Source organism: Furipterus horrens, unplaced genomic scaffold, assembly GCF_987537825.1.
Source record: "Furipterus horrens unplaced genomic scaffold, mFurHor1.1.pri manual_scaffold_10, whole genome shotgun sequence".
Lineage (NCBI taxonomy): Eukaryota > Metazoa > Chordata > Mammalia > Chiroptera > Furipteridae > Furipterus > Furipterus horrens.
The window spans coordinates 82889430-83029062 of NW_028327180.1; the positions used below are offsets into that span (position 1 = coordinate 82889430).

General features: G+C 50.8%; 2 protein-coding genes across 6 annotated transcripts; one reads left to right on the forward strand and one right to left on the reverse strand.

Annotated features, from left to right (window-relative positions):
• Positions 1-14335: 14335 nt before the first annotated feature.
• On the reverse strand, positions 14336-18958 carry RPS14 (ribosomal protein S14). 2 transcript variants are annotated; one of them, XM_090288412.1, is made up of 5 exons: positions 18693-18958; positions 17480-17630; positions 16741-16902; positions 15583-15659; positions 14336-14454 (listed from the first exon to the last, which is right to left on the reverse strand). In XM_090288412.1, the coding sequence occupies exons 2-5, from the start codon at positions 17626-17628 to the stop codon at positions 14387-14389; spliced, it is 456 nt and encodes a 151-aa protein (XP_090144538.1). In that variant the 5' UTR covers positions 17629-17630; positions 18693-18958; the 3' UTR covers positions 14336-14386. The 2 variants fall into 2 exon arrangements, with proteins under 2 accessions (XP_090144538.1, XP_090144539.1); XM_090288413.1 differs by lacking the exon at positions 18693-18958 and adding an exon at positions 18489-18666.
• A 23379-nt stretch (positions 18959-42337) lies between these two features.
• On the forward strand, positions 42338-99574 carry NDST1 (N-deacetylase and N-sulfotransferase 1). Of its 4 annotated transcripts, none has more exons than XM_090288416.1 (15): positions 42338-42516; positions 70105-71006; positions 76739-77233; positions 79904-79991; positions 81138-81292; positions 81921-82106; positions 84111-84239; positions 85041-85223; positions 86145-86241; positions 87452-87575; positions 89366-89540; positions 91459-91629; positions 92178-92287; positions 93920-94022; positions 94744-99574. In XM_090288416.1, the coding sequence occupies exons 2-15, from the start codon at positions 70494-70496 to the stop codon at positions 94861-94863; spliced, it is 2649 nt and encodes an 882-aa protein (XP_090144542.1). In that variant the 5' UTR covers positions 42338-42516; positions 70105-70493; the 3' UTR covers positions 94864-99574. The 4 variants fall into 4 exon arrangements, with proteins under 4 accessions (XP_090144542.1, XP_090144540.1, XP_090144543.1 ...); XM_090288414.1 differs by lacking the exon at positions 42338-42516 and adding an exon at positions 42793-42962; XM_090288417.1 differs by lacking the exons at positions 42338-42516; positions 94744-99574 and adding exons at positions 42793-42962; positions 94550-94737.
• The last annotated feature ends 40059 nt before the right edge of the window (positions 99575-139633 follow it).

Genomic DNA, 139633 nt, shown 5'->3' on the forward strand with positions numbered 1-139633 from the left:
AACAAGTGATTTTGGGAAAACTGGATGGATACATGCAAAAAGTGAAACTGGACCACTCTCTTACATAATATACAAACATAAACTCTAAATGGATTTAAGACTTAAATGTAAGACCTGAAACCATAAAACTCCTAGAAGAAAACGTAGGTAGTAAACTATCTGACACTAGTCTTCCAATATCTTTTTTGGGTATGTCCCCTCAAGCAAGGGAAACAAGCAAAAATAAGCAAATGGGAATTCATCAAACTAAAAAGCTTCTTCACAGTGAATGAAACCATCAACAAAATGAAAAGACAAGCTACTGAATGGGAGACTGTATTAACAAATAATATGCAAAATATATAAGGAATTCATACAACTCAATTTTTAGAAACAGTCTGATCAGAAAATGGGCAGAGGACATGAAGAGACATTTCTCCAAAGAAGACACACAGATGGCCAATAGATATGTGAAAAGATGCTCCACATTACCAACCATCAGGGAAGTGCAAATCAAAGCCACAATGAGGCCCCACTTCACACCCACTATGATGGCTATAATCATAAAGACAGATAAAAACAAGTGTTGACAAGGATGTGAAGAAATTGGAACCCTCAGACATTGCTAGTGGGGATGTAAAATAGTACAGTTACTTTAGAAAACAATTTGGCAATTCCTCATCAAGTTAAACACAGAGTTACCATATGACCCCGTAATAATTCCACTCCTAGATATTTACACAAGAGAAATGAAAACATCACACAAAAACCTTGTTCACAAATACAGCACCAATATTCATAACAGCTCAAAAGTGAAACAATTCAAATATCACTCAACTGATGAGTGGATAAACAAAATGTGGTATATCTGTACAATGGAATATTATTTAGTCATAAAGAGGAATTAATATCTCAATTAAAAAAATTGTTTTGCCCTGACTGGTGTGGCTCAGTGGGTTGACTGTCATCCTGCAAACTGAAAGGTCACTGGTTCGATTCCCAGTCAGGGCACATGCCTGGGTTGCAGGTCAGGTTCCCAGTTCAGGGTGTGCAAGAGGCAACCAGTTGATGTATCTCTTGCACATCGATGTTTCTCTCCCTCTCTTTCTCCCTCCCTTCCTCTCTCTCCAAAAATAAACAAAATTTAAAAATAACTAAATAAAACTTATTTTTTAAAAAAGGAATAAGGTACTGATTCATGCCACAAAATGAATTTTGAAAACATTATGTTAAGTGAAATAAGCCAGACACAAAAGTCTACATACTGCGTTTCCATTTATGTGAAATGTCTAGAATGGGCAAACCCATAGGGACAGAAGATAGATTAGTGGTTGCCAGGGGCTGGGGGGACAGGGGATGGGGAAAGATTGCTAATGGGAAGGGAGTTTCCTTTTAGGGTGATGAAAATATTCTGGAATTAGTGGTGATGGTTGCACAATTTGTGAATACACAGAAAACCACTGACATATAATTTTAAAAGTTTTAATATTTTGATATTAAATATAATATTTAATATGTGAATTATAGCTCAATTTTTAAAAGATTTCTTGGAAATAATGGCTAGAACACACATATACCTCTGCTTCCTCTCTCACTTTGCTTCTGTCACTAGATGACAAAGATTTGTGGGGGTTTTACTTGTTTTTTAAGTGTAAATCTATAAGGACAAAGAGAACAGGAGATGAGAAAAGAGCAGCAGCATTTTAGAAGCTGGATAGCAGACCCCAGAAAGCTGAATCCTAAACCTGCAGCTAGAAAAGCCAACAAGCCACCTGTTCCTGTGGCAAAACAGGCTGAGGAACTGGGTTACGAGGCACCTGGGTGGGAGTCAAGGTGGGGCTAAAAGAAGGACTGGTTAGGAGTCTGTTTATGAAACAATTGGATCCCTGTGTCCTCTCCCTCCCTTCCCCTGAGAGGGAACTGGATGTTTATCCCCAGGCACAGGGCAGGGCACAGGCCGGGTACTGAAGCTGAGTCTCAGCCTTCTCCCCACCCCAGTCCCTGGAATGCCAGAGGCCAGGCCTTCTCCCTCAGGCAGGAAGTGGGAGGATTCCTCTCAGGGGACCAGGATCATCCCAGGAGGATTGACCAGAAGATCAGATTTTGGCAGTTCCCCAATCAAACAACCCCGCCAGATAACCCTACAGGGAAGCCCTCAGTGGACACATGCTACTCACAGGTCACAGCTTCCACCTGGCTCTTTAGACAGGCAAGGATGATGGAACATCTGAAGAAACCCCCTTAACAGAAGAAAGAATGAACAAGACACATAACCAACACCCCCCAAAAAGCACCCCAGAGGAAACAAACGGAGGGAAAGGGCCATACTGCACTCATGAAACAAGGATAGGACGCTATGAAGATATAAGCACTATTAGAAGAACAAAACCACAGCTATTTAAAGTTAAAAATACAAGGGCAGACATTAAACAGTCAGTAGATGGAAGATAGTTTTTTGTTTAAACTCCCAGAAAGTAGACTCTAAAGATAAAAAGAAAGAAATCATAGAGAAATGATAAGAGAACTAAAGGCTAGTCCAGGAGGCTCAACAGCCAAATGTCAGAGTTCCCAGAAATAGAGAACAGAGAAAATCAAGGGTCGGGGGAGGAAATCGTCAGTGAAGTAACACAGTACAGGTTCCAGAACTCAGACATAAATGTCCAAACCGAAAGGGCCTGGTGAATTCCAAGGACAAGGTACCAAAATAATTTCTCACTAAGGCACACCATCGTGAAGTTTCAGGGAAAAAAAAAAAAAAAAGACAAAAAGAAGATTCCACAAATTCCTAAAAAGGAATAAACAAGACAGATACAAAGTACCAGGAATCAGAATAACCTTGGACTTCTTCAGAGCAACCCTGGAAGCCAGAAATAATGAAGTAATGCCTTCAAAATTCCATGGGAAAATGATTTCCACCCTAGAATCTTTACTAAGCTAAAATATCAAATAGGAGAGGGTGTTAAGATACTTTCAGTATCTGAAAAAATTTTGCTCTCTCAAAAATCTTCAGGCAGGTATGTTCAACCAAAATGAAGGAGTTCACTAAAGATAAAGGAAGACCCAAAACACGGGAAACTGAAATTTAACTCACAAGAGGGAATGGGGGCCTAGAAGGTGACAGAACAGAAAAATCCCAAAAGTTAACTAACAGATCCATGCTGGAGGCTCTAAAAGGCATTTCCTCAACAAGCTAAACTGATAGATACCTAATATGCCTGAATGTACTGAGAAACAGGTTAGATCGTTTTTTGGAGAGTATGAGGTTAAATTATGATAATTTCATCGAAAATTAAGAAAACAAAAAACTAAGACAACTCTTAACTCTTGGGAAAACAAAAGTTAATGGAAATGAATAGGTATCCCAGTAAACTATGTAGCTCAGCTATGAATAGCATTTCAATTGCCATAATACGGTAAACACTGAATACTGATCTAACCAAACGTACAGCAGAGGTATATGGGAGAATGGGAGGGCAGGAAGCGTGACCTAGAGACAGAGGAGAAAAGAGGGCTAAATCATCTTCCATAGTGAAAAGCCAACCACATAATTTTTAAAACTGAAAAATCAGGAAGTAACAATACCAAAAGTTGTTCAGAGATATGGAGGTAAGTACCAAAAAAATTGGCTGAAAATGTTTTGAAATGGTGTGAAAAGGTGAGGAACTGCTGTTTTTCACACCCACCATTATAGAAATATTTGATTTTTTAAATATGTGAATTTATAACTTTGATACAAAGTAAAACTTAATTTAAAATATAGAAAAAAAAATGCATCAAAGTCAATTGATTCTAAACTGTGATAACAAAATGGCAGCCTAAATAAAGCCTTTTCCTTTGACAACCTCAGGCCAAGACTCGTGGTGATCCCAAAGGTCATCCTGCCCTTGCCTGTAGGAAGCTAGAGACAATTCCAGCCAGAAAGGTGGGCTCCAAGACCCAGTTTCCCAGGGTGGGCTGGACAATGGCTCCCTCCACCTGTTCTAACAGGATAAGAGTCTCAGTTGTCAGACAGGCCCCACCACCCAGTGGAGAAGCCCCTCCCACCTACCCTTCCTGCTTGGGGAAGGAGAAGGTGACAAGAAGGCAGGCTTGGTATTTGCCACACCCCTAGCAGGGGATACAGGGTTAGGAAAGAATTCCGCTCCCCCCATTGTTCATACAGGTAAGTTGGAGACATCACTTTTCCAGAAAGCAAAAATGTGTTCAAAGACTACTGGGATTTGTAAGAAGGACCCTACAGCCAACTGGAAGGGGGCACTTGCCAGTCAAATACAGGACAACTGCAGCATCAATTAGAATAATTTACCCTGCCTCTTTAGAAGGATCTGTAATTCAGTGCCACTTGACAAAAAAAAAAATTTCTTCATAGAATGCAAGCTAAATTAAAAAAAAAATAGAATTAGAAAATCAGGAGAGCCTGGATGGGGAAACACTGTTACAAAAGGCCCTGAATGTAATTCCTGTTTCTGTCAAGAAAGAGACTAGCTGCTCTGCTCCTTCCCATCTTATGGGGGGGGGGGGGCAATTAAGCGAGAAGAGAATTTGATTTGCCCAAGGTCAGATGTTCTACAACCACCGCAGCATCTGGAACTCCCCGACTCTTCTCCAGGGCAAGGCGCCATCTGGCTTCTAGGTAAATAGCATGGCCTTTGGACAAGAGGTCCCTGACAGTGCAGCTGAGCACAACTGACCAATTCCTCCCCTATGACTCATTCAGCTAACAAGAATGAATTAGGCACCAGTTCTAGGCCAGGCACTAGGACACAGAGGCTTTTGTTGAAACCTGGCGAGAGCTGAGCCTAGTAAGACTTCATCAGTAAGACCTCAGTCAAAGACCAGGCTACCAGTGACTCGGGTTGGGCTTAGGGCAGGGGTCAGGGTTCGATCTGTGGCATGAGGCTGGAGGCAGGAAGACTGGTCAGAAGGCTGTGTGAAAAGTTGAGCTGGACAGGCAGGCCTGGTGGAGGCTGTGGCTGGGAGCAGGGAAGGGGACGAAGAGTAAAACTGTCAGAACAGTCCACATGACTCAAGCCAGACTAGATGTGGAAGGGAGGGGGAGATGCTGCTGAGCTTTCCTAGCTGGGCGACAGAGAAGATGATGTCATTCACAGAAACAGGAAGTCCTTGGCACATTTGAGGAACAGAAAGATGTGCAGTGCACGTTAGCCTAGTGAGCAAAGCAGAGTGGCTTCGGATGTTGTTGAAGGAACAGGCCGAGGCCAGGCTGTGCATGCCTCCTAGCTGCTTGGGTGTTATTCCAAAAACAATAAGAAGCCAATGAAGGGTGTCAGGCAGGGAGAGGCTGGAACTGTTTTATGTTTTAAAACCATGTGTGGCATTCAGATTTAAGGGGGGCAGGAGTGGGAGCCAGGAAACCAATTAGAAGTTGAAGTAATGGTGACTTCAGGTAGTGGTGGTGGTGGTGGTGGTGAAGTGGACAGTCAATGGTTGTTTTGAAGGTAGAAATGTCAGGACCTGCTCTGGGAGTGAGGTCGAAGATGGTGCCCGGGTTTTGGGTACCAATGTACAATGGATGGTGGCATTCATTGAGATGGGGAAGATTGGAAGAATGCCTTCCAGGACAGTAGCCTCTAGAGCTTCATTCTAGCTGTATTCGGTGTGGCACCCACGTGTAGACATCTAGCAGATGGGTGAAGGTATTAGACTGAAACTTAAGTAATAAACATATACATCACAGTGATGACAAGCAAGGACCTATAACCGAGGTTACTCTATCCAGCAACGCTATCATTTGGAATGGAAGGGCAGATGAAGTGCTTCCCAGACAAGGCAAAGCTAAAAGAGTTCATCATCACCAAGCCCTTATTATATGAAATGTTAAAGGGACTTGTTTAAGAAAAAGAAGATCAAAACTATGAACATTAAAATGACAACAAAATTATAACTATCACTGAATTAAAAAAATAAAAACAAAAACCAACTAAGTAAACAACAAGAACAGGAAGAGAACCATAGGAATGGGGATAGTTTGAGGGTTATCTGCTGGGAGGGGGAAGCGCGATAAATGGGGAAATGGTCTAGGGATGAAGAAGCATAACTGGATGGAAACAAGGAACAGACTGACAGTAACCAGAGGGAAGGGGGGAAGAGGAGAAGCGGGATAAGGAGAAGGTCTAGCCAAGGAATAGTGTGGGGATTGACCGTGGGTTGGGGGCAGTGGAGAGCAATGGGGGGGAGGGAATTGGGACAACTGTAATAGAACAATAATAAAAAAGAAAAGAAAAAAATGGAAATGGGGGACTTCCAGCCAAGATGGAGGCCTAGACTGACACACTCCATCTCCCCCCACAACTAAGAAGGAATACAACGACCGCAAAACCATAAATAACCAGAAGTTCCAGAAAATAAAGCTACATGGAAGTCCAATGTATGAAGTTATAAAGAAGTGTTGCTCGTCCAGACAGGTAGGAGGGGCGACGCTGGGGTGGAGAGGTCAAACTGTGCTGGCAGTGGGACGGTGGTAAGAACAGACACCCGTATTTAAAAAGAGATGAGAAACACCTGGGGAGCACCCCCAGTTGCAGACCAGACCCGTCAGCTTGTGATTCCAACGCCAGGGAAGGCAGATCCCCATTGCCTTGGACTGTGAAGGCCAGAGGGGGTGGGGACAGAAGAAGCAGCTCCTGGTCTCTCAGCGGAGAGTAAATGGCAAGAATCCATCTTGGATCCCCACCCCACACAAAACACGACAGTGTGGTGACAAGGGTTGCCCAGTAGTGACGAGTGCATGGGGCTCCACCACCTATAGCACAGGAGGTGTGACAGCCCCGCCCAGGAAGCAAAGGTAAACACAAAACTGTCAGGATGGCATAGATCACGATAGAGATCCCGGTGATGCAGCTGACCAGACAGCAAATATCTAATCTAATGAAGCAGCAGATAGAAAATCTTTCTGAGGCACAGTTCAGAGCTTTAGTTATACAAATGCTTACAGACCTAACAGCAGATCTTAAACAAGACGGGGAAGGAATGAAGGCTGGCCCTGCTGAAATGAATGAAAACACATACAAAATTAGTGGTGAGGGAAAGAAAACCAGGGATCAAATCAACAAACTGGAACACAGGGAAGGAACAGTCAACCAGTGCAGAAAAAGGAAACAAAAAGTGAGGAAAATGAGGAGAGGCTCAGAAACCTATGGGACAGCTATAAGCGGGCCAACATCTGAATTATAGGGTTGCTAGAAGGTGAAGAAGAACTAGAAATTGAAAAATTATGTGAAAAAATAATGAAGCAGAACTTACCTAACTTGGGGAAGGAAATAGACTTACAGGTCCAGGAAGCATAGAGAGTTCCAAAACAACTGGACCCAAGGAGAACTACACCAAGACACATTATAATCAAAATGTCAAAAATTAAAAATAAAGAGAGAATCTTAAAAGCAGCAAGAGAGAAGAAGAGAATTATGCACAAAGGGGCCCAATAAGACTATCAGTTGATTTCTCAAAAGAAACTCTGCAGGCAAGAAGGGACTGGCAAGAAATATTCTAAGTAATGAAAAGCAAAAACCTACAACCATGATTACTCTATCCAGTGAAGAAGCTGTCATTCAGAATAGAAGGGTAGAGAAAGTGCTTCCAGGACAAAGTAAAACTGAAGGAGTTCATCAGATCCAAACCACTCTTATATGAAATGTTAAAGGGACTTGTTTAGGAGAAAGAGGATCAAAACTATGAGCATTAAAATGAAAACTGTATCACAACAACCAACAACAGAAGCTAGGGAACTGAAACAAAGGCAAACTAAGTAGGCAACGAGAGTGGGAAAAGAACTATATGTATGGGGAACATTATGGGAGGAGGTCAGCAGGGAGGGGGAAGGGGGGAAAGGGAGGGAGATGGTGCAGGAATTAAGAAGCATAGTAGGAAGAAGTGGAGTAGACAGGAAGATGTTGAGAAGAACTATATGCACAACCAATGGGCATGGACTAAGGGGGGGACAACTGGAAGGAGGGGGGGTCACTGGTGGAGGGTAACAAAGGGAAAAGAAATTGGCACAACTGTAACAGCATAGTCAATAAAGCATATTAAAAAATGGAAATGGAATAAATACAATTTAATTTTTTTTAATTTTTTTTTTAAAGAAGCATAATTGGTAGGAACAAGACAGGGGAAGTTAAGAATAGTATAGGAAAGGGAGAAGCCAAAGAACTTACATGCGTGATCCATGGACATGAACTAAGTGGAAAATTGCTGGAGGCAAGGGGGATACCAGGCAGAGGGGGCAAAGAGAAAAAACTGGGACAACTGTAACAGCATAATCAATAAAATATACTTAAAAAAACAAAAGAGTAAAAAAAGAATAAACATACATTTGTAAATTATCGACCTGCACAGTAGTCAAGACCATGGGACTTGGGCTGTGCTCTGGGGACTCAACATTTGGAGAACAATGGAGGAGCAGCCCTGACGAGCGGGAGGAGTGGTCAGGGACAGGGTACAATCACAGATCCCAATAAACGAGTGAGGAGGGAGTATCAACTGTGTCATACTGGTAAGAGGGCAAGGCAGATGAGGACCGAGAAATGTCCATGCACTCGGCCACATGGAGTCATGAGACAGCTTGACAAGAACAGGTCTACAAACTGGGTTTGGAGGTGACTGGAAGGAGAAGAAGTGAAGCTAGCATTTGGGGGGGCTGGGGGGGAGGTCCCGCCCATCTCCTGCCCTGTGCTTCCACGGAGCTACCCCTCCACAGCAAGGTCACTCTGTCATCCAGCCTCCTCCCTAGGCAGGAGTGGCCCTGGAGTGCCTCTCCTCCAAGGCAGCAAAACCAGCTCCCTGCCAGCTCTCTTCCGGCTCCCCAGCACTCAGACCTCCTTCCTCAGCCTGGCAGCTCATTTCCCAAACGCTGCCACCAACAGCCACATCCACTGGGTTGGAGGAATTAGTGGAACTACCCGAATGACACCAAGGCCTTCGCTCCTGACTTTCATTCCCTCTTGGTGGAACTCTGTCATCTCTTTGAGTATAATTATTCTGTGTGTTTTCCCATTTTAATGTTACAACAGCCCTGTGAGTCTAAATGAGATGTACAAATACTAAGTGCTAATAAGTGGTAAACCTGGGATTTGAAACCAGGTCTGAGCCATCTGCAGAGCCCATTCTCTTAACCACCATACCACACTACCACCCACACACCTCTTACTCACTTGGACCAACCAGTCTTAGTGAAAGTCATGCTTCCTGTAGCCTCTATTCCCTGAGGAATAAGAAAGGCAGATGAGATTCCTTCACAACCTTTGTTTGATGTGGGCAATTTCTACCTCCATTACTCTCCAGACAAGTTTAATATCAGTTCACCAGGCTCTGTCCTACTCAAAAATGATCCTTCTTGAGCACTTCCTAGTGGCCGGCCTGTATGCCTCCAAAGACAGAGAGCTCACCACCTACAGGAGCAGCCAGTTCTAGAACAGCATGGCAATCCATAGTGTGGACTCCAGCCCAAGTTGCTCTGTTTGAATCTCAACTCTGCTACCTACTAGCACCCTGTGCCTCAGTTTCCTCATTGTAAAATGGTACCAACAGTAGTACCTACTTCCCTATTTCCACTTGTATGATTATGATGATTAAATGCTGCCTTTTAGTTGCTTAGTAAATGGGTAATGAATTTTAGTTTTTGATATTACCATTATTAGTATTTCCCTTGAGGTAGAGCTAGAAATTGCTTCCCTATAACCTCCATACTTTGCGCCTTGCCCTTGGCATTCTTTCCTTTCTGCACTCACCTGTTGATTATTATTGTTCTCAATTTCTCAATTTGCGTTTTCTCCTGATTCCAGATTTTTTTTTTTTGCAAGCTCAGTTATTCATCATACAAACATGATTTTCCTAAAATCATTTCTTCTTGACAGAGTCACTGGATGTTTGCCAGGCAAGTTCCAAGTTGCCAAACACGTAACTAGGGGTGGAAGAATGGAAGCACAGGCCTGCTTGTTGGCTCCAGGCTTTTGCATCCCCTGGATTTAGAATCCCCATCAGTGGGCCCATTGATTGCACATCCTTACTACCATCAAGATTATGTCAAGATTAAGAGCTCAGCCCTGATTGGTGTGGCTCAGTGGGTTGGGCATCATTCCTCAGACTGAGGTCACTGGTTCGATTCCCAGTCAGGGCACATGCCTAGGTTGCAAGCCAGGTCCTCAGTTAGGGGTGTGCAAGGGGCAATTGATCAATGTTTCTCTCACTCATTGATGTTTCTCTCCCTCTTTATCCCTCCTTTCCCCCCTCACTAAAAATAAATAAAAATTTTAAAAAATAAAAATAAAAATATTAAAAGCCCAGACTCAAGCCAGATAGAGTCAAGTTCAAATTCAAGACTCTTCTGTTTACTTGCTTATAATCTTGGCCAAGACACAGTCTCCCTGAACTTCACTGTTCTCATCTGCATAATTAGACTAATAATCTTGCCTACGTCACAGGGTGTTGTGAAGATTCAAAATAATGAATATAAAACACTCAGCACAGTGCCTATCTCAGTAAATGGTTGACCTTAATTACTAATATTCTAGGGCTATGCTGTCTAATATGGCACCAACTAGCCACGTGTGGCACTTGAAGCCTTGAAATGTGGCTAATTCAAATTGAAATGTGCTCTAAGTATAAAATACACACTGGATTTCAAAGACGTGGTACAAAAAAAAAAAAAGAGAATGTAAAATATTTTGATAACAATTTTATATTGATTAATGTTGAAATAAAAATATTTTAGATATATTAAGTAAAATATATTTTAAAAATTAGCCCTGGTTAGTGTGCTCAGTGGATTGAGCACTAGCCTGCAAATGAAAGGGTCACTGGGTCGATTCCCAGTCAGGGCACATGCCTGGGTTGTTGGGCCAGGTCCTCAACTGGGGGTGTGCGAGAGGCAACCACACATTTATGTTTCTCTCCCTCTTTCTCTCCTTCTCCTCTCTCTAAAAATAAATAAAGTATTTTTTAAAACTTTCATTTTTATACTTTATTAATATGGCTACTAGAAAATTTGAAATTACACATGTGACTCAGCTTTGTGATATCCATTATATTTTAGTGCTATTATAGTAGGGTTTTGGGGGGGTTCTTTTTTGTGTGTGTGTGGTGGTGGGTTTTTTGTTTTTTCCAAGGGGAGAGAAGAGAAACAGTTTATTAGATTTGGGGGTATTTGGATTTTAGTGGCTACCTGTCTTCTGTAGATGGTATTTGAGCTGCAAGGGCTCTTTGGGGATCCAATTTCCTCTCTGTAAAGATGGGAAACTGAGGCACATAGGAATGTAATATGCCTAGAGCTACAGAAGTAATAAAAGCAGAACAGAGGCCACCCCCTTCGCAGCAGGAGCTGTGTTAGAAGTCAGAAGGATGCCGCCACCTGGTGGTCTGACTGCTGCAAGCTCCTGCAGCAGCTGGGCTCCCTTTAGGGACAGCACTCTGCTGCCATCTATTGTTTAACCCTCTGCAGAGACACAAGGACAGGGATGGTCCTCTTCCTCCTCGCCAGTCTTCTGAGTACATTGAACCACGTCAAGGGTATGACAGAGCAGCGATTAAGAGCATAATCTGTGGTTAAACACAGGTGTGAATCTCAGCTCTGCTTTTTTCTAGCTATGTGTCCCTGGACAAGTCACTTAACTTTTCTGCTCAGTTTCCTCATATGTAAAATGTGGGTAACAGTCCTTACCTCAAAGCAATTAAGAGATGACACCTGAAATTTGAATCAACAGATATTTAGAGAGCACTACCACTTATGCACTGTTACCAGTGCCAAGATACAGCAGTGACCTAAACAGACAAGTCTAGTGATTCTTAAACTATGGTCTCCAAACCACAGACATTAGCACTACCTAGGAACTTGTTAGAAGTGCAAATCTTCAGGCCTCCATGCTGTACTTATTGAATCTGAGTCTGATGCATCCTCAAGGTTGAGACCCTCTGGACTCAGGGACTGAAGACTATAGGGTGGGGCAGTGATAAAACAGCAGGTGAGTGATATCATCCAATTAGTTTAAGATCAGCCAGCTGCAGGAGGGTCTAGGGACAGGCAGGGGCCAGGGGAGATAGGGAGACTTATTAGGAGACTTGGAGCTCAGAGAAAGGAAAGCCAGAAGTTGGGGCCATCTCTAGGAACCCGATTGGGTAGCAGTTACAGGCAGTGGCATCGGGCTCACCTGCCAAGGTTGGGCTTCCATGGTCTGCAACCTCAGGTGGCCGACAGCTGAGTCCTGCCTTGCCTGCCTCAGTGACCAATAGGCTGCTACATCCCAACCTGAGCAGCAGAAATGAGCTCTCCTTGAAAACAAAACTCTGAAAGGAACTGTTTTCAAAGACCTGGCTGATTATATCCCTGGTTACCAAGAAACAGCAGACCAAGTTGCATAGTCCCATCACAGGAAATAAAAGAATGCTCCAGCAACCGCCAGCATTTTTCCACCAGGATTCCAGCCAGCTGTCACTCATGCTGCTTGGCATTAAGAACTGAACAAGCTTAAGAATAGCAGCTTCTTCAACGCCAGGCACTGTGCTTAACACTTTAATCTTATTTAATTCTTGTGATATCCTTTGAGGCAGCTGTTATCATGGGAATTTTCACTAAATGGCTTAGAGGTTAAATAACTTGCCTTAGAGCCCTAAGCCTAGGAGCTAGGATTTTCATCCAGGTCTGTCATCTGAGGGTCTGTGCCTTAGAAACCAGGGTGAAAGTAGGAAAACATCCTCATTTTTTCCTGTTTTGGAATAACTTTAGCTGTACCAAAAAGTTGGAAAATATGGGAGTTTCTGCATACCCCTCATCCAGTTTCCTCTGTTAACATCCTGCGTTACCAGGTACACTTGTCAAAACCGAGAAACTAACTACTTAACTGGACTCCAGATCTTATTTGGATTTTTTTAACATGAATGTCCTTTTCTGGTCCAGGATCCATTGTATTGTTAGGTCTCCTTAAGCTCCTCCCCTGTACTTGTTTTTCATGAATTTTGACAATTTGTGTAATTTTATAGACTGTGTTCTAATTGGGTTATGGGTTTTCAGAAAGATCAATGTGTTCTCATCTTGTCAAATCAGGGTACATGATTAACATGACTTATCACACTGTCAACCTTAATAGTTTGGTTAAGGTCTCACCAAAGTCAAGTTAGCTTTTTTCCTCTTCCATGTCCTATTCTTTGGGAGTCGCTAAGTGCAGCCCACACTCAAGGGGAGGGAAAATTAAGTTCCACTTACTGGAAAGGGGAGTATCTTATATTATTTCCCAATCTTTTAGATGTGTATCTTCATTTACTAAATTACTTATACCAGCATGAATCCATTTTATACTTCGGGAAGTAATCACATTCATTTTTACGACAAAGGAAATTTAAAAAGGTTGACTTGTTCAACAAAGCCGGTAGGAGTCATGGCTAGACCTGGGCCTCCAGGCCTCCTCCAAGTGGTAAGTTGCAAAGAATGTGACCTGTGTATCCAATGAAATGTCATTCAGCAAGGAATGAAGTCCCGGATTCATGCTCCGTGATGAATCTTGTCCCACCTCTTCCAACAACCCATTGGTATGCCAATCCTTTGCAGAACACTCAGTACCATCTGGTGCCACTGGGTCCTTGGAGCTGGATACAAGCTTCCGGAAAGCAAAACTTTTTATCTTTTTCATTGCCAATAAAAATAGGGCTTGGTGTGTATTTCTGGGGTAACCGAATCTTTATGCACTTCATGTACTGATGTAGAACAATCTCCAAGATCTGCCAAGTGGGAAAAAGCAAGATGCAATAGTGTGCTACCAATTTTGCACAGAAGGTATGGGGGGGCGAGTCTACACCCACATGTGTTTATATATGGAGTCTGGAAGGCGCCTCTTCTGTTCAGGCTACACTTGGCTCAAGTTTCCACTCTGCTCTAGCTCTTTAAGAATTAGGCCATTTTTGGAACCAAGATCTCCACCTTCAAAAAAAGGTCTCAAAGACCTTGTTGTTCTGCCTTAGACGACTGAGGTAACTTAATGCCACATCAATGTACAAGACCCAACTGCAGCACAGATTTCTCCTTACCTCTCCTTTTTAATCCTCACTAGAGGATGTTTATCAACTTTAGAGAAAGAGAAAAGTAGAGAATCATCAACCGGTTGCCTCCCATACACATCCCAACTAGGGTCCACCCACTGTCCCATGTTAGGGGCTGAATCAAACCCTCTTGTGTTCTTGTCTGGTAGGTTACATACATCCCGAAGCAATGTATCTACTTAATGCCTGCTGGCTTAGCACTGTGCCTGTGATCTCCAGTCAGTCCCACACCCCGTAGACATAGAGAAAGGAATTAAAACTTCCCTGAGGGGTGGCCCCCCAGACAAAGGAGAGACAACTAGAGCCAGAATAGTTGACACGAAGGCAATTTATTAACAGAAAACAGTAATTTGAGGACTCCTGTTCACAGACGGCGACCACGGCGACCCCCCTTCCTGCGGGTGCTGTCGGAGGGAATGGGGGTGACATCCTCTGTGGGGAGGAAGAGAAAACATCATTGCTTAGAGCTGGACAGGAAGAAGTCCAGGGCTCCCCAGGCTGGTGGTGTAATGGATCAGCAGTGAATTCCGCTGCTCCCCAAACGAGTCCTCAGTATACAACAGATGCCATGGAGCTGCCCCATCTGCTGCTTCCTCAAGATTTCTGAAGTGGTTTGAACTCACTTCCCGAAAAAAGAAGCTGAGGCTCAGAGAGGGTACACAACTTGCATCAGCTGTCAGAAGCCGGCGACAAATCCAGGTTCCTGACACCTAGGCCAGACTCTCTAGTAGAAAAATCCTCCTAATCAGCATAACTGAAGACTATCTCCCTTTCAATAGGTAAAAGGCTGAAAATAACTCTGAAAAGGTTTTTAGAGAAGTCTGGACTGATGGATCAGTACAGGCTGACACCTGTGGCTACCCAAACACAGAGGGGCCTGTTTCATTCCCAACCACGGGGAATGCTCTGCTGCCCCCTGCATTCACTTCTGTCATGGCCGGCACGCCCTCCTGACAGTTCCAGGCATACCCCGGAGATACTGCAGGTTCAGTTCCCGACCACTCCAATAAAGCGAATCAGAAATCTTTTTGGTTCCCCAGTGACTGTATGTTTACACTATAACCTATTAAGCGTGTAACATGTCTAAAAAATTATACATACCTCAATTAAAAAACAAGTCATTGATAAAAAATGCTAACCAAGAGAGGAGGCTTGTTAGAAAAATGGTGCTTATATACTAAGTCTATGCAGGATTACCACAAACCTTCAATTTGTAAGAAAACACATCTGTGAGGCACAATAAAGCAAAGCACAATAAAACAAGTTTTGCCCATCATAGGCAAGGACCACGCAGGAGGCAGCCCATAAAAAGTACCAGCAGTAACACACTTGAGAACACTGGAAAAGAAAGGACAAGTCGTTCATCTCTTAGGTCCACCAGCCAGACACTTTGTCGTATGATACCTCTCGTGGTCTGCATTAACAGACCTAACTGCCATCAGCCACCAGACCAAGCCCTATATCCATGGGCACACCACACGCTTTTTCTGGGGTCAATGCTTCAAAAGCAAATCCAAGCATTAGCTCCAGGGGCCTAGGGGACAGCAGGGAGCAGCTTACCAATCCGTCCAATCTTCATTCCCGAGCGGGCAAGTGCTCTGAGAGCTGACTGTGCCCCTGGTCCAGGGGTCTTGGTCCTAGGAAATGAAGGTCTAGTCATTCATGATTCTAAGATCTCACAACCCTTTAGTTCAGAAATCTACAAACTTTCCTTAAAGGGCCAGACAGTAAATATTTCAGGCTTAGTGTGAGCCACTTATGGTCCACTTAGTTTCGTGACATACTTTTAAAAGGGAAAAAAAAAAAAAAAAAAAAAACATGAAAAGCACTCAGTCCACAGACCACACAGAAACAATTGGCAGACCCGATTTGGCTTTTGGGTCCCAGTCTGCCCCCTGCTCTGCCTACAGCCTGCTTAAGGCACTGCCCCTTTCAGCCACTTGCTCAGTCTGTCTTCTTTGGTGATCTGTCTGTTTCCAACTACCCCCCCCACCCCCACCCAAGGCCAAGATACCACCACCTCCAACTGGCCCAGTTCAACTTCCTATCTGGTCTGTTCCCCACACAGAAGTCATCTTTAATAAAACCCAATGCCATTGGTCATTACTATTAAAAACTATTCATCCATCCCCCGGCCCCAGCTAAATAAATCCTTACCAGGTCCTTCGTGACCCAGCAAGACCTCTCTGATCATACCTCATGCCACTCTTTCCCTCAGATGTAAGAAATTCATTTCCATCTTATGACCTTTTTCTAGCAGTTGTCTTTGGCTGGAATATTCCACCTTCCTTCCTTCACTGGACTAACTCTTGGCACATTTAGGTCTTAGTTTAAATTACACTGTATCACCAATCCATCCTCAACATTGTATATCTGCTTCCCAGCACTTGCTGAAAACAGGAAACACACACTCCCCTGCCCTATGTTGTTTAAGTCTCACTCCAACAGCCTAGGTGCCGCACAGGAGAGTAGAAGTTATCTTTACATTTCCCCGTCACTCTCTTCTAATATCTGGAACACAGACCTGGTACGCAGTGAGTGTTTAATAAACACAGTAAGTTGCTGGGGGAGAAGGGTTGAACAGCATGCTGGAACCAGTTATTAATTACGCACATACCTAAGATGTCTTGTGCAAAGTCACAAAAAAATAACCAAGCCTCAGATCCTGGGGCCCTGGCACCCAAGCCCAGTGACTGTACCACTGAGCCTCAGCCTTACCGATTTCCTCCTGTGGCCCGGAGTTTGATGTGGAGAGCAGTGATGCCTAGCTCCTTGCACCTCTGGGCCACGTCCTGGGCAGCCAACATGGCAGCATATGGAGAGGACTCATCTCTGTCAGCCTTCACCTTCATCCCACCAGTCACACGGCAGATGGTTTCCCTGGGGACAAAAAAGCACAAGGTCGTTTCTGTCTCATCCAACAAGGACTCAGAGCGTGTCTCGTGTCCTAACGAGTAGAGGGCACCACAGGTGAGTATGGCAGAGGATGAAGACCACCCTGAACACACATCGTGCTCTTTGGCAGCACTGCCACGGGCTCTGTCTTCGCAGAGTTCAAAGACCCAAGACAGTTAAACTCTGTATTAATACTTTCTATTTACTTACTTTTACATTCAATTCGCAGAAACCAAACTTAGAATTTGAGTGACTTCACACAGATCACAGAAACTTGCTAATGGCAGCCAAAACCCGTACATTCATCCACCACTGCCTCTACAAAGTACCTAGAGATTGAGGCTTCAGTGATCACCACCCTGTAAGGCCATGAACAAAACACCTCCTCTCTTGTAACTCCAGTGCCTGGGAAATTACTAAAACACCAACCACGCTTCCTTATTTGAATATTCTTTTTTATTGTTTCAAGAAAATCCCTTAAAGGGCCACTCAGTCCCAGGCTCATGTCTTTCCCCAGCTCGTCCCTTAGCTGGGTCCTAGACCGCTCCACCCACATACTCACTTGCCAGAAAGATCAGTGACATGGACAAAAGTGTCATTGAAGGATGCAAAGATGTGGCAGACACCAAATACATTTTCTCCTTCAGCCACCTGAGGTCCGAGACTGATAACCTGCTCTTCTTTCTTTTCTTTCCCCTTGCGAGGTGCCATTTCTGAAAGAAAATCAAAGAATCCCAAAATTAAAAAAAGAAAAGAAATCCATGCTTAGAAAACATCCCTGGGTTGAAAGTGCTCCTGGCATTTATTTATACTTTTGGTTTACAAAATTAATACATAAAGAAATACCACCAGCATACTCAATAAACCATCTAGTTCAAAAAAAGAAGAAAAGAAACACCATGTTTCATTGATTCAATAACTGTGCTGTGGATGGGTTGCCAATAATATCCTCCTTATCAGACAGCCTAACGGGTACTGAATGGCACATTGACCAAGGACCTCTGAGATGGACCAGCAAAGTGCCCAGGACATGCATGGGCCTCCTGCAGCTGCAAACACTCTGGCATCAGCATTGCCAGGTGTGTTACTGCAAAACACCCATCGCAGCCTTTCTCTACCGGCCCGACGAAATTTGAGTCCCACCCCCATCTCTGCTTTCAGGAGAAACAGGAACATGGCAGGTGGTCAGCAAACACTGACATGCAGTCCAGTACCCCAATTTCTGGCTCTGAAGAGGCCTTGCCCTGGGCGAGAGCCCAGAAATTGCAGCGTGCCGGACTAGAAATCTCCCAGACTTAAGAAACACCCAACAAAGGCCGGTTTTTTTCCTCCATTCCCTCCGTGAATCCTCATTACAACCCCATGGGATCGGCGCGACAGTTCCTCCTGTTTGCCAGACAAATTACCGATTTGGACGCCTGCCTGCAAACGCCCAGGAAAGAGTTGGCGGGGTAGAGGAGGGAGCCCCATCAGACTAGGATCCCCGCTCCTTCCCAACCACGCCTTGCGGCCACTTAAACGTAGTGGTCGTAATGCGGAGCCAAGGCCTTCAATCTTAGACCCGCACTCACTCCTACTTCACAGAAGCCTCTCTGAAGCAACACCGCCGCCTCCCGAGACAAGAAGAGATCCTGTGTCTGGGATGGGGCGGCTGCGCTGTTGTCGCCCGGGACCTGGTTCGGCTTCCGCGGAAAGACCCTAGTCCCGCGCTCCCAGCCCCGCTGGACCCCTCTGCCACAGGATGGTCCCGGATTGTCCCCGTCCAAGTCTCCTACCTGCACGTCGGGTCCAGACTCCGCCACCGGAAAGAGAGAATAGGAGAAGGCGGAGCGACAGGTCACGTTCTTGCCCCGGAAGTGTACGTCTGAGGTTATGGAGCGAGGTCTGAAATACGTCACCTTTAGCGTTCCCAAGGAGATTAAGACTCGCCCTCGAAAAAACAGTTTAGTTAAGGGACTGCCAAAGGTGACAAAGGGGCTGGGTGTAGCCAGGAGCGGGTGGACCGCCTAGACTCCACCATGCAGCTACATCTTCTGGGTGAGGCGGCCTATTTTAAGATGGCGGCTGGCCAGAAGACTTCCGCCGTTCTGATTCCGGCCGTCGTCAGCCCGGAGGTGGCAGCGCACCTCGTGGCGCGGAGGGGAACAACAAAAACAAACCGAGCAATGAAGGGATTAATCCAAAAGGGTTAAATAAAATAAAACCAATCTCTTAGACCAGTGGTTCTCAACCTTCCTAATGCCGTGACCCTTTAATACAGTTCCTCATGTGGTGATCCCCAACCATAAAATTATTTTCGTTGCTACTTCGTAACTGTAATTTTGCCACTGGTATGAATCATTATGTAAATATCTGATATGCAGGATGTATTTTCATTGTTACAAATTGAACATAATTAAAGCATAGTGATTAATCACAAAAGCAATATGTAATTATATATGTGTTTTCCGATGGTCTTAGGGGACCCCTGTGAAAGGGTTGTTTGACCCCCCAATGGGGTTGCGACCCACAGGTTGAGAACCGCTGTCTTAGACACAGACACAGTATGATGATTGACAGAGGGAAAGGGGGCTGGGGGTGTGGTAGAGGGCAAAGCGGGAATAAGTGACGGTGAAAAGAGGCTTGACTTTGGGTGGTGACTGCACAGAGCACTATGTAGATGTTGTGTTAGAGCCATACACTTGAAAGCTGTATGATTTTACTAACAAGTGTCACCCTGACAAATGCAATTAAAGCCCTGACTGGTGTGGTTCAGTGAGTTGGGCATCGACCTGCAGATGAAGGGGTCCCCTGTTGGGGCACATAGGAGAGGCAACCAATCAATAGTTCTCTCCCTCTTTCCCTCCCTTCCCCTCTCAACAAAAAATAGACAAATAAGTAATCTTTTAAAAATAAATTCAATTAAAAAAAAACAGGCTACCAGAGTTTGGCCTACTGTATACCGGGCAAAGAAGGAATAAATTATTCAGTCATGGGGCCAGGAGGAACATCAAATGACTGCCCAAAGAGAACCTCATGTTCAGTTCAAATTTGTATTGGTTGCCGATGATGGAACTAGAAAAACTACATTTGTGAAATGTCACCCAACTGGTGAATTTGAGAAGCATGCAGATACCTTCGGTGCTAAGGTCCATCCCCTCCTGTTCCACACTAGCAGAGAATCTATTAAGTTCAATGTATGGGCTGCAACTGGCCAGGAGAAATTTGGGGGACTGAGAGATGAGTATTACATACATCCAAGCCAGTGTGCCATTATGTTTGATTAATTTTGAGGGTTACTTACAAGAATATGCCTAGCCCTGGCTGCTGTGGCTCAGTGGATTAAGCGTCAACCTGCGAGCCAAATGTCGCTGGTTTGATTCCCAGTCAGGGCACATGACTAGGTTGCACGTCAGGTCCCCAGTTGGGGGTGCAAGTGAGAGGCAACCACACAGTGATGTTTCTCTCCCTCTCTTTCTCCTTTCCCCTCTCTCTAAAAATAAAAATAAAGTAAGTAAACAAACAAATAAGTTATTAAAAAAAAAAAGAATATGCCTAACTGGTGTGGAAATCCGGTAGGAATGTGTGAAAACATTCACATCATGTTGTATGGCAATAAAGTGGATATTAAGGACAAGAAAGTTAGGGCAGAATCAATTGTCTTCCACCAAAAGAAGACTCTTCAGTACTATGACATTTCTGCCAAAAGTAACTACAACTTGCATTTTGGAACAAGTTGTTTCCTTATGGAGTTTCAAATGTAAGACTGCTACAGTCACATCAGAATATTCAGTGGTGAAAGCTTGTTTGCTACTGTCACTCCCATTCGTTTTTGTTTAGAATCAGAATAAAGTTGTGTGTCAAATCTCTAAAAGAAAAAAATAAATCATTCAGTACTTGCAATTATTTACTAACTTGGGATAAGTAAACTATGTGCATTGCTTCATTTAATTCCGACAGCATGATCAAATAGATAGTTTTGATTGCCCATTTATGGATACGGAGGTTACACATTTATGACCAATTTGGGATTCTGATTTCAAAGCCTATATGTTTAATAGCTATTTCCATATATCCATCTAATAACAATATTGAAGGACCTTAAAAGATTGGGAGAACGTACAGATGGAGATATGGGGAAGGACCAAGAAGTAGGTTAAATATATTTGTGTGTATGTATATGTGTGTAGGTTCATATATATGTGTGTGTATGAAATATGTATAGAATATACACCTATACATATATATAAAGCCCATGGAATAGGCATTATTCAACAAAATGGGTGATTATGCAGAATAGCATATAGCCCTTTGTGCACTGGAATTGATGCTACTGAACAGCTTCAGCTCAATTTAAAGAAGAACTTATGTAAATGAAATTGTACTTTCTATGCCACTGGGTAGCTTTTATTTTTCACTCAAACATTACAGACATCTTCCCATAACAACTAGTAGAAATCTGCAAACATTTTTACAAATATTTTAAATTTTATTTATCATGTTGAATATTAAATGCATTCACAAAAATTAAAATTGCAAAGTTACCAAAAAGTGTACAAAAACAAAAAAAACCCTTCTCCTCTCACTTCAGACTGCAGCAACCCAATCCCTGCCAGCAACCAGAATACCTGTATTGAATCATATTTCACTACTATCTGATATTCCTTTGTATGGCTGTACCACCAATTTTTTTTATCCAATCCTCATCTGTTGGACAGTTTGGTTATTTCCAGAATTTGCAGATATAAACAAAACTGTCAAGAACACATTTGTGCTATCCTTTCCTCAGGGTAAATTGCCAGGAGTCAAAGGGAATAAGTATTTTACATATTGATATATGTTGCTAAACTGCCCTTCAGAAAGTTCATATCAATTTTTACTTCTGCTAAACTGAGAAACTAAATATGTTTCCTTGTTGTATTTCTTCCATAATTAGTAAGCTCGGACATCTCTTTACAGATTGTTTTGAGAATTTTAAAAAAAGATTTGACTTCTTTATTTTTGGAGAGAGGGGAAGGGAAGAGGAAAGAAAAGGAAAGAAACATTGATGTGCAAGAGAAACATGGATCAGTTGCCTCTTGCAAACCCCCAACAAGGAACCCAACCCACAACCCAGGCATGTGCCCTGACCAGAAATTGAATCAGCAACCCTTCAGTTCACAGGCCGGTGCTCAACCTGCTGAGCCATGCCAGCCAAGGCTGTTTTGAGAATTTGCATCTTTTCTGTGAATTTTCTGTTTATATTCACTGAAAAAGAGGGCTTTTTGTTCTCAAGTAGTGAGTTTCCCAATGGAGAAGGTATGTTAGCAGAGACTGGAGTCTTGTGGGGTAGGTCTCTGCTTTGGATAAGAGTTGTATTAAACAAACAGACCCATAAACCTCAGCAAGAAAAGGCTTGGTGAAATGAGCACAGCTTGATCCACACAACCACCTCAAGACAAATTTCTCCACAGGAAAGCCTTATCTTCATTCCAGAAACCACTCAAGTCCCAGCTTTCAACCTCCACTTTGATTATTTAATCAACATGTTTAGTATATCTACAAATAGTTAGTAGTTATGAGTCCTTGGGAAAAAATTGTCATCTCTCTAGGCCTTAGTTTTCTTATCTGGAAAATGGGATTATAGCAGTATTTCTAAATGTATATTGAAATACATATCTTTATTGGGTACTTAGTGTTAAGCTCTGAGATACAATAAGAATAGCATTTAAACTAAGACTTGAAAACAGAGCAGGAATTAGCTAAATGAAGAGGAGAAGAATGGTCTAGGCAGGAAGAACAGAATATGCAAAGGTCCTGAGGTGGGAAGGTACTTGGTGAGCTCAAGGAATTCCAAACATGGCCAGTACAGTGAGGGTATTACGTATAAGGGAAGAGCGATGGAAGATCAGGCTGGAGAAATGGGAGGAGCAACTTTCTGCAGGGTCTTATTTCCCTGTTGCCTTGTCTGGTTTCCCCATTCCACCCCATTCCATTCACTATCAAGGCTATGAATACTGGAAATGTGTTTACCACCACCTCTCATTCTTCATTCATTCATTCATGCATTCAGTATAGTTTTATTGACCACCCAGTACGTGTTTGCTTGGGGGCCAGATCATTAGAGAAGAACAGGTCAAAGGACAAGAAGTCAGGTGATGGCAGCAGCACCTATGTGAATATTGAGATGATTAACAAGTAAAACAGTGATAAACCGATTGAGAGTGACTTTGTGTCCAGGGTAAGGCCCTCAAGGATGGGAGGATGTAACCCAGGGGTTGGTAGATGTCTGCACTGAGGTGGAGTAACAGGTGCTAGGGTGTAGCAACAAGACTCAAAACAAGGGTCCTTTAGGGAGGAGGGAGGGAGAATAGCCTGCAAGTGACAATGAAGAGTAGAGAGGACAACACCCTCACATCCTGTGGCTTCTCCCTCTCCTCTCCCCACCTTTTCTCACTTCCACAGACTAGGGAAGAGAAAGGAGAGCCCATTGGAGGCCTGAGGGAGAACACAGCATCTTCATGGGGCAGCCAGGTTTCTTAGGGCAAGACAGACATAATCAGAGAAAACACTGGGGTGGAGGAGATTCCACTGCAGATGTTCTGGAATTCCTGGGGGCGGCAGAAGGCTTTGAAGCCCTGAGGAGGAATCTGAGGGAAGGACTAAGGAGGGGCTGCCCTGCGCCCCAGAGGAACCAAAGTGCTGGAGCGAGGGAGGTCCTGGGTGCAGGGCAGGCAGGTAAAGGCAGCATGAGATGAGTGACAGACACTGTAGTTGTTCAATGAATAATAGGAGCAATGAGAGTCACAACATGCCAGCCCCTTACTGAACTGCAGGCATCATCTCATTGAACGCCCTCAGTGACCCATGAGTTAGAAAATTTTTTATTGCCCTCATTTTATAATAGAGGAAACAAGTTAGCGGTCAACAGCTGTAAGTGATGGTGCCGGGAGCTGAGCCCAGGCAATCTGACTCCAGAACCCCAGTATTTTTTACCTCAGAGCCCGGCATTCTTCGAATATCTGTTGAGCGTGTGAATGAAGAGAAGGGCATTGGCCTTGAGAAAGCCAAACCCAAGCCTGTTCCTGGACTCTCAAGCCCAGCTTGGAGGTCCCATACTTCCCATCCTTAGCAACAGTTCATACTTTAATTCATCCATGGGATCCATCCTCTCCTCCCTTTGGAGGGAAGTTTTGCAAAAGGAGCAAGGAGACAGTGGGGAGAAGCTGTGGTCCAGAGAGGGTGAGTTAGTTCACCCCAGACACACAGCCTGGAGTCAGAGACTAATTGCAGCCGAGTGGGCCCTGGGGCTTGGAGGTGGGGTACAGCCTGAAGCAGCACCCTGCATTCTTCCTGAAAAACCCCGGTTTCCGTCTTCTGCAGGCTGCTACCTGCCTGCCCACAGTCTGAGTGTTTGGGCCCCAGCATCTCTCAGCACTTGGCATTTCAGGGCCTCAGTCAAGGTCTTCGTCTAATGGAGCAGGCTTAGCAATGGTGGGGTGGGGTGAGGGGCAGTCGGGGGCAGTGGAGGGACTGTGGAGCCACAGAGGGCATCTCTAGCCTGGGCAGGGGCCTCTGAGCAGGGGCCATTTAAGTAGACGCCCAGTGTGGGAGTAAGAGTTAGCCAGGACAGGGAGAAGAAGGTGGGGGACAATTCCCAGGCTGAGAAAACTGCCCATGGGAAGGTCTTCAGTCAAAGGAAAACTTGCATCATTCAGAATCATTGATAAAGTTCTATGTGGCCAGAGGAGAGGGGGTAGTGGGAGGTGAGCCCAAAGACTGGGGGGTGGGCCCACCGGAGCTCAGGGTCAGGACTGTGTGCTGGTGGGCAAACTCCTCTGTTTGGTCCTAGGCTCAGCTCTACCCAGGGAGGAGCTTCACGGGCCCGGCCCACCGTAAGCGGAGCAGAGGGGCCGATAATGCCTGCTCTCCCCCAGGTGCCCACTAGATGGCGGCTGATCTTCACACTGCCGGGAAGGTGAGGCGGGCTGGCCTTGACTGAGGCAGTGGATGGGGGCGAAAGGGCGGGCGGAGGGTGGGGGTGGGGTTAGGGAGGGGCGTTGCGTTGGAAGTGTGAGTGTGTAAATCTGCACTTCAGTCAGGACGCCCACCTGGGACAAGGCTGGGAGGTGACCTTGGTGTACATACTCCTCATCATACCCCCAGGAGCTCAGATTTTTATCCGCATTTTCCAGAATAGGAAGCTGAGGCAGACATGTGCCTAAGGTCACTCGGCGAGTAAATGGAAACAGACTGCTACCAGGCCTCCTAGATCCTGATACAGGCCCCTATGCCCTTTGCCGCACCACAGGACCTGGTGGCAAAAGATCCGTTCAGGGTCATCCTAAAGGGAAGAATAAGACCAAATGGGTTGCTGCACCAGGATATGGATCGTGGGTCACTTATCCATGTAACATATTTGTTGAGTACCTACTATGTGCTGGGCACTGCACTAGGGTTTGGAGAGCGATAGAGCAATGGGAAGCATAGACGTGATGGAGCAGTCTAGCAGGAGAGACAGCCAACCATTTTATCATTACAGAGAGTGATAAGTGCTGTGAAGGAAACAGGCAGACCCGAGAAGGTCACAGAAGTGGGCTCACTCTCTTGGGGGTGGGGAGGAGGACAGGACTTTTAAGGAAGAGACCCGAAGGGTGAGAAGGTGCAGCCTTGAGGAGGACTGGAGAAAGAGCCGGCATCGGGGCATAGGGAACAGCTGGTGCCAAAGTTACTGAGGCCGAAAAGAGCCTGAGGGACTGCATGGAGGTGGGGGTGCTGCGCAGCGGGGAGAGAGGTGAGATCAACCGGGAGGCCAGGGTTCTGGTGCGCCCTGCCCTGGTGGGCAGCGAGTGTTATGTTCCATGTGCCATGGGAAGGCAAGGAAGAGCTTTAAGCAGGACATGGCATGTTCTGCCTTGTGTATTTCAAAGTCCACTCCAGCTTTGTTTGGAGAGTCAGGTGACGACAGTCATGCAGGTGAGAGATGATGGTGGCTCAGAGCCTGCTGGCAGCTGTAAGGACGGAAGACAACATTCAGATCTGAGAGATACTTTAGAAGTAGAATTATAGGATTTACAGAGGGATTGGATGCAGGGGTGAGGATGATTCCAGGTTCTGGGATTTAGCAATGGGTGGGCTGTGGGGCTATTTAGCAAGGTGGGGACCCTAGAGCCCAAGTGGGGAGGTCATGACTTGGGTGGAGGATGGGAATTAAGCTTAGGCCCTGTTATTTCTGGAGCCACCCATGTGACATCCTAGTAGGAAGATGGGCCAGGCAGGTGGGGCTTATGGGAAAGGAGGGAGCCACTGATTTAATGTCAGGAGCCTCCAGACCGTACTTAACGTCAAGGGACTGGATGAGATCACAAAGCACACAGTCCAGGCAGATCAACAATGAATGGGAGGTAGCAAGAGCCCCATCACTGCAGGTGTCCAGGGGAGCAGGCTCATGTCAATCAGTCATGGCTGCCAGAGAGGGGAGGCCCTTTTGAGGGAGGTGGAACAAAACAGCCTCTGACGATGCCAGAGACGAGAACCCTGGGTGGTCTTGGGGCTGCATGGAGGAGCTGGACATGCTGACTCTGTCCCTTTGTTCAGACCCTCCTTCCCAGTGGCACGTCCCCCACTGCCATCTGGCAGGGCTCAGAGACACAGGCCCCATGGTGGGGTTGGAGGGGCAGCCTCGGGAATGGGGCTGTAATTTCAGCTGAGGGCAGGGCTCCTTAGTTTCAGTGCCACCTGGTATGAGGTTCCTCTTTCTGGCACCTCCCACAGGACTATCTCTGCTGACAGCCTCACCCCTTCAAGGGTGACTACTGGGCATCTCTCAGAAGAGGGCCAGGCCCAGAGAGCAGCTAGCTGCCACGTGCCTGTCTGGAAAGGCGTTGAGTCCGGTGGCACAGCTTCCTGGGGTGGGGGTGGGGGTAATTGGAAGGGGCTGCCAAGTTTAATTAGTGGTTGTGAAGCCCTGTTACCTGCACCTGAGAGGCCCCCAGACTTTCATCTTCCCCACCAGCCCAGATGAAAGGGCCAGGTATTAATAGTAATTATTAGTTTCACTGATAAAGAGAAGGCACGGGATTATCACCAAGCCCAACTTGTTCTCCCCTCTTCTTCTGCCTCTCCTCCCCTTCCTCCAGCTCTGTCTCCTTCTTTCCTCTTGTCCTCCTTCTCCCTCTTGCCTCCCTCTTTCTCTTTCTTTTTTTCTCCAGGCTTTGCCACTTCTGTCTGTCCTTGCATCAAGGCTTCAGGATCCACCTGCCCTTCTGGGTCTCATCAGCTCTCAGTGGTGGGATATCCAGGGCACCAGGATATGTGAGGAACACCCCTCTGCTTGTCTGGGTTGCAGAGGGAAAACAGGAGGTGATAAGGGAGTGGGGGAGGGGCATGTTAGGGTGTCTGTGTCCACTTATTCATTTATCCATTCACTATTTTACAAATAGTTATTGCACACCTACTATGTGCTGAGCACTGGGCTGGACTCTGGGAGTTCAGTCCTGAACAGGACAGTCCTGCCCACAAGAAAGCAGACAATAAATAAATAGCAAACTGGCAAGTACACGTGAGGTCACAAATTGTGATGCACACTAAGAAGGGACAACCAGCAGATATAATGGAGAGCTACGTGGGTGGCCACTTTAGACTGGGGAGGTGCTTTGGGGCTGAGGACTGAATGATGGGCAAGACCCAGTTATGAGAGAAGATTGGGAAAAGGGTCTGTGACCAGGAGAACAGCCTTCACAAAAGCCTTGAGGTGGGAAAATACCAGAATGTGTGAGAATGTAAATAGAAAATAAGGTGGCAGGAGGGACCAGTGAGAGGAGCAGGACCAAGTGAGTGGAGCAGGGTGGTCATGGGCACATGGGCATGCCACCTCTGTACACACACCGGGTCCCACGCTTGGTTGAATGCTCTGCTGCTACTGTCTTGAAATTCTCGATGTTTGAACAAGAGGTTCTGCATTTTTGTTTTGTGCTGAGCCCCATAAATTATGTAGCTGTCCTTGGTTGCAGGGGCGGGGGGCGGGGGTCAGCAAAAGAAGTGAATGTCTGTGTGTAGAAACATGTGGGCTACTTAGCTGGTTTTTGGTGAAGGAAGAAGGAAAGTAGGAAGGAAGGAAGGAAGGGGAAGGAGGGAGGGGAAGAAGGAATGTGTGCATACGTGTGTGGCCATCTGTGAAGCTGTCACAAAGCCACAGTGACCTAGACCAAGGCTGCTGTTCCATGTAGAGGGCACCCATACAGACGTGGTCCCCATGTGCCCCAAGTCCTGCAGGACCCACTGCATTTCCCAGGGCCTGTTGCCTGGGGGGATCCCCGCGGCTGTGTGCACCAGGCCTGAAGCAACTCCACAAACAGGAGTCAGGCCAGGCTCATCCCAGGCCCCCCTCTGGGAAACACCATGACTCCTCCACCCCAGGTAGAGGCAGCCCTGGCTTGCCTATAAGACTTGAGACTTTGGAGCCAGACAGACTGAGTTCGAATTTGGCTTTGACACTCTGTGGATGCTAATAATGGACTTGGGAAGGTGATTTGCTTCTCTGTACCTCAGTTTCCTTATCTGTAAAATGGAGTTCACTACTGAGAGTGGCTGAGGTCATGAGAGGGAAGCTCTTAGCAGAGTCAGAGCTTGTTAAATATTTTCAATAGTATCAATAGTTATTGTGATAATAATAAATCTCTGGCAGCTGATGTACACATTTGCCTCTGCCTCCAAATGTCTGCAGAATCATGAACAAGTCATTTAATATCCCTGGGCCTCAGTTTCCTTTTCTGTTAAATTGGGTGATAGCAATCGAACTGTCTGTAAGCAAGGTGGTTGGGATGATCCCACACCATCACTGTGGTACTTCTTTGTAAACTGATGTCAGTTGTTGGCACATTCCTGACCCTGGTCTCCCACATCTGGGGGCGGGATGTCTCCAAATCTGCCCAGTGAGAAAGGAAATCACCTTTGGTTCTTGGCAGGGCATAGTACTGTGTCCCTGGGTTCCCAGCTCTGAGTTGTTGTTGCTGCACTGGGAAGTCTGCCTGGGAATGAACTTCAAGTTCAAGGTCAGTGGTTGGACAAGGAAAAGGAAGGTCCAGAAGTGGGGGCAAGGGAGGAGGAGGATGAACTGAGAGAGGACAAAGGATCTGGAGCCCTTCCTTCCTTCCTCCCTCTGGGCAGGAAACACCCAGAAAATGGTGATAATTAGTCTCTGACAGAGGGCCCAGGCAACAGTCTTGAGTGGGCAGAGCCCCCACTTCATCTGATTTGCAGGAGCCTCCAAAATCCATGGGAAACCTTGAGCAGCACCCGCATGGGGAGGGGAGCGCTCCTCCCACAGGAGGCCTGGCCCTTCCTGAGTGAAGACCATGAGCTCTGGGGACAGGATGGCAGGTCCACCTATAGGCATGGCTGCCAACCAGCAACTTGGGCTCTCTGTGCCTCAGTTTCCTCATCTGGAACACACGATAATAGTCACACCTTCTCAGAGTGCTGCTGGGAGAACTCAGGGCTCAAAGGTTCTGAGCAAAGCCCAAGGCCACCCAGCGAGTTGTGCCGGTCTATCAGATCTCCTGACAGACTAGTTCAAAGGCTTCTCCTACATTTTGCTGTGTTTTGGGATAACAACAATCATTCATTCATTTGTTTAATTAATAAATATTTATGGACCATATTTATGGAAGCAAAGGGTAGCAGCTAGGCAGGACCGGGTTGGTTTCTGGAGGGGCATTTGAGGGAGAGCTAACATTTTTGCCGCACTAGCTATGGGCTTAGCTTGTGTATGAGCAGACTCCCTCCACCCTGGAGGTAGGTATTAGCCACTTAACAGAGGAGGGAGCCCAGGCAAAATCAGAGTCACAAGATCACCCAGCTGGCAAGGACCAGCCCTGGGTCTTGAACTCAGGCCCACCTCATTCCTCTGTGCTTTTCCAAACCTGGATTCCAGGTCTAGCTTCTTGCTGCTCCACACCCCTGCCCCGCACCCCCCTCCACTTTGGCAGAACCAGATCCTAGAAACCAAAGGCCTGGCTGTTTTCTGTTGCCCTCTATTGCAGGATCTTTGTCATTTCCTCCCTGGTTCTCCTGCCCATTGGCTCGGCCTTGGGGCTTCCCCTGCAGGGGAAACCCAGCCTGGAAACAGCCCAGCTTGGAAAAAATGTGACTGCAGGTGACTCCTGATGTTTTGTCTGATGCCTGGGAGCGGAGCAAGTTGGGGGGTCCCTGGATGGCTGCCGAGCCAATGGTATCTCAGGAGCCTGAGACAGGTCATTGCCCCCATTTGGGCCTCAGTTTCGCCACCTGCAAAAAGTAGAACAGTAACAAAGCTCCAGTGCTGGCCCTCTGCATGGTGTTTGGGCTGGGAGTTTCTGGGCTGATGGATAGTCCTCCTGCCCACCTTCCTACTGGGCTCTCGGGAGGATAAAATGGAACTGTGGCTACAAAGGGACTTCAGAAGGGAATACAGAGCTGGGTAGCGGAGCAGGTACAGGGGCTGATCATTGGTGACTGAGACCTTCCCCATCCAACTCCAGCTTCTGCCTCACCCAGACCCTCTGTAGTACCTATGGGCATGGGGCAAGGAGCAGCCTGTGGCAAGGTTGGAACCAGGAGGTCCCTGGGCCTGGAACAAGCATCTCAAAGCCAAGAAGTCACCCACCTAAATATAACATTGTGCGGTGGGGCCTTCCCACAGCCTCCCCAACATTCTGCTATGCTGGGTTTGCATCTGGACTTTCCCCAAAAGCGGAGACCTGGAGGGAGTTTAGGAGTAGGAAAAGGAGAACCTGTGGCTAACAGTCACCCTGTGCCTGGCTTAGGAACCCCTTCTACTCTCTCAGGCTTCAGTTTTCCCACCTGCACCATATTCAGGGCAGATATCAGATGACCTCAGGGAGCCCCTCTGGCCTTCCCAGCCCCAGACAGTGGGTCTCTGACTTCTGCCCTCCTCAGGCCTGACTGCTGCCCTCCAGGCTGTAGCTTTGAGCAAATGGAGACCATTTCCACCCTCAGGGGATTCCACGTGGGGTTTTAATCACACGCCCCATCTCCATCTGCTGCAGCCATCCCCAGAGGCTCTCCAGAGTGGACAGAAACCATGGGAGGGAGGAAAGGGCACACCCCCTCCCCAGGAGGACCCAGAGACAGGAGTCTGACTTCTAGGCTCGTGTGCGCTTGGATGGAGAGATGATGAGCCAGAAGGATGGCTGGAGAGGCAGCTCCACGTGGAGAGGCTGGCACCCTGGGTGCTCGGGCACGCCCACCCCTGCTTCCAGGGGCTGGGCCAGATGGTGGGGGCAGCTGAGGGGAGGGCTTCTGGCTCCCTCACTCCCCAGGGGTTCTGCAGGGGCCTTGATTTCTTTCCACACAAAAGATGTGTGGGGGGAAGCCTTATCCCGAACAGGCTCTGGAAAACATTTTAATCTGGTGGAATCACAGTTGTGGCATTACAGAACTTTCACGTGCTGCAGAATTCTAGAAACTCCAAGGCACAGCTTCCTAGGATTTGAGAAAAGTGAGTCATAGATTTTAGGTTTCTCAACTGTGCAGTGCAACACTGTGCCCGCCAGCCCTGTGTGGCTGTCCAGCACATGCAGTGTGACACGTGTGAATTGCGATGTGTTGTGAGTATAAAATACAGAGCGGATTTTGAGGACTTGGTACAAGAGAATTTAAAAGATCTTATTAATCATTTCTTTATGTTAATTACATGTCAAAATGAAAGTGTTTGGGATATACTGGGTTAAATATATTATTAAAATTAATTTCACCTGTTCCTTTTAACTTTTTTAAATGCCTACTAAACAAATTAAAAATTTCATGTGTGGCATTTCAGAACTTTAAAGTGAGAGAATTTTAGAGTCATATTTCCAGATCTTTACATCACTGACTGTAAATTTTAGTTTTTCTCAGAGCCCGGAAGAGTCCGAGAGGAGCCCTGATCCTGTTCCCACCCAATGCAAGAGTCCCCCAGGCCACCCCGAGCAGCACTGAGCAGCCTCTGCCTACCCCGTTCCCTTCACCCAGTTGTCACCCGGTGGAGAAATACTGTCCCTAAAGCTGCTGGACTTTTGGATGGTTAGTTTCCCTGAGTCAGTTAGGATCTGCTCCCTAAAGCTTCTTCCAACCTGATGTGTAGCTCACAGATCGAACACCTTCCAGCCGGTCTCTCACCCCCACTGGGAGAAAAGTCTTCCTCCTCCCCATGAAAGGTGGGGACCTGGTCCTGCAGGCTGCAGGGCTGACCTTGACACCTATTCTTACAAGTGGGCTTCAGGAAACCCTCCCCAGCAGGGACCTTCAGCTCCAGATAACCTTCTCTGTTTCCCCCTTCCTCGGCAGAACTGTTCCTGGGACCCCAATAATAGGTTGAGGGTCCTTCCAGCTTTTCCCAATTTGTAATTTATCCTATCTACCCTCTGGGTTAAGTGGCCTGCACCTCATGGTCTTGCCCTGCTTCCAGCTCCAGGTGGCTCCAGTTGCTAGCACTTGAGGCGACACAGGAATCAGGAGGTTGATAAAAGATGTCCCAAATCTTTCTGGGAAATGCTTTTTTTCAGTTTTCAGAGACTCTAGGGAGGAAGAAGGAAGAGGCTTCCTCGCTGACAGAGTGCCAGGTGGCAATGACACACTCAAAGGGCCTCAGCAATTCAGAGAAGGAAAACCAAAGGTCAGCCAGAGAAGGCTTCCTGGAGGAGATGGGCCTGGAGCTGGGACTTCAAGGAAAGAGGGCTGTTAGACTTGTGAAGAAGTGGAGGTGAGAGCATTCTGGGCAAGGGGAATGCTGGGCACCCATGGCACATATCCAGGCCTCAAGGGTCCCAGGCTGTCTGGAGGAGAGGGGTCAGAGATGACAGGTCTGTGAGGGTGGTCATCTGGCTGAGGATCACCTGCGAGTTAGCCCCTGTGGGTAGGGGGGGTGTACAATAGAGATGAACCCCAATGAGCTATAGAGAGCAGTGTTGGGAAAAATGACAGTAACAACTATAGCTATGCCAGGCATGGTGCTAAGTGGCTTCCTAATATTTAATCTCAACAACCCTCTGAGGTAAGTACTATTCTCCCCATTCTACAAATAAACAGTTGAAGCCAAGTTAAGTGACAGTAAGTGAGGGTGGACCTTAGATTCCAACATAGGACAGTCTGGTTCCAAAGCTTTAAAAATTTTTTTTTTTATTTATTAATGAGAGAGAGAGAGAGAGAGAGAGAGAGAGAGAGAGAGAGAGAGAGAGAGAGAGAGAGAGATTTGTTGTTCCATTTATTTATGCATTCGTTGGTTGATTCTTATATGTGCTCTGACTAGGGATTGAACCCACAAACCTGGCGTATTGGGATGACCCTCTAACCTATTGTGGCTCCAAAGCTCCTAATCACTAAATGGGGGGAGGTGGGTGGGAGTGAGCAGTGTGCTCAGCTTATGAGTGAAAGAGTGCAGCTGTGCTCTGTGTGTGGGTGTTGGGGGGTGGGTATCCCTGCCATTTCCCTCACTCTTCCCTCCCCTAGCCCCAGCTCCATTTCAGGATAGACCCAGCCCAGACAGGTGGGTGTGAGTAGAGGACCTTGGAATGATAAGAATCTCCATACTTGTTGGAGCAGATAGCCCCAGACAAGAGTCTGGCCACCAGGCCAATCCCAGAGCCAATTTCCCACTGGAATCAACCATTTCCCCCTTGTTGCCCCCTATGCTGGCACATCTCCAAGGGCCCAGAAATGGTGTTTAAACTTGACCCTGGTAGTCCTTGCCTTGCTGGTGCCACCTCCTTCCCAGCTTCTGATGCACACACACAGCTGGCAGTGGGGAAGGGTGACAGGCAGGAGCCTCACAGGTCATCCTAGCTCAGCTATGTCACTGGTAATGGGAGCAGGCTGCTCCTGCTCCTGCTTCTGCCCCCTGCTCCCTGGGCCTCATTTTCTCCGTTTCTGTAAGGAGGTGGATAGAATTCTTTGAGGAATCCTAACCTAAGACAAAAGGGGTCCAGGAGAATAATGCAAATAAACAAAGAGGGCTGGGGGGATGTGTATGGAGTGGTGGCCACTGGGAACTGGGTAGCAATGCCCAGACCAGGCGACCTGACCATCCCTCCCTCCTTCACTTGGGCGGGGATTGGGGGTGGGGGTGAGGGTGGGGGTGGTGATTTCTGGACCTGTGCTGTAGAGGTACCAGGATCCTGAGGCTCAGTTTCTTTAACTAGAAAGTGGGAATTGTTATGCCTACCCCTACCCCACAGGAGTGGTGAGAATGAACTAAAATGATTGATGGAAATCTTATGGAGAAATACACCCCCCCCTTTTTAAATTAATGTAATCTTTTGATTTGAATGCTGTTGAAAGTTATTTCCCTCTAGATGATGGAGTGAAAGAGAACTAAAGAAGGAGGAGGTCAGAAGGTGGAGGAGTGGATGAGATATGGCCTGGGAGGAAGGCAAGGTCAGGGCAGAGCCCCTCTGAGTAGCAGCTCAGAGGCTTGGGAAAGTTCGTCCAGCTCTGGCCCTTGGCACCTGCTGCCCCGATCGCCAGGGCTGAACTTGGCCCGGGCCTACCCTGCCCTCAGAGGACTTTGAGCTGATTTCTGTCACAGCGTTTAGAGACCACAAGTGCTTCTGAATGTTTTCCTTTGCCAGGTTGTAATTGGTGCATCACAATGAACACCATAAAAAAGGGAAATTAAGTGATTTACATTTGTTTACAAAAGCCATTATCTCCTCTGTGTGAGTATACTAAAGATCTTTCACTCCCCCATCCCTATTCTCCTGGTCAAGTTGAACCCTCCAGAGACTTGGAAGAATGTGGCCAGATGGCCCAAAACAATGTTTCACACAGCTCGGCTCTTTAGCAAGCTGAGAGGATCCCACAGGTTGGCCGAACCTCCATTTTCTCACCTTTAAAATGGGGTGAAATTCTTGATTGTGTCTACCTCTCAGAACTGCTATGGGGCCCCCAAAAATTGCTTTACAGAATGAGGAAATGCTTTATTAAAACAAAGAAACAGACAAACAAAAAAACCCAACAGGAAAAGTGCTGCACTTGCAAGGGATTGTGCTAGTGGAGTCCTTGGCCCAGGGGCCGCTCCTGGGAATAAGGGATGGTCTGCGGAAGGTGTGACCCACATTCTTAGATTCTGCCTAAAACATGGAACCTGAACCCGGAGATGGGACTGCTTTGGAAACCAGCTGCAAGTGCTCTTGGAACAGCAGTGGCATTAATGACCATGGGTGTACAAGAGGGAGGGGTGGGAACGCACCCCTGTGGAAATAAGGGAAGGAGGCACAGAACCAGGTGGTTTTGCACAGTTTGGGGACACCTGGGCATGGGAGGAAGAGTAAATAAATAGCAACAAGAACTTAATTTTTTATTTTTGTTTTTACTTTTTAAGTGTATTTTATTGATTATGTTGTTACAGTTGTCCCAATTTCTTTTCCCTTTGCCCTCCTCCTCCCAGCACCGCCCTTCACTTCAGCAATCCCACCCCCCTTAGTTCATGTCCATGGGTCATGAATATAAATTCTTTGGCTTCATCCTTTCCTATATTATTCTTAACTCCCCCCTGTCTATTTTGTACCAACCAATTATGCTTCTTAATCCCTGCACCTTTTCTCTATTTCTCCCCCTTCCCCCTCCCAGCTGATAACCCTCAAAACAATCCCCATACCTATGATTCTGTTCCTATTCTGGTTTGCTTAGTTTGTGTTTGTTTTTATTTTTTAGATACTATTGTTGATAGTTGTGAGTTTGTTGTCATTTTAATATTCATAGTTTTGATCTTCTTTTTCTTAAATAAGTCCCTTTAACATTTCATATAATAATGGCTTGGTGATAATGAACTCCTAATTTAGCTTTACCTTGACTGGGAAGCACTTTTTTTTTTTTTAACAAGGTTACTTTATTTTATTTTATTTTAGTTATCTGTTTTTAGAGCGAGGGGAAAGGAGAAAGAGAGGGAGAGAAACATCAATGTGTGGTTGCCTCTCATGCGTCCCCAACTGGGGATCTGGCGTGCAACCTAGTCATGTGCCCTGACTGGGAATCGAACCAGCGACACTTGGTTCACAGGCCGATGCTCGATCCACTGAGCCACAGCAGCCAGGGCTTTGACTGGGAAGCACTTAATGTGCCCTTCCATTCTAAATGATAGCTTTGCTGGATAGAGACATCTAGATTGTAGGTCCTTGTTTTTCATAACTTTGAACACTTCTTGTCAGTCCCTTCTTGCCTGAAAAGTTTCTTTTAAGAAATCAGCTGATAGTCTTATAGGAACCCCTTTGTAGGTGACTCTCTGCTTTTCTCTTGCTGCTTTTAAGATTATCTCTTTATCTTTAACCTTTGGCATTTTAATTATGATGTGTCTTTATGTGGTCCTCTTTGGGTCTAGCTTGCCTGGGGCTCTCTGTGCTTCCTGGATTTGCATGTCTATTTCCTTCATCAAATTTGGGAAGTTTTCCTTCATTATTTTTTCATAAGTTTTCAATTTCTTGCTCTTCCTCTTCTCTTTCTGGCACCCCTATGATTTGAATGTTGATACGTTTAAAGTTGTCTCAGAGGTTCCTAAGCCTCTCCTCGATTTTTTCAGTTCTTGTTTTCTCATTCTGTACAGGTTGGCTGTTTATTTCTTCCTTATGTTCCAAATCATTGATATGAACCCTGGTTTCCCTCCCTTCATCATTGGTTTTGTGTGGATTTTCCTTCATTTCACTTAGTATAGCCTTCACTCTTCCCTTCTGTGTTTGTTGTACTCAAGCATATCTGTCAAGCCTGTGAGTATCTTTATCACCAGTGTTTTGAACTCTGTGTCTGTTAGGTTGGTATCTCATAATTGCTTAGTCCTCCCACTGGAACCTTGATTTGTTCCCTCTTTTGGGCCATACTTCACTGTCTCCTCATCTTGACAGGCTCCTGTGTTTGCCTCCGTGTCTTAGGTAGAGTTGTCGCCCCTGTTACATCTAAGGGGCAGAGCCTTAGTTATTTGTCAGTACAGGGTGACCCGTTTTACCACATTGTGGTGCTATATGTGGGGGAAGGGTCTGAGAGGGAACAATGCTGCTTGCTCACCACTGGCCCCTTTTCCAGGTACTTCTCCTTCTTCCCCCGTGGGACTGGCACCCTTCCAGCCATCATCCTGGTCGTGGTTCCCAGAGTGGGTGGGTCCATGGGTGCTCCAGGACTGCAGAGGCCCTCCAAACAAGCGGACTCTGCCAGGAGACCAGCGGTACCCCCCTCCGCCCCAAACCCCATGGTCCCCACAGCCAGAAGCAATGTGGCCCTATCCTCCCTTGTACTTAAACCATGAGCTGCATGATCTTGTCTGGGGCTGGGAGAGCTCCTCAGGTGTCTCTCCCTACTTTTTTATTTTTATTTTTTATTTTTTGCCTTTTAAATTTAATTTAATTTTTATTTTATTTATTTAATTTTTAAATCGTTTTTCTATTATAGTTGTCCCTCCCTATTTGTAAAATGTGTTACTGTGCTTTCTGCCGGCCTGCCACCACCAGCCTGCTGTCGTTGCCACCACCAAAGAGTCTTCTCTCCACCCTGGCTCCACCCCTCCCACCTGTCTGGATGAACACTTCCTCTCCACATCTCCATTGGTTGGATTTCTATGAAGCTTAACCCTCTGGAACCTCTGGTTGTCTCCAGCCTTGAGGTAATTGTATTCCTTCTTAGTTATGGAAGGAGATATAGCATGTCTACCTACACCTCCATCTTGGCCAGAAGTCCAGAACTTAGTTTTTTAGTTGGATGGATCTGGATTTGAGACCATCTCTACCATTCCTGCCTGGGTGACCTGGGGGAAGTTGCTTCACCTCTCTGAGCTTCATGCTCTCTGAGTAACAAATGGGAAGTGTGTGGTATGCACCAGAGTAAGTAATCAATTGCTATTAATTGCTCCTATCCCCCATCTCAGACAGTCTCAGGCCAGTTTCCAGAACATTTTATATTTGTTTTTTTATCAGAAGCATGAATACCTTCCCATTTCACAGGTTTTCTCCTTTAAGAAACATCAAGGTCTGCCAGAAGCCAATAGTCCTGGTCCTTGAAGGATTTGCTGTGTGTATGAGGGACCAAGGGAGGAAACTGTTACACTCTATGATCAATGCTGTAATTACGGTGGCCATGTTTTCCAACCACAAATCAAGTCATGTGGTCTGACAGAGACCATTTTTCTACCTCCACTGAAGTCCAACAGGAAATCATGTTTAGTTACACATTCATTGGATCACCTTTTATTTTTTTAAAGAAGCAAATGACATGAAATTTGGACTGTCCTTGACAAATCCCACTATAGACCCAGGAAAACCACTCATGACTGGGGTCCCTACAGAGTCCTGGCAGGAGCAGGAAGACTTCCTGGAGGAAGAGCTGCTCAAGTGGGCCCTTGAAGACTGAACAGGTGGCCTGGATGTCCTTGGGACAGGACCTTCCCTCATGCTCTAAAGACATCCCTGCTGGGCACTGGGGATGCTGGCTGAAATAGGCAGCTATGTTTGTTCTCAGTTACGTTCCCTTTCATTGTTCCAAAGACCTCCTGGGACACAAAATTGTTACAGGCCACATTGCATGGTATCTTCTGATTCATTTACATGGCTATCTCTGCAGTAGACAATACATTCCAGAGGACAGGGGCCATGACTATCTTGCTTATCTCCCTGTCCCTCTATACCCACCCCAACCCTAGGGTGGTGTGAGGAAGACTAAGAGATGTACTAATCAACATCAAAGAAATAAATGAGTGAAGTACCATTGGTGGGCATATTGTAGAGAGACAGTGTCCTCTGTTTTATAATGACTCCATTAACTTTCGTTTCATCTGTTTAGTCAGTTAGTTTGAGTGGGTTGCCTATCTTGTGTGAGGGTTGCTGTAAACATGGGCCTCCCCACCCAGAGCTACACTCCAGAGAGAGACAGGCAGCCGACAAGTCACTACAGAGATGATGAAGAGGCAGATATGATGTGTGGACCAGGAAGCATGGTCTGGATTAGGGGTGCAAGGAAAGCACAAGGAGGAAATGAAAATTAACTTGATACCCAAAGGATCACAATTAATCACTTAGCTTATGAGTGGCAGAGCCAGCATTCAAACCCAGGGAGCACTTGTCATGTGACAGACACCACACTGAGGACTTTACATTAGTTAACTCATCTAATTCTCACAACAGCTCTATGAAGTACATACTGTTACTATCCCTGTTTTAGAAATGATGAAACTGAGCACAGAAAGGTTGAAAAACTGGCCCAAGGTCACACAGCTTGGAAGTGGTAAAGCCAGCATTCAAAGCCAGGTGGTCTGGCTTGAGTTCACACTCTTTTTTTTTTTTTTAAAGACTTTATTTACATTTTAGAGAGAGGTGAAGGGAGGGAGAAAGAGGGAGAGAAACATCGGTTGCCTCTTGCAACCAATGGGGACTTGGCCTGCAACCTAGGCATGTATCCTGACTGGGAACCAAACCAGCGACCTTTGGTTCATAGGCCAGCACTCAATCCACTGAGCCACACCAGCCAGGGCAAGAGTCCATGCTCTTAACAAGGCACTAGGTAAAGGTGAAGCAGGGTAGGTCATTTATGACAAGAGATTAGACTGGACAACAAGGCAGGGAATTCACCTTAGAGCACTGGGAAGCCGTTGGTGCTTTTACATAGGAAATGGGCACCAGGAGATTGCACTGGAATGAGCAAAGCAGGAGGTAGGGAGAGTATTTAGCAGGCCATTAAAGCAAGGCAAGACATTACTACAAGGCAGAGGCAAGATGGTGGCCTGGACTAGGGTGGCAGTGAAGAAGGATTAAGGGTGCATTAGAGAAAAGTGGGAGGCAGAACCGGTGGGACTGGCTCCCTGATAGGATGTGGGGACAAGGGGCTGGTGTCAGATTTCTGGACTGGACATGAGAATTGGGCTCGCAGGAAGAGGTGGAAGATAATGAGTTCAGCCTCAGACTTGTGGAGCTGGTTAAAGATGCCCTTGGGACAGCCAAGGGGAGTGTCCAGAGGGCAGTGGAAAGGCCATATAGGGCTGAGGAGGGGGTCTTGGCAGGGGTGGCTGTCAGCACAAAGAAGGTCCCCAAAGCTCTAGGAGACATGGGAGGGTCCTGAGGGGAAGGAAGAGCAGGACAGGCTTCACAGAACCTCCCAGGGTGTGGTTAGAAATGCAAGTCCTCAGCTTCACCTAGACCCAAGGAGGCCATTTCACTGCGTGGGGCCTTGACCTTGCCTCCTTACAGGCTTTATGGGTAACAGGGAGCTGGAGGGCCTTGGGTTCAGCTTGGTCAACAGCAACTCCGAAGACTTGAAAAGAATAGGAAGAGTCGTTAGTGATGGGAGTCACCCCAGCTCGCAGACACTCTGAAAGCAATGGATCTGCAGCTCCATTGGCAAGACACAGCCTCTCACTCAGCTCAGGTGACCTTCCTTCCCCACTACCATCCCACAGTGTAGCTCTTATCACTTCCTTCACCTGCTACCAACCTTCTTCCTTCACCTGCTACCAACCTTCTCACTCCATCAGGCTGCCAGATAATGTGCAATCTGTGGAGCCCCGTCATCTGCTCCTAAGCCTCCTCTCCAGTTTTCTTGCTCATTCTTTCCTTTCTACTTCCTCCACTCTTCTCCCCCTGCCCCCTGCTCCTGCCCATGCAACACTCAGCTTTTCCTGAGTGCTTTCCATGTGGTCTTTGCACAGGTTGTCCCTTGTGCTGAGAATGTACATCTCCCTGCCCTAATCCCCCCACACATTCCTCTTGATCCAGGTCAGAGGCTGCCGCCCCCCAAAGCTCCCTCATTCTGCCTCCCTCTTACTGTGGGCCATAGCACTCGCCGTGGGTGTTCCCAGCATGCCTCCAGCTCTGGTAGCCTTTGGACACAGGGAGGGACAAGCAGAGCACCTCCAAACCCATGGCTCTTTACACACCGCATCTCCTTACCAGGAGCACAGTACCTGGCACAGAGAAGATGCTCACAGGGCCTTGTGTGGGTGGAAATGGTCTTCCAAAGCAGAGATTTGCATGAGTAAGATTCTAGAGACTTATTTAGCCTGCCTAAGATCCAGGCCATCTTCAAGGACCTGAGGTTTCACACCACAGGAACATAGATTATGAAGGAGAATTTGCTGGTGGATGCTGATTTCCCAGGTCATCTTGGTGGAGTGATGGGAATATGTACTAGGAAGTCACAAACCTATCTTTGAATATGGCCTGCAGTTTAGGCTCATGGCTGCCACCATTAGGCTTGGTCCTGTCTGATTATGCTCCATCCGAAACTATCACAGGAACATGTTTGGGAGTCAGAAGCCTGGTCCCGTTCCCGGCATCTCCTCCCCAGAGACAGCAGTGGGCTGGCTGAAAACGCTTTCCTTTCATCACAAAGAGGTTACATTTGAGAGGAACCAGGATGAGTCTATTCTGCTCTCATGGTCACACTTGGCTTCTGTACCTCCCTTCGCTCTGTTCTGGTTGCTCATATGTTTTTGAGCTTTGCTTCTACAGCTAGATAATCTTGAACCTCTGAAGGTCCTTAACACCAATGCACTGTTTTCTGAATTTGCCTAGCCTCACACCAGACCCACCTGGAATCAGTATCTCTGAGGGAGGGGCCTGGTAATCTGCATATTAGCAAGCTCCTTTAGGCTCACTAATCAAATCCCCACCCCCATTTATAGGCTGCCTCAAGGATGGCAAAAAGCCCCTGCTTGGAGCAGTCAGAGCTGAGTGCAGGCTGAAGCCCTCAGCAGCCGTGAGTCTCCCAGAAATCATCTCATTTCTCTGGGCCTCCTGGTCCTCCATCTGTTTGATGAGGACAAGCACTGTAACGTTACCCTTGCAGCGTTTTGAGGAACTTGAAATAACACTGTGGGTGGGAAACTGAGGCTCAGTGGGAGAAGAGATTTGCACAAGGTCATCTGCTTGCTATGTGTCAGGCTCTGGGGACTCATCTGGGAACAACTTGTTGGGAGAGATGACATTTTAGTAAACAATAAAACCAGTAAATGAACTAGATAATAAAGATAAAGGAAATAAAGGGGTTTTCTAGTGACAGGGCAAAGGCAGGGAGGGGGGTGAGAAGGTCTGCCCAGGAGGGGTTACTCTAGCAGAGACCTGAATGTCAGGGAGTTGTCGCAGGAGGCCCTGGGGGGTTGTCCTAAGCCCAGTGGTGGGAGAGCCGGGAGGCCCCCCCGGCCTGGCCAGGGCTCTCCCAGGGCCCTTGGAGGCGCGGCGGGCGCGGGTCTTTGTCTCCCTGGTTTTCCTGAAGCCTCTCCGACCCCCAAGCGCTGTTCCCTTTTTGACCCCGAATAACTTGTTGGTTTCCCCCGGGCTTTGTTTCCTCGGGGTCACCACCCCCAGAACGCCCAGCAGCCGCTCTCGGCCCTCGTGGGTCCCGTATCTGACACCCCCTCCGGCCCCCGCCCCCTACCCGCTCCGAGACAAGGGTCAAAGGCAGCCCGTGTCACGTGGTCGCCGAGCAGCACCGAATCGGCCGGGAGAGCCGAGGGAGAATCTGGGTAGAAACCGAGAAATCCAGCCCCGATAGCAGCGCGGGGTCCCGCCCCGGCCCCCGCCCCGGGGCGCTTGCTGAACGCCAGCCGGCAGCCCAGGACTCCAGAGCCGATCTCTGGCCGGCACCCACGCTCCATCACAGGATCGAGCCCCGCTCCCACGGCCGCGATTCAGGGAGGTAGGCGCCGGGGCGGATCGGGTAAGGGGACGTGGGGTAGGGGGTCCCTCCGAGCGCCGGTTCACGAGACTGTGCTCCGTGGGCCCGTGGGGGGCGAGGGAGCTCGCCCCAACTTCCAGTCTGAAGGAAGACCCCTACCTCGCCACCGCAGGAGGAGGGGGAGGCTGCAAGCTGCCCCAGCGCTGTGCCGGGGCCGGGACTGGGGGCTGGGCACCGGGAGGGTGGGGTGAGGGTGGGGTGGGGGAGGAGGCGAGCCGGAGGCGGGGCAGACCGCAGCGGTGGCAGTGGCGGCGCTGATCGGGGGTGGGAGCGGCAGGAGGCAGCGGTGAAGGGGTTAATCTCGGCCCCGGCCAGAGTCCAGCGGTGCTTGCAAGGCTGGGGGACCCAGGCGTCCTGCGGCTCGCCCGGAGTACCCCCTTCCCCGGGTAGCGCCCTAGCTGTGGCAGGTAAGAGGCCAAGAGGGCCGGGACCAGCCGGTCCCCTGTCGCCGAGCCCGCGGGGCCGATCCGGGCGTGCAGGCCGCGCGGGGCCCAAGCGGCCGCCGGCGCAAGTTTGGTGCGGGCGGGCGCCGGGAGGGCCCCGCGCTCCGGGTGGGAGGACAAAGGGGTGGGGGACCGCGCGGGGGCCAGGGGCAGGCAAGGGTGCGCGCGAGTGCAGCGCGGCAGCTGTAGGTCACCGATAATGTCACTCACGAGGAATGCCCCCTCCCCCTTTTCTACTCTCAAACAGGGGAAACTTTTGTCTGGAGAGGGAGGGGGTTTTGAGGCCGGGTCCCGGCTTCGGGAGGGGTTAGGCAGCAGGACCGGTTTTCTCTGGGCTGTGAGCGGCCTGGTCTATAGCTCTCCTCTTCCCTCGGGTTCTCGGGAGCAACGAGTCCCCGCTTTGAACGCTGCCCTTTAACACCCTGGGACCGGGTGAGGAGGGGCACCCGTGGACGCGTGGGCTCTGGGATGGGGCGGGAGGGGGCGGCGGTTGTCTGGGAACTAGCTTCCTGGCTCCTTCCCAGAGTTGAGCACCTGGGTCAGGTAGGAGCCATGCCAGGGCCTGAAGATACAGAACCCCAACCCCAGTCGTGACCCACTGCTGCTACCACCTACCCCTCCCCACCCCGTCCCCCTCCCCCAAAGCATTCAGAATGGCTTCGGGCAGTATTGGCCCCTGGTCTGAGGTTCAGAATGACCTAGGTGTCTGTTGCTTTCTAGCTGTGTGATCTTGGTTCCTTACCTTCCCCTAACCTCAGTTTCCTTACCTGTGAAATGGGCAAAATATAGTATCTGCCAGAATAAGGATGAAATGAGAATGTGTGGGGCCTCAGTAAACGGTGGCCTGTTTACATTCAACAAGTATTTATTGTATGTTTACTGTGGGCCAGGCACTGGGTGAATTGCTTTACGTATATGACCTTATTTCATTCTTTGACATTACTATTAACCACAATTTACAGAGGGGGAAACTGAGACACAGAATGGCAAAGGCCACTCAGGTGGGAAGTGGTGGAGCTTGGATTTGACTCCCCTTCCCCAGCCTGAGTCTCAGCAAACAGGGCTCTATAAGGTCCTGCTATGACTGAGCTCACAGTTTCGTTTTCCATTGAAATTTTGAGGACACCTGCCCCCTCTTCCCACTACCCTTACCCCCAAGTGGTGCTCCTTCTGGCTGGTACTGCTGTGGTTGAGGTTGTGTGTCCTGGCTCTTATGTGGGCAGCTGGAGCAGGAGGGGAAGTCAGTTGGAACCTGGGCCTGGAGCTCCGTGATGGTCCAATTTCTGTTGCTGGCTGGATCCCTGGCAGGAACGCTCTCCCTCTTTGGGTGGTGCAGGGAGGAGCCTGTCTCCCTGGCTTTTGGCTGGGGACAGCTGGTGACTTTGTCAACAGATCTCTCCCCAGCACCCAGGGGAGAGCAGTGCCTTTCATCTCCATTAGACCAGGTCACTTTCAGATAAGCAGGGGGCAGAGGTAGGGCCCAGAATCAAAGCCCTTGGGGTGATGAGAGATCTAAGGCCACAGAAATGATGTCTTAGTGTCCTCTTGTGTGACTCATCATCAGAGTCCTCAGTGCTAAGCTTATGGGTTTCTCTAGGTGCCCAAGCCCCAAGGGTCTTTGAGGACAGTTATGGGGAGCAAACTTTGAGCCAGCATCAGGACTGCAGAATCTGAATGGAAAATGCATGTGTGCATGGGTTTCTGAGCCCAGGGCACACTGTGGGTTCTTGTTAAACACCCTGTGAGTGAATTGGTGGGTTAGCCCAGACTTCCACTGGCTTTGGTCCCCTGTGCTGGGAATACCACCTCATACTGCTGATCAGGCTTCCACTGGAGACTTTGAGTAATTTCTTAAAACATGGAATGCAGATTTTTAGTTCATAAATGACATCTTAAAACAGCGGAGTGCAGTAGATAATGAAAGAAGTTTTTGGGAGGTGAAAGTTGGTGCATTGCTGTCCTAACTGCTCTGAGGGCTGCTCTAGCACCGCATCTTAGACTTCCAGGGTTCGCAGGCTTTTCCTTGGCCCTGGAAATAGGGGCCCTCTTGGGTGGACAGTTCACCTTCAGCTTGTGGGAAACCAGTGGGAATTCCACTACCAGCTGGATTTTGAGGGGACTCAGAAGTGCGGGGAAATGAGCAGAGGGGCTGGAAGGCTGGAAGGAGTCCTGAGCAACGGCAATGACTGTTGGCACATGGTCAGACTCTCTTTGTCCTGCTCAGAGCAGGTGGAGAGACCTCTTGGAGAATCAGCAGGTAAAGGGAGGCAGCCAGCAAGCAAGAAAAGATGGAAAGCTAGCCTCCTGCGAACAAGGGGGTACGCAAGGAATAGTTTTGCAATTGCAAGTTGAGGGTGTGGTTACACGTATGAAATCATAGGTTGGGGTTGGCCTAGGGACTGAACCGACAAATTCTGCATCTGAGAAACTTAGAAATGGACTCCAGTCTCCCTCTGTCCTCCGCTGTGGGCCTGCTTGATCTGTCTTCCATACTTTGGGACCCAAGCCAGGCCTGAAAGTCCCCAGAGACTGGGCAGACTTCTGCTGGGTTGGAATTTGCTTTGGGGTATGGCTTGAAATATCTGGGCTGCTTGGAAGATTTGGACATTCTTTACTTGAAATGGAACATTAGGGTGATTTGTTAAATATATATAATGGAAAATGTCTGTGGACAGGAGTGACAGAGACATGAAATGGGCTAAAGGTGCTGCTGGTTTCTGACTGGAGAGGCTGCTGATCTGATGGGAGAGGGAAGACAAGGATTAAGTGATGGCGAACTTGATCAGTGATAGATGGGCTTTGGAAAGTCAGTAGAGGGTAAAATTCCTAGGCTGTTCATGTCCACAGGGCTTCTTGGGGGAAAAAATGTTGGCGAGCAAGGCTGCTGACTGGGAATCGGGGCAGTGGGAGATAAGATCGGTGTGGGCAGCTTGCTGTATCTGCACGAGAGTTTGGATTTTATCCTGCACTGGTGGAGAGGACAGAGGGTTGTAAGCAGCTCGTTGAGTCGATGCCTGTTACTGTGCCGTGTGCCAGGCTTCTCACAGACGCTCCATTCAAATCTCACAATACCCCTGCAAAGGAGCTGCTGCTGCTCGTCACCCCCACCCCTGCCCCGGTTTCAGATGGGGCAGTGGAGGCTCAGAGGGATCGAGTCACTTACAGAGCTATATTTGAATGCAGGCCTGAACTGTTTCTGCCCAGGTCATTTGGCTAAAAATGATTGCAAGACTGGCTCAGAGATGATGCTAATCGTGGTCCAGCAGAGAGCTGACCAAAGTCTGACTCAGGCTATGGGACTGAGAGGGAAGGAGGAGGAGGCTGCAGGACTTTGTAGCCGCCTTGGGGACTAGGGTCATCTCAGGCAGTCTAAGGTTTGGGGAAGGACCCTTAGGTGGCAGTGTCACTGCTTTCAAGTCCCTGTAGGGCTCTCTATGGGCAGAGGGCATAGTCTTGTCCTGTGTGGCTCCTGTGGGCACAGACAGCACCAAGACAACAGGGTAGCTAATGGGAATAAGTTCCTTGGCGAGGAGGTGAGCTCCCCATCACTGAAGGTATGCAAAGGGCCTGGAGAGTTGGAGAGGGTACAGGAAGCATGTACAAGGAGGGTCAGGCCTGGATGACCTCTTTCAGTTCCCATTTTACCCTAGAATCTCAGCATTGAGGGTGGTGCCTGGCCCATATCCACCCTGTTTTTCTCATAGCTTTTCAGAACTGCCCCTTCTTGTACATCTATGGAAAGCTCCCCACAAATGCTGGCCTCTGCCTGGGAGAGTCCTTGCCCTGTGGAATAGACTCAGCCTAGCTGACCTTCTAGGGATTTCTCGTGATGTGGGGATCAGCTGCCAGAGCCTGTGCTGCCAGAGACTGTGGTTTCACAGAGGACTGGAACCTTTTTCTTCCGTTTCCCAATCTGTGAAATGGGTTCAATTTCTCTTTCCTCAAATATGAGGCAATAAGGCTGAATCATGAATCAGGCTGAATCGGTAGGGGTTGGAGAAAAGGGCTGGTGGGTTTGAGGGTGAGGAATGGGAGGGGTGGGGTACAGGGCAGGGTTATCCCTCTGCCTCCCTGAAAGAGAGGTTAAAGCAGGATCTCCTGGTCTTGGGAGGTTTGGTGCCTGATGGAAGGGTGGACATGGATGTCTTGGACCATGTGGCCTCCGGGCTAGAGCCAGTCTGTCACCAAAGGAGTCGCACTGGGGATGAAGCTCTTTTTCAGATGGAGGAGACGTTGTTTTAAGGGGCCTCTTTTTATTCCTACCTGTTTTATTTTTTGAAATCAATTGGAGTTATCAAATTTTAAAATATATATCGTGAATGATCACTTACTTATTGGGTGGCGAGGTATGGGAGGTCGGCTCTGTGACCACAGTGCCCCATCTCCCATTCCCCCTCAGCCCCAGGCAGAGCTGCCTCCTCTCCCTCCCTCCTTGTGCGCGTGCCCCCATTCCTGCCTCCACGTCTATGCTGATGGCAAGGATGCTGCACTCCAGCCACTTCCTCTCACGTCCCCAAGTCCTCCTCCACCAGTGCCCAGCTCCAGTGTCACCTCTACTTGCAGTTATTCCTTTTTTTTAATTTTGTTTTCATGCAGTCATTTCTTATTCCGTAGAGATGGTGTTGCCCACTGCCTGCATTGGGTGTGCAGAGCCTGTTCTCTGGCCCTTTCATAGGCCCTTCACAACCCCAGCTTTGGATTTTGGTTCCTTAAGAACATGTCTCATCTTCCCTGGACTGGGAGCTCTGGAAGCAGGGGCTGCATGTGGACCATTTCTGTGCCAGTGGAGGTGGACGGCATTGAAGAGTGGACTCCGAAGTCCCAGATCCAAACCCCAGTACTGCCACTATTGGCTGTGGGATCCAGAGCGAGTTACCTTGGTCTCTCTGGGCACCGGTTTCCTCAACCGCAGGGGAGCAGATCATAGTAAGAGCCCAGTGAGTAAGAGAGCCCTTCAACGATAACAATGGTTGTTATTATTATTGTTTGTTTACACCTAGGAAGTAATCTGTCCTTTCAGAGATGGAGGGAAGACTCCTGGGAGTTTGAGTTCTGGAACTTTCTGTCTCATGGCCCAAGATAGCTTGTTCAGGTGACGAAACCGAGGCCTGGAGAGATAGGGCAATTTGCATGGGGTGTGGGAGCTCCTGGTCTTATTCAGGAAGCCTGGCAGGATTGCCTCTTTTTGTCACACCTGTTTTTCTTCTTTACTTTTATTAAGGTTCAAGTGCTCGAGTTCTGTAAGCCCAGACTGGAGGCCATGTTGAATGGTATCTAAAACATGTGCCAAACAAGGTGACCTGGCTGGCAGGTCCTGGGGCTGCCCCCAAGACCCCAGGGACGCAAGGCACACATTGTGTATGCCATGGGCTAGAGCCTCCAGAGGGCTCCTGCCCAACCTCCCTGTGCCCTGGGAAGGGGGAGAGGATGGTGGCAGGGGGAGGTGATCTGGGCCAGGTCTTGGAGCAGGTGGCTAGGACGCAGAGGGAACAGAGGCTGGAATTAGGCTCTGGAGTCAGATAGTCTGGGTTCAAATCCCCGCTGGGCCACTTCCTACTTGGGAGATCTGGGGCAAGCTTTTTAGTTCCTCCTGGTGGTTTCTGAGTGACTGCTCTGGCCAGATGAAGCACCAGAAATGAAGAAACTTAAACAATGCGAGCTAGCCAAGATGGAGGGATTGTGTCTGGAGGTATGGAATGGAATCCCGGTGCTCACGTGCTTGAGATGTGGTGGGTCTCCAGCCTGGTTCAGACCTGAGGTCCGGCTCCACGAGGCTGGGCGTGGTTTCTCATCACCCCGAGGCCAGCCAAGGATCGGCCTGTCCGGGCAGGTCCAGGGTGGCGGTCGGTGAAGGTTTGTGGTAGTCATTGCGCAGCTGCAGCCACCTTTGGTTTACCCGACCTGCCCAGGCAGAGGCCAGGTGCATGAAATGAGTGTCGTCATTGCAGGGCCTCGTTCATGCTGTACCTCTGCCCAGATTCCCATCTTGCTCCCCTTACATCGGAGCAGCTCCTGCTTTTACAGGAGTGTCAGCATCACATCTCTTCAGGGATGCTGTCCCTGATCCACCTGCAGGTTAAGTTAGTGGTTCTCAAAGTTGGTGTCTGGACTAGGAACACTGGCATTAACTGGAAACTTGTTAGAAATGCAAGTTATCTAGCCCCACTCCAGACCTACTGAATCAGAGACGGAGGGCGAGGGGGATTGAGAGGTGGGAGAACGAGGACCAACAGCCTGTTCCCCAGAATTCCGATGCATGCTCAAGTTCGAGAAACACTAGTTGGGTAATTTTTTTTTTTAAATGAACGCTCCTCTCCTTGAGCTGTCAGTAGACGCAAACATCCAGAGGGAAGCTCGGGCTCTCTCTACCCTGTCTTCAAGGAGCCACCATCTTGTAACAGCTTTCTAACCCCAGCAAAACATCTTGTGATGCAGTGGTGGGGTTCAGTAGAACCCCAACAGGGTTACAGGAGACACTGCTGGGGCCACTTGAGGAAGGCTCGACTGGGGGACTTGAAGGCGGGGGGCAGTTTATGGGTGGCAAGGATGGCTGCCAGAAGCAAGCTGGCCATGTTCTGGGACTGGGGCCAGAGCTGGGGCTGGGCAGAGAGTGTGGGTCCTGCTTCGAGATGGGTGTGTGCTGGCGTGGGGTGTGAGCATGCGTGGGTGATTACAGCAGCCAGATGTGGTCCGAGAGGGCTGAGGGGCCTTAGCTGTCACCAGTCTGGTGGTTTTAAGCATCTCAATAAGTTTAATGAAGATTGTATAATTGCCACTCACATTTAGTGGGAGCTTATCAATGCTTGTTAGGCACTTCCATGTAATCGTATCTGGAGTAATCCCCAGAATAATCCTATAAATTAGGCACTATTACCCACTTGTAGATGAAAATACTGAAGCCATATAGCCATAAGGTGGTAGGTCTAGGACTCTAGAATTCTGTGAGGGTACTTTGAAGCATGATCTCATTGGGGAAAGGGCAGCAGGAGATTGTCTTGGAGTGTCTGTGTAGTAGGCACAACTTAGATTGGTTTTCTAAAGATACAAGAATATACATGCTATCAAATGAGTGAATCAGGCTAGGGGGGAGGTGATGGGATAGTGTTGGGGTGGTTAGGGCTCAAGCCCCCAAACTGGGGCTTCCACCGCATACACTGTCACTCTTCCTACCTTAGGGATGGGCCTTTCGAGGCACAGAGAGACTCAGTGCTGAGTTCCAGGTCCCATGGTGAGGGCAGAGGTAAAGCCAGAGAGAAGAAAGTAGGTTTCCTCTGGTTCTAGCAGGGGGTGTGTGGGGTCAAGATCAGAGCCCACTGTCTACCCTGCTGTTCTTTTCTGCCTGAGTGTCCTAAGGTGCTTCCCAGGAGACCAAGGGCTTTCTCAACACAGTGTTCCCCTTCATTTCTCAGTGGGACACCAAGGCTTAGGGAGGAGCAAGGACTCGCCCACACAGGCCCACACCCGGTGTCAGGATGGGGACGGGAACCCAGAGCTATCACTGTTCTGACCATGGAGGGGTTTGTTTCCCAAAAATTGTCCCTGCCCCACACCTCCCATCTTTGGCAGGCTGGGTAGCCAGAGCCCGCAGGGTGGCCCAGAGCAATGCTGGGGGGCAGAGATGGGTGTGTGCTGGGGAGATGGCTGCCAAGGAGGGGTGGGGCAGCTTCTAAGAGGAAGAGTGCCAAGAAGCCCGAACCCCAGACGGAAACCAAATGTATTTTCTTGGTCCTCAGAGGATATTTGGAACAATGGAAGTAGGAAGAGGGAAGCTGGACTATAAAAAGGGCTTCTTGATATCCTTAAAAAAAAAAAAAGTGGAGTCTTTATGTTGGACTTCTGTTTTTCTGAAGGATGTTTATGAAACTTCCCAAAGCAGGATCCCAGGGCCCCGTGAATTTTGCCAGGGGCTTTTGTTTCTAGACTCGGGCTTTGGATCTGGAAAGGACTTGGTAGGGTCATCTCCCCATTTTATAGTTGGTGGAACTGAGGCTCTCCGAGGAGGGAGGGGCCTGCTTGAGGTTGAACAGTGAGGCTGTGGAAGACTTGGGACTAGAGCCTGGGTCTTCCGCTGTCCTGAAAGAAGCTGTTGTCTCGACTTACCTCTCCTAGGATGCTGGCACGGAGACTAGGCAGGGGCTGAGGAGGGGTCCTCTTTGGAAACTCAGAGCTGCTCGGTTCGGGGCAAGGCCAGGTCTGGTCTGCAGTGAGGTGGGCCCACTAGATGGTGACTTGCGTGGTGGCGATGAGGAGGCCGGGATGGCTCACATGGTGATGCCACCCCCGTACAGATGCTGGGGCCCAGCTGTGCACCGTCTGCCCAGCAGCTGGGAGCTGTGAGTCACACCCAGTGGGTGCAGAGGCAAGGGCTATTGTGCGCTGTGATTCAGTGTATTCTCCTTGTCCCAAAGGGATGACTAGGACCCGAGCCCTGATTCGTGCCCACGCCTGTGGACTTCAGCAGCTGTGTGTCTGGGCTCTAAGTTTACAGATATGAGGAGGTCCTGAGGGCTTGGGGGAGTCCCTTCCCTCTGCCACCTCCTATCTCTTGATCCTGTGGATCCTATGATCTTGACCTTTCCATTCTCACCAGTGCAAGGATCTGGGAGCTCATGAGATCATGTGCAACATATTGGAGGCATTTCTGTGTGGTGAGTCTGTAGGTTTTATCAGGATGTTAGAGGACTTGGCCTTCCCCAAAGTGCTGACAGGAGGGCAGGGATGGTGTGTCTGCACAGTAGGCTTGAGAGAGCTGTTGATGAAGAGGCTGTGCATTTTTAGTAGAAGGCAGCCCGGTGGCAGTACAGTAGTGCCGTGGTTCCGAGCGTGGCTGCAGAGGCCACTGTTGGGCTCTAAGTCAGCACTTTCGCTTGCAAGCATGATCTTGGGTGAGTAACTGTGTCTGAACTTTAGTTTCCCATCTGTAAAATGGGAATAATAAGAATAGTTAGGATGTGATAGACTTAAATAAGATAATACACATTCATGACTTCTCCCAGTGCCTGGTACAAAGTAATCACTTAGTAAAGATTTGTTATTATTTTTAGTTCCAGCTCTTTGCTGATTTGCTGTGTGAACCTTTGAGTGCTTTATTCCGGGGGCTGGGGGGGTCTTATTCTCCATTTCCGGCTCTGCACCCTGTGCTGGGCTTTCCAGGAGCTGCAGGACAAGGTTGGAGAGTGGGATGGACAGGGGAGGAGGGTGAGCTCCCTCTGCATTCTGAGCCTCCCTAGTCCAGGCCCCCCCTGGTGCCTTGAACGTGGCTTTGTCCCGAGGCAGGGTTATGTAACCAGTCAGGCCTGGCCAGGCAGGATACCACTCTCAACCTCGTTTTGTCCCCATTGTCTCTTCCTCTCGCTTCCCCTCCCCCCACCCCCCCCCATGGAGCTGTTGCTTTAGCTGACTTGTTCTTCAAGCTCCAGGGATGAAATCAAACCTGTGCTATTCTGCCACCAATTGATTTAGTTTGGAGGTTTACTGAACAGGTGGCCCCTCCTCCTGCTACCTGGGGACAGACAGAGCTAATGCCTTTGTGCCTGCTTTGGGAATGCAGACAGGGACTCCTTTATAGGGGGAAAGGCAGACAGTAGGCTGGGGGGCTCCTGACCCCTGGTCCCTGTGGTTCCAGAAGGTATACTCACCCCCTCCCCTTGACTTCCTCCCCACCCTTGCAGCCCAGGACTGATGCCTCTTCTCCCAAGAAGCCTTCCCTGGTATCTCAGCTGCAGGGAACTTGGCCTCTACTGAGCTCTGTAGCGGGTTCTCTGTCCCTTTTAAGAAAACACGGGCCACGAACTGGCAGATTTTGCTGGGCCCATGCCAAAACTTGAGCTAGTTGCCAACAGGAGATTTTACATAAAAATCCCAACTTCTGGCCTTACATCAGAAACAGGAAGATCAGAAAACTTGGAACCTCCATTCTCCAGTGGCTGCTACTGGAGATGGGGCACACGTCTCCACTCCGCCCCAGTGCCACCATCCTCTTCTCACACTTGGGTGATCTTTCTGGCCCTCTAGGTGGCTGAGTTTGCAGCCCTACCCTAGCGGCACGGACTGCTTTCTCTCCTGCATTGGAGTGTGGTGCTTCTTGTGTCTGCTCTGGGGGCTCGTTGAGCGTGGTGGAGGGTCCTGTGTCCCTAGAAGCACTGCACTCAGACTCAGGCTCAGGGCGGCGTACACAGCAGGAGCATACTAAGTGCTTCCTTTCTGAACCCAGGCATGGCAGTGGTGCTCTCGCCAGCTCTGAAGGTCCCATTTAATAGATGCCCTGGATCCACTTGCCCTGTGGCCCCTGAATCCTGTCCCACATAAGCTGTGGCTGCTTAGCTACTGACCCAGACAGCTTCTTAAGCGGAGGATAAATAGTCACGGGAAGTATCCCCATGCTTCAGTATAACCAGGGAGAGGAGCTTTTAACCTGCGACTGTCCCCACAGTTCACTCTCCCAGAGGGCTTGGAGGAATTTGAGGGAAGAAGGGAGGCTGGGATCAGCAGTCTTCAGAGGGTATCAATTCCAGACCCCTGTATCCTGAGGGGACATGGGGCTGGGAAGGTTGGGTCATTTCAGGTGTTCACTGGACCCGGCTTCCCCTCCTTTGGGCCTCTCTCTGTTTCATTCACCTTCTAGAATTGCACTTTATCCATCAGCTCCTTTATCCATCTGTCTGTCCATCTGAGGTTTGTTTCTCTCTTTTAACTGAAATCCTAAACATCCCCTGAGGTCCGCTAAGATGTCTCCTCCTGGAAGAGGTTTTAGTTGCAAGGTCACAATAGCTCTGGGTACGAGAAAAACCTGCGAAGCTTGTGAAAAACATGTGCAGATTTCTGTCCCCTGTCTCTGACTCCTTCAGTCTGGGGTACAGCCTCCCCCTTTCCAGAAGATTCAGACATGAGACATGCTTTGAAGACCGTATCTTAACTCAGGGAGTCCAGGGCTGGTAGGGAGGATTCCTGGGTGACAGTTGTGCTGTGTGATGTTAGCGTGCCCCTTTCCCTCTTTGGGCTTCTCTTTGATCCTCTGTGTCCCAGCTTGCTGGGCCCCTCCCAGTGGTTGTGGCTGCAAGTGCCCCGAGAGCCATGAAAGAGGGGATCAGGGCAGGTCCCAGTGTTAGGGTGGAGTGAGGACCCCCAGTCTTGGCCCCACCTTGACCAGGCAACAGCTCAGGAGAGGAGGGCCCAATGCCAGTGGAAGAGGCAGGCAGGGAGCCCGGCTCAGCGTGGACAGGGCCTGTGTCCCTGTGTCAGGCCCCACCGGGAGGCGGGGAGGTGCTGAGCCCAGGGAGGTTGGAGGGCTGGCCTGGACAACCCCACCACTTGGCCACAGGCTGAGGGGCACCCCGCTGGGTGGTCCTGTGGCAGGTGGGCTGAGACTTCAAGTGCAGACCTGGACAAACCATTTACAGATGGGTAAACTGAGGTACATAGAGGGAGTATGAGTGTCATGAGTATGTGGAAAGTCGGGCCTGGACTCCAGGTCTCTGACTCTCAGACAAGGCCACACTCCCCTGTCCCCATCTCCTTCTGCAGGCTCCCTGCCTGATCACTCCGCTGGAACAGTCGCCTGATTGTCTGTGATGGCCTTGAGGCTAGGGCTGCCTTTGATGACCTCCAGGCCAGGGCCTGGAAAAGTGAAACCACCATGTCACAGCCACCCCAGAGGCACAAAACCGGTTGGGTGTGCAAATTACCCCTCAAACATCCTCTATCCCATTTTTTTGTTTTTTCATAAAGTGTCGCCTATGGGTCTGTGCCCATTTCCGCCTGGCACTGGGCTTCACGCTCTTTCTGAGAACAAAGCTCCCCTCTGATGGTTCTCCTGCTGACAACAGGAAAAGGGCAGGCGTGGCATGGGGCCTCCCTCCTCCACCTCCTCTTGCTGGGGGCATGGGACAGCCTTTGTAGATGCTGGACCCTGGCAGCTCTGGGGGGCTGGGAGGGAGAGCAGTGGCAGCCTGGTTCCTACTGGTGACTGAAGCCACCCCGTGGGTCCCACTCTCAGACTCAGAAGTTCTCCTTCAGTAGCCAAAAGGGTGGGCAAAGGCATTGGATGGGGACCAATGTAATTGTTCTGTTTTATGGTCCAAGCACTCAGTTGTCCCAAGACACTGTTTGACATGACACTGTTCATGCGACAGCCCTCTGGGTTTCAGCTGACACAGGTGGAATATTGGATTGGCCTCCAAGTGACCCTGGTCTCCTAGGGGGCTGCAGAAACTGAAAGATATGTTCAAATGAACAAGGCAATGGTCCCTCATTCAACAATTCTTTTTAAGCATCTACTTTGTTCCAGTCACTTTTTTAGGCACTGGGACAGACACAGCAGTGAACAAAACAGACCAAGACTTTGGGCTGACATTGTAGCGGTGGGATAGAGTCAACAAGCCAGCGAACACTGGCTCGGCGGTACCTGTTAGGTAGTGAGAAGGGCCTGAAAGACAGATAAAGTGGGTTGGGGCCAGAAAGTGTGACTTTAGGGAGTGGCTCTGCTGTGTCAGGTGGTCATAGAAAGTCTGGTAAGGGAACAATAGGTGCCAGGAGGGAGAAGGGGAGCCACGGGTTACCTGGGGAAGAGCGTTGCAGCAGAGGGAACAGCACCACGAAGACTTTGAGGCGGGAGGGTGTGGACTGTGCTGGAGGAACAGCAAGGAGGCTGGTGCCGCTGGGCAGGGAGAACAGGAGCCGTCTGGCGGGAGGTGGGACCAGAGGCAGTGTGCAGGGCCTCCGAGCCCACTGAGAGGACTTTGCTGTTTAGTCTGAGCACAGGGGAAGCTGCTGAGGGGCTGGGCTGAGGTCTCACTTGTTTGGACGTATGGGGCCACCGTGTGGAGAAGAGATGGGAGATGGACGCAGGGCTCAGCCAGGAGGCTGCTGCAGTCACGCGGGTAAGGGAGGACCTCCATGTGGGGTGATGAGGGAGGCAGTTGAGGGTCGGACTCTGGGTTGATTTTGTAGGATGAGCCAGTGGATTAGCTGTGGGGTGTGAGAGGATCAGGGTGCGCATGGCAAGGTTTCTGCCCTGAGGACACCGTTGGCATTTCCTGAGAACAGGGAAGCCTGCAGGACAAGTAGATTTGGGGAGAAAAATGGAGATTTCACGTCAGAGGTGTTAAGTTGGCACTTACCCTGGTCTGGGGGAGATAGATCCTGGCCTGCACAGTATCGTCACTGGAGGGGTGATTTCCTCAGGGGGTGCGAGGGTGCTTGGTAGGGCCTTCCTGGGCCCTGAGAGTCTGGTCTGTAAGAACCAAGATTTCTTGGGCCCTTCCTGTCCCTTTCTCTCTTTGCAAACCTCCTCCTGGACAGAGGAAGAAGGCAGATCTGAGGACTAATTGTTATGGAGTGGGCTGAGGCATGCCCCTTGGGTGGGATTTCCTCCCGGGCTGGAGCGTGGGGAGGCCTGGGAGGGGAGGCTGGAGGCCAGAGGCCTTGCCCTGACTCTGCTACCAACACGGAGGGCTTTTTCTCTGTGCCTTGGTTTCCCCTCCTGTACATAGGACCCCTGAGCTGGCCCCAGGGTTCTCAGGGTGGCAGGGAGCCCTTCAGGAGGCTGCGCGCACAAGGGTTAAGAACCTGGGCTTAGAGTCCAGGCATGGGTGTGAATCCTTTCTCTGCTGGGGACATAACTTCTTGGCTGAGAGACTCTGGGCCAGTAACCCAACTTTCTGAGCCTCAGTGTTCCCATTCATAAAAAACAACCATAGTACCTACGTCACAGGCTCGCTCTGAGGGCTAAATGAGAAAATGTGGGCAGCATTTAGCAAAGGCCCTGGCCCACACCATGCCCACTCAACAGGCTGCTGGTAACGGTGACCTGTGTAGTCTGTCAGGTTAAGGGGTTTTGCCTGGTGGGTGATGGGAGCCATGGGTGGTTATTGAGTAGGAGCATGTTGTGCATGTGATTTGAGGGAGCAGCTATAAGTGTGGAGACTTGGACTGAGCCTCTTCCACCTGCCAGAGTGAGAACTGAGGGCTGGCCCTGATGGGCTCTGCCCCTGCCTGAGGGTCTTTATTGACTTGTCATGGGCAGCCTCTGCCTTGCACAGGTCCCTTGGGGTGGGGGTGGCCATTTCCCCTAAGGTCTCTTCCAGGAACCCTGGTCTCTACATTCCAGGGGCTGATCTTAAGGAATGTAAGTGAGGGGCATCTAGGGACAGTTGACAGCGAATGGACTTGACTTGCATTCAGGGCTCCGGACAGGGCCAGCGGGGGCAGGGCAGGCCTGGAGTGGCATTCCACTGGACACTTGGATGTGATCTCGGTTCCTGATGTGGGTCTAGTCTGGGTGGCGCTTGCCACTGTAGAGCCATAGAGAGGTTGACAATGGCAGAATGTGGCCCCCTCAGGATCCACACTTCAGTGGTGCCCAGGCATGCTGGCCCGCCCCATGCTTTTGCAAGCCTGTTTCCCAGCAGTCGAGCTGTGCCAAGACAGCCAAGGACATTTCATAGTCCCCCAGGGCTCACAGCCAGGCTGTCACCAAGCAGTGCTTGTTTTCCCAGGGTCCAAGGGTTTTTAGGGATGGAGGGGGCTCTGGAGATATTCCAGGGACTTTTCTCAACAGCTGGGTAAACTGAGAGAGAGCAAGGCACTTGACCAAGGTCTTACAAGGCTGCCTCCCTCCTATCTGTCACCTCCCTCTGTTCCCATGTCCCTTGCTCAGACTTCTGGCCTCCTGCCCAGATGTTTGTAACAACCTCAGTCTGTGGGCTCTCCAAGAGCTTTGTTTGTCCTTCTATTATCATAATCTTGCCATAACCTGCCAGACACACACACTATTTGAGTGTGTCTGGTCTCCTGGCCCCTCTAGTCCCAGACGGAGCAGTGTAGCACCGAAGTTCTGAGCTCAGGCCCCAGACTCAGACTGACCTCTGTTCGAATCCCAGCTCTGCCCCTTCCCCTTCCTAGCTTGGCAGCCCAGGGCCAGGTGTTCCACATTTCTGAGTCACAGTGTCTCCATCTGTGAAATGAAAACAGTAGCAATACTTAATTTACGAGGATGTCATGATGGTTAAATGAGATAATATATGAAGTGCTGGGTATAATACCTGCACAGTGAGTTCAGCAATGGTTATTGTTTCTTTATGAAGGCCATCAATGCTGGTTACACTGAAAAGTCCAGGGCATGAAGGGGAGACAAAGCCCTGGACCCAGAGACGGGAGACACAGGCTCCAAATTCACTCTGAAGCACTGCCTCACTGTGGGCTTTGTGGGCAGTCACTCCTCTGTCGGGAGTGCCGCTTTCCTCATTTGAGAAAGGGAGAAGAAATCCCTGCTCTGTTTCTATAAGGTTGTCATGTGATGCCAAAGCAACGTCTGTGAAAGAGCTTTGCATCTGTGTAATGATTTAAAAATGGCATGGCGGTGGCTGTGGTGTGCTGGTGGTGATGAGGACATTGTAGCCACAAGGGTGGACAGCTGTCTTGGCTGGAGGCTGGTCAGCCTGCAAATGCCCAGCACCCACGCGGGCTTCCCGTCCCCGCCTACTCCCGGCCTCCAGCAGCCTGTCTTTCCCATTAGTCTCAGCATTTCTACTCAATGTGGGAGGTACAAAGACCCGGGGGCATCCTCCAGGCCCTAGTGGGTTTGGGCAATCTGTGGCTGGTGCCATGGAATGCAGGGACTAAAGCCAGAGAGCGGGTTGAATCTCAGCTAAGCACTTTGCAACTGGGAGCTTGAGCACGTTGCTTAACTGCCATGAGCCTCAGTTTCCATGTTTGTAAGATAAGACCCTGCTGAAGTGGAGCGAAACACTTAGCAAAGGGCCCAACACCCTGTACCCAGTTGCGGTTGTGTGTGTTTTCCGTCTGGAGCGTGGTGACCAACAGATCTATGGATGGTGGGGAGTGGGGGTCATTGTGCCCGTTTCTGGGGGTGAGCTGTGGAGGCCCGATTCCCTCCCTGTGGAATCGCCCAGCTTACAGTTAGGCGGGCCCTTGGAGACATGTGGCGTTATTCCATTTTATAGGTGCATGAAGAAGGCCCAGAAAGGAATCACTGAGGTCACAGGCAAGGCGGGGACTAGACGAGGCAAGTCCCCTAGAGCTAACTTGAAGGCGTGTTTGCTCTTAGGTGCTGCTAAGAGGTGCTGCTCACCCCTGGCGGCGTGCAGGTGCGTGGCAGGGCCTGAGAGGGGAGCCTCCTTGACGTTTGTGCGTGCTGCTGCCTCACTGGCCTCACCCCTTGTCTGGGACTGGAACTCTGGCCTCCTGACCCTGCGAACTGTCCCCTGTGCCTTGGGAGTACGGGAACATCTGTGAGCACCTTCTAGATTCTCACTGAGGCCCCCTGGGTCCCATTAAAAGGAGCCTGTGAAATGTAGGTCACCTAGCACTTTTTGCCATGTCTCCGCTCACTCTCCGGCTGTCTATGCCCCAGAGAAAGCGAGACCCTCCTGCCCCCCTTCTTCCCCCTCCTTGCCAGCTGTGCCTCTGTGTGTGAGGCGCCCCTCACCACTGAGGTGTGCTGGCAGCAGGCTCTTGCCTCGGTGACAAGCCCCAGCAAGTCTGGAGGGGCAAGGGCACTTTCATGTGGGCCTTGAGTCTCAGCAGGCCCCCATGTTATACCCACCAGGGTTCCAGAAGATTAGGGAGTTTCTGCAGTTCCAAGTGCCTCAAAGCTTTCCTCCCCATCCTCGTTGCCCCCAAGAGTACCTGGCTTCCCTCTGCTCTGGCCACAGGGCCTGGAGGCTTGCAGTTGTCCAAGGCTTTTATGTCTTCTGGGAAGACTGGTCTTCGTGTATCCACCTGGGCCAGTCCCCCCATCACCACCCAGACCTGCTGGCAACTTGGTAAGAGGTGGCCAAGACTTCTAATTCCTGCAGGGGTGACTAGGATTCACCTGGGGCTGGCGGCATCCTAGGCCACCCTCGCCTTGGACAGCCTTCTCTGTCTCCATCCCCAAGCCTCACACGTCCAAGCACACCATCCTTTTTTCTATGGCTGCTCTGGGGGCCTGGAATTCTGTCATGAGCAGGTTGCCTTGTGCTCTCCTTGGTGTCCTCTAAAAAGGCAGAAACCTTGCAGGTGGATGCTCTTACACATTTGCTGCCGAGAAGTAAATCTGGGCCAGCCTGGCCCTTTCCAGCTGCCTGTGTGACTGGAGCCAGGTTGCTTCTCCTCTCTGGGCCTCATAAAGCCCTTTTCAGCTCCAGCACCTGACGCCCTGGCCTGGGTTTGGCCCCCTCCACACTGGCAGCCGCCCTTCCTCCTCCTCCATGGGGCGGGGCAGTGGGGAGGGCCTGGCAGGTCAGCCGGGGCACAGCAGGGGCCAAAAGCCAATGTCACAGATGCTTTGATCACCAGCTGTCCCTACCAGGGAATATCAGTCTTTCTTCCTCCTCTTTGCAGGACAGATGGGGAAACTGAGGCCTGCAGCAGGGGAGGGTCTTGCTTAAGACCACACAGGAGGTCAGGCAGAACTGCAGTCGCTGTGCCTGCTGCCATAGAGGGCTCCTCCACTCCTGGCTGCCACCTTTCTGTTTTCTTTTTTCTTTTTAAAAGATTTTATTTACTTATTTTTAGAGAGAGGGGAAGGGAGGGAGAAAGAGAGGGAGAGAAACACTGATGTGAGAGAGAAACATTGATCACCCCAGTTGGGACCAAACCTGCAACCCAGGCATGTGCCCTGACCGGGAATCAAACCAGTGGCCTTTCTCTTCCCACTTTCCGGAATGATGCCCAACCAGCTGAGCCACACTGGTCAGGGTGCCTGCCACCTTTCTTAGAGGGACCAGAGGACTCATCAGCATAAGGGTCAGGGACATACTTTCCCTTCTTCCGTGGAAGGCACCTCCAGGCAGGGGTCCCTGCCAGCTGGGGAGATTTCTGGGCTGGGGGCCGAACTTGGCTGAGGTTCAGGAGGTAGAGGCTGGTGGCCTCTGACAAGGGATATGGTGGAGCGTTGGGGGATGGAGGCTTCTGGGAATGTGGTTGGTGGCTCACGGTGCCCTAGGGCCACCTCCCTCCCTGTGCCCTCCCCCCACCCCCCCTCCCTGGGGAGGAGACTGGGACGTCTGTAATGCCATTTGTCCTGGCTCTGGGATTAGGTGCTGCTGTGTTAAGTGAGGAGTGTGGAGCCGCTGAGAGGACGCAGAGAAGTGAACGGAGCTGAGCGGTTGCTGCCTGGAGCTTGGGTGGGTCTTGTCATTCTTTCCCTGGCCTCCTGTACCCTCTGACCGTGGCCCCTAGTGCCCTCCTTCCTGTCCAGTCCTCCCAGGTCTGTCTGGACGCACATGTGCACGCAGTGTGTGCATGTTCATACTCGCACAGGAGGGGCTCAGGGTGCAGAGGTTGGGGCAGGTGGGTCCTGGAGCCTGGTGCTGGGTCCCATCTGCCTTCAGGACCAGAAGTAAGTTCTTCAGTGTCCCAGCCACTGGAGCCGCTCCAGGGCTGACTGGCAGCTTCCTTGTAGAGGAGAAGGAAGTGGCAGCTGAGGGATGGGAAGGAAAGAAGGGATCAGTTCCTCTTGCAACTTCTCCGGACAGCTTGGCGAATCCCCAAATCTATCTGAAGCCAACAGGTCCGAGAGTTAAAGATTGACCGCAGGGCCATGGGGGTGGAGCTGGGATGGGGAGCTTCCAGAGTGCTCAGATGTCGCATTTGTGGCTTCAGTGCTGTCTAGACCTTGAGAGCCATGGCTTCCCAGAGCCAGCAGGGCCCCTAGAGGGTTTCCATGATCTTTACTTGGGTGCCAGTCATGGCCACCCTGAATTTGCATGGAATGTGGTGCCTGTCTGGGGAGAGTTTAGTAACAGCCATCATTATATTCTTGAAGGTTCTGTACCCCCAGGAGGTCATCAACTTCTGGTCTAGTTCACTCCCCTCATCATCCGTTGAAGAAACAGAAGCTCAGAGAAGGGAAGGGTCAAGTCCGGAGGCACACAGAGAGCGAGTTGAAGGCACTGGGATGCTGATGTGGACTTCAAGCCCACATGGATTTTGGCTTCCACACCCAGGAGATGGAGGCCCCCAAATACGCCTGCTTCTCGGAATCTCTCATGGGGCATCTGGCGACCTGGGGTGGGCATGTGGGAGGGCAGGGGGCTGGGCTTGACTGTCATTTTGCTGCTCCTCTGCAGGGGTGGCAGACAGGGGAGAAGTTCAGGGCATGATAAGCTTATTTCTACTTCACTGGGAATATATAATGAATAAATGAGGTCACGAGCAGGACGTGCTTGCTAGAGTACCAGGCAGGCCGCAGACCCATGAGGCGTGCTGGTCACCATTGTCCTTCTCAGCTGAGGTCTCCTACTTTGACCTTCACTCCTGCCTCTTTCTCCTCTTCCTTAGCAGGAGGCTGCTGCCTTGGGCATGGAGGCAGCCCCACTTTCTCATTTGGGTCCCTGCCTGCCTGGAGTGACAAAGGCCCCTAGAGCAGGAGAAGGTAAGGACCCTCTGGCTAAGGTCCTGCCTTTCTGGGACCTGTGGTGCCCCTGTTGCCAGTGAAGGTTTTCCCATTGCAGACTCTCCTGGGTTAACCTATAGTTAGGCAACTGGGGCTGGTCACCTGCAGAAAGCCTCTCTCTGGGTATGCTTTGGGCCCAAGACCTGGCTCAAGAATGGTGTGAAATGCTGGACAGCAGGACTATATAAGGGTTATAAGCAGGGGCTCTAAAGGGGCTAACTTGGGGCTGTCCTAGCTCTACTTCTGCCCTGCTGTGTGACCTTGAGTCAGTTGCTTACCCTCTCTGAGCCTAGGTGTCCTCATCTGTAAAGTGCACATCTCAGTGACACCACCTCTCAGGGTGTGAGGATTGGGTGTGATAATTCAGGGAAAGCTCTCAGCATAGCCCGGGTGTGGGGCTGATGAGTTACGAGGTGCTCAGTCACTGCTGGCTGCTGTCAGCCAGGGAGATTATGATATCTACAAAGAAATAGCATTCTAGCCTTTTTGAGTGCCTATGATCTGAGCCTAAGAAAAATAGTTAGGGATGGATTTGACTGTGCCATAAGTGGATTTGGGGGTTGGGAGGAGGGAGCCCTATTCTGGGAAGCTGAATGGGCTAATGAGGAGCCTGCCCATCTTGGTCTGTGTTGAGAGCTTCAGGGGGACTAGAGGGGAGCCTGTCCTTGGGACAGGAGGGCAGCTGGTCCTGACCTGTCTGTTCCCCACTCCACCCCTCCCATAAGCTGTCTTGTTTGTTTGCTCCATAAGCCCTTTCTTCAGAGCTGGTGCAAAGGTAAACGCTCAACTCGGGCCCTGTTGGAAGAAAGACAAATTCTCAAACAGCAGGCTAAGTTCCTAAGGTTTCCTGCTGGGCATTCCTTGCCAGGGAACCCACAACAAATCCCAGCTGAGAACCTGGGAGTGAACCAGGGTTTTAGGCTTTGTTTGCTTGTAGATTGATGGATTATTTGTGGGTCTGCCTCCAAGAAGGCTCGTTTAAGGTTGCTTGTAAGTAAGACACACATAAAATGGATAAAAACAAAAGCAGAAAGAGCACCATTCAAAGGGAGGGAGAGCGAGAGGCCCTGGGAGAACTCGGAGGACCCATGGCTTTGAAGGATGATGAACCCAGGTGGCTATGTGTAAGAGTCCCCATCACCCACTCATTAGCTCTGCGCGCTGGGGCAACTCACAAGTCCCCTCCGGCCCTCAGTTTCCTAATCTGTTAAATGAATGGAAAGTAGGTGATGGTCCTGTCGTAAGGGTTAAACAATAGCATACAGTACAGGCATATCCTGTCTAGTAAATGGAAGTTCATATTATTAGTGTATTCAGCTTGGAGATGTCTCAGAGCAGATTCAAAAAGGGAAGGGAACTGGCAAGGGCACATGGCTCTTCGGTACCTTTCATGGGTAGGAGACCACTTCTGCTTTGGAAAGCTTCCTGTGAAATTGGGTGACCAGTGTTCTAGTCTCGAGAGCAGCTTGATATCTGGCAGCGAAAATCCGGCCTCGCGTGGTGGGATGCAGAGCTGGGGAGCTCATTGAGGACTTTTGAAATCCACAGCCGGCAGAGTCCAACCTCCAGCTATGGCTGGCTTAGAGGGGGATGGGCAGGGTTTTCTTGGACAAGAAAATGGGCCAGGGTAGGTGGGGGTGTAGCAGGCTTGGCCAATCCAACCCCAGGGGATCCTTTTCTCTTTCTGGGCCTCAGTGTCCCTGTGTGTCACTGCAGGGTGGACTGCCGCTCTTTGGCCCTGGACTCCAAGACAGACCACCAACAGTCCCTTGGTGGTGGCCCTGGACTCCAGGATGGCTGATGGGCAGCAGTTTGGCCTCTGGCCAGGCAGCACTGCAGGGCTGTGGGGGATGGAGGATGCAGCGAATTCCAGCAGAAGAGGCATTTGCTTCTGGCCTGGGCCTCCCAGGGGTGTGATTGAGCTGGAGAAACTCCTGCACAGCCACTGTGGAGGATTTTCTCACCTGAGCTGGGCATGGTGGGTGAGGCAGGCTGGGGCAGGCTGGCTGGTGGAGCTGGGTGGCTGTGGGTGTGGCTGGGTCGTAGGCAGCGAGGTGACTGTGCTGGGGGTGTGGCAGGCAGAACGGGACTGGGTCAGCTGTAGGGAGTGTTCCTGGGACTGCGCGTGGGACTGTCGGAACCTGGCCTGCCGCCACCTCTCCTCCCCCAAGCCCAGTGACCATTCACAGACTTTCAAGCCTGCTGACAAGGCTCTTCCTGCGCCTTCTCTCAGCTCCCCAGCCCCATTCTCCTGCCTGTGGCCCGGGTGCCTGTGTGGCACCATGTGGACATGTAAGCACCGTATGAACTTGTCTGTGTATTCGTGTGCATGCAAGTGTGGCAGATGTAGGGGGCATTGTCAGGAATAACCCAGGCGAGAAATCATATCTGAGCTGGGCGAGCATGCGGGGCTCCAGGGACCTCCATTTCCCCTGCAGCAGCATCACACCGGAGATAGAAGCTCGGAGCCCAGAGGCCTGCACTTCAGTGCCCAGGGCTCTGCTTGTTCCTCCTGTGCTCAGTACAGAGGGAGGTGGACAGGGAGCTGTCATCTGCTTGTCCCTAACTCCCAGTGTGCTCCCAAACCTGACCTCCCCTCTTCTCTTTCTGGATCCACTATTAATTTGATATGTGGCCTTGGGCCAATTCCTTCTTGAACATCGGTTTCCAAATCTGTTAAATGGGGAATAAGGTTATTAACCTATGTCACTGTGTGCCAGGCACTGAGCTGTTTTGTTTACATCATCTCTCAGTCTTGGCAGCATATAGAGAAGTAGTATAAATTTCACCTCTGCCACTGATTAGTTTCCCCATTTTATACTTGGGGAAACTGAGGCTCAAAGAGGTTGAAAGATTGGCTCAAAGGTCACAAGGCTAGGAAATAATGGAGGCCCAACTCCAGCCCAGGCGGGCTGGCTCAAGTCTGAGACCTTAACTGCCACACTCGCAGCCACCACGCTGTCGCCTCCCAGATTGTTGGGGTGAAAGGGCATGAGGCACACAGCCCTTTGCAGGAGGCCCGCTGCACACAGTAGGCACCAAGTGCTCTCAGCTTACCTACTGGGTGCACTTCACCACAGGAGGCACAGGAAGCTTAGTCTCAGGAAGCTCTTGGTTGCACCCCTGGAGCCCCCCTGTCCATCCAGAGCAGAGCCAGACCCCCTCCCACATCCTATTCCCTAGATAGCTGGGTCTCTGGGAAGGCCCATATAGCTCTGCCTTCTTTCTCTCTGGGCCCTAGAGAGGATTATGGGGGAACTAGAGCATTTCAGAGAGGAAGATAGGGTAGGGAGTGACTTTCAACTCCTGAGTAGTGGCCACAGTTACTGTGGTATTTCCCGAAAGTGTGGCGTTGCCATGGTGTCCCCATGACAACCAGAGCATCTCATTCATTATCCCCAGCACCTTGGCAAGGAAAGCTGGGCCCAGGGCTGGGAGAGCACAGTGGGAGCCTGGCTGAGGGCTAGAGGCCTCTGTGGCTGAGCCTTCTCATGCTGTCCCCCATCCCGGCCAAGGTTCCCCTGCAGGCTCTAGACCCCCTCATGGAGTCTGGATTCAAATTTCAGCTCTGCCACTGACTAGCTGTGTGATTTGGGGCAAGCAACTTAATCTCTCTGAGCCTCATTCTTCTCAATTGTAAATGTGAAAATATCAGTAGTGGTTGTATAGATTAAATAAGATGAGGTATATAAAAGTGCTTAGCACATGGCCAGGCTCATGGTAAATGTTTAGTACATGGTAGCAGAAAAATAACAATGACAATTATAATGGTATTATTGTTTGTTTGCTTATTTTTTTTTAATAGAAACCCCTCGGTTTCATGGAGGAATGACAAGATTTTGAGTCAAGATTTAGCAGTTTCCTATGTGACTGTGACAAGTCACCTCACCTTGGAACCTTAGTCTTCTTATCTGTACATTGGGAATAATAACAGCTGCTCATTTATTCATATCCTGAGCATTCAAGAAGGACCGATGCCTGGGGAAAGGCATGGGAGCTTCCAGAATAAATCAGACTTGTCCCTGTCCTACAGGACACCCAGGCACATGGGGAAGGGGAAGAAAGGAAACTGGTATTTGGGAAGGACCTCGGCGCGCCAGGTGCCGGGCAGGGCCTGCCCATGCAGAGGTCAGTAAGTCCTGGTCCAGCCCTAGGACCTGCAGCCTGCAGAATGCAGAGCTGTGAGCAGAAACCCACCAAGTCTGCTCAGTATGGACCACACACTCAGGTGCACCCAGGGACTGGGCAGGAAGCCACATGAGGGAAGGAGGTTGACTGTAGGACTGTGGTAACTAGAGAATTTGTGGCCAGCCTGTCTGAGGCAGGTGAGTAAGTGCCTCAGCTGATGGGGCCAGTAGTGATGTGTGCCCCATGTCACCAGAACATGCTGTTTTTTTAAAAATTTACTTACTGATTGTAGAAATGAGGGGGAGGGAGAGAGAGAGAGAGAGAGACAGAGACAGAGACAGAGACATTGATTTGCTGTTTCACTTATTTATGCATTCATTGGCTGATTATTGTATGTGTCCTGAGTGGGGATCGAACTTGCAACCTTGGTGTATCAGGAGGCTCCAACCAACTGAGCTACCCAGCCAGAGTAGAATGTGCTCTTTTTAAAGACAGCTTAGAAGTTCTGACTTTTTTGTGAAATCTCCTGATTTTAAATTAAAGAAAAATGTTGGTGCAAGTCAAAGGACCACCTCTGCATGCTGGTCTGGCCTGAGGGTCCTGGTTTCCAGCCTCAGGCTGTGGAATGGGGATGGGCCAAAGCCTGAAGAATGGGACAATCCAGGGACAGGGACAGGGATGGTGCATGGGGATGGCTTCAGAGAGGTGATGACATTGAACTGGGGTCTTGAAGTATGAGTAAGTGTCCCAAGGGATAGGGGAGAGATTCCAGGCAATGGGAACTTCATTAGAAAAGCCTAGATTCATGACCAAGATTGGCAACTGGTTGGGAGAGGCTGGAGTTTGGCTGGTAGTGTCGGCAAGGCCCAGGGCATTAGGAGTTGTTGAGGCCTCAGCCCCCAGCTGTCCTTGAGGCCTTGGTGGCTCCAGGGGGATTAGAAACCCTCCAGTTCTCCATTCCTGGAGCCAGGGGTTCTGGAATGCAGGCTGTGTGGAGGCCTTGAATGGCCTTTGAGGGGACTGCAGTGGAGGGGCAGTGCTAGAGGCCAGCACTTTGTTTACAAAGCTACTGGCTCTCGCCAACCCCTACCCCAGGGGACGGGCTGGGGGGCCCTCTCTTGCTCCCTTTACCCTCTCTGGAGCCTGGGTTGGGCTTTACCATGGCCTTCTCCCTAGCCTCCTGACCTCTAGCCTTCTGCCCTCCCTTGCCCATCCATCTAGTGCCTGGGAAAGGCGTTATTACCCACATGACGAGTACATGGAATGGAGCGCATGGTAACCACGGCTCACCCTTCACACTGTGCGTCAGGCACGGTTCTGAACACTGTATGTGGATCAAGACATTTAATTTTCACAACTTTGGGAAGTATGTCAAGTTTTCCTATTTTACAGGTTAGGAAACCGGGGCACTGAAAAGTTAGATAACATGCCCAGGACTGCACAACAACTGGGTGGCGGGGCTGGTGTTTGAGCACAGCCACCTAACTCCCGTCTGCACGGTAACCCTTAGGCTCTATGGGCCCAGGGCTTTAGGTCCGTCCATGGATGGGCTTGGAGTCCTGGGGTCTGGGCTTCTCGAAATCATTACAACCTTTTCTAGGGCATGTGCCTATTTTCTGCTGGGAAGATGTTATCTGATTTCCACAAGGGTCTGTGTCTCCCAGATGCCAGAGACGTTGCTGGTTGCATCATTAGTTCACACACTGAAAGGCTGTTAATGCAATAGACCAAGGGCCAGTCACCACAGTGCCCATGCCTGCAAGGGAAGTGCGGTTGGCGGGCCCCATGCCTCAGTGGCAAGCAGGGCACCACTGGGACAGCTCTGCCTCTCCTCCCTGCACTCCTGTCCTGGCCCGGGGCCAAGGGGTGGGATTCACTGTGACCACAGGGCAGAAGGCTACCCTTATCAGTAGGATATAGGACGCAGGTTCCCTGGGTATAAACAGGACCAGTCAGCCAGCCCTCCTGACTCCACACAGGAAACTTGCCCCTTTTTGCCTGCTCTCAGCTGGAACTTCGGGGTCCCTCAAGTCCCAGCTGTGATATATGCCCCTCCCTCTTCCTACCCTTGCTCAACCGTTACTTGTTCTTCTGGTCAGTTCAGGTACCACTTTCTCCAGGAAACTTTCCTTGGTACCCGCCCCCTCCAGAGACATTAGGTGGCCCTCAGGTCTTTCAAACACCCTGCCTTCTCCACTGTCACACTCGTCCCCCCTACATTGTAGGTGCCTGTTTTCTTGGGGGCCTTGGGTTCCCCATGGTGCTGGTACACAGTAGAAACTGAATTGTAGACTCTCAGAGGTAAAAGAATCCCCAGAAATCATCTGACCCCAGCCCCTTTCTCATAGGCAGGAGGCCCAGAGAGGGGCAGGGTGTGCTTGGGGTGACACAGCACATTATGGCAGAACTGGGAGCAAACTTGGTGACTAAGATGTATCCTCATTTCACACCCTTTGCCCTTGCTTTTAAGAACATTTATTTTCCCATTTTCACAAAGATATTAAATGATTGTAGAAAACTTAGGAAACAAACAAAAAGAGGAGAATAAAAACTACTCAGAGATAATCATTGTTAACTTTCTTTTGGTATTTAGTACCAGTTTCTGGTCTATGCATAAAGTTTTTTTCCAAAATGTGACAGCGCATACTGTTTTATACACGTTTTCCACTTTATCAATTTATATGGCAATTATGTTTCTGTGTCAGTAAACCATCTTCTTTGACATATTGCAAATGGCTGCCTTGGATGCCATCACATGCTTGCATCATAATTGCCAAAGACAATCCTCTATTGTTGGGCATTTGCTATTGAAACGACATCCTTCACTATTATATTAATAAATAGCACCAGGGTTTGCATTTTGTGTATGTGTGCAGGGCTGGGGGGATCTTTATACACTTCTACAATTACTACCTCTAGGATAAGTTCCTCAAAGTTCAGGGTCTCTGGTATGCTGTACCCATGCTGAACACCTCGGAAAGCCTTGGAGCTGGGAGGGACTTGGAAGATTTTCATCCCCAAGTCTGTGTCTGAGGTTTACATTTCTTCCCTGGCTGCTCTGCCTTCACCTCAGTCTTTTCATCTGATGGATGGGGCTGCTGGGCCCATTCAGAGAGAGAGATGGGGAAAGCACTGCAGGTAATTGAGGGGAAGACAGTGAGGACATGGTGTTCGAGCATGATTTATAATTCCTCCTCCAGCTCCCAGGCTTAGAAAGTGTTTATTGTCTTACTTCTTCCTGCTTCTGGAGTTTTCTTGGTCTAGTCTTAGACTCTGATAATTATAGTAAATAACAACTGCCATTGTAGACACCAGATGCTGCTGAAAGTGATTTATACACATTATTGGACTTAATCCCCCAGCCTGTCTTGTGAGGTGGGTACTAAGTCAGCCCCATTTCTCAAATGGGCAAACTGATGCTCAGAGAGGCTCAGGAGCTTGCCCAAATCGTTCGACCAGACTGGGCAGCAGTACTTGAACTTGGGCCTGCCTAGGTCAGGTCCTGTGCATTCATTCACTGTCAGTGGACCCCCAAAGCCCATGCTCTGACTCTTCATCTTCTGACTCTTCTTTCCACAGCCTTGGCCCCGGGGCCCTACCCAGCCAGCGGCATGTGGAACCCCCGGGCCTGCCCAGGGTCCTCCCACCAGCTGCCCAGCCCCACCAGGAGGCCCTGACACCCTGGGGCACTTCTGCTGTGCACAGGACCACGTGGGGGTTTGCCATGGTGACATAAAGGGGCACGGAGGAAGGAAGGAGCACAACCAGCCTGCGGACGGCGCCCCTGGCCGGGAGGAAGGGCTGGCCGCCCGACCCCCCACTCCTGCTGCCCACTGAGGGCCTCGCTTGATAAGTGTCTGGGAATTTGTTGGTCAGTGGACGACTCTGGTGTCTCCTCCTGCGTGGGGACTTGGGGTGGCCAGGGCAGGCCAGGCCTCCAGTGGCCGAGGTCTCGGTTGAGGACCAGGATGCCCACCCTGGCGCGCTTCCGCAGGCTGTGTCGGCATTTGTCCCCACAGGCTGTCCTTTTCCTGCTGTTTGTCTTTTGCCTGTTCAGCGTTTTTGTCTCCGCCTACTACCTATATGGCTGGAAGCGGGGCCTGGAGCCCTCGGCTGACACCTCTGAGCCTGACTGTGGGGACCCGCCGCCTGTGGCCCCCAGCCGCCTGCTGCCGCTCAAGCCCGTGCAGGCGGCTGCCCCTTCCCGCACGGACCCGCTGGTGTTGGTGTTCGTGGAGAGCCTCTACTCACAGCTGGGCCAAGAGGTGGTGGCTATCCTGGAGTCGAGCCGCTTTAAGTACCGCACAGAGATCGCCCCGGGCAAGGGGGATATGCCCACGCTCACCGACAAGGGCCGTGGCCGCTTCGCCCTCATCATCTACGAGAACATTCTCAAGTACGTCAACCTGGATGCCTGGAACCGGGAGCTGCTGGACAAGTACTGCGTGGCCTATGGTGTGGGCATCATCGGCTTCTTCAAGGTATGCAGAGAGCAGGGTTCCCAAGCAGTTAAGAGCTGCAGCTAAGTTTGAGTTCTGTCTCCAAGCTCGTTAGCTGAGTGCCTGATTTTTCTGATCTGTACAATCGGTGTAATGGTAGCACCTACCTCCCAGGGTTTTTGTGAAGGTTAAATGGGCAAGTGTACATAGAACATTTGCAGCACACTGTGTTGGTGCCTAGTAAGTGCTTTTTAAGGATCAGTTTTTGTTAGGAGCACAGGGCAGGGGGATTGCTTGCCATGCATGAGACTTGGCATATAACAGGCAGGTGCCTGAAGGAGGCCCCAGGGATGGTTGTGAGGTAAGAGAGGGTATGCTCTGCTGGGCCCCTCAGAACCTATCTTGGCAGCCCTCCTAAAGGATGGGGTATGTCGGTCCCATTTTGCAGACGGGCAAACCAAGGCTCAGGAAGGTTAAGTTATGTATATGTACCTGTGCAGCCTATAAGTGGGAGAGTCAGAATTTGAACCCAGACTTGGAGAGTTTGGGCTCTGGATCACAGGACCTTTCCTCTTGGTGGTGGTGGAGTGTGCAATGTATGCACGTCCTGAATCAGAGCCCTCTTGCATTGGGAGAAGAAGGAGAAGGACATCCCAGTGGGCAGGCGAGCTGCTTCCAGCTCTGTGGGGCACCCAGAATGTGTCCTGGGATCAGAGTCCTTGCTGAAAGTCTCGTGGAGAGGCTGTCCTTGGGGAGGTGCGGGGTGTGGGACAGCTAGATGGGGCATCTAGAGGCTTTGGCCAGAAAACTCTGACCTGTCAAATGAAAGCAAGTACTAGATGGGACTCTAGGGTGTTCGGAAACATTCATTCCTCAATTCAGCAATCATTACTGGACCCTTTGCCAGGTACTGGGGACACAGTAGTGATCAAAATGTACAAAGTCCCTGCTGTCATGGAGCAGACACTTCAGTGCTATGGGGTAGGGTGGGTGACAGACAATTAACAAATAAACATATCCTGAGGCAGGTGGTGATACGTTTAAAAAGTAATAAAGCAGGGCAAGGGCATAGGGGACGATGGTTATGGCGGGTGAGGCGTTTTTGATGGAATGGCCAAGGGAGTCATCCTTGATAAAGTGCAAGGAAGTGGGGGAAGGAGTGGTGTGGCTCTTGGGGCCAGGGGCCTTCGGGCAGAGGGGAAGGTGAGTGCATGGGTCCAGAGGCAGGTTCTTGCTTGGCATGAGCTGGGAGGGGAGCAGGAGGTGGACCTGAAGTGGCCCATGTTCACTGTCGGATGACCATTCATCCCCAGGTATTTGTGGCACCCCTGTGCAGTGGCCCTGTGCTGGGAGGAGCCTGGTGTAATGGTGGGTTTCCTACAGCGTGTCCTTCCCTGCGTCAATGCAGCAGGATGCTCTGCCACTAATAAAGGTTTTGTGGGCCAAGTAATTGGAGGCCCTTAGAAGTCCTGCAGCAGAGCAGGCTGGTGAGATTTGTTCCCCAGCTGGCTTCATCACAAAACCCTTCACCTCACAGCGCCCTCTGGGAAATACTGACCTGGTTTATGGCTTTATAGTGGCATAGAGTCAGATTGTGTTCATTGTCTGTTTCTTCTTTTCTCCTGGACTCTGTTCCCTTTCCTGCTGTGAACTTCATTAAGATTGAGTCAGAGCTGCAGGTCTGAAAACGTCAGAATGGCTGACATTTATTGAGTGCTCACGCAGAGCCACGCCCTGTCCGATATGCTTTGCATAAATTAACTCATTGAACAGTCATCAGCCGTACCCCAAGCTGGGTAGATATCATTTTGATTTAAGAGAGAAGGAAATAGAGTCAAAGAGGGGTAAAGAAATGTGCCCATACTCACACCTCCACTGAGTACAGGCCCAGGGTTTGAACCCAGGCATCTGGCTCTTGAGGCCTTAGTCTTAACCATTGTGCAATGAGTCCAGGGACCTCAGATACCGTTTATTTAGTAGAATTTGCACCGGAGGCCACATCCAGTGCACACAGCTCCCAGTCTCTGGAAACCAGGCAATGGGCGAGGGTAACTGGGCACAGCTGGTACCACAGAGACTTGAGTCCCACTTAGCCCCAATTCCTTGCTCTACAGGTGAACATGAGACCCTGGAGGGGGCAGGGACATGCTCAGTCTCACTGTGGGGGTCAGTGGTGTTTCCCGTCTTCTTGCTCTTCCTACCCTATTGCATAAAGACACAACTTGGTTTAGAGCAGAGGCTTGTGACTTTTTACTCTAATGGGCACCCTCTGGTGGCCAAGCTCCTTGTTTTCTTTTTCTTTTTGGCTCTTTCTGCAAGGCCAGCTTTAGTGCTGTGCATGGGGTTGGCCAAACCCAGACAGCTTGTGGACGCTGGGGATCTGGAGACTCGGTTTCCAATCCGTACTGGTGCTGGAACAGGGGCAGAAAAGTCCAGAGCCTTGTTGAGATCTTTTTGTCACTTCAAAGCAGAGTGACCTTGCTTTCTCAAGCCATCTGTAAGTGGGGCCAGTCACAGCTTCTGCCTCACTGTTGAAGATTAAGCAAGACAGTGGGTGGGACACAGGAGCACAGTGCCTGCTATCTGGAGCCCCCCAATAAATGGCAGCTGTCATGCTTTGTCATCTCTATGTCAGCAAACAGTTGGTGGGGGCACTGAGTCCTGAGCTCATGTGAGATCCCTCAGGGTAGGAGCAGCTCTTCATCAGTGGCCCGGTTCCTGGCATGGACAAGGGCTACCCAGCCTCTGTTTTGCACACTGCCTATGTGCCAGGCACTGAGCTCATTGCTTGGCTGCCTTACTGTGTGTAATTTGCACAACTACCCTGTGAAGTGGCACTCGCTTTACAGGTGAGGAAGGAAGGCTCAAAAAATTACAGGGCTCTCGAGGGTGACAGAGCTAGTAAGTCAGAGCGGAGGTTTGACAACCACACTCTGTGCTTCTAATCCAAGCAGAGGTGAGCATGTCAGAGCAAGCTGCCCTGAGGCCTGGGCAGGACTCACAGGGTTCCCAAGGTCGTCAGCTAGTCACTAAGCCTGTCCTGGGCTTCCCCAGGCCTGGCTCAGGGCTTCCCTCCACTGCCTGGATGACCCCCTTGGAAGACTGGGTGTCCCATGAGCGGGTGTCAGTGCTGAGGAACAGGAGGGCTCCCCTCCCCCGGGGTGCGGCCTGCCTGCCTGCCCGCCACAGCCCCTGTGATCCTCTGTGATGCGAGGCTTACTCTCCATTCCCTTCCCCAGCTGGCTCCTTTCACTGCCGACTGGAGGGGCCTGTCAGCAGCTTGGCTTTTTCCTTCTTCAGTGTCTCCCAGCTGGGCAGCTGGCTGAGCTGCCAGCGCCTGGCAGTCAGCTCAGGGTCGGGGCTTTGAAATGGGATCCCCAGGGCCTGTGGTCCAGTGTGACCTCCCAGGCCACAGCAGGTGACGGACAGGGCCTGAAATGTCGCCAGCCCCCACCGTCTGCACGCCTCTCCTCTTCAACCAGCTCTGGCTTAGGGGTTGTGCAGAGCCTGGAGCTGGGGGAGGTGGCCTCTCAGGATGGGGTGCCCTGCCCTGAGGCCGGCCGGGGACAGAGTGGGGAGTTGGCTGGTACTCCTGGCAACTGGTAACATCAAATGCAGCTCCTTATCATGGTTTACAAGGCCAGGGCCCCACAGAGCCTTTGTGGGAATTAGAAAAAAGCACTTCTGCGTGGAAGGGATAGTACAAGGCACCCTGAGGGGCAGGTGCAGCTCCCTCTTGGGGCAGAGGGGAGTGCCCGGCGGCCCTGTGCACACCCTGCCTCCCTCTCTAGCCTCATTGGTGCCCTTTGTCCACTGTCACTTTGCCCCACCCCACTCCTTCTCCACACAGCAGCCAGGTGGGTCTTTTAAAATACAAATGGAACCTGCCACCCCTTTGATGGCTTCCCGCTGCCACTCCCAGTCTTCCAGGTCCTGCAGGTCTGGCCCCAGCTGACTTTTGTCTCCTCTCCTCTCCTCTGGATCACTCGGTTGGCCTCTTGCTACTTCTTAACTGTGCTGAGCCCTCTCCTACCTCTGGGCCTTAGCACTTGCTGTTTTTGAACTTGGCCTCTACCTCCCCCCCTAGTTGGTGCTTACTCGTTCTTTAAGGCCCACTCTCTAGGGAAGTCCCCTTGTCCAGGAAGCCTTTCCTGAGCCAGTTGACTAGGCCAAGGTCTGCTCTTCTCCAGCTAAGAGAGCCGCCTCTGTGTAACATGTGCCTCATGTTTATCTTTGAGGTTTTGTTTGCTGTCTCTCTTTCTTGCTCAATTTTAAGGTTCAGGACAGCCAGGACACTGTCTGTTTTTTGTCACTGTGTCCCTGACACTCAGCACAATGCCTGGCATGGTAAATAGTGGTGGGGCGAACAAATGACACCTGTGCTGCACAGCTGTCACGGGCCAGGCCCTGGAGAGCTGTCAGTTCCTCTCTCGTTCTTTTTAAAAAGTCAGTTACTCATCAGATTGGTGTTTGTTCCCTCTGGGTGTCAAGCCTGTGCTGGACACCAGGGACCCAAAGGTGGAAATGACATAGCCCCTGCCCTCAAGAGGGTACAGACTGGTAGGAGAGAGACCCTGAGCAGGAATGCAGCAGCCCACGTAAAATGGCTGTAGCTGAGGCTTAACATGGTCCCAGGGAGGCCAGTGCAGAGAAGAGGGTATATGCATTGGGTTTTGAAGGATGAGCAGGAGTTTGCCAGCTCAGGAAGACAGAATGGAACTAGCACAGGGACAAGGACAAGTCGTATCATATCCAAAGGCAGGTGTCTGGGAGGCGGGGAGCCTGGGTAAGAGAAGAAGTGGGGGCTGGTGGTACTGTCTGCAGGGCCCCAGGGAGGTGGGCAGCAGCAGCAGACCCTGGGAAGAAGAGGGAGGTACAGGGACTGGAGGGTGGCCTTGGGGTGCTGGGGTTATATGGGGGTTGGGAATGCTGTGGGTGGAGTGATGTTCCTGCACCCCCAGTAGATGCCTCCTATTTGGTCTCATCTACACTGGCCTCCCGTCAGGTTTCTCCTGAAGAAAGGTTTGTGTGCAAAAGCAGTTTGGAGACCCCAGGAAATGGAGCCTGGTGGTCAGGTGTGCGGGCCCCAGGATTGGACCGCCTGGCCGCAGATGGTGGCTCCTCCTGACAGCTGTGTGACTGAGGGCCACACTCCCCTCAAAGCCTCAGTTTCCTCAGCTACGAAGGGGGGTAACAAGGGCACCTTCCCCCTGAGGCTGACGTGGGGACTGAATGAGCAATTGGTGATGCTCACCAGTTAGGGCCTTGTCCTAAGCACCCTGCCAACATTACGCTCCTCCTCCTCCTCCACCACCCCTGGAGTGCTTACTGAATTCTCAGCCACGTTTTACAGCAGAGTGAGCCGAGGCACAGAAAGGCTACATAACTTCCCTGGGGACAGGTGGCAGAGTCCATGCTCTCAGCTGCTGGGCCTCTCTCTGTGTGATTTCGGGCAAGTTACCTAGCCTCTCTGGTCCCCACTCCCCTCACCTGTGAAATGGGAATGATAGCAATGCCTCCAGAGGTCACCGAGGATTACCAGCACCCCTGCATGCAAAGCGCTTGAACCCGGTGCCTGGCTGGTAAGAGCAGCTTGTGCGTTAGCCAGTGTATTATTGTGACAGGTGAAGCAGGTTTGCAGGGCCAGAGATGTGGCAAGTCCTCTGTGAAGGTCAGTGAATACTGTTGACATTACCATTCTCGCACACCTGAGATTCCCTCGGGGCTGTGGTTCTGAAGGCTGTTCTCCCCTCCCTGCCTCACCCCAACTGCAGGCCAACGAGAACAGCCTGCTGAGTGCCCAGCTCAAAGGCTTCCCCCTGTTCCTGCACTCGAACCTGGGCCTGAAGGACTGTAGCATCAATCCCAGGTCCCCGCTGCTTTATGTGACGCGGCCCAGCGAGGTGGAGAAGGGTGTGCTGCCCGGCGAGGACTGGACCGTGTTCCAGTCCAACCACTCCACCTACGAGCCGGTGCTGCTGGCCAAGACGCGCTCATCCGAGTCCATCCCGCACCTGGGCGCGGACGCCGGCCTGCACGCCGCGCTGCACGCCACCGTGGTCCAGGACCTGGGCCTCCATGACGGCATCCAGCGCGTGCTGTTTGGCAACAACCTCAACTTCTGGCTGCACAAGCTCGTCTTCGTGGACGCCGTGGCCTTCCTCACTGGCAAGCGCCTGTCACTGCCTTTGGACCGCTACATCCTGGTGGACATCGATGACATCTTTGTGGGCAAGGAGGGCACGCGCATGAAGGTGGAGGACGTGAAGGTAGGGCCCAGGCGCCACACCGGGGTCGTCTCACCATCCAGCCTCCCTGTCCCCATCAGGACTTAGCTGTCTGCACCTCCCCTGTGCTGTGGTCCTCTGCCCTTGGCCAGTGGGTTCTATTAATTGCCTTATTTGAGGCAAGTGTCATTTAACACTATATTGAAGTATTGCCTATAGAGGGATTTTGCATCTGGAGTGTGGAGCTCAAGGATATATCTGTGGAGGAAGAGCCCATCATTGAGAAGCAGATGGGAGCTGAGCAGGGTTGTTTACCCACCTCTTAATCCAGACATGCTTTTTAACTCTCAGAAATGTTTGTATCAGTACCAGAACTACCAAACTCCTAAAACAAGAACTAGAGCTTGAATCATACACAAGGCATATTTCAGCTGAGATCCGTATAGATAGCAGAATGCATGTTTAATTCAAAATGTGTTTACCAAACTAAACTCTAGGTACAAGCATTTTGCAAACCACAAAAGTTTTATACATGGCTCAGGACTAAAGAGAAGCTTGCAAATTGAGACCATTAAGCAATCTTTAAAATACAGTTTCCCCTACTCACAGTGTTTTACTCACAGTTATTAGCAAAGGAAAGGCCCTCACTCTTGTAAGTGGGGGGAAGTCAGAGCCAGTTGCCATAAATAGAGGGCAACATGACAGTCACTCCAGTGAGAGCAAGGCCGGGGATTAAATTCTGCAGACCGCCTGCCCTCTCTTCCACGGGATTAGCAAGGGTCAGAGACATATTAGCACCAAACCAAGACTTCTTTTTGATGTTAGGAGGACTGGAAAAGAGACTTCCAAGAGGAATGCTTTTCTCCCTGAGTGACTCAAATCATCTGTGCCTTCTCATCCTTCTGAAATCAGTGTTGGGGACTGGTCCTGGGGCCTGGAAGGAAGGCTGGGGTTGGGGTGGGTGGGGGCCACTCTCCTGCCTTGGTCAAGAGTAAATTCTCTACTCTTCCTCACACCTCCCTAGGAGGTCAGAATGGATGGAGTGGGGGAGTAGTCGGGAATCAAGTTTCGATTTGACCCTCACTGGGTGACTTGGGCATGTCCCTTCCCATCTCTGAGCCTCAGCTGTGAAATGACATGATGGGGTGGATGGGAGGTTTGCAGGCTCTTCTGACAGAGGTGCTGGGGTGTGGCGAGAGGGGGCGTGTGCAGACAGCCAGGCCCTGAGCCCTCCAGCTGCAGCCTCCTGGGACAGGGCAGCGTTGCTTCAATCTGCTTTATGAATCCTGTTTCTTCTTGAGATGTCACTTGGGATCATCTTCTGGTTGTGGCCCAAGCTTGCTCTCTCCTGCTGGAACCTTAGTCTTGGTTGCCTGTCCAGGGTTGACCCCCATGAGGAAGCCAGGCTCTAGGCTCACTGTGTCTCCATCAGCCCTGGGGTCGCCTTGCTTCGTTCCTACCTTCCCCATTGGGGAGTGGGAGGAATGCTGGCAGTCTGGAGCCATTTCTGTAACAGAAAACTAGCAGCAGTGCCCTCTGCCATACACTCAGCTCAGTGCAGACTGCAAAGTGCTTCGCCAGCCAGGGTCCCATTTGCCTTAAATGTCCTTGTGAGTCAAAAAAGGACAGAGTTGTTGTTGTTTTTTTCTTTAATCCCAAGCACAGGCTGCAACTGAACCTTTCTTTCAGAGACATGAATGTCGCCTCATTAACTGGCACAGTACTGGCTGTACAATGCAATTTAAATAATCCCAACAGCGGCTGCTCAGTCAGGGCTTGGCCAGGGCCCGCTCTGGGCGCAGGCCATCCTGCGGTCTGCCTCCTCTGATCCTCATGGCAGCCCCATGAGGTGGGCAGCGTTGTAGGTTTCATCTTACAGAGCAGGACACTGAGGCTCAGAGGGCTCAAGTAACTTGCCCACGGCCACCCTGCTGGAGCGTGCGTGTTCATCAGGCAGTATGTGGCCCAGGAGGGCCAGGACGTTGACCCTGTGCAGTGTTCGGATAGTTTAGCAGCCTTGTGTGTCACGCAGGATGTTGTCGAGTCTTGACCCCAGAGTACAACAGTGCATTTGTTTCAGAAATGTCAACTACCCTTCATTGACTTGCAAAGCACTGGGTGTGCCATGCATGGGGACATTGCATTGCTGGGTGCCCAGTACATCTTTGGCAAGGTCATGGTCCTTGCATTCACCAATGAGGAAAAATCCTCCACATTTGACAGATGAAGACATGAGGCTTACAGTGGCAGTGACTACAGATAGACATATGACGCCACCATTTTTCATCATTGACCAAATGTCAGGCAGTTTAACATGCAAGATCTTATTTAATTTTTCCAAGAGCTCCATGAGGGAGATGATATTATCCCCATTGTAGTTTTGGGGAAACTGAGGCCTTCTCAAGGACACACAGCAGAGCCAGACTGGCGCCTAGGACTCATCTTGCCAGAAGCCTGGTGTCGGTGGCCACACAAGACTGGCTTCACGGATAGGGGGCTGTGCAGCCACTCTGGACCCCATGGTCAGAAGGGCCTATACAGGTGTAATGCTCTGCTGTTGCCTTTGAGTAAGAGTCCCACATTTTCCTTTTCTACTGGGCCCCACAGACTTTTCAGCTGGTCCTATAGCAGCAGGACCCTTCTAGGCTCTCAGTGGGAGGAGCAGGGCCCCTGGCATCCCTCACCCCTTTCTTTCTCTTTCGCCCATCTTAGGCCCTGTTCGATACACAAAATGAACTGCGCACACACATCCCAAACTTCACCTTCAACCTGGGCTACTCAGGGAAATTCTTCCACACAGGTAAGTGGCTCTGACTGTGTCTCCACTAGGAAATTCCAGGGGCCTTCACATCCAGATAGACCCTCAGAGCACTGCAGGTGGTGTGATGGGCCACACTAGGGGCACATGTGGTCCCTGTCCCCCACCCCCTACCCCCCAACCAACAGCTCACAGGACAGTCACCACCCGAGGCAGTGGCCATTTGGGGACAGCCAGGGCTTGAGTCTCTGACCTACAGGCTGTGCTGACCTGGGGAAGAGTCTTCTCCCGTGTGTCACCCCCTCATCCCCACCTTTTAAAATGATTGGTTCTACTTCTGCTTAAAAATGTAATTGAATGTTAAGAAATTACAGAAATATATAGCATAGATAGTGCAAACGTCCTGTAATTGTACCCACCCCATCATGAGTTTGTTTTCAAGTCCTCAGGGCTGTGGGCTGCCTGGTTCATGCTTCTCTCCTCTTTTGGGCTCATCCACGTTCCTCCCATTCCTCCCATTCCTCACGCATTGCCCTCCAGGGACTGGGCTAGAGGGAACACACCTGAGAGTCACCTGCAGTGAGCATTTGCTCTCACTGCCTTCTGGTTGGGCTGCAGTGAGGAAAGCCTCTCTTGAATTCCAGGCAAAACTCTATTAGCCTGCCCTTCTTGGGGAGAAGTGTACAAGATAGCCCTGGAGCCAAATAAGAGTGACACTGGGTTGTCTCTCCACATTTTTGAGATTCTCAACCCTTAGCAACATAGCAGAAGTAGTTGTAGTAATGCACGAGACAGAATGAAACATGCTGTATAGATGCAAAGAGCTTCTACAGGTCAGGAAGTAAAGGATGAATGACCTGAGAGAAAAGGGGGAATAGGATTGGAGCAGGTGTGTCGGAGCTGGAAGAAACCCTGGTACCATTACCTGTGAAGCCTGCAGTGCACAGAGAGGAGAAGGTATTGGCCAAGGTCACAGACTGCATCCAAGTCGCGCTCTAGACTGGATTCCAGGGCCCTGGACTGGGGCTGTCTGCTCCTGTGCTGTAGCTTAGGCAACTGTTCCAAGTTCTTGGCGCGGGGGCGGGAGGGTGTGTGTGGCCCTGTGCCCCTTCCAGTCCCTGCGCACTAGTCCAGGTTGCAGGACCTTGGGGCGGGCAACCGGCTGAGTTGCCTGTGCTTGGGCTGCAGGTACTGACGCTGAGGACGCTGGGGATGACCTGCTGTTGTCCTATGTGAAGGAGTTCTGGTGGTTCCCCCACATGTGGAGCCACATGCAGCCCCACCTTTTCCACAATCAGTCTGTGCTGGCTGAGCAGATGGCCCTGAACAAGAAGTTCGCTGTCGTGAGTAAGATTCCCTATGGGGCAGAGCCGGGAGGGCTCGGGCTGGGCTGGGGTCCGACGGTGGGCCTCCGGCTGCTTGCACAGATTGGTCTGACAGCTTTTTATTAACATGTTTGTAGCCACTGTCTCAAGGAAGCCTCAAAGAGACTCCAGGAGGCGGGTATCAGTAGCCTCACTTTAGACAAGAAGCCAAAGCTCAGGGAGGCCACACCAGCTAATGAGAGTCCAGCCAGGACTTAACCGCAGGCCTGTTTGTTTCCTGAGCCCAAGCTCTTCTCTTCAGGCTAGAAAGGGAGCTCCAGAAAGCTGGAGGAGGTGCTCAGCCAGGCGGGAGTGAGGCCTGGGGCTGGCTGAGCCTGGGCACACCAGCCAGTTTGAGGCCCAACGAGGCAGGAAATGACACTGTGCTGAGAATTAGTCACAGCCAGCTCGACCAGTTTCTCACTTGGAAACTTGGAGCACATCCCCTTCCCTCCCAGGCCTCAGTTTACCCATCTATGCTACAAGGATTTGGACCCCATGCCCTGCTGTTCTAGCCTCTTTTCTTTCTCCCATTCTGCAAAGGGGAAAGAAGGCCCAGAGGGGCTGGGACCCCATGCTCACCCTGCCCTGGCCCTCCTCTCCCCAGGAGCACGGCATTCCCACAGACATGGGGTACGCAGTGGCACCCCACCACTCGGGTGTATACCCTGTGCACGTGCAGCTGTACGAGGCCTGGAAGCAGGTGTGGAGCATCCGAGTGACCAGCACGGAGGAGTACCCCCACCTGAAGCCGGCCCGCTACCGCCGTGGCTTCATCCACAATGGAATCATGGTGAGTGGGCCCTGGCTGCGGGGGCGGGTGTGCACACAGTGGTCCTGGAGGCTTGACTTTGGAGAGCTACTTAGGGGTTTCAGGCCAGTTTCTGCTGCCCCTGTGGCATCTGAGGCTCTCCATCCCTGGGAAAGTTGGTCATTTTCATGAGCTCCTGCTTAGCCGTTGTGACAGGGGATGAACATTCTTTAATGTGAGGTCTTGGGACAGGCCTCTATCTCTCATCTGTTTGCTTACTAAAAAAAATTTTGTGAGCTTTGACTGTGTGCCTGATGCTTTTCTATGCACTGGGGGTACTGGCATGCACAAACCTGACAGAAGCCCCTGCCTTTGTAGACCTGACATTCTAGTGGCCAGAGACAGTGTGCTCACAAATAAGTTAAGCACATAATGGTCAGAGGGTGATAAGTGCTGTAGAGAAAGCCAGCAGGGCAGGGAGGTATGGAGAGCGGGGAAGAGGAGAGGAGAAGCTAGTTTAAATAAGGGCGGACCTTCCTGGGAGTGAGCCATGCTTCTCTATGAGGAAAAGCACCCAAGGCAAGAAGACACATGCAAAGGCCTTGGGGTGGCTTCTGTGGGGTGTGTTTGAGGACCAACTGGGAGGCCAGTATGGCTGAGGGGGAGCCAGTGAGGGGCAGGTACTAGGAGATGAGGTCAGAGGATGACGGGCCAGATCATGGGTGAAGAGCCTTGTCAGATTGCTGGATGCACTTGAGCTTTTCACCTGAAATGGGAAGATTTTGAATGGAGTGTTGTTAGTATCTGACTCATATTTTTAAAAGATTTCCATCCTTTTCACTCTGGTGTGGAGCAGAGACTGTTGGGGACAAAGTGGGAGGCAGGAGATCTGTTAGGAGTCTGCTGCAATCTTCCCAGCAAGGTGGCTTGACCAGGGTGCGATGTTGGGGTGCGACCAGCTTCTGGACTGATTTAGAAGTTAAAGAGGGACCTGCTGATGAGTTAGATGTTGGGTTGGGAGAGAGAGAGATGAGTCAAGAAGGACTTCACAGTTTTTGGCCTGAGTAACTGGAAGGATGAGTTGTCAACTCAGATGGGGCAGCTGTGGGGAGGCCAGGTCCGTCCATTCATCCATTTATCCATCCATCCAACCACCATCCACCCATCCATCCATCTATCCACCTATCCATCCACCTACCCACCCACCCATCCACCTACCCACCCATCCACCCACCCATCCACCCAACCACCCAACCAACCATCCATCCATCCATCCATCTAGCCACCCTTCCATCCATCCATCCATCCATCCATCCACCCAACCACCCACCCACCCACCCATCCATCCATCCATCCACCCAACCACCCATCCATGCATCCATCCACCCAACAATCAATTCATCCATCCACCCGCCCATCCATCCATCTACCCACCCATCCATCTATCCATCCATCCATCCACCCAACCACCCACCCAACCACCCATCCACCCACCCACCCATCCATCCATCCATCCATCCATCCACCTAACAACCCACCCACCCATCCATTCATCCACCCACCTACCAGCCCACAAGCCTCCTCAGCCCCAGGCACTCGAACTCACTCCCAGCTGGGATGCTGATAAGACGGACAAGTTCCCGGCTCTCTTGGAGCACCCAGTTTCATGAGAAAAAGCAGATAATAAACAGTTAAACTGATGCACAACAAAGAGTTCTACCAGGCAGGTTCTAATGCTGGGGCAGGATTGCAGCGTGTGACGGGGAGAGCTGCTCGCAACCGGGTCAGGGACCAGTGCTGCACAAATAGTCTAAGTCCCCAGAAGTATTATCACTATCCCATCTCTGTGACTTTTGGTTCTGCCCATTTTGTACAGAGACTAGCAAGGCCTGTGGGCCCACCTGGCTATGGGTCTTTGTGGGAGAAGACCCTCAAGGTGGGGGGCTGTGCTGTCACATAGGAGACACCCTGGCTGTTCTGAGGAAGGGTCCTTCCATCCCCATCCATGCCCAGAGGTTCCATAGCTCCTCTCTGCGCCATCCCCAGGTCCTTCCACGGCAGACCTGCGGCCTCTTCACACACACCATCTTCTACAATGAGTACCCTGGCGGCTCCAGCGAGTTGGACAAGATCATCAATGGGGGCGAGCTCTTCCTCACAGTGCTCCTCAATCCCGTGAGTGCTCCACAGCTGTGGCCGGTGGTGAGGAGGGACTGTGGACAGCCTGTCTTTCCTGAGACAGGCCTTCCTGGCCTGGGGAGTAGGAGGAGGGCAGGTGTGAGGGCCGGGGATTGGGAAACCCACTCTGCAGCCTTGGCTCTGTCCCTGCCCTGCAGCATGACCCTGGGCAGAGAATCTGAGCTGTCTGTTTTTTCCTTTTATAATCCTGCACTTCAATATATATATAGTAGTGTTAGCATTGTAGACCATGTTCTCTTTCCAGTCTTGGTAAGTGTGTAGAAATATATAAATGTGTATATTAATATACATAGTAAACTATTAATATATTAAACTATATAAAAACTATATATATTATGTATAGTTTAAACCATTCACCTAAGCTTTCTGGGCCTCTCTTTCCTTATCTGTAAAATGGAAATAATCATTCATGTTTTAATATAGATATCAAGATACTAAATAGATATCAAGTAGCAGTGTTATTTAGTTTTTTGTGATAACTAAATATTCCTTATCACCCATTCACCCCTTCCCACCAACAAAAATTAAATAGAGTACCCGGATAACTGTGCAGTAGGTCAGCTTCCCATTTCAGGCCTGTTATAGTTGGTGGTCAGTCAGACCTGCATTCACCTGGCTGTGCCCAGCCCAAGGTCACACAGCAAGTTTGTCGATGGCCTGATGAACCTGGTCATTGAGTGGCTCTTTAAATGAAGCAAGACCAGAAGGTCAGAAGTGAGGTAAGTGTGACTCAAAGGCTGATCAGCTCCTGCTTCCCGCCTCCCTCCCCTGGAACAGATAAGCATCTTCATGACGCACCTGTCCAACTACGGGAATGACCGCCTGGGCCTGTACACCTTTAAGCACCTGGTGCGCTTCCTGCACTCCTGGACCAACCTCCGGCTGCAGACACTGCCCCCTGTGCAACTGGCCCAGAAGTACTTCCAGATCTTCTCCGAGGAGAAGGACCCGCTCTGGCAGGTGGGTGGGGGTGGGGGCCTGGAGGCCTTGTTGCAGGGATGGAATGCCCACTGCACACAGATGCATGCTCCAGACATGGGCTTGGGGCTCAACCCTCATACCCTCAGACTCTCTGTCAAGGGCAAACTCAGGTGCACCTTGGCTCATCAGCATGGGCACACTCACTTGTTCTTGTGCACATATACGTATACACCTCCCCCATGGGCATGCACACTCATCCACAGACCCTGAAAACACAGCAGCACAAAACTGTGAGTGAATATAATGCAGATGAAGTATAGGAAGCAACTGCCTGTCCTCGTTAGACTTAGTGTTTCTACCCTCCTCACTCCAGAAGGCCCTGAGCCATGGGAAAGGGAACTGAGGGGATGGGGGTGGGGACAGTTCTTGGGGAAGTCTGTCCCTGGGGATGATCAAAAACTGGAAACAGAAGCTGGAATTATGACATGCTCATAGCTCAGACCAGGGGTCCACAAACTTTGGCCCATAGTCTATTTTTATAAGTAGAGTTGTACTGGGATCCAGCCATGCCCGTTCTTGTCTGTACTGTCTGTAACTGCTTTCAAGCCACAAAAGTGGAGTTGAGTAGTTGTGACAAACCGGATAGTCTCCAAGTCTAATATATTTACTAAATATTTCAAAAGATTTACTAAACTTTACAGTAAATGGTTTTGACCTCTGGTTGAGACACATCTCAGGCAGTTCAATTCAATAAGCACTTGTGACTTCCTGTGCCAAACACCAGGCTGAGCATTTTGCTAGGCCTGATCCAGAATGGATCCAGGGGCCTGCCCTGCCAGCAGCCCAGTGTCCCGAGGAGGGGATGTGACAAGGACACGTGTAGTAACAAATCCATGTTCAGTGGGAGTCCATTCATTGGATTTTGGAGGCTCCCTAACAACCCTTCCACTGTTGTTTTAGGACCCCTGTGAGGACAAACGCCACAAAGATATCTGGTCCAAGGAGAAGACATGTGACCGCTTCCCAAAACTCCTCATCATTGGCCCCCAGAAAACAGGCAGGTCTCTTCACTCTCGATCGGCCTCCCCCATGCCCACTGTCTCAGCCACAGAATTCTGGGGATCACCTTGCCCTGTTCCATTCCCCAATAACTTGCTCATTCTTTCCCAGAAAGTAGGAGTAAATTTGAAGTGAACATAAATTGCCTGTCAGTGTGGAGGTGGGAACAGGGTGGAGGGCGGGCATGGAATTCTTCAATCTGTCCTGAACCACAGCCTCAGGAAGCTCTCCCTGTGTCCTGGGAGGCTCTGAGTCTAGGCAGGGAAGCCCAGATGAGCTGCTCAGTGAGTTCAAGCAGTGCCAGGCCAATGGTTCAGGGCAAAGAGGACTGCGATCAGTTAGTCAGGTGGTCCATTAGTCATGTCTACCGCAGGTGCAGGAGGGAGAAGTGGTGGCGTGATTGCTAAGTACTTGCCATTCACACTCTATAAGGTACAAATGGGCCCCCTCATTTGACAGCAAACACACGAGGCTAAGAGAAGTTAAGTGACTTCCTCTAACACTTACAGTTAGGAAATGGCAGATCCAGGTCTTGAACCCTGGTCTTTGTGACCCCCAAAACATACACTCTTAATCACCATTCTAGTCTCTTTCTCTGCTGGGGCCTCTCGTTATAACATGTTAACCATAGGCTCACACACAAGGAAGGCATGAACTCTGCAGGAGAAGTGGGTAGTGGAGGGGGTGTGGGTGAGGGTACCCGGAAGAGGAGGCATCTGAGTCAGATTTCTTAGCCCTTCAGGAATTTCACATCTGCAGACTGGAGGGTCTGGAGCTCCCTTTTCTCTGAGCTCCTCTTGAGTGCCAGAGAGAACAGAGGCCTGGAGCTGGAAGGGCCCAGCATAAGGTGTCTAGTTCTGGGATTACAAGGAGGCTGCAGTGAGCTGGGTGTGGCTGCTGGAGTACAGTGGTGAGAAGGATTTTGAGGCCTAGTCCTCATTTAGTGACGAAGAATGCTGTGGTGGAGTAGTGATGTCTGCAGTGGGTGCGGGAGTTGAGATACTCACATGCATGCCATGTATTTGCCATGCTGGGTTTAGTATAACCCTTTATTGTATAGATGTGGAAACGAAGTCCCAGAGAAGGGCAGGGACTTCCCCAGGGTCTCACAGTGGATAATGGGGAACTAGAACCAGGACCCAGGATTTCAGGCCCCACCTTCATGTTGGGGGCCAGGCCCTGGTCTCAGCCTCCTGCCGTCCCCACAGGTACCACAGCCCTCTACCAGTTCCTGGGCATGCACCCGGACCTCAGCAGCAACTACCCCAGCTCAGAGACCTTTGAGGAGATCCAGTTTTTTAATGGCCACAACTATCACAAAGGCATCGACTGGTGAGTGGGCCTTTCAGTCCACAGCGGGACAGGACGGCCTTTGCAGAGCCTGCCTGGGAGGTCTGCCGTGGTCACAGCAGGAAGCAGCGGATGCTTGCTCACACGCAGTAGAGTTCCCGAAAACAGGGACAAGGCACAGTGACCCTGGAGTCACGGTGTTGGAACCTTGTCATAGACAGGACACTCGATGAGGAAGCCCTTTGCCCCTCTGCATTACTGCCCAGGGTCAGAGGCTACTGGAAGTCAGAGTCCAGCCTCTCCCTTGCTTGCACAGAAACATCCTGAGTCCAAGGTCCTGAGAGCTGGGGAGAGAGCAGGGGCTAAAATCCACGTGTTCTGACCTGAGAGCTGGCCCTTCCCACTGTTCTTGTGGGTCCTTCAGAGGCAGCTCGATAGCCTTCAGGGAGTCCCTGAGGTGTTTGACATTGCAGCTTCTTCCAGAACATGTTACCTGTTACCATGGGGTGTAGGGACCATGTGAGGATCGCTTTATGTTCTGAGTTTTCATTTTGCATTTTCTCTCTGTCTTTTCTTACCTTGTCCATGTTACTCTTGTTTATTATTTTTATGTCAGTGGTTTACCTGGGTGGAGAGATTATGGCCATTCTTCCATTGTTGGGTTTTGTTTTTGTATGTTTTTCTCTGTGTACTTCTCTCTCATCTCTCATCTCTCTATTTACCTGCCTACCTACCTACCTACCTACCTTCCCAACTGTCTCCCTGTCTATATCTCTAATATGTGTACAACCTCTTATCTAAAACCTGTTGTGGCCAGACGTATCATTGGAAGCCAGCACATTTCAGATTGCAGAGAGGTAATGGTCTGTGACACCAAATATTTAGCCACATCTTGTGCAGGGTCTGGGGCAGCACCCCATTAGCAAATGCATCGGTATGTCTGTGACAAAGGATGGGAATATTTATACTAAGTAAGATGAAGAAGTGAGGTTTTGCTGCCAATGGGCTTTGCTGCAAAAAAGGGGGAAAGCTTCATTTTCAGAGCTGTCTTGATTTAGGTATTACAATGGGTTGTGGACAGGAAAATGCATTTTATGAAGAAAATTCAGGAGGAAAGAAAGAACAATTCGTCAGCCATATTGCCAAGATTTCAAGATTTTGACTTTGTAGATATGTGTGGGGCAGATGCAGGAACCTCACAAGCCCCCAGGTGGCTCTGATGAAGGGACCGTGGGGCCACCCTGGAGAATCCGTCTCGCAGGACAGAGCAGGGATCCTACTCATTAACTAGGGTGGGCCTCATGGGCTTTGGTTCCCACGAACCACCAAAAATGTACCTCTACTTTGCCTGAGTAGGTGTCCCTGGTGGGGGTCTGGAGTATTTATTTAGTTTTCTGAGGGGTCCTTAACCAAGAGACGGTCCCAAAGGACTGGTGCAGATGGTCACCCTGGGTGGGATATAGCAGGTTCACCTGAAAAGCTGTTGCTCCCAGTCCTAGCTCGCCCCCTAGAGGCAGTGAGAGGGCCCTGTCAGTTTTACTCTGGGAGCATCCATTTCTGATGAAGACACAATCCCTTCTCGTGCTGCCACCCAGACCACACATGTACACCTTCAGGTCCTCCTCACCCCAAGGATTTCTGAAAAGGGAGACTGCCATGTGGCCATTCCTCTAGACTCCCTGCCAGAAGTGAGCCCTTGCTTTCCTGGGAGCGATGCACCTTACTTGCTTTCGGAAGTTCAAACCCCAGCGACCCTCGCCCTGTGTGCTGTATCCCTCACGCCTCTTCCTCATGAGTCTTGACTGCGAGCCCCCTCTCTGGGCTTCCTGCAGGTACATGGAGTTCTTCCCCATCCCCTCCAATACAACCTCTGACTTCTACTTTGAGAAAAGCGCCAACTACTTTGATTCGGAAGTGGCGCCCCGGCGGGCCGCTGCCCTGTTGCCCAAAGCCAAGGTTCTGACCATCCTCATCAACCCGGCAGACCGGGCCTATTCCTGGTACCAGGTGAGCTGGGCTGGGGCGGGGCCCTGGTGGGGGGCTCGGGGCTCTGTCTGCCACTCAGCTACTCATTCATTCAACAGATATTTACTCATCACCTACTCTGTGCCCTAGCTAGGCTCCTGGGACATGCTGGTGGTAAGAATAGAGCCCCACCTCCATATGCTTCTAGCCTGGTGGAGGAGGCAGGCAGAAATCCTTGGAATCCCAGCCAACAGTTACCTGCCCACCCTCCTAGCTTTGTCTGGGGTCCTGCTTCTCAGTCCGACACCAAGAGGTGGAGGCTGTTTCTCCTTTGATTTGGTGAACAGTGATCTGGGCTGTTACTGACTGTGGTCCCTCGCTGGAAACTAGGTGGGGGCAGGGGTGGGGATTCAGAGAAGGACAAGACATAGGGCCTGCCATTCTTAGTGCAGGATGCAAAAGCCTGATCAGGTAAGGAAGTCACCGGGACTCTGTCCATGCCAGGGAGAGTGTGACTCCTAGTCCTTACTTGATTATGTAAGAAGTAGAACTTCCTTTAACTTTGATAACCTGACCTAATTTCTTCTGAGCACCATTCCACTGGGCTTAAAGGAGAGCTTAGGCTTGGGCCTTTTGGGGTTGTCCCCTCCTGCCTGCCATGTGCGAGGGCTGGGGGCGCCCGGCCTACCAGCTGGTCCAGAAAGGCCTCCTCAGGCCACTTTAGGCGGCTCCCTGTCACCTCTGAGCCTGTTCACCTGGGTACTCTAGGTGACTGTCTCTACTCTGGGGCCTTGCTGCGCCCACACTGCTGGCAGGGGGCTGGCTGCAGACCCTCTTTGCTGTCCAGTCCCACCGACCTCCCCTTTCCTCTGAGCTGGGTGTGGCCCTCAGTGGGAGTATAGGACGGGTGAGGGGTCCCCCTGGTTGGCAGGTCCCTGATCTCTGGACTGTGGGAATTCTGCAGGTGCCAATGCCCATGGTATTATTTCAGGTGATTCAAACCTGGCCTCTCCCCCTTTTCAATTCTGTCCCAATCCTTCTGGCATAGTCTTCTCGGGCAGTCATAACAAAATATCATAGACTGGATGGCTGAAACAACAGAAATTTGTTTCTCACAGTTTTGGAGGCTAGAAGTCCAAGACCAAGATGCCACCAGTCCAGTTCCTGGTGAGAGGACTCTTCCTGACTTTTAGACAACTGCCTCTCCCTTATGTGGCAGAGACTGAACCCTCTGGTGTTACTTCATACAAGGGGTGCTAATCCCATCACCAGGGCCCCACCCTCATGACCTCATCTAACCTCATCACCTCCCAAAGGTCCCATCTTAAATATTCTAAATTTAGGGACAGGACAGACAAACCATCTATAAAGCGTTCTGATTGATATAAAGGAGAAGTTCTTAATTTGGTGCAATTGGCACTTAAGTCTTTTCTAACAATGCTAGACTATGTCTTCAACGAAGAATACAGACTTCCAGGTCACAACCTGTAGCAGACATTTGTAGCTGGCTGGCATTTGAGAACATTGCATTATTTTTATTGTATTTATGAACTTTCTGTATGTGACAACTGTTCTAATTTTCCATTTATGGGGGGGATAGTGGGTTTTATTTTGAAATAACTGTATGTGAATAAGAAAGATGAATCAATGTAAAGAAAAGTGTGTTGGCATTGGGGATACTTTTTATGGATTAGTTTATGGATGTTGCAGAAATTACAGAGTTCGTGTGCAAATAACAAACATTTGGAATCTCTTTCTAGTCCAACTCATGTCTTGCAAAGATGAGGAAACTAGGGCTTGGAGGGGCCAATGACTTCCCTGAGGTCAGGTGATGATGGGAAACAGCCAGGACTTGAATCCTTGGTTCCTGGTTTCAGCCCAGGGTCTTCTGGCTGCCTCATAGTGCCTTCCGCCTTTGTGCCTTCCATGTGACATGCTGATCCTCCCCCCTTGCCCACAGCACCAACGAGCCCACGATGACCCAGTGGCCCTGAAGTACACCTTCCATGAGGTGATCACGGCTGGGCCCGATGCCTCCTCAAAGCTACGCACCCTCCAGAACCGCTGTCTGGTCCCCGGCTGGTATGCCACCCACATTGAACGCTGGCTCAGCGCCTTTCACGCCAGCCAGGTAGCTGCCTGTCCCTCACCCTTGGGAGGGCAATCACAGTTCACAGGGCCTCAGAACCTCTCTCCGCACTCATGGGGCCAAAATGCCATCTCTGGCAAGTTAGACCTTTGGGGTCTTCAAAAGTTTTAGTCTTGTTTATCCCAAGGTTGATGTGTGAGAATTCCCCAAGTCCTTGTCCCTTCACAACAGGGTCTATATCCCTACGGGGACCAGATTGCATGACACGTTTTAGGAAAACTTGGAGGACTCAGACAGGAGAGTAACATGTAGGCCAGAAGCTTGGGGAGCAGCCAGAGAGGGGTGTCGTAGGGGTAAGAGGGGTGGGCAGGGTTTGGTGACAGCTCAGACTCTGGGAAAGGATGACATTAGTCAAGGGAAGCTGACATTTGGGGACACCTGCCATTCAGAGGTGGAGGAGGAAACAGATTCTCCATAGTGCAGCAACCTCAGTTTGTAACCATGGCTGCTGACTCAGAAAACTGGGGGCCCATTTGCCACTGGAGTGAGAACAGGCTCAGATCATCCTTCTCCCTTTTCTGTTCTTCCAGATTCTGGTCTTGGATGGCAAACTGCTGCGAACAGAACCTGCCAAGGTGATGGACACTGTACAGAAGTTCCTCGGGGTGACCAACACCATTGACTACCACAAAACCTTGGCGTGAGTGTGGCCTTGGCCTTCAAATAGGGTTTCCTGAGCAGGCAGCTGGGCCAAAAGCCAACGGCTTGAATGATTATGGGAGAGACACTGGTCAATTAGCATCAACAAGTGTGAGAAAGCACACATGTCCTTGATGGCAGCTCAGCAGGAAAGCTAATATTAATGCAACTTGAGTTGTATTTATAAAGGTATTGACTCAAGGAAAAGGGAGGTGATGAATCTGGTCACATTCCCGGGGTGTTCATTTCAGAATGTTTTATCTAAGTCAGTCAGACCAACAATGAGCAGCTCCAGTTCCCACAAGCTTTCTTAGTATTAGATTATGACTTAAATATAATTTCAGGAAAAGGAAACTACAGTTATTGTCGATGGCTCATAATCCCAGTCATTTGACCCCAGTGCCGGGGTGCTGACAGTGCCCCCCAGATGAGTAAGTGCCAGCTCGTGCTGCAGGGGCACAGGGCTGGGCAGAGGCTGTCTCCCAGGGCCATGTCCCAGGCAAGTGACACCTTCGGCTAGATGAGGGGGTCTCAAGAGGAGGAATAAAGCCACTTCCCCTGGCCACCTTCCTAGGAGAGTCTCCCAGCAAGAATGTTCCCTTCTCACCTTGGAAGTTGAAGGTGGGGAAGGGAAGTCAGTCCTTTACTTTGAAGGAGGAGCAACTAAGGGTGTGGGCTGCGACATCAGGGATGCTTGACATCAGGGATGCTTGCGTTAGGGCCCCACATTTACCCGCGACTTCCTTAGCTGCGTGACCTTGGAAAAAAAAGGTCTTTGCTCTTCAAGCCTCATTTTTCTCACCTGTTGACTGGGGACTAAGGTGATGATCCGTACCTCCTGGGGTCACTGTGTTGAAGGAAAGCATGCATGCGGGGCTCTTAGCTTGGTGCCTGGCACAGAGTAATGCTGGATAAATGTAGCTGCTGTCGTCATTGTCATCATCACCACTCTCTGTGCCGACCCTGTGGCCCATTCAGAAATCCCTCCTTCCTTCTCCTGCCAGAAGTGAATTCCGTTTTCCTGCTGTCCTGATGCCCAGAATTTTCTAATGGCTCCTGATCTGGGGCTGAATTCCTGATGCCACTATGCCTCCCCTCCCTGGGATGGCTTCAGATCTTCTCTCCCCAAAATGCTCTCGAAGGCCCAGCAGGACTTCAAATCCCAAAGGCAGTCTCATGCTGTTATTTCTGAAATTTACTCCACCAGCGAAACTTCCCGGATGGCAGCTCACGTGCTCTGAGCCTCCTGTCCCCTGGCTGGCAGTCCCAGCTCCTGCCGTCATCCACAGTGTGAGCACGCCCTGCCTTCATGGTCCAGGAAGCCTCTCCTGAGCATTCTCCACCCAGGGGTGGGAAAACTTCTATGAAGAAATGTAGTATCTGCCATTGTAGTTAAGCATGCCTGTCCCTGGAAGACAGGCAGGCAGGCAGGCTTAGTGGAGTCAGGGACAAAACGTGGACCAACAGATGCAAGTATCGACCCCGCATGATCTGTGGGTTCCAGACTGCCGAGGGGCGTGGATTCTATAGTTTCCCAGGCTCCGCCATTCCTGGGGTCTGTGAACGTTGCCTTAAGGTGGGAAGGAGGTGGGCCAGGCCAGCTCCCATTTACAGGCTTTCCCTACCTCCACAGGTTTGATCCAAAGAAAGGATTTTGGTGCCAACTGCTGGAAGGAGGGAAGACCAAGTGTCTGGGCAAAAGCAAGGGCCGGAAATACCCGGAGATGGACTTGGATGTAAGTGGTGGACATGCTGCCTGCAGCAGGTGGACAAGTGGATGGGGGGCTGCACTGGAGGGAGCCTTCTCCCCCCTTCACCCCATGCCCAGCACGTTAATGGCCTTGGAACTTTTTGGATGGTGTTCCAAAGAGGAGGAAATATGGGTTGGGATATGGTGGGTCAGAATTGAGTTAGTCAGATGAGTATTTATTACCTTCTCCTGAGGGCTGGCTGCTATGGGGCTTTGAGGATGAATCAGACCTGTCTTTGCCTTCAAGGAACTCCTAGGCTAGGAGTTCCCTCCTCAGAGGGAAGTCAGTCAACGCACCAGTGAGTAGAATCCAAGGCAGTAGGAGAGATCCAGGCTCTGGGAATTCAGAACAAGGAGGGGTAAAGGAGCTTTCTCAAAGGCTGGGAGGGGTCTCTGGAGTTGGGCAGGTCAAAGGACATAGGGGAAAGGTCATACACTGTGGCTCTTGCTATGCTTGCCTTTTCCCTTTTGCCCCTGGTTTTGATGAATTCTCTCTTTTCTGTCTATCACAAGAATTTTGACCTTGTGTGCTGTATTTTGGTACTCCTACTAGGTAGGAGTTTTCTTTTGGAGACCACCCATTTGAGGAAGATTGCGAGTAAATCCTAGGCGAATGGGATGGTACCAACAGCATGGTGGCTTTAAAGAGGAGGGGTCTCCCTTGAGTGAGCATGTCCCCCAGAGCCACGCTTTCCTTCCTATTGCAGTCCCGCGCCTTCCTGAAGGACTATTACCGGGACCACAACATTGAGCTTTCTAAGCTGCTCTACAAGATGGGCCAGACGCTGCCCACCTGGCTGCGGGAGGACCTCCAGAACACCAGGTAGCTGCAGCCGCCGCAGCCACACTGAACGTTGGTGACGGCAGGGACGTCCTGCCGTGCGCTGAGCCAGACTGACCTGCAGAACAGGGAGCTGGGCCTGGGCTGGCCAAGCACTTACGAGCAATACTCTGCCGAGGCCCAGGCAGGGCCAGGAGAAGAGCCCAGGCGGCCCACAAGCGCCTCGGAGCCTCCAGTGCTGGCCTGCAGCCTCTCGGACCTCCCGAGCCACCAGAGGTCCGTTCTGTTCACAGCCTTCCGTGCGGAGGCCACTCCCTGGTAGGAGGGGGTCCACGAGACTCTTTTTTCTGTCCCTCACTGTGTTCTACCAACCATACCCTCTCCTTCGTCCCATTGCTCCCTGCCCCAGCAGGGTCGCCCCTCGGTGTCAGCTGCCATATCTTTCCTGTCCTCCAGACATGAGGGAGAAGAGCCAGCTGGGCCTTCTGCCAAACCAGGGAGAGAGACTGGGCCTCCCCTGACTGTCCCAAGCCAGGCTCTCCCGAGGGGCCAGTCGGGCACCCAGAGTCGGTCGCTAGGCTGGACGTGAGGGTGGCACCTCGAGAGGACTCTGAACTGCCACACACCTTCGGGTTCATACCTTCACGCCTCACCTCCCCTTTTGGGGAGAGAATCGCTGATTCCTACAGTATCCACCCAGTCCTCAAGGCCTGCTTCAGGGCCCTGGGGCACTGCCATGCCATTGGGACCCAGAGACCCAGGCCTCCACCCCGCCCCCTTTTCACCCTGGCATAGGACACGCGTGGTGTTTCCTGTGGTAAAAGCCTGCGGCGGTTCAGCTGTCTGCCAGTAGACATGTTCCAGTGTACAGACGCCGCCCCACGCCCAGCCAGCCCTGGCCCCCGGCCGGCACCAGGCAGAGCTGGCGAGACGGCTCTACCCGGCGTCCTGCGGCTGAGGGTTCCTAGAGGCACCCTTAATCTCCCCAATACTAAGAAGCTAAAGTATTTTAATATTTTGTTTTATTTCTTGGTGCCAGAGTTTATACTTTGGGTGCTGGGGTCGCACTGTGTTATATATATATAATTTGTATATATATATATTATATTTTTTTGGTTGGGTTTGTTTTTAATTCAGTCATACAAAATGGTGGCAAGCCCCAGCCTCATGCACGAAAATGAGACGGAAGGGAGGGGGCGGCCATGTCTCCCTGCGTCCGGGGCCCGGAGGAGACGGTGCGGAGGTGCCTGGGAGAGCTGTCCCTTTTCGCTCCCGTGCACCGTGGCTGTCCAGGGCTGTGCCAGGTGCCCAGAGGGGGTGAGACACACGGGGAAGACCTGCTCTCTCTAGGAAGTCTGGCTTCATGAAATGCAGAGACCTGGGGGAATCTCGGCCAAAGGAAACAGCCAGGTTGGAGTGGGCGACCCCGGCCGAAGGCTGGCCTGTCCCCTCCCCTCACATGGTGCTAGGTGGGCCCGCAGGGACCCCCAGAGCTGTCTCCAGGCCCCCTGCAGACAGCGGGTCTCTGGGCTGCTTTCTGGTCGGGGTCTGCTCCTACCCCCCTTTTAACAATGTGAAGTGACTAAACTGGGGTGCTCTCCCCAGCCCCTCCCGCTGCCAGTTCAGCTTCGAACTGACAGCTGGGAAGGCCCTGCTGGAGAGCCTTGTTGTGTTCAGAAGACTGTAGCGTCTCGGGGTTGGACGGGCCCTCCGGTTATGGAAATGGCGGGAGGGGGCCTCCTTGGCCGATGTCACAGAGTTGGTGGGAGCAGGACCGAGAACTGAATTTGCAGCTCCCGATTCTGAGTCCAGTGCTCCTCTTCCAATGCCACACTGCCTCTGAGCCCTCCTTGGGACCCTACTCTATGCCAGGTTCCTGTCCCTCCCTCAGTCCCACCCGTGGTCACTGCAGGACAGAGGGACAAGCCACTTCTCCCCAGCCAGGGTGCCTTTGCGCTTTCTCAGATCTGCACGTGCATCCCTGTCTTGCTCTCCCTCCTCGAAAGGCCCTTCCCAGCCTGCGGGGCCTGGGCCTGTCTTGGCTCTGAACCAGTTCCCTTTCCCCAAGCTCTGCACTGGGATGGAGAGGGCAGCTACTTAGTGGGACCAGCTGCGTGTGGCTTCCTGGTACCACTGCGCTTCCCGTCGGGGCCTTTGAGCCTGGGAGCCCTGGGCCTTGTCGACCCGGCAGGGGATGAGGAGCGTGGTGTCTCAGGACAGGGCGGCACGCTGGCTTGTGTGCTCACGCAGACGCACCCGCACCGTGGACCCGGGCTCCCGCAGCGGCTGCCACGGTGCGGGTCCCAGGCCTCACTTCCCCGCTGTCAGTGAGGGGCTCATTCTTCATGACCCGTGAGGACCTTCCAGCGCCCACCTTCCACAGTCTACCCTCCAGGCCTCAATGCCACCCCCGGCTCTCGGAGCTCCGAAGGCCTGATGGGCCGGCAGTGCCACTTCTCTGGCCCGAGGAAGGAGCAGGCAGGGGTGAGACCCCGTGGGAGCAGAGGAGATACTGGGGCTTTTGTCCGGGCCCTTCTGGGAGGCAGGGGACTTGACCTGCCACGTGTTGTGAGTCTGGTCACTGCTGTTCCTGCCCTTCTCACTGACGACCCTTTCACGAGGATCCACTGCCAGGACCTGCAGGTATTGCAGAGGGGGACAGAAAGGCCCCCAGGGGCTCACGGCTGCTGAGCACCCAGGTTTCCTCACTAGGAGAGAGAACCAGAGGTCAGTGGGCACAGCAGTGTCAACTTGTTTAATGTTCCTAATTCACCGTAAGCGTCTGGCCAGAGAGAGAGTGAGAGACAGAGAGAAACAGTTTACGTTGTGTAGATGACTCCATCATCCATTCTGCCGGCCCCACCACGAGCCCTCGCCCCGCAGGGTGGGCACGGGGGGAGTCCAGCTAACACGACCTCCGTCACTCGGGGTTCCAGAGCCGCCCACAAGGCAGGCATCTTGTGATGGGCCTTTTCCAAATCCCTGAGCAGGAGCAGCCGGGACCTCTGGGCCCAGGTGAGGGGGCAGCAGTCTGTCCCCCGGAGCAGAAAACTTCTGGGCTGACCCACAGAGAACAGTGGTCCCCCAGTGGGGCTGACCCCACAGGCTCGTTTACCCAACATCTAAATTTTTAATTAACATTTTGGAACATTTGTTTTTTCTCAGCATAGTTTTTTTCTGAACTAGCTTAAAAGTAAAAATCATGAGACTTCACCCCAAAATGCTGCAGCCTGCATCTGTTAAGAGTTAGGACATTCTCCTATGCTGTGGCCCAGTATCACACCTGGGACAGCGACATCCTCACATCTGCTCCCCAATCCATAGTCTTATACCTGGTTTTGGAATTTGGATCCAATCAAGGGGAACACATTGCATTGTGTAATGGTGTTTTCAGTCTCATCAAATGTTGAAAAGTTCCCCTTCCGCTCTCTTTGATTTTTTATGTGACGTTATTTCTGATATCAGTGGGCCTGTTGTCTTGGAGAAGTCCGCATCCTGCATGTGTCTGCTTGTTTCCTCCTGACATCATGGGACAAATTCCCCTAGCTCTGTGTCATCAAGAATAACTTAGGCCGTGTGGATTATTGCTTTTGTGCTCACTGAACAACTTCCCTCCAACCGAAGGTGCCGCTCTGCTGTCTCCTGTACCAAGTGCCAAACCAGCAGAGGGGCCAGCTAGAGCTCCAGGAGCTCAGGGGAAGGCGAGGGTGGCAGCTTCACAGCTGGGCCGAGGCTGGGGCAAGCAGCGTAGAGCCTCTTGGAAACAAGACGTCTCTGGCTTAGAAGAGCCTGTGCTGCCCCCTTTGATCCCGGTGAGGAACCACAGGGCACCAAACAGCATTCCTGCGGCCAGGGCTCGCTCTCTCTCTCTCTCTCTCTCCCTCTCTTGTATTCTCTGAGTCTTCACTTCCTGGAGGCCTGTGGTCTGTGTGCACTGGAGTAGAGCCAGGCCCGGGATGTCCGAGGGAAGGGTCTAGCTAGGGAACCACTTCCTGCGAATTATGGCATGAGGAGGAGAGCACTGGGCTGGAGGAGGGAGATGGGAAATTTCATCCCAAATGAGTACATTCAGGCATTTAGTCGCTGTGTGACAGCTGTCCTCTCAGGGCCTCGATTTCCCCATTCATAGAGTGAGCAGGGGGAGCCACAGCAGGGGTTTCAAATGGTAAAAAGGAAGCGGGCCTGCTCTAGTTGCAGTGAGGATGGAGGGCCCAGGCACGGCCCCACCCCGCCCCCTCCGCCTCGGAGGGGAGGCTGGGGAACACGCCACCCCCAGCTGGCTGCCCCCAGGCTCACCCTCGCCAGCTCAGACTGCTGGAGGTACGTACTTTCAGCTCCTTCGAGGGATGGGCACTGGTCTTGTGTGGGGACTCTGGCTGTGTTTTATCCTAATAAGTTCACCCTCCTCTCCTTCCTCTCTGTGGCCCTTGAGGAGAACGAGGGAGGAGAGGTTTCCCATGACTGTACTAGCTTTTCTTATCAGCAAGAGGGCTCCTTTTGTACTTTGTGCATGAAATTCATGTCATTTCCCGGGGAGAGGAGAGGGCTGACTGGAGGGTGGGGGGCATGCTGGGGGGGCAGGCCGAGGTTTCCTTCCCTTGTGGGGGTGGGGAGAGGCATGGAAAGGGGGGGCACTACCCAGCTCACCTGATCAGGGCTCTCGAACCAGCCGTTTTGGGTTGTGTTAAAAGTGGGAACCTTCCTCCATTAATGTACAATCTCGAACTAACTGCTAATAAAGTGGGGTTCCATTTGTATGCATTGGTCATGTCTGCCTGTCTGACCTGTCCGCAAGACCTGCAGAGGGTGGAGATAGGCGTTTGCAAGCATGGCCACTCTGGCCACCCCCCTTACCCCTCCTCACACACTGACTTGGTCAAATCTAAGGTCATGTCCATGGAGTTGTAAACTGAAGCTTTTCCAGATAGCAGAGTCCCGCCCTGTGCCACCTGCCAGGTGGGGCACCTCAGATGACGAAGAGCCTCAGTCTTGGAAAAGTGCTGGGACTGAAGAGTGCCCTGAGGGTTGAGGCTCAGTGTCTAGAACCTGTTCTGCCACAAATGTGTCTTGTGACTGGGGACAAGTCACTTTTACCTTTTGATCCTCCATTTCTCTTACCTTTTAGGGGTGTGGAGGGAATTGGACTTAGCGGCTATCCCTGGAGAATTTGCTTAAAATACCAGATTCCCAGGCCACACTCTCAGAGATTTCTCACCTACGTTTTAACAATGTTTTCAACACACGAAGGCGCCCCACTTTGGGAAACCCTGGCTCAGATCAGTGGTTCCCTACAGGCTCTAATGAAGTTAGTCACTCTGTCCAAGGAACAAAAACTGTGGGTAAAACAAAATGACTTTCTAGCGCTCTCAGCCTGGTTGAGATTTGCTGGGGAGGGGCCTTGGCCAGCTGCCTGCAATGCTGGTGTCTGAACCTGCTCTCTCAGAAGCCCCTGCCAAACTTTGGAAGTACGTATTCCCAGATGCCCCCAAATCCACTCAGTCGGAATGTATGGGAATGGGACCCAGCAATGTGCATTTTAACACAGTCTCACCTAGTGTGAGCCAGGGAAGGTCACAGAAATGCAGACCACTGCCAAGGGGTGTGCTGGGACCCAGCTGGAACACACCAAAATGCCAACCCCAATGGCAGGCACAAGAGCCACACTTGCAGAGACCACTTTGGGTTTGTCCACTGGGAACTCAGCACTGCTCATGCATCATCAGCAACAGGAATGTGGCCAGAGGCTGCACCGATGGGAACAGGTCCAGAAGGCATGATACAGAAGGGATATCTGCACCAGGTAAGAGGTGGGGCTCCATCAAAGATTTTTTACTTTTAAAACAGCAAAGATTCTTCTTTCAAGAGAAATGTAATTGGAAACCAGGTGAAGGCAGGGTGCTCTGGTTGGAGTGGGGGTGAGGGTCTGGACTCTCATCAGCTCCAGTCCCGCCTCCCTATCCCCCATCCTAACAGGAACCCTAAGATTCCTTGAAACACATTGTGAAAAGCCAGCCTGGCTGCCCTCAGAGGTCCCAAGAGTCTGCAAATCGAATAGGTTGAGTGAACAGAAGCGCAGGAGCCCCCCCTCATCCCCTTCAGTGGGGATGCTGCTCTGGAGTCTGGTGCCCGAGGAGCAGGCCAGCTCTGGAGGTGGGCATTTCCCTCAGAGAAGCCCTGGCTCGTGTGCTCCGGGCAGTGTGTGTCATAATAGCAAAGCACCGGAAATAGTTGATGTCCACTCCTGGGGGATCAGCTACATAGCCTCTAGTGCAGCCACATGCTGCAACATGACAGCGCAGTTGAAAACATTTAGTCCTGCGGGGACATTTCTGCAATGCTGACTTACCTATCCATGTGACCATTTGTGGACAGAGAATGCTACACAGTGTGCATTTTTTCTGAGAGTATAGATATGTATCTCTCCCACCAAGCTGGCAACAGGAGGGGGAGGGGACAGAGAAGTGGGGGTCTTCCAATGGGATTTTAGCTTTGGCTGAAACATTTCAAAAAAATTAAGATAATGTAGTCATCTGTGGAATGAGAAGGTCCCAAGAAAAGTAAAAAGAAATAGGTAAGCAGAAACGAAGGGGCTCTGGGCAGCTGGACTGGTGTGAGATGGGGCCGTGAAGGTTGTACCACCGTTGACCTTCACCATCAGAGTCCAGGGCCCAAGGGCAGTGGGGGAAGTTCTTGCCTTGTTGAAGTTTTCCTGAGCCCTTGTCAAGACCCTGACTTGCTGTGTGACTACAGGCAAGTCTCTGCTCCCCTCTGGCCCTCAGATGGGGGCCTCAGAGTTAATTAACATCATCAGTGTTGGGACAAACCAACACTGAACAAGGACACAGCTTGTGATGTTCCTGACCAAAAACTGGTAACATGAATGTAGCCAAGAGGAAACGGCAGACGCAACCAAGGTGGGGGACATTTTGCAAATAACTGCCTTGAACTCCAAAAATGTCAAGGTCATGAAAGATAAAGAAAAGCTGAGAAATGGTTAGCAATTAAAGTCTACTAAAGGGACCTGTCAATCAAATGTCACACGTGACCCCAGAGGGGTCCTGGACTAGGAAGTAACTAGCTATAAAGGACACCAAAGGGACAATCGACAAAATGTGAATATTGACTGTGTGGGTTGGATAATATAATTGTATCGATGTCAAGTTTCTTGATTTTGATTATTGTACTGTTATGTAAGAGTATATCATTGATCCTAAGAAGTACACGCTGAACTATTTATAGGTAAGAGGAAAGAAACGGAGCTGAATTTTGACTCTTACTCTACTGCAGCAGTTCTCAACCTGCGGGTCGCGACCCCTTTGGGGGTCTAACGACCCTTTCACAGGGTCGCCTAAGACCATCGGAAAACACAAATATAATTATATATTGTTTTTGTGATTAATCACTATGCTTTAGTTGTGGTTGGGGGTCACCACAACGTGAGGAACTGAAAGGGTCATGGCATTAGGAAGGTTGAGAACCACTACTCTAGTGGGTCAGACTTATCTTATACAGTTCAGAATATGTCCACCAGGGGGCAATATCACCCAGCATCTCAAGGCTAAGGCCAGTATGAACCTCCCTACAAGTCTGGGCTGCTGATCAATGGTGGGTGGTGGGGTAATAATACCATAAACAAGAACATCAATAAATTAAATAATATGAATAATAAAAAGTACTCCTCACTCTGAGTCAGGAAGGTCCTCTGCTAGTCAAGTAATATCTCTTAATTCTTGTAACAACCCTCTGAGGGTATTATCTATCATTCCCATGGTAGGCAAAATCTGGACACACCATGCAGAACTTTGAACCTGGACCCTTGCCTCACACCATATACAAAAATTAACTCAAAATTGATCAAATGTAAGGGCTAAACTATAATACTAATAGAAGAAAACATAAGTGCACATCTCCATGACCTTGGATTTGGTAATAGTTTCTTAAATATGACACCAAAAGTATGGGCAACAAAAGAAAAACAGCTAAATTAGTCTTCATTAAAATTAAAAACTTTTGTGCATGAAAATACACTATCAATAGAATGAAAAGACAGTCCACAGAATGGGAAAAGCTTTTTGCAAGCCATATGTCTGATAAGGGTTTAATATTCAGAATATATAAAGAACAACTCAATTTAAAAATGAGCAAAGAATTTGAATAGGTATTTCTCCAAAGAAGATATGAAAATGGTTAACATGAGAAGATGCCCAACATCATTAGCCATCAGGGAAATGCAAATCAAAACCACCTCACACCTGTTAGGATGGCTACAAGTTTTTAAATGAAGAATTGATGATATAGAGAAATTGTAACCCTCATACATTGTCGGTGGGGCTGTAAAATGGTACACCCTCTGTGGAAAACAGTTCCTCAAAGAGTTAAACATGATTCATAGTAGCCAAAGCTGGGAACAACCTAGGTGTCCAACAACAGGTGACTGGATGAACAAAATGTGGAATATACCTGCAGTGGAATATTATTCAGTCAAAAAAAAAGAATGAACTTTTGGTAAATGCTACAACAGGAATTAAACTTGAAAACATTATAGAATGTGAAGTAAGCCAGACACAAGGGGACAAATATTGTATGATTCCACTTATATAAAATATCAAGAATAGGCAAACTCACAGAGATGGAAGGTGATGAGAGGTTACCAAGAGCTGGGGGGAGAGAGAGAGAAGTTACTGCTTCATGGGTGCAGAGTGTCTGCTTGGGGTGGTGGAAAATGTTGGAAACAGAGTAGTGATGGTGGCACACCAATGTGAATGTAATTAATGCTACCGAACTGTCCACCTAAAAATGGTTAAAACAGCAAGTTTTATGTTATATATGTTTTACCACGATAAAAAATACATATACAGGACTATAGGCAGCTCTTATTTTTAAAAATTGAGATGTAATTCACACACCATAAAATAATGCTTCAAAGTGCACAGTTAATTCAGTGCTGTTTAATACATTCACAAAGTTGTGTAACTATCACTACAGTTTAATTCTAGAACATTTTATCACCTCAAAAAGAAAGTTCATGTTCATTAGCTGTTATTCCCCATTCTTCCGTCTTCTCAGCCTCTGGCAAACACTAAATTACTTCCCATGGATTGCTTATTCTGGACAAGGCACATAAATGGAATCCTACAATATGTAGTCTTTTGCATCTGGTTTCTTTCCTTTAGCATAATGCTTTCAAGGTTCATTTTGCCGTAGCGCGTATTAGTACTTCAAGTTGTTTTCTGCAATGGTTCAGCCATTTTTCAATCCCACCAGCAATGGAGGAGGCTTCCAGTTTCTCCAGAGCCTCCTCAGAACTTGTCATTTTCCATGTTTTTCATTAGATCTATCCTAGTGGGTGTGAAGTGGTATCTTATTGTGGTTTTTGACTTGGCGTTTTTCTGACAATTAAGGATGATGAGCATCTTTTCATGTGTTTGCTGGCCATTGGTATGTCTTCTTTGGAGGAACGTCTGTTGAAGTTCTTTGCCCATTTTTGAACTGGGTTGTTTTGTCTTTGTTGTTGAGTTGTGAGAGTTTCTTTATGTATTCTGGATACTAGAACCTTAACAGATAGGTTATTTAGGTTTTAGATCCACTTTGAGTTAATTTTTGCATACCATGTGGCACTGAAGTCTAATTTCACTCTTTTGGGTATGGGTAGCCAGTTGTTCCAGCACTATTTTGTGAGAAGACTGTTCTTTCCTCCTAGTGAATTGTTATAGCAACCTTGTCAAAAGTCAGTTGGCCATAAATATAAGTATATACCTATATCCCTAATTCTATTCTATTGGTCTATAGCCAGTTTCACACAGTCTTGATTACTGTAACTTTGTAGTAATTATTGAAGTCAGGAATAATCCCTGTAGCTTTGTTCTTTCTTTTCAAAATTGTTTTTGGCTATTTTGGGTTCCTTGTGAATTTTAGGATCAACTTGTCAATTTCCATAAAAGAAGATAGCTGGGATTTCTATAGTGACTGTGTTGAATCTGTAGGTCATTGGGGAGTTGCTGTCTTAACAATATTAAGTTTTCACCCTCTGCCATGCCAAGCTGGGTCTATGTGATGCAAGATGGGCACAGATTCCTTCCCTGGATGACCCCAAACAGCCCCATAAATCCCCTCTCCCTTAAGTCTCTCCCTTCTTCTCCATCATGACATTTTCAGAGGCTCATTTCCCCTGCCTCTCAGATTCATAGCCCTTAAGTCTCTTCTTACAGAAAGTCTTCCTGGCTTGTCTCTATATATTCTGTGATCACAGATATTCATAGATAGTCATTTAATAATATAAAATACTATACTAAAGAACATTATATAATAATATAGAATATGATGTATGGGTTATATTACAGATCATTTTATTATGGTCTATGTTTCTGTTATCACAGAGTATGTATTTTTATTATATTATAGATAGGTATATTATAGGCATTTAGTTCCAGTGCATAGATTTATGTGTTAAGCATAACATAGTTGAGCTGAGAAGGCCCATCTAGTTTCTTAGTTCTTCTCTAACCCATTTTACAGATAGGAAGATTGAGGCTCAGGGTCATAGGTAATAGAGTTTAGGTGACTTTGAGGAGTCTTGGCCCCCACACCCCTTGCTCACATGAATGTAAAAGCACTTAAGACTGACCCCCTCAATTCTCTAACTGCCCAGTTCGTGGCAGCTAGTGGTGAAGCCTGGGAGGCAGAGGCAAGTCCTCAGTGGCCAGCCCAGCCCCCACGCAGCCCCCAGCGTGAAGGAGGGGCAAGGGGCGAGCCATCTGCACAGCTGGAGTTGGTTACCCAGCTGTTTATGGGTCTCTGCCTCTGGTGTTTATAGTTCCGCCTTTGGGTTTGCTTTTGTCCCCACTAATTAGAACAATACTCCAGGAGGCGGTCTGGGGCGGTGGGGAACCACTGGACGGGGAGCAGTGGGCTGGACCTGCGCCCTGGCTTCTGCCTTGCCTCATTCCAACAAGGATTTCAGGCCTTTTACAAGGACTCGGGAAGGAAAGCAAGATGGCGCCAATTAAAAGCGGGCGCGAAAGCCAGCACACAGTGGTGGGGAGCAAGTTGAGGCAGGAGAGAGGCTAAAAATATAGTCCACCGTGCCTCAGACACTTAATACAGGCAAGACGTTAGGCCAAACCTCTCCTTGTAAGAAAAAAAAAAATTTTGATCACAGAAGTTATAGATATGTATTGTGGGAAATTGAGAGCACATGGACAAATGAGAAGAAAATGAAAATGTGTGTGTTCCTCTGGGATAACCATTGTTCATATTTTAGGGTGTCTTCTTTCTGTCTGATATGTAAAGCCGTTCTTGTATAAATGAAATTCCTTTGCAAATTTCTTTTTAAATGTCATAAATTGTCAATATCTTTATGTGTTACTAAGTTATTTTTCTACTACAAGAAATAATATCATTTCCATTTTATTGTGATGCAAGATTATTGTGAAAAAATTGCCCTGGTCCCTGGGGTAAAACTAACTCTTTGGTGGAACTCTTTTGCATGTTTTATGCACTTTGTATAGCTGGGTTGTAGGTTATTTAAATGATCCCCTCGCACTGGACATTGAGGTTAGTTACATGGCTGTGGCTTCAAGCCCACAGGCGGCCAGTGTGATCGGGGAAATCTCCTGGTACCAAGAATGAATTGGTTTCTCCCCACAAAATCTAATAAGTGCATCATAATAAGCTACGTCCTCAACAACATGCTGGCAGGAATGAGTTTCATCGGGCCGCCTCCTTATGAAGTCTTGTTTGTTTTTATTATTTTTTTAATTAATAGAAGCAATATACATTCATTGCAGAAAAATAAAAACCAATAAGCAAATGTAAGAAAATAAACATCACTCTCATACCACCGTGCTCAGCATTGCCCACACTCTGGTGCATACAATCACAAAAGCTCATGTTCACTGGGTGCTCGGTCTGTGCAGTGACACTGTGCTCAGTGCCTGGTGTACGTCACAGGGGCAGTGTCCTCCCCGCTTCACAGATGCTGCGACACCGGTGTTCAGGTTCAGCGACTTGTCTATTGTCTCCTGGCTACAGGGTGGCGGAGTCTGCCTTTGGACTTGGGCCCGCTAGCTTCCAAGCCTGCACTCTTAGACTGTACCCGCTGCGTCTTTGACCTCTGTCTCTCGAGGTTTCCCTCTTTTAACATAATGGTTTCTGATCTGCTTTTTTCCTCTTAAAGATAAATTGTGACCATCTGCTAGTGTCATTAATTATTCTTCTTGGGATGCAGCTTTGTAATATACCACACTTCACTGAACTGTTGAACATGTGGGTTATTTTAGGCTTTTAGTATCATAAACAAAGCCACACTGAACATTTTTGCAGCTTAACCTTTGACAACATCCATAGCTGTTTTCACAGAGATGCTTTTTCTTACAGACCTCACTGACCTGTCATTCCAAAAGGCAAGGGGGTCTGAGTGACGGAGAGGGGGCATCCAGTGAAATGTGTTCACCCAGCTCTTGGCTGAGCGTCTCAGCTTCAGGCTTACACCTAGTCTGTGCAGAGGATGGCAGCAGTGGCGTGTTCTTTAAACCATCCCCCAGAAATGAGCTCTCGGCGGAGCTCAGAGAACTGTGGAAAGGCTAGGAGCCAGAACTGATCTGCTAGGCAAATGACCCCCATGTGGCCACATGGGTGCAGCCCACTCCACACCACAGACCATTGAGTTAAAAGAGGAACAAGAGAAAACCAGTCTGAAAAGATGGCGTCGCATCTCCTACTGAGGGCAGAGGAAGCATCTTCTCCCCCCCCCCCCCACCCCCGAGATAGAGTGTGATTTTCTCAGTCCCGGAGCAAGGCCCCGAGGCCCCAGGGCTGTGTCCAGGAATCGCTGGTGGCAGTGACTGCTTAGCCAGGGCAGAGGAGGGCAGGGTTCCAGGCAGGAGAAAGTGTGAGCAAAGCCTGGAGGTGAAGCACAGAGAGAGAACCCCAGGCCCCTGAGACCCTGGGGTATCTAACCTGGAGCGTGAAGGCTGCGGTGGCGGTGAGAGAGGAGGGGTGGAGACTTTTGCTGGGTCCTTGGGACCTTGTGCAAGGGGTAAGGATTCCGCACTTTATCCCAGTGGTGATGTGACACTTCCTCCCTCCCTCCTCTCTGTTTTCAAATGCCCAGGAGTCTCTTCTCTGTGCAAGGCTGTGCCGGGTGCTGGGAGGCAGGCAGGGAGGAGAAGGTGGGATCTGAGGCCCTATGGACAGAGCGTTAGGAAGCTCTGGGGGCGGGAAAGGCAGCCAAGCAGCGACAGGGGGGAACACTGCCCTCCAACAGCCCTGTGCAGTGGAGACCCACGGAGCAGGGGCTCTCAGTCCCCTCGGGCAGGCCATTTAGCAGCAGGCGGTGCGGAGGCAAGAGCCTGGGCCCCAGCTGCGTCATGCGGCCTCACACCCCAGCCCTCCTCCCCCAGCCATGTGGCTTGTGGCAGTTTTGTTATATGCAAAATGGAAACATTAATAGAAGGAGGAGGAAGATTAAATGAGACGGTGGATGTAATGCTGAGAGCAGCACCAGTCAGTGCTCAACAAGCATGGTTATTACCAGCCCCCCTCACCTGAGGCTCTCCTGCAGCCTTAGAGGTGGGTGGCAGGCCAGGCCCTGCTGGTCCACCCCGTCATGGGGCTGAGGTCAGCTCTGAAGCTCCCGTTGTGAGGCCCCTTTGAAGTGTGAACCGCAGCAGCATTGATTGCAACCTGCCCCCTTCACAAATGAAGTCACCATGGTGGCCAGCCCCCTTGCTCCAAGCTGGGGTCCTCTCCCTTCCCCCATTAAATCGCATTTGTGAGACCCCTGGCCCCCGATGGGTTGGGCAGGACTCCAGGTACAAAGTGCAAACTGTGTGCCAGACCCTCACTACATCACTGAACCCAAGGGGCGCTGTTACCCCCTCCACGTGGAGGGTGGAGCCGAGGCCCAGAGAGGGTCTGTGAGTCACCCAGGCTGAGACCCTGCCTGGCAGGGGCAGGACCGCACTCCTTTCTGCCCACAGGCTCTCCCAGCCCCCCACCCGCACCCCCGCCGTGGTCCCCTCATACTGCCTTCCCGCGGTGGCCTACCTGGCCTGGCCTGGGCGGAGGCGAGCCCGCGGTGCTCTCACAAGGCGCCATTCATCCAGGCGGGCTGCTGATTGAAACCATGTGTGGTGCGGCTGGCCAGGGTGGCGGCGGCTCCGGAAGCCAGGCCTGGCCGGGGGCCTGTGGGTGCTGGGAGGACTGGGGGCGGGGGACCCACTGACCCACCAGCCTGCTGCGCTGGGGAGACCTCCAGGGTAGGACTGACCTCCCCTTCCACGTGCACACACCCGGGGGACCCTGAGATGGGGCCCTGGCTCCGGTGCCGAGGCTGGGGATGCGGGAGGCAGAGGCCTTCTCCAGGTGAGGGTGGGGAACTGGGCCTAGCACCCCTCGGGACCCACGCCAAGGCTGTTCCTGGCACGGTTGAGCTGCTGAGGAAGGTGTGTGTGTGTGTGTGTGTGTGCATGCACTGAACTCTATGCAGGGTGCCCTGAGCCATTGGACTTATGGTTACTGCAGGGTTTCCAAAGGCAGGTTTGGTACATGCGGTTAAGGCCATGGGCTCTGGAGGCTCGCAGACCTGGGTTCGAGTCCCCCCTCTGCTGCTTCCCAGCTGTGTGACCAGAGGCAAGCTGCCCCACCTTCTCGCCAGATGAAGCCTGAGGCCCGGTCAAAGGGCCGGAGCCAAGGTGGAGCCAGTTTTAGGTGCTCCTGGCCGGCCCTGCTGGAGGGTCGTCCCTTGACTGCTGATCGCTGAGTTGCAGCCTATCTGGGACGGAGCTTGGAGGGCACTAAGCGTGGGATGGGTTTCCTCTGAGGCATAAAGGTGCCCCTTAGTGGGGGCGCGCAGGGGAGCGCTGGGTCCTGGCTGGTGTGAGGTGCAGCTGAATTAGCCACCCCTCCTGAGTCAGGAACAGAGCAGGGCTTTGTTCGCAGCGCCCCCTCCCTGGCACAGAGGCCCCCGCAGGAAGGGGTGGGCGGGCCAGGCCATGGCCAATGCTGACCACAGTCTTGGCTGAGCCGGGACCCTTCAGGGGCTTGGTGTCTCAGAAGGCACCCTGGTTTCCCAAGGAATGCACATTCTGCTGGGTAGCTCGGGCCTCGCCCAGCCTGAGGCTTGGGAGAAAGACACTTTGAGGGCATTTGGTCCTGGCTGGGTGTCTCCCACGGGTTGCCCTTGGGACATCCCCAAGGGAGGGACTAACCTCAGAATAGGGGTTCCCTGGAGGCAGGGGTCCCCAGACTCCCCCCTGCATTCCAAGGCCAGGGCCTCCAATGTCACATCCAAGAGTCCTGCCCCTCCTGATACAAGACAGAGCTGGGGGCAGAGGGAAGCGGGTGTCCATGTCACACAGAGTGGGCAGGGGCAGAAGTTCAGTGTTTTCCTTTGGGGTTGGCAGCTGAGGTGCCGGGAGCAAGCAGATGGCAGCTGTGAGTAGCCAACCTGGTGGAACAGCCCTCTACTCCGTGGCTGAGTGACTAGAACGGCCACTCACCCTCTCTGAGCCTCCACCTGGTTCTAAAGCAGTGGAGAGAATCCACCACGAGGGCTATGTGAGGGCAGAGAAGGATCCGGTTGTGAAGCAGAACCTGAGGATGGGGAAGGGCATGCATGGGAGGCAACCTGGGTTCAAATCCCAGCTCCTCTCACAGCTATGTGATCTTGGACAAGTCATTTTCTTCTAGAAAAAAAATTTTTTTTTAAACTTCCTTCTGGGATTATTGGAGAAACAAACTAGCTGATACATAGTCATGGACTTGGCATCCCACCTGGCCCATGCTGTGAAGGGCAGTTTTAGCTGCCAGCTTGATTAGGCCACAGTGCCCAGTATTCAGTCAAGTACTTACCTAGATATCTTGTAGATGTGATTAAAGTGCATAACCAGTTTACTTTAAGTAAGGGAGATTATCCTACATGATCTGGGTGGCTCTGATTGAATCAGAGGGAAGGCCTAAGAGCATAGCTGAGGTTTCCCTGACAAAGAAGATATTTCACCTGTCCTGAGAGTGCCAGACTATTCTACTGCATTAGGCAGGGTTCTCCAGAGAAATGGAGAAACAGAACCAATGGAATGTATATATTGTACCTTGCTTCTTTTTAAAAAAAAATTTTGTAAGACAATTCATTTTTTAAAAAATTTTTACTTATTGATTTTACAGCGTGAAAGAAAGGGATAGGAAGAGAGAAAGAGAGAGAGAGAGAAACATCGATTTGTTGTTCCATGTACTTATGCATTCATTGGTTGACTCTTGTATGTGCCCTTGATCCCGCAACCTTGGTGTATCAGGACGACACTAACCAATTTAGCTACCTGGCTAGGACCTGTGCTTTGCTTCTCTACACACACGCACTGTGAGCTGGCAAGCTGGATACCCAGGAGAGCTGATGGTATAATTCCAGTTTGAGTCCAAAAGCCTGAAAACCAGGAGAGCCAATGTTTTAGTCTGAGTTCAAAGGCAGGAAAAAGCCAATGTCTCAGTTCAAAGACAGTCAGGCAGAAAGGATTCTCCCTTAGTGGTGGGAGGGTCAGCCTTTTGATTCTCTTTAGACCTTCATCTGATTGGATGAGGCCCACCTGCGTGAGGCAGGGCAATCTGCTTTACTCAGTCTATTGACTCAGCTGTTAATCTCATCCAAAACAGCTTCATAGAAATACCCAGCATAACGTTTGACCAAATATCTGGGCGCTTTGTGGCTTAGTCAGGCTGACACATAAAATTAACTATAACCTATGGCTTTTAGACTTGCCTGGCCAGCCCCTACAGTTGAGTAAGCCAATTCCTGGTAATCTTTTAAGATGTGTCCCCTACTGGTTTTGTTTTCTGGTTGAACCCTGACTGATATACATAGTAAGCTAAAATAAGAATAGTAATCATTACTATTACCATCTTCTCTGAGAAGTCCCCAGCAGTGGGCCTGCACACAGTGAATCCATGGTTAATGCCATGGAGCCCTGTCCCAGAAGCAAGCAGAAGCCATGTCATCTCTTCCATGACTCTATTGGGGTCCAAGTCACAAAAACAAGTTCCTTTTCAGTCCCCAGCACAGGCAGCCTCACAGCCCCATCCCATGACCAGGTGCCAGACATGCAGAAGAGTAACCACTTTCACAACAGCGCCATCCGATGCCAGGGCCTCTACTAACCACTATTATCTAATCCTCACCGCAGCCCTGTGATGGGGCTACTGTAATTCTCCCCATTTTACAGAAGAGGAAACTAAGTCACGAGTAAGCTCATTGCAGGGTCTTGGCACTCTTGTCAAAAATCAGTTGAGCACAGACATAAGGATTTACGTATTTCTGGGCTCTCACTTCTATTTCACTGATATCAATATCTAACCTCATGCTGGTACCACAGTGTCTTAATTATGGTAGCTCTCTAATAAGTTCTGAAATTGAGAGGTGTGAGCCCTCCTATTTTACCCTTCTTTGGGGGGATTATTTGACTATTCCAGATCCCTTGAAATTTAGCTTGAACTTTAGAATCAGCTTGTCAATTTGTACAAAGTAATCAGCAGGGATTCTGATAGGAATTGCATTGACTCGGTACATCAGCTTGCAGAATATGGCCATCCTAGCAATGTTCATGGAGTCTTTAAGTCCCTGAATATATGATATTTTTCTATTTATTTAGACCTTCTTTATTTTTTTTTAATATTTTTATTTTATTTTTTTTATTTTGAGAGAGAGAGAAGGGAGGGAGAAAGAGAGAGGGAGAGACATCAATCAGTTGCTTCTCATCAGGGACTAGGCCCGAAACCCAGGCATGTGCCCCAACCGGAAATTGAACCAGGGACCTTTCACTTTACAGGACTGAGCCACGTGGGTCAGGGATATTTAGATCTTATTTAATTTATTTCAACAATGTTTTGTAGTTTTCAGAGATAAGTTTTGCATTTCTTTTGTTAAATTTGTTCTTATGTATTTTATTCTTTTGGATGGTATTGTGAATAAAATTGTTTCCTTAAGTTTATTTTTAAATGGTTTATTGCAAACTTCCAGAAATACAGTTGATTTTTGTCTATTGATCCCATTTCCTACAAATGTGCTGAACTCATTTATTAGTTCTAAGAGTTTCTTAGTGGATTCCTTGGGATTTTCTATACACAAGATCATGTCCTCTGCAGATAGAGATTAGTTTTACTTCTTCCTTTGCAATCTGGATGCCTTTTCTTTTTGACTGGAGTCTCCAGTTCCATGTTGAGAGAATAAGCAAGAGCAGACAGACATCCTTGTCTTGGCCTTTTCGTCAACAACAAGAGAAGAGTGAGGAAAGAAATTGGGTGTAGGGATCAGGCAGACTCTGCTATCATCATGCTTTGTGACTCTGAGCAAGGGACTTAACCTCTCTGAGCCTGAGTTTTCTCATGAGTTAACATGAAGATAAGAAGAGTGCTTGTCATACCAGTATGGACACACGAGATCCCCTATGTGAAGTGCTTAGCTTAGATCTGGCCCCTTGAGCAAGCCCATGGACAGGGTGGAGAGCAGGGTGAGACATGTTAGTGAGGGTTAAGGGCTGGTGCTCCTCCCAGGTCCCCCCTGGGGAACTCTTTCCCCAGGAAAAGGCAGGGCTGTTGGGATTTGAATGTGCAGACTGGTGTGTTGGTAATAAATGGACAGGAAAAAAGATTCCATTACGCAGGAATGTCTGGGGAGGGGGTAGGGAAGGAGCCGGCTCGCCTCCCAGCACCAGCCAGCCCTGCAGCCTTGATTGATGTGCCTTGCACCACAGCAGCGTCTGGGCCTGGAGGAAGGAGGCCCCTCCGCCACTCACCCCTCCTGGAGCCAGGCCAGCAGCCAGATGTTCCTGGCCTTTGGGGAGCGGGGATGGGGGCAGGGAAGGCCGGCAGTGGGCCAGGGTGCAGCCACCCAGATGTCAAGCCTCTACCTCCTTCTTCTTGGCAGCTGGTCTCAGGTGGCATTGGTTCTGTTGTTGACCTTCGGCCAGCGCCCCATCTCCCTGCACCATGGCTCTGTTCAGAATTGGGGATGGTGGTCTTCAACCACCCTGTCCTGATAGGAGAAGCACACAGCTGTCCAGGAAAGGGCTTTAAGCTCTAAAGAGGAAAATGTTCCACTTGCCCACGGCCCTTGTGTTGTTCTGACCAGAGCCATAGAGAGAGGTGTGATGGGGGCCTGAGCCACCATGGGGGGTGGGGTGGGGAGATCCAGGTGAGGTCTCTGGATTTGTGATTGGGAGAGTGGGTCTGGAGGCAGATTCAGGGCAAGAAGGTGATGTTCCACCAGCAGGTGTTAAGATAGACCAAAGGCCCTGGATGGTGGCTCAGCTGATTGGAGCGTCATCTCATGCACCAAAAGTTTGCAGTTCAATCCCCAGTCAGGGAACATACCTGGGTTGCAGGTTTGATCCCCAGTCAAGGTACATACGGGAGGCAACCAACTGATGTTTTTCTCTCATATCAATGTCTTTCTCTTTCTCTCTTTTCCTCTCTCTCAATCCCTTCCTCTCTCTCAAAAAACGTCTTTGGATGAGGATTTAAAAAAAAAAAAAGACCCAGATCCTATTGCCTCATATGTTCCTATCAAATACCATGGTTGTGCAGTTACACAGTATCATTTCTGGGCCTTCTAATGATTTTTAGTATTGAACACTTAAGAATTAGAAAACAACAGAAAAAAAAAAAGAAAGAAAGATATATATATAACAGCAAAAAAAGAGAACTAAACACCACTCAAGATCCACCATGTAGAATGATTAACTGCTAACACGTTCATGTAAATTCTTCTGTAGTTTATGTTCTGGGTCTATGTGTATAAATATTTATGCATGCATATTTTCCCCAGAGCGGGCTCCTCGTGTCTGTCTGGCTCTGTGACCTGCCTTCTTCCACTCCCAGTGGGAGATGCAGACCCACCTCCAGCTCGCTGCTGCCTTTTCGCTGTGCAGCTGCCCCATGTTGCCGGCTCTGGGACGATTTTCACAATTTCCCAAATATGGGCAATGCAGCACTGAATCTCTTTGTACCTACACCGTTTGTACACATGTGGATCATTTCCTTAGGATACATTCCAAGGCGTAAAATTGGTCGGTCAGAGTTTCTGGGATGGAGGCTTTGGGGGGTAGATGATCAAACTGACTTCCTGAAAGCCTGAACCAATTTAGCTCTCACATGCAGGCCCTCGTCCCCTCAACCCCCGGCTCAGCTCACACACTCGCCCTGGAGCCCGTGCCCTTGTCCACCTGGCCCCGGCCCCACCTTTGGAGGAAGGTGGCTGGTAATGGCAGCAGTGAGTCCCCTGTGGGGCCCAGAAACACATTCTTGCTCATGTTCTCCAGAGGGTACCCTGGGTGGGGTAATCCTGGACTTGGGTTAGTCCTGTCTGGGCGTCACTTTGCCAGTCTGCAGATTGGGGATGCCGGCTTCACAGTTCTCTTCCAGTTCTTACAGTCTCTGAATGATAGCACCTTTCCTATAACCCTGCCCAGCTGACAGTGTCTCCTGAGATTTGCATGGGTTCTGTGGCAGGCATGAGGATGAGGGCAGGATGTCATTTTCTGAGCACTTACCCCAGCATGGGCCTGCACAGTGACTTGCCTGCTCACCACCAGCTGGGCACAAGAAGTGCAACCTTAGAGCAGGCTGCTGAGGGCGGCCCAGAGGTTCCTTGGGCCTTTGGAGTGTGGGACGACACAGCAGGACCTGTGGCCTCTCTGAGAAGCATTGGAGGAGAGGAATGGATGTGGAGGCGACCTCTCAAGGGTTCCAGCTTCCCTTCCCTTCACACGTGCACACACACACACACAGACTGAAGCCCACACTTCATTGTCTCACACACATGTGATCGTACTTAGACACATAATAATAATAGAGCAATAACAATCTTAATAACACATTTATTGAGCATTTACTATGTGCCAAGCACTTCCCAGGTCTTGTTCAATCCTCCCAACAACAGGCTCTGTCATTCGCTCCCTTGTCCTGAGGAGGTGAAGTCACTTGCCTAAGGTCACAGGGGTGGTAAGCAGAGGAGCCCCACGTCTGCGCTCGCATGTAAATTCCTCCCTGCCTCACTCAGCCCTTGGTACACAATTGAACAGACCCTGCTTGTCCAGACTCAGGCAGCTGGAGACGCTTACACCAGGCTGTAAACCACTTTCTTGGCTTCTGCATAGACCCAGAGTTTTCCCTCAACCTGCTCTGAACAGGAAGAGGAAACCACCCCCACTCCACCCCAGCCACTCTGCAGCCTTTTGCTGAGTCCTTCACTTTTCTATAGGTTCCCTTCCCCCTCCCTCCTTCCTCTCTCGTTTGCCCTCTCAAGCCAACCTTGAGGATCTACTGAGGTCAACACTAGGCTATAGTGGGAAGGTAGCCTGGGTTCCCATCTTTGAAGGACTGACAGCTCAGCCAGTCACGTGGGGCCCAGAGGACAGAATTGCTGAAGGGCACACAAGAAGTGACAGCAGACCAGGCCTAATAGCCCAGTCTCCCTGCACCTAGGCCAGGAGCACCAGGATCTCTAAGTGAGGCTTGTGCTATATTCCAAATGCATGGCTCAGCGTGGCCGTGGACTTGAGTCCAGAGCAGCACTAACACTAACTGTAGCTCCAATGTATTGGGTGCTTGTGTGCACCAGGTACTTCTTAAGCCTTCTCTCATTTACTCTTCCTGATAACCCAGTAAGGTCCGTACTATTATTATCATCTGTTCCCCATTTTACAGTTAAGGAAACCAAGGCTCACAGCTAGTCAGGACTGAAACCCAGGACTGTTCCTCCGAAACCCAAGCTCCCCAGGCTGTGGGCACTGCCTTGGATGAGGAAAGGACTGGGATGCCCGACAGGGGATGGTTTTGGCCAGCAGGGATTTGAGCAGGCTTTTAAAGGGATGCGCAGAAGGCTGGGAGGAGAGTGGAGCAATCTGGGAAGTCGGCATGGCTGTCGCCAAGGTACAGAGGCGGGGAGGTACTTGTGAGCCCCAGCACCAATGAGAAGCAGACCCATCAAATGAGAAGCAGAGAAGCTCTGGTGGCTCAGGGAGCCACGTGAGCATTTGGCATCCCTCAGATTCTTTCTTGAAGGAGGGGCTGACAGGTCTGTGGTGATCCTGGGGACTCTGCCAGGCTTGGCCTCAGAGGAGCCATGGGAGGCGCTGGGCTGGGCAAAGGTCTCCCTGGCATCACTAACCAGGTCCCATGGAGGGTGGAGCTGAGAGGCCCCATTGGCTGGGCCACCCCCAGAGAGGGATGCTGTCAGGTGGGTGTAAATACCAGGCTCTGAAGGTCCTCAGGACAGATTGACTTCAAGCTCCTTGGCATATGGGACACCTGTAGGCCAGTGCGCCAGGCTGGCAGAGGTGAGTGCCCTGCAGAGGCTGGAAAATGGAGAAGGGAGAGGGGAGAAGGGGAACCCCGCTGCACCAGCTGACTCTGTCTAGGGCGGGGCGGCGGAGACCAGCACTGCAGCGTGCTCAGGCACATCCCCAGTCACAGAGGTTAGAATCAGCTGCATGGCAGCAGAACCAGTGAGCGACTCAGGCAGGACCCGCCTAAGCCACAACCAGTGGGTGCACTTTCTGCCCCCATTTCCCATCTTCTAGTCGACTACCTCCTTCATCTCAATTTGAGTGAGTGCTCCTCAGAGAAGCCCCCCAATACCTGCCCTCCAACTCCCTTACTCACTATTAGAACTGGGGTTTCTTCGAGCATAGCTTGTAATTATACTCTCATTTATAGGGTTATTTGATTGATTTTTGTGCACCTTCTAGCTGCGAACTCTGAGAGGTCAGGAAAGGTGTCTGTCACACTCACCAGCGTACCCACGGGCCCTGGCCTATAGTAAAAACCCAAGAGATATTTGCTGAACAGATTGGTGGGTGGACGGGTAAATGTATGTGTAAATGAATGGATAGATGGGAGGATGGATGGATGGATGGAGGGATGGATGGAAGGAGGGATGGATGGAAGGGCGGGTGGACTACTGAGTGAAAGGACATGTGGATAAATGGATGCTGAGTGGCAGGTAGATACATGGGTGAGTGGATGGACAGATGCAGGCATGGAAGGATGGATGGGTGCAACTTTGGAATGTTAGACTGTTAGAACGTTAATAATCGTGAAACTCTAGGTGCAGACTCAAGAAAGTGGAGTAGGCTTGTCTGATATCACACAGCAAACCACGTGGCCCCAAATCTCTGCTTTCTAACCATTGTGCAGACTGCCTCTGGAAAAGGAGTCAAATTCCCTTATTCTGGTCCTGTCTCACTTGTGCTTTCTGTGTGACCTGAGTCAAGTACTTGGGCCTCCATTCTCTCTTTAAAAGAAAATGTTGTAAAATTAAGGGTTTCCCTTATGTTCTTGGGAAGGCCAGCCTCCCTGGGATTTGTCAGGCCTGGTACAGAGACCCTTCCCACACTTCTCTCAAAGCCCAGGGGAGCTGTCAGGGTGACACCAGTCCTCTGGGGTGACAGTGAGGTCCCAGATCTGGGGCGGGGGGGGGAGGCTCCCTCTTTCTTGAGCCAGCCTGGCCATCAGCCCTATCTCCGTGCATGATCTTCCTCCCTCAGGCGTGCTCTGGGGGTGACGCCAGGGGAGTGGGAGGGTGGGGGAGTGGGAGCCTGCGGCTGGAGGTGATGCAGCTTGTGGAAGGAGCCCCTCAGCAATTTTCTGGCTGCACGGCCTGCCTGCAACTTTCTCACTATTCATGCAACCCCAGGCCCTGAAGCTGGGGAAAGTGTGCTTAAGGGGCAGCTCTCCTGTAGTCAGCTCCAAGGAAAAGGGGCTCCATGTGTTGTCAAGGAAGGAGCCTTTGTGGCAGCCCCATTAGAAAGTAGGTCTTAAATGTACTCAGAGGCCCCAGGCACAGGACTGTGGACATCACACGAGAAGGGGTCTCACTCTGTGTGTGTGTGAGAAAGAGAGACAGACAGAGAGACACACACAGAGGAAGAAGATGGCTCCATCAGCTCCCTCCCTGTGACGGAGATGTCAGGAGGGGTGGGGGAAGGGAGCAGAGGAGAGCAGGCTCGGGCAGCCGACACAAGGACTCCTGGGGCCATAAAATCAGGCTGAGGTCTTTGGACTTTATCCTCTAGAGTAAGGAGCCATTTTTTTTAAAGCCTTTCAGAAAAAAAAAAAAAAGAAAGAAAAAAAAGAAAGAAAAAGAAATCGTCTGCAATCTCATTGTAAAAAATAAATTTCCCTCCCCCATTCCCCAGTTCCCTCCCTAGAAGATACCCCAAGGCCAGGCCTCTCAGGTCCTTGAGGAGATAGTCTGGGCTGTAGTTATTCAGTGTATCCATCCCTCCTTCCTCCACAATGGAAGTGTAGTCCACACACCGTTCTGTTGCACTGTTTGCTTTACCCATCATCTCTTAGCGTTGATATCACTGCCACGTGCCATCCAGCTGTATGGACGTTCTGCACTTCATTACCCAGTCCCTCCTGATGGACAGTGACATTTTTTTCCTAGCCTTTTGCTTCCACAAACAGTCCTGCAATGAATATGTCCTTGTTCATCCACTTCTGAACACATGGGCTGGTATATGCATCGGATAAATTCCTAGAAGTGATATTGCTGGGTCAAAGGGTATGTGTACCCAACATTCACTCAGCACCCCAAAACCGCCCCTGGGGAGGTTCTGAGCAGAAGAGTGACAGGCCTCGAGGGCCAGTCAACTGCTCCTGATGCATTTGCAAGAATGGAGAGAGTAAGATATTTGATGATAAGCCCCTTGGTCGCGAGGTCTGAGACGGACTCTGGGATCTTCAAATGAGGGTTTGCTCGGAGTCTCTGTGAGTCCCCAGCTCTGTGCTCCCTGGAGGGAGGGAGGAAGGGGCCCCAGTGGACCCGTCCTTTTTCTGTGGGGAGAGGCCCCAGCCCTGAGGCCATGCACGGAGAGCATCCCCCAGGGTGGCTGCAAGCAGCCCCGGGGGCAGGGGTGGGGGTGAGGGCGGAGGACAGGCTGCCAGCAGCTGCAAGGGGCTCGAGTTCAGCCAAAGCCCATGCAGAGGGCTGCCAAGAGTTCCTTCTCGTTTTCCCAAGTCTTACGCTTGGGCTGGGGCACAGTGTCATCCTCCTGTTTCCTATTACTTTACAAGGCTCCCATGAAAGCGCCAGCAGCGGAGGCCCTTTGATGTCTGGGCCGAGCCTGCCTCCGCCTTGGGGAGAAGCACTTTGCTGAGGATCAGAGGGGTGTCAAGCTGAGATGGTCCCCAGGCTTTCCCCCACCAAGGGCTCCCCTGGCTCCATTCCAGCCAGGACAGCAGGCTCCTGGAGGGTGCAGAGGGACCATCACAGCCTGGCCAAGGGCCCCATGATACGGCCCAGAAGAGGACACAGAGCCCCAGAGAGGACAAGGGCTGCCCCAGGCCACACAGGGGACTGGTGGAGTGCTCCCTCTCAGGTGGTGAGCAGAGCTGGGGGGCACGGTAGAGGGGATTTCTGCTGGAAGCTGACAGAGCCTGGCAGCCTTTGGTTGTTGGTCTCAGTTTCCCCACCTAATGTCCTAGAACCTTTTCTGGCAGCTGAGGTGGGTGGTTCAGGGGCCCTGTCTGCAGTCATCCTGCCTGAGTTCAAATCCTAGGCTCTACCTCTTTTAGCTGTGTGGCCTTGCTCAAGTTACTTAACATCTCTGAGCCTCAACATTCTCTTCTCTAAAATAGGATAACAACAATCCCAATCCCAGAAGGTCTTTGTGAGGCTGAAATGATAAGATTCAGGAAAGCACCTCACACAGTGCCTGATACGTGGAGAGTCTCAAAAAGAATAGCTCTTCCCACTGCTGTTGTCAATGATGATAAAAAGCAGTGGGGACGGGTTTCGAAGAAGAAGGGGCTAGTGTGCAGTCGTCGGCAGCCGTCCGTCTCGAGAGACGATGGTGTAGCTTCTTAAGAGTCTATCTGCACCGCCGAGAATGGTTGTGCAGTCGGACTCGGGAGTGACACGGTATCTGTCTCCTCCCGTGTTGAATCGACATCTTGCGATGACGCTGGAGTGTCCTCTCCAGTGAAGCTGAAGCTACAGAGCCTGGGCAGGGTGATATGGAGGGTCTGCTGTTGCCCATGCAGCAGACCCCCCCCTCTCTTCGCAGCTGAAGGATCCAAGTGTGCAGTACACTTGCTAATACAGGTCCCCACCCTGTCCAGTCATGTTCTGAGGAAGGGCTGGGCCCGGCACTGCAATCCAGGGAATAAGACCCTCCTCTGCTCCTCCTCCAGGGCTCTCCTCCGAGCCTCAGCTGGAAGGTGATGGGGAGAGGGTGCAGGCATGGGGTGGGGGCACCAGTGGGGTCTGCGCTGGGAGGTGGGGGCGGGGTGTCTAGGAGGCAGTGGCCCTGCAGCCGACTCCAGGAGGCAGCCAGAGAGGGAAAGAGGGCTGGTTTCCTGGCAAAGCTGAAAAGCTTCGGATTTGACTTGGAAACGCATTGAGAAGTCCCTCGTGGCTGCCTCCTCAGCAACAGCCTCTCTGAAGTTGAGCCCGGGCTGGGGAGTCTGTTTTGTATAAAGGGGCTCAGGGACCTCAGTGATGGAGGAAGGGCTGAAACCTTTCCCCCAGAATTGCAACACACGCCTCCAGCGGAGCCTCTGCACTTCCCGCAGGCCTGCCCTGGGGGCTGGAGACTTCCAGCCACTGCGTCTGCCTGTGTGGGCAGAGGTCTGGGACCCCGGAGGAAGGGACCCTGCCCCTAGGAGCTCACAGGGAGCCTCAAGCCTTGTTCTGTGGGTTCTACATTCCTGGTTCTTTTTGTCCTATCTGTGTTTCACCTGTGATTTTACTTATACAACATTTTAAAAAATTGACCCACTTTTTAAAACTCGAATGCATTTCTTTAAACAGGAACTCTATGCTGCTACTGTAAACAGAAGACTAGCATCACTTGCCCTACAAAGTAACCTCATAAATAAAATACAACAAAAACAAAATAATGTTAAATTCTACATAAAGCCTGAGACTCCCTCTCGCTTTGAGTCAAAAAAAGAGAGAGGGAGAGAATAGCAAGTGTGAGAGAAAGACAGGCTAGCACCCAGCTAAGACTTTCTCCTTGATTTGAGCTGCCAGATGAAACATAAGATGCCCAGTTCATTTAATTTTCAGATAAACAATGAATAATATTTTAGTACAAACAAGTCCTAAATATTGCATAGGCCATACTTATACTGAAAGAAAAAGTTATTTGTTGTTTACCTGAAATTCAAATTTAACGGGCATCCTGTGTTTTTATTTGCTAAATCTGCCCACCCTATCCTTGATGAACCAAAGACAGTTTTAAAAGAATGACTTTCTCAGTGCTCAGACGAGATGTTTGCACGCGGTGACCCTATGCCACCAAAAATAATCTTGAGAAAGGCTGTTCTGATTTAAGGTGGATTTAGACCAAGAAAACACACAAGTGTGGGAATTGGGAGGCAGGGAAGAGCGCAGTGGTTGGGGGAATTCTCAAAGGCTCCCTAGAGGGGAAAGAGGCTTTGGAGCTGGATCCCGAGGGCCAGTGGAGTTCGGGGCAGCGATCTTGGAGTTCTGAACACCCTTCCCCCCTTCAACCTCAGGGCTTGAGGGACCGAGGACATGCCTCAGGGATAAAGTCTTGACCCTGCTCTCAGAGGACAGAGGGGCTTGTGTTTGAGGCACTGTGGCTTGTGAGCATGAGTGACTGCATGTGTTTGCCCAGATCACACCCTCTCAGGGCACAAAAGGGCTTTTGAGGACATCTCTAATACCTCCTTGAGCCTCTGCTTATCCCATGTGGGAATCTAAAACTTGCTTGCATGTCTCCAGTGACGGGGAGCTCACTACCTACCATGGTATCTCTTTCCATGGTTGGACAGTGTTGACTGTGAGAAAGCCCTTTCTTCGAATGAACAGAAACCTGCCTTCCTGCAGCCTTCCATCACTTTAGATGCTTTCCTTCCATCTCTGTAGAATCACTTCGGCTTGCTTAACAAAGTGCTCCCCTGTGCCCTGGGATAGTCCTTCACAGATCTGTCTGTGATGATAGCCCACTGGAGTCTGGATAGACCCATTTCTTTGAACTGTACCACTTACGACTTGATTTCTAGTTTCCTCATTTGCAGGGAAACCAGCTTAGGGCCTGGGAGGGGGGACACTGCCCTGGGTGGCCCTTACTTGTGTACTCTCTTCCGGCAGGGCACAGGGGAAGGTTGCCAGTGGGGAATGCTGGGAGCTGAGGCAAGGAGAGAACCAGAAGGAGTTGCAGGAAAGACCTGGAGATCCAGGCTCTGTTCCCTGCTCAGTCCTTAATTTGCTGTGGCTTCAGGCAAGACCCCTCTCCTTTCTGGCCTTCAGCTCTGCTTTATGTGCCCTGAGTGGCTTGGCCTAGTCCCATTGGTAAAACCTTTCATGTCTGTTCTGATTGACAGTGTCTGGGTTCCATGGGGGAACAAGCCATGTGTGGGGGGTGGAGTGATGGCCTGGGAACTGCATATGTGCCAGTTGTGGCAGTGCATGGCTCTGGGGTGACAAAGCCAGATGAACCGAGGTGATCAGTGAAGTCAGGTATGGGAGAGGCTGTCCCACTGGGAGGAAGGAGGTGCCCTGCGTGGTCATGGTGGCCAGGCCCCGTCTTCTCCAGCTTGCAGACTATCACATGAGTGTTTGCCCGTGCCCTGCCACCCAGACGGTCAGAGGACAGAGGCCTTCTGTGGAATCCTGTGAGCAGGCCAAGACGCAGGCTGGAGTGTGGTGTGGGAGGCAGCAGGGGATGCTGGTGGGGTGGGGCCAGGGGGTGCAGCTGGGGCTTCTCTGCCAGGGGGAAAGGTCTTTGGAGAAAAAAACACAGGTCAGAGCTGGGCTTGGCTGCTATACAAAAGGGCTTTCTCCCTTCCCCTGCCCTGCAGGGTCGGGAGGCTGGAATAGGGGAAAGCCCAGACTCTGAGTCTCTCAGGGGCTCATATCGAATCCCAAAGTTGAGCAGGATCCCTAAAATCAAGAAGTCCTCCCCAGCCTGTGGGCATGCCTTCCTCACAGATGGAGTCTCTTAGCCTTGAACGTGGCCAAAGGCTGGGGTCCCGTCATCTCCCCAGCTCCCTCCTTGGCTCCTTCCTGGTTCTCCTGCTATCTTACCATGTGACCTTCGCCAAGCCCCACCTCCCATCCCTCTGGGTCTCAGTTTCCCCAACTGCATGAGGAAGGACTTGAACAGATGGTCTCTAAAAGCCCTCCCAGGTCTCACATTTGGGAATTCAGCGTCTTCTTGCTAATGACAATAAGCTCTTAAGGTTTATAGCATGCTTTCCTACTCCCCCCTTAGTTTCTCTCCACCACCTGGTGAGTTGAACACAGGGAGTACTAGGCTCCCAATTTTTTCAGATGGTGAAATGGAGGCGCATGGTGTGCACACACCCAGAGTGCAGGGGGTAAGGAGCATGGGTCATAGCAGGCCCAACTGCTTCACTACCCTGTTTTCTCTATGGGTTTCTATGTGGGAAGTGTTGTGAGAAATAATACTTGTGTCCCCAAATTGTCAAGCCTTGTGCTCTTCTGAGACTTCTGAGGTGGGAACTAGGAAGGACCCCCTCCTCAGCTGCACAAGTTCTGGGTTGGGTCGCTTTTCCTGGGATTTAGGCAAGAGTTTCCTGTGTCCAATGGCAATAAAGGGGATTTGCACACTTGTGACCAGAGACAGTTAGCATGTGACAGTTTTTGAATGGAGGCTGGACATTTTCACAACATACGGAACCACAAATTATGCAAATGACAGCATCCCAAAGTGTAGATGCTGGAAGAATCTTTAGAACCATCTGGTCCACCCATGCACTGCTGCCCTTTACTGAGGGGAAACTGAGGCCCAGAAAGAGGAAGAGATTTGGTCCAGTTTACACAGCATCAGTGACAGAGACAGGACTAGAACTTGGGTCTCCTAACTTCCCAGATAGTTTTGGCCCAGGACATTTTTTACAGGGGCAACTAGGCAGGGGGCAGGGGAGGGGGAAGAGAAAGAGTGGGCTGGGGGCCTGGGGACAGTCAGACAAGAGGTATGTGGGACCCAGCCGCCTGCTGATAAGAGACCCACAATGCCACTGCAAAGAGATATTTTATCTAGATGTAATTTTTCCCCCAGCAGACACTATTTTCTTTCTCATGCAGACGATGCTGGTCTTCGCGATAAGGCACCTAGACATGTTCACACTAAGGCAGCCAAAACATGAGGCAGGAGGAAAAAAATTTCCTTCTTAATCTCCCCCCACCCTAGCTCACTCCCCCCTCATTTCCTCTCATTCTCTCCAAGTTCTTATGTGCCCCCCCCCCACCAACCCGCCACCTCCCTGGGGCTGGCGAGCCTCTTCCTGCCTTCCAGTAAGTCAGCCCAAAGGAGCCAGGAAGGTATGTGGCCCAGAGGAGGTCAAAGGAGAGAAGCGTGGAGGGGTCTTCCCTGGGAACGAAGGCTCAGGCCACAAGCTCTCTCGAGAGGACGAGAGACTGTGCCAGGGAGAGTGGCAGTGGGGACAGGTTTTTATGGGTTTCCCCTGGAACCTTCTCTCCCTGCCCCCACTATCCCTGCAAATGAAATGCAGAGCTCTCTCTGGTTTGGGGGTTTAAGCTGGAGGTGATTAGAGCTTTCCCCACCTGCAGATTCCCTACTCAATGAGCCTCACTCTTAGCCTCCTAATCTAAGACCTGATGGGCATTTCTGGGAAGGGGCTACCCTGACTACTTTCATCTAAAAAGTCTCAGACTCGAGAGACCTGGCCAGACAGGAGCCCTGGAACCCACCAGGCACTGCTGGAGCAGGCCCTTCTGCTCTCTAGGTTCTCTTAGCCTCAGTTTCCCCATCTTCCCACTAAGGAAGTTGGTTTCCAATGTCCTGGCCCTGAAATTTGACCTTTGGCTTTTTCAGAAAATGGTGTTCTATCTCAGGCCTTGTGGGCACTTGGCAAGTTAGCTGCATGTCCTGAGTGTACCAGGGCCCCGCCCATGCTCTGCTCAGGAAGTCCACCCCGCTCTTCACATCTGGATGGAATTTACCCCCGAAAGCAACTCAATTACCAGTCAGGACAGCTCACGTGTTAGCGGGGGCCCTGAGGGTGCCTGGGCCTGTGGTCCACATCTCTCACAGCCTGAGGTCCCTAGGGAGTCAGAGCTTGGTCACCAGTGTCCTGCTGAACAGGGGGTGGGAACCCAAAAGGGGCTGCCACCTCTTGCCCTGTCTCAGGCCCCCTACTCACTGGAGACCTGAATCAGCACACAGAGGCCAGAGGGAGAAGGAAGATGGTGTATGACTTTTACACCAATTGGTCCAGCCAAGTGCCCAGCCAGTGGAGTCGCTGAGGGTGGTAACCTCATGACTTCTCTTTCTGTTCTGACCCCTGGCAGGGGAGCCTGGATGGTAAAGGCTGGTGCTTCCTTGCAAGGCTGCGATAGTGAGGTTTTGGGAACTGAGTGCAGTTCTGGAAACTGAGTGCAGTTCCTTAGTGAGCCCTCCTTGGGAATTAAGATCATCCCTCCTGTCTTCCAATGGCTTCTGCTTAGTGGGCAAGTGGGGGGGCAGTGGGCTTTGGGGTTTCCTGTTTCTTCAGGCCTGCATTTATCACCTCTTATCCTGAGCCCATTACTCAAGAACTGCTTTCCCTACCCTCACCATCCACACACACACAGGAGGGTTCCTGAGCCCAGGAGCTCTGGGCTGGAGTGTACTACATCCGTCCCAGAGTGACCTCCTGGGAGTGGGACCACCAGGTTGCCTAAGGAGGGGTGAATCGGACCAGACTGGGAACAGAGTGGGTCAAAATTCTCATGCTCAATAACAGCAGGATCACACCTATAAGTGCCGACTGTCTTCCAGGTGACACACATGCTCATGGGCTCTGCAAGCCTGAGGAAGCGGCACACTTGTGCATGTGAACACACAAACACACATATGCACCACCTCCTTCCATCAGCGAATCTCACCAGGTCCACTCTAGTGTTCGGTCCAGCAAACACCCATTAATGCCCAGCTCTGATGTGGGGAGAATGGAAAGTATAGGACCAAATCTCATCCCTCCAGGGGCTCATACTGTCTGGGACTAGAAAGCATGGAGCTAAGAGCCAGGTGAGAGAATGGGCTGTAGCCAGGCAGGCCGCACTTGACTCTGGGCTCTGCCACGTTCAGGTTGGGGCTGCTTCAGGCAGTTTAGCCTCCCCACCAGCCTCCCCAGGAACAAGCAGACGATACCCACGGAACGCTAGCACAGTGCCTGGCACAGAACACATGCTCCATGAATGGCTACTTGTTATTATCTCATGAAACAATAAGCATCGAGACAAGAACATCTCACTTACCCAGAAAGCTTCCCAATGCAGAACCCAGCCAAGAACTCATATGAAGCCCTCCTTCTGAAAAGGCCTCTGAGCTGTCCCCACTCAAGAGTTGCAAGTTCATGCACCCAAGTCATGGACCTGTCTCATCAGCGAGCTGCTGATAGAAAGGGGAGCGATGGGCAGGTGACGGTGGTGGTAGCTCAGATCACCTGGGGACGGGAAGGCTTCCCGGAGGCCTGAGGATCCAGACTGACACAGGTAGAGGGTCTGGGTTGGGAAAAGAGGGGTCGCGCAGGTGGGGGCCAGGTTCCCAGGTATCTTGAATGTCCCTCTAAACTTTACTCGGTGGCACTGGGGCAATGGAGAGCTGCTGCCGGGTCACTAGGGGGAGGTGACAAGACTCAAGGGCTTCTTCAGGAAGCTGCCTCTGGGGGATGATGCAGCTTTCACTGAGGGGGCCAGGCAGGACCTATTGAAACCTAGACAGGATTTAGTGCCAGGATCTATCCACAACACAAAATTCCGGACAGGGTACTCACCATGTCTTTGTCTCACATAATCTTCCTAATTCAGTGACATGGTTATGGCCATGTCACAGAGGAGAAAAACTGTGTCCTTACACAGGGGACCTCACGCAGCTGTTAGTGGCAGATAGAGGCCAAGAGCCCAGTTCTCCTGCTCCTGCATCAAAGCCTTGTTTTCATGGAAGGTTTGGGGTGCTCTGCCTGCCTGTTCACACGAAACGTGAAGTCACTCAATGGTGGCCCAGTGCTGGCAGTCTTGGGACGAGAGCCAGGGCTAAGTGGGGAGCCCCCTGAAGATTCTGACCGCTGACTGTGGCCTCAGGAAGTCCTGGTTGGAGGACCAGCTCCCTCACTTACTATCAGTGTGGCCCGGGAAGCTTCTGGACCTCTCTGAGCCTCAGTTTCCTCCACATAGGAAGAAGAGGCCTGCAAAGAGGGACACTTTCTCTCCTGTGGGCCCTGGAGGGTGTGGACTTGTCTCATGGTCACTGCGCAGCCCCCAGTGCCTGCATGGGGCTTGGTGCATGGCGGAAACTCAATATCATCATAAATTGTTCACATTTATTACAGGCACTTCCTATGGGTCAAGCATCATGCTAATTAAGCTAAATAGATGTTTAGACAGTTGGTGAGAAGGGGACTGAACTCTAACAGAAATGGGAAGGTGAGACCACTGTTGGGGGTGGGGTAGGGTGGGGTGGGGGTCGGGGAAAGTGGGAGAAATCAAGCACACCAGCAAGCACAGGCTCTGATGATCCGGGTTTAATTTTCTGCTCTGCTATCACCTTGTTGTGTGACTTTGACCAAGGCCCTGCCCTCTCTGGGCCTCTGTTTTTCCTTCTGGAGGACACATGGAGGCCCCAAGGCACCTGGAGCCAAGCTGTCAGGGAGGGAGGCTCCCGTACCTGAGGCCTCCAGGCCTGTTGGGATCTGCCAGCCTGAAGGGGATTTCCTGGGACCGGCCTAGTTCCCAGCCCTGCTGCCGTCCCCCCTGGATGGGTGCCCAGAGTTGGGGGGGGTTCCCAGAGCAGCCCTCCAATGGGAAAGGCAGGCAGACATGCTCCCAGACCACACCTCGGCCCTCCCTGTGGGGCTTTAGGGTCTCCCCACCCCCAACCCTGAGGTGGGAGAGTGGGAGATCTCTCCTATTGAAAGAAGAAGGCATTGCCCCTTGGCTCAAGATCCTGATTTGCTGTGTGACCCCAGGCAAGTCCCTGCCCCTTTCTGGGCTTTGGTCTCTTGTCTCTGAAATGAGGAAGGCAGTGATTTCCAGGCTCTTTCAGAACTGACATTCTGGGATCCTGCTGGGGGTTGTGGGTATTAGGAAAGAGAACTGGGATGGGGGGGCTGGGTTCCAGGGACTTGCTTTTCCCAATATAGAGCCAAAGGCAGAAGGGATAGAAGGAGGGCAGCGGGAGAAAGGAGCCCCAAGGCCTCCAGGTGGCTGTTCAAGGGGACAAGGCGAGCCTGAGGTTTTGGAAACATATTTATTTTTAAGTGTCCGGTGTCACTGGGGGCTTTCTCTTTAGGTTTTGAAATGCTCCAGAAGTCAGCATGTGCATGTGCGTGTGTGCCGAGCCGAGCACGGGCTGTATTTATTCATCCTTTAGCCTGAGCCCTTAAAAATATAGACGGCTAATGTCTTCAGTATGTATGAAATATCCCATATGCTCGGAAACAAAAGGGGCTCTGTTATTAAAGTTTCATTTCCACACGCCCCCTCCCCTCCCTCCCGCCCGCCCCCCGGACACCCTGCCCTCCTCCCATCCTGCTCAGCCTGCTGGAGACAGAGCAGGATCGAGGAGGCAGGCGGGCAGCCGTGGCCGGAGCCCGGGCACAGCCGGGCCCTGCGCGAGTGGGTGCGGATCCCAGCTCCAGGTGAGGGGAGGCCTCAGAAGAGGACAGCAGGGTCTTCCAGGGGAGAGGGGTCTTCGGGGTCCCCAGGATGGCCAGTGGAGGAGCGGGGAGTGAGGTGGCCCTTCTTGTGGGCGCCAGTGGGGCCGGGGCCCTGGCAGGGCCCCGCTGTCTGGGACGGAAATGCCCGCTCTGCTGCTAACTGAAACCACATGTGTCTCCAGGCAGCGGGACCGAGACGCCGCCAAGCCTGGGGCTTGGGGCTGGGGGGAGGAGAGAGGCAGGCTGGCCCCGCCGTGTGCCCTGGGGGTGTGTGTGTGTGTGAGAGAGAGGGCCCCCTTAGAAAGAGTTGGGGTCTTTTGCATCTGTACAAGTGACAGCGTGTCAGAATGTGAGTGTATGTCTGAGCTCAGTGTGTGTGCATGTTGCATGGATGAGTGTGTGTGGGAGCGTGTAAGCGCGTCTGCTGGTCAGGGGAGTGTCCCGCTCACAGAGCTGAACTGGCCTTCCTCTTGGCCTCCTGGGGCCTGAGTCCTGGGCAGACTCCCACCTGCCACCCAGAGCCTGGGAGTCTGCTGGCTGCCTCCTGAGAGGGTCCTCTAGGGTGAGGAGACACTGCAGCAGGTGGTGGCCTTTCTTTTCTGGGGCCCCCCTGTGCTCGCCACCTTCCTTCCTTCTCTCTTCCAGCCGGTTCTGTCTTCTCACACCTGCCAAACTTCTACCCATTTCTAAGCAAGAAAGGTTGAGGCGGATACCAAGGGGCTGTCAACACTCCCTTCTCCCTCCCACGTCTGTTTTCATCTTCTTCAGAATGCTCACCTCCAGGAGCGTGGCACGTTCACAGTAGCCCTAGAAGGTGAGAAAACCAAGCCCAAGAGAGGGGGCAGCTGGCCCACAGCATCAGGGAGACAATATGGGGGCTGTGCAGACATGGAGGGGGTCAGAGGATTACCAGGACATGGTTTTTCCTTGGAGAAAAGGCTGGAGGCTATACTCAGATTCTTTGGCAAATGGGGGCACCCTGGGGGTCCCAGGGGGAGCTGAGTTCTGGGTCTTCTCTCCCTAAGAAACAAGCCTGGTTGGGAGCTGGGCTCCGAGTTCTGGGGGTGGCCCTGACACTGCCTTCTGTGGTGGTTGAACAAGTCTCCTCCCATCTCCAGGCCTCAGGTTCCCCCATCTCTACAATGGCAAGGCTAAGCCAGGATAGCATTTCCCAAAGGGCGGTTTGCGCCTCTCTGGCAGTTCATGAGATGGTGCCATTTAATAAGGATTGTTATTTTCACCCAAGTTAGGGAAAAATTTATAAAAGCACACCAAACCAGTGAGTGAATTTCAGTAGAAGTATAAACTACCTAAATGAATGAAGACAGGGACCATAGGAGATCCCGAAGGTCCTGCGCCTTTCGGCACCAAGCTCTCTTTACGCTTCTCCCATTTTCAGTGATCATAGGCATTGCAGTTCTGGCTGTCTAGGACCCAAAGATATGATCTGCTGTGTAGACCATCTTTTGATGCCCGCAAATTAGCAGCCCGGTAATTCTGTGATTAGAATGAAAAGCTCAGTTGACATCTTGGAGCACGTGTGTGTATGCATGGGATGTGTGGGAAGGGACCAAGGATGGAATAGGTAGAGCTGGAAAAAAGATCAGCCCATCCCAGATTAGGGCTGGGTGCCCAAGGTCAAAGGCAAGGAGTTTGGGAAAAAGATTGTTCCCTAACTGACATTTTCAAGGGCTTTGTCCGGCGTCAGCCTTGCTGTGAATTGCCAGGGTGGGTGAGTAAGCGAGGGGCCAGCCTGACTTCAGCCTTTCCTGCCATTCAGCCTTGGCTCCCTGGCCACTTGGCTGTGTTTTACAGGCCAACCCGGGACTGGCTGGGAGGGGTGCTTGGGTGTGGGGAGCCCCTTGGCAGAGCCCCTGCCCACCCCCAACCCCCCGCAATGACTTCGCCAGGCTGGGCTGGCTGGAGCCAGTGTCACTGAGGACATGCTCCTGCATGCCTCCCCCCTACTGAGTGGCTCGCTCTTGCTCTTATTGTTACTCGTGATGATGATTGTTTATCTGCGGATCTTCACTGGTGATTGGTTTCTTCTGCAACCCTCTAGGCAAGCATGTCCCTGCCCCTCTGCAGGGGGTGCGGCTTCCCAGGTGGTTCTTTCTTGTCTCATCCTGCAGTAGACAGAGGGCACAAAACTTTGGCTCCAGGATGTGGATGGCATCCTTGGGTGGAGAATGAATTCATGACCCCTTCTTGGGGAGACAGCAGGTACAGAGGAAGGAGCCCAGGGCAAACTCCTTGCCCTCTCCAGGCTTCAGGGCCGCTGAGTTCCCACCTGCCACAGAAGACATTGTCCTCAGTGAGGCTGAAGGGTTTCTCTAGCTCTGTCCTTGGATGGAGGGACATCAGTCTACTTCTAGGGGGCTCTTGTTTCTCTAGAAGGGTGCCTTCCTGGGAGTAGGGGGGTAGCAACAGCCCTCTGAGTTTTAAGGCCAGGTTTCCTGGATCAGGGATGGGTCACATGGAGTCAAGTGCACTCTTGGGCCCAGGTTCAAAGCTGTTGTAAATCCCAGGGAAGCAGCCAGCCAGGGTCAGGGGCACACTCCCTGCTTGCAGAACTTATCTCATTCTAACTAACCTTGTGGGTCCTGCAGCTACACCCAAGGCCAAGGGCAAACAGAGACCGGCTTTATGATGCTTTGGGCAGCTTTGTGGGCATCGTTCTAGAGGGATCTGCTTTCCCAGGGAGTGGGAGGTGGCCCTGCTTAGTGGGCAGGATGTGGGCTTAATAAAACATTCCCTAATGAAACATTCTCAATTGGAAAATGAAACTGTTTATATGACCATGGTCCCCTTAAATATGTCACCCTTGGTGGGCTAAGCCTGGATTCAGATGGAGGCCAAGGATTCTAGTTAAATTTGGGCTACCTGCTCACAGGGATGGCCTGGGGCTCCACTTAATTAGATTTCACCTTGCTTTCTGTTTCCTGAGTTCTGTGAAGGCAGAGTGTGGTCTGGTGACAAAGCAGTTTATCTACAGAGTCACATCCAGGTCTAGGGGTGACAATATTCCAGGCAAAGGAAAGCTGAGGTTTGCCGTTGGGTTAGGGGAAAAGAAAAGAAGCAAAGAGGTCAGGTGGACCTACACCCTGCTCCTGCTGCAGGTGTGGGACCTCGCCAGGTCGCTGCATGTCCTCAGCTCTGCTCTCCTGATCTGTGAAATGAGTTGTCATAAAGATTCAAGAGATGGTACACATAAGCCCTGGCACACACTGTGTCTGGCACTTGGTGAATAATAGGTCAGAGGTACCGAGACTGACAACAACTCGTCTGACTTAAGGGGAGAGTGTCATTGTCATTTTACATTAGGGGGAATGACCCCCACTGAGGAACCCTGAGACGAGGGAAGAGCACCAACTCTTTCTCAGACCTCGGTACCAGTGCCAGCCATGCCACTCCTGGCTGTACAACTTCAAAAAGGTGACTTAACTACTCTGAGTCTCAGTTTCCTCATTTATAAAATTGGGGAAGAGATAGCACCCATTTCATAGGGTGGCTGTGGGGATTAAATGAGCGAGCCTAAAGCTCCGGGCACGTAGTCGGTGCTCCGTGAACACTACCTAGCTGAATGGGAACCTGGAAGCCTGAGGCCTAGCCCTGGGCTGACCCTCTCAAATGGTCTCTCTAGTCCCCGGTCAGGGCTACAGCCATTGCGGATGGTAAGGCCAGGGTGCAGAGGCTCGGGGAGCCCCAGGAGGGCCTCTCCCCCAGTGACTAGTTTCAGATCTTGCCGCAAAGACTATGAAACACCTCCTGGGAGAATGCTGTGCCTCAGTGCCCAGGTGGTGAAGGACAGGGATCTCGCTATTCATTACCATTGCCAGCAGGAGTACTGGATGGTTTCCTACTGGAGGAAACCAGGAAACTGAGGCTCGGAGAAGGGAGGGGGCCCATGTGAGGTCAATGTGGCAATGAGGCAGGAACTGGAGGGTGGAGGCAAGAAACTGGGAAACCATTGAGGGGTGAGGGGAAGGGGAGGGCCCTGTACCTACCCTGCCAGGGCCTCCCTCCCAGCTCTGCTCACTGGAAGCCGGAACTGGTTAAAGGGGAACTGAGAAAGGAGGGAAAGAAAGCAAACAGCCAGAGAAAAGCCTGGAGCTTGAAGGGCTGGGATTGTTTGGTCTGGCTGAACCACCTCCTGGGCCACTCCCAGCAGCTCTGCAGACAGACTCCAACAACCCCTGCCACACGTGTGTGTGTGCATGCACACATGTGCACACACATGCACAGATCCACAAGGCATACAGGTGTACACACAGTCAGACATGCACATGCATACACACAAGATGTACACATAGACCTACAGACCCCTACGCAGACACACACCACGCACAGACATGCACAGACGCACGGCGTGGCAGCTCCAAGCTGGAGGTCCAGTGCTAGGGTGCAGGGCTTCTGTGGCTCCTTCCAACGCACCCCCCACGTCCCCCTCCCCTCCCTGCCCCGGTCACTTACACACTAGCACAGCCCTCACTGCCACCTCCGGAACACCTACCACGCACACCTTGAGCTCTAAGCTCTCTACTTACACGAACTTGTTTAATCCTCCCAACAGCCCTAGGAGGCAGGCACTGTAATTAGCCCTGGTTTGCAGATGGAGAAACAGGCGCAAGGAGGTGAAGTAACTTGCCCAGGGTCACATAGTCTGTTCAGCAGCCACTCCAAAGCAGCCCCCAGATACGGGGCCACTCCGCTGACCACTGGCCCACACTGCCTCCGAGGGCACCGGGCTCCAGCTCTGTGCCAGGCACTGGGATCAGCAGCATCACCCCCACTGTCCCTGCAGCATCATGATGTTGCGCTTTTCCCAAGCCCAGGGGAGAGAAGTGACCTGCCATGGACACAGAGCAGGGAGGAGCAGGCCTAGGTCACCTACTACGTGCTGAACCAAGGCTTCGGTGGCGAGGGGAGGCAAGGACTGGGTTGGACAAACGGCTGCCTCTGCGGGGTCAGGCTCAGCGCCCCCCAGCCTCCCCTTTCAGCGTCTTCTGCCGTAGCCCCCTTTCCTCATCTGCCCAACCCCTGAGACTGGACTTCCATCCCCTAGACCTCGAGTGTCCAGTGTGTGACACCCTCACACTTGTTCAGCCCACCATTGCCTCAACGAGTGTGTCCGGAGTGTCCTTAATAATAGCTTTGGGTAACTGTTGACAAAACATCTTTCCCTTTCATTATTTTATTTCATCCTGGGGGGGTGGGGCGGATGGTGATTATTATTTTCTTTTTTCTTGGCTCCACCCCTCACTGAGAGTCCTTTCCAGCAGAGGGCCAAACTAACCTATCAGAGTCTTCCTGGGCTCAAAACTTCTTGCTGAGTGAATGAATGCTGAGTGAAACAGGCGTGGCCCCAGCCCTTATGGAACCAGAATAATGACCTACGCTTCCTGAGCCCGTCCCATGTGCCTGGACACGCCAGGGGCTTCTCCCACATCCCGTCATTATGTCCCCACAACAATGCCGAGGAAATGGTGCTATTATAGGTCCCGTTTTACAGATGGGGAAGTTGAGGCTTAGAGAGGCTAAATCGCTCCTCGTGGCCCTTGTCTCCCCTCCCGTATATTATTGATATTCCAGCCCCTGTCTTCTGTCCACACTAGACTCCTTGAAGGCAGGAGCCACTTCTGTTTTCCCTCTGTTCTCCCCATGGTGTCTTGCATGACTCTGGCCCCCAGTGACACCAATAAGTGTTTATTACATTCAGCTGGGTTGAATGAAACTTTAGGAAAGAGAAGGAGAATATGGTGAGGAAGAGAGGATTAGTGGAGAACACCAAGCCAGGGGCAGACAGCAGCATAATTCAGTGTCAAAGCTGGGAGCCATCCTCAAAGACCATTCCACTCAATGTCTCCTCCACCCACACTCGGATTTTGGACTCCCTCTAGAGTAGCCTGCCAAGGAGTTTCCCAGGCTCTGCTTGTTCACCGCCAGTGGCAGACGGCTCAGCCCCTGTTGAGGCATGAGATAATCTAGAGAAATAACTCAGCTTAGTGCCAAAATGGTCTCCTGATCCCCAGTCTTTTTTCTTTTTTTTAAATTTATTTTTAGAGACAGGAGAAGGGAGGAAGAAAGAGAGAGAGAGAAACATCTATGTGTGATTGCCTCTTGTGTGCCCCAAACTGGGCACCTGGCTTGCAACCAAGACATATGCCCTGACTGGGAATCGAACTGGCAACCCTTTGGTTTGCCGGCCAGTGTTCAATCCACAGAGCCACACCAGCCAGAGCCGATAGCTGATCTTTACTGAGTGCTTTCTCTGTACTGGGCACATTAAATCCACACCAAAGCCATGAGAGGTTAACACAATCATTATCTTAGTTTTAGGATGAGGAAACTGAGGCACGGAGACTTATGTAACTTGTCCAAGGTCTCACAGCTGGTAAGTGGCAGAAAACAGAATATAATTCACAACTAGGGTGGCATCATCAAAGAGCAGGCCCTCCTGACCTCCAGGCCAGCGCTGCGCATCGATGTAAATGCAAGCACATGTGTACTTTTTGATGTTCTAGCAGCCATACTAAAACAGTAAAAAGAAACAGGTGAAAATAAATTCTAAAGTTTATTTTAATAATACATTTATTGAAATCCAAAGTAGCTTCATTATAACATGTAATAAAATCTAAAAAATGTTGCTAATGAAACATTTTACATTCTTCTTCGGGTACTAAGTCTTGGAAATCTGGCGCATAGTCTTTATTTCCAGCACATCTCAATTGGTACTCGCAATGATGCTCAGTAGCACACATGGCTAGTGGCACCGTACTGGACCGTGCAGGTCCATGCTAGACTGTCCTTAAGGTGCTTACTGGGGTATCTCCTAGTGCATAGGAAAAAGGCAATTCATGTTAGCCACTATTATTATTATTTTTATCACTGGATGGCCCCCAGGCTGAGCCAACTTCATCTCCCCAGCCGGCCAGCTGAGCACCACATGAAGTGAGGCCTCTCTGGGGTTCATAAACCTGTGGCCCATCTGCCTGGAGTGTGTGGGGTGGCCAGGCGCACATCTGGAAGGGAGAGGCCCTAGAAGCTGCACCTCTTGCATGCTTTAGGACGATTAGGCCTTTAAACAGAGCAAACAAGCATGTCCCCACCACTCTCTTAATAGTTTTTTTCTTCTATAAAACCCTGTGAGTTAAATGAAGCAGGACTGAGAGGTCCTCACTGCCCCCTAGATCTCTGGGTCCAGCACAGCAGCCGATAGCTTACAAAGAGGCAGACAACGTGAGCCAGGGGTTCCCAAACCTGTCCGCACACTGGGATCAACTGGAAAATTTCAAAATATACTGATGCCCCCAGAGGTTGTGACCAAATGGTCTGCCGCCTAGTCAGGACTTTGGAATGTGTAAAAGTTCCTCAGGTGATCTAATAGGCAGGCAAGTTCGGAAACTGCTGTGTTGACCCCTGGGGGGGTGGGGGTGTTGGTTAACAAGCTCACTTAGCCCTCACAGTAGCTGTGGTGCAGGTGTGGTATGGGTCCCACTTCCCAGATGGAAAAGTGGAGGCTCCTAGCCCAAGTTCCGCCAGCCGGGAGGCAGGCATGGTAGGAATCCACCAGCGAGGTCTAACTCAGTGATATGCTGGTAAATGCGTAACACCTGGCTCTCTGGGAAGGTGTTGGGGGTGGGGAGCCCTGCTTTGTAGCATTTGCCCATCTGCATGGCGTCACGACTCCTGCCATGGCTGATTTTAAGCTACTGGAGCTGGAAGTGATTCACACGAGAGGCTGCTGACTCAGGTTGGCGGCTCCAGCACACGGCTGGGCCGCTCTGCATGCTGAGCAGGAGGGCCTGTGGAGTGGGAGTTAGACACGGATGGTAACTTTCTGAAGTTTTAGTCACAGAACCCTCTCCCAAATGAAGATGTGAGAACTCAATATACCCAACAGATAAAAAGCAGTATGTTATCAGTAGAGATTTATTTTGCAAACTTAAATTATAATATATTGCTCCTGTTCAAACTGGGCAAGGCCACTTTGACCCCTCAGGAGGGGGTGAGAGGGACTTGTGAGCATGGGCAGCAGGTGGCGTGAGGAATGGCCTCCTCTCAGGGCCAGGAGCCTCTGCCCCAGGCCCACCTCTGACCCTCACCAGCCGTGTGGCCTTGGGCAAGTTCCTGTCCCCTCTGGGCCTCCATTTTTCCATGTGCCCAGGAGGGGATCAGATGGCAAGCAGGACTCCTGGGGCATGGTTTCCCAGGCTGGCTCTGGCCCTGACACACCTCCTGCCTGACCCCAGCGAGCCTTGACCCCGTATTTATAGCCATGACTTCAGTCTCTCCAGTTCTACTGAAGCTGGTTCCCTGGCCCACATACATATTTGTAAACCCAGCAGGGCAGAAATAGATGTGACATGCATGGGGATTTGGCTGATTTGTGAGCAGGCTGGATTCGGAGCATCCATTTGGGCCAGGCTCGAGTCCCCCATGCATGCTGGTTTCCAGGACTCGTGGGCAATCGAGACCCCAAGCCTAGTCCTAGAATTGTGTGGTTGGTGGCCACAGAGACCCAGGAGTGAAGGGATGTAGCCAAGGTCCTAGAGGGCGTGGCAGAGCCAAGGCCCAAATGAACGTGACATACACGTGCCATACAAAATACAGGATGACATCTGTCAAGGTTTTTTGTATTAATACCACTGTTTTCTCTGTTCTAATGATACACTGCACTCCTCGGTCACCTTTCCTGCTTAATTATTTTTCCATTGTACTTGTCACCATCTGACATATTTTCTTATTTATTTATCATCCATCTACCCCAACTAACATGTGAACTTCACGTGGGCAGAGTTTCTTTCCTTTCTGTTCAATGTGTACTATCAGCACTTAAAATAGCATATGGCACATGGGCATTCAGTGAATATGTGTTGAGTGAATGAATGAGTGAGTGAATGAATGAGTGAATGACTGAGTCTGAGTCTTCATTCTACCAAGAAGGCAACTAAAATTCAGTGAGATGAGTGACTGGTCCCAAGTCACCCAGCTGTCATGATGCTAAACGGAGGTCTGGCTAACACTCACCGCTCCTGAGACCAAACACCGTCCCAGGTCAGGGAGTGCTTCCCAGCCCCTCACAGCTACCTCCTGCCAAGAACTGGTTCCCTATGTTTCCAGAGCTCCCCCTAGCTTCACCTGATGCCCCTTCTGGCCCAGGAGGTAGACAGGAACAGAGGGGAGGAGCGAAGTAGGAAGAAGGAGGAGAAGTCTGAGTAGGCTGGGCAGCTAGGCAGAGATAGCTGGAGGCAGAGGCAGGAAGGACAAAGAGGCCAGGATTGGTCATTTTGTCCTGTAGGACTGGAAGAAGAGGTCAATAATGTGGGGTCAAGCTTGCACGTCCCTGTGGCTGACTCTGGGAAATGCTGGAACAGAACAGGTCCAAGGGGATTCTGGAATAGCTTCAACCTTGGTTATTATCAGTTCCTCCAACTACTCTGCCCAAGGCCTTTTTCAGCTGGGGAAACTGAGACACATTGAAAGGAAGGGACTGTTCCAAGAACATATAGCAAGGTAATCGCAAATGCCAGGCTGCCTTGTGATCACGAGTTCTAGAGGATGGAGGGGCTTTGGGGTTGAGGGGAAGAGACCCCATCCCACCTTGACTCCTATCCCCTTTTGGAAGAAAAACACCAAGGCAGGAACCTACTCTTAGCTCAGATTTTAGGGGACAAAGGAAGTTCTCTTCTTAGTGGAAGACAAGGCAAAGTCAACTCAGGACAGGCCAAACACCACTACCCACCCCACTCCTGATGCTGAAGTGCTGCCAGACAGGTGGGGTCGGTTGGTGCACCTTGAGCCATCTGGGCCAGTTCTGAGTTAACCCTTTACCCAGGTAAACTCCATTTTTGTCCCTAGGCTACATGTACAGTTAATGCTTCAGCCACCTCACTTTCATTATTCCACCTGATAAATATTTATTGAGCGACTACTATGTGCCAGGCAATGTACCAGGCAAGGGAGATAATCTCCTCCCTCTCTCTTTTCCATCTCCCCACCCTCCCATCCTTCATTCTCATTCTCCATTCATTCATTCATTCATTCAATCACTCATTTATTCAGTAACTACTTAAACTATTGAGGCAGCACAGCCTTATGGGTGAGAGTAATATTTGCAGCCAGACTCTCAGGATGTGAACCCTGACTCAGTCACTTACTGGCTGTGT

Coding starts and splice junctions, on each gene's coding strand:
- NDST1 (XM_090288416.1), top strand. CDS start 70,494: ATGCCCACCCTGGCGCGCTTCCGCAGGCTGTGTCGGCATTTGTCCCCA. Junction 82,107..84,110: donor TCATCCACAATGGAATCATG/GTGAGTGGGCCC, acceptor CGCCATCCCCAG/GTCCTTCCACGGCAGACCTG. Junction 84,240..85,040: donor TCACAGTGCTCCTCAATCCC/GTGAGTGCTCCA, acceptor CCCCTGGAACAG/ATAAGCATCTTCATGACGCA.
- RPS14 (XM_090288412.1), bottom strand. CDS start 17,628: ATGGCACCTCGCAAGGGGAAAGAAAAGAAAGAAGAGCAGGTTATCAGT. Junction 15,660..16,740: donor CGGGCCACAGGAGGAAATCG/GTAAGGCTGAGG, acceptor TTCATTTCCTAG/GACCAAGACCCCTGGACCAG. Junction 14,455..15,582: donor AATGAAGATTGGACGGATTG/GTAAGCTGCTCC, acceptor TCCTCCCCACAG/AGGATGTCACCCCCATTCCC.